Source organism: Periophthalmus magnuspinnatus, chromosome 4, assembly GCF_009829125.3.
Source record: "Periophthalmus magnuspinnatus isolate fPerMag1 chromosome 4, fPerMag1.2.pri, whole genome shotgun sequence".
NCBI lineage: Eukaryota > Metazoa > Chordata > Actinopteri > Gobiiformes > Gobiidae > Periophthalmus > Periophthalmus magnuspinnatus.
Genome location: NC_047129.1, coordinates 12,105,618 through 12,247,280, shown reverse-complemented (window position 1 = coordinate 12,247,280; position 141,663 = coordinate 12,105,618). Strand labels below are relative to the sequence as shown.

General features: G+C 39.2%; 11 protein-coding genes across 27 annotated transcripts in view; 4 read left to right on the top strand and 7 right to left on the bottom strand.

The window, feature by feature from the left end:
- LOC117370261 (unconventional myosin-IXb) overlaps positions 1–34,920 on the bottom strand; it is a 40,244-nt gene extending 5,324 nt beyond the window's left edge. For 2 of the 11 annotated variants that reach the window (XM_033965654.2, XM_055221085.1), the window contains exons 1-36: positions 34,496–34,891; positions 21,225–21,441; positions 20,935–21,154; positions 20,240–20,749; positions 13,914–14,008; positions 12,487–12,549; positions 11,443–11,542; positions 11,140–11,240; positions 10,525–10,654; positions 10,365–10,454; positions 10,121–10,237; positions 9,892–10,026; positions 9,130–9,251; positions 8,916–9,057; positions 8,646–8,841; positions 8,108–8,183; positions 7,691–7,783; positions 6,501–6,614; positions 5,591–5,630; positions 5,395–5,517; positions 5,240–5,320; positions 4,857–4,967; positions 4,658–4,780; positions 4,413–4,562; positions 4,161–4,321; positions 2,714–3,751; positions 2,494–2,569; positions 2,301–2,413; positions 2,073–2,185; positions 1,566–1,747; positions 1,385–1,492; positions 1,145–1,315; positions 895–933; positions 698–809; positions 530–603; positions 268–460 (exon numbers count right to left, since the gene is read on the bottom strand). In XM_033965654.2, the coding sequence (XP_033821545.1) occupies positions 268–460; positions 530–603; positions 698–809; positions 895–933; positions 1,145–1,315; positions 1,385–1,492; positions 1,566–1,747; positions 2,073–2,185; positions 2,301–2,413; positions 2,494–2,569; positions 2,714–3,751; positions 4,161–4,321; positions 4,413–4,562; positions 4,658–4,780; positions 4,857–4,967; positions 5,240–5,320; positions 5,395–5,517; positions 5,591–5,630; positions 6,501–6,614; positions 7,691–7,783; positions 8,108–8,183; positions 8,646–8,841; positions 8,916–9,057; positions 9,130–9,251; positions 9,892–10,026; positions 10,121–10,237; positions 10,365–10,454; positions 10,525–10,654; positions 11,140–11,240; positions 11,443–11,542; positions 12,487–12,549; positions 13,914–14,008; positions 20,240–20,749; positions 20,935–21,154; positions 21,225–21,382 (5,470 nt within the window). In that variant the 5' untranslated portion in view covers positions 21,383–21,441; positions 34,496–34,891. Of the gene's footprint in view, positions 1–267; positions 461–529; positions 604–697; positions 810–894; positions 934–1,144; positions 1,493–1,565; positions 1,748–2,072; positions 2,186–2,300; positions 2,414–2,493; positions 2,570–2,713; positions 3,752–4,160; positions 4,322–4,412; positions 4,563–4,657; positions 4,781–4,856; positions 4,968–5,239; positions 5,321–5,394; positions 5,518–5,590; positions 5,631–6,500; positions 6,615–7,690; positions 7,784–8,107; positions 8,184–8,645; positions 8,842–8,915; positions 9,058–9,129; positions 9,252–9,891; positions 10,027–10,120; positions 10,238–10,364; positions 10,455–10,524; positions 10,655–11,139; positions 11,241–11,442; positions 11,543–12,486; positions 12,550–13,913; positions 14,009–20,239; positions 20,750–20,934; positions 21,155–21,224; positions 21,442–34,495 lie in introns of all 11 variants that reach the window. The other 9 variants (XM_055221078.1, XM_055221084.1, XM_055221077.1 and 6 more) reach the window with 8 other exon arrangements.
- Positions 34,921–38,109: 3,189 nt separating this feature from the next.
- On the top strand, positions 38,110–40,459 carry s1pr4 (sphingosine-1-phosphate receptor 4). The gene is made up of 2 exons (XM_033965080.2): positions 38,110–38,138; positions 38,903–40,459. The coding sequence occupies exon 2, from the start codon at positions 39,036–39,038 to the stop codon at positions 40,263–40,265; it is 1,230 nt and encodes a 409-aa protein (XP_033820971.1). The 5' UTR covers positions 38,110–38,138; positions 38,903–39,035; the 3' UTR covers positions 40,266–40,459.
- A 23,652-nt stretch (positions 40,460–64,111) lies between these two features.
- Positions 64,112–69,927, top strand: ncln (nicalin). Of its 4 annotated transcripts, none has more exons than XM_033965129.2 (15): positions 64,112–64,386; positions 64,913–65,103; positions 65,230–65,374; positions 65,490–65,584; positions 66,035–66,115; positions 66,187–66,290; positions 66,549–66,637; positions 66,828–66,967; positions 67,065–67,243; positions 67,579–67,666; positions 67,747–67,785; positions 67,998–68,161; positions 68,255–68,308; positions 68,654–68,732; positions 68,812–69,927. In XM_033965129.2, the coding sequence occupies exons 1-15, from the start codon at positions 64,212–64,214 to the stop codon at positions 68,872–68,874; spliced, it is 1,686 nt and encodes a 561-aa protein (XP_033821020.1). In that variant the 5' UTR covers positions 64,112–64,211; the 3' UTR covers positions 68,875–69,927. The 4 variants fall into 4 exon arrangements, with proteins under 4 accessions (XP_033821020.1, XP_033821018.1, XP_033821021.1 ...); XM_033965127.2 differs by having other exon boundaries at positions 67,065–67,291; XM_033965130.2 differs by having other exon boundaries at positions 68,001–68,161; positions 68,812–69,265.
- cers1 (ceramide synthase 1) lies at positions 69,927–90,356 on the bottom strand. Its single transcript, XM_055221583.1, has 8 exons — positions 89,995–90,356; positions 89,159–89,417; positions 78,791–78,950; positions 76,197–76,377; positions 75,312–75,473; positions 75,089–75,236; positions 74,299–74,456; positions 69,927–72,570 (listed from the first exon to the last, which is right to left on the bottom strand). The coding sequence occupies exons 1-8, from the start codon at positions 90,000–90,002 to the stop codon at positions 72,528–72,530; spliced, it is 1,119 nt and encodes a 372-aa protein (XP_055077558.1). The 5' UTR covers positions 90,003–90,356; the 3' UTR covers positions 69,927–72,527.
- A 1,457-nt stretch (positions 90,357–91,813) lies between these two features.
- Positions 91,814–95,545, bottom strand: cope (COPI coat complex subunit epsilon). Its single transcript, XM_033965132.2, has 10 exons — positions 95,401–95,545; positions 95,172–95,234; positions 94,993–95,093; positions 94,744–94,896; positions 94,467–94,520; positions 94,283–94,364; positions 93,970–94,125; positions 93,058–93,126; positions 92,511–92,585; positions 91,814–91,902 (listed from the first exon to the last, which is right to left on the bottom strand). The coding sequence occupies exons 1-10, from the start codon at positions 95,500–95,502 to the stop codon at positions 91,849–91,851; spliced, it is 909 nt and encodes a 302-aa protein (XP_033821023.1). The 5' UTR covers positions 95,503–95,545; the 3' UTR covers positions 91,814–91,848.
- Positions 95,546–96,327: 782 nt separating this feature from the next.
- On the top strand, positions 96,328–112,020 carry tnfaip8l1 (tumor necrosis factor, alpha-induced protein 8-like 1). The gene is made up of 3 exons (XM_033965133.2): positions 96,328–96,716; positions 107,931–108,215; positions 109,244–112,020. The coding sequence occupies exons 2-3, from the start codon at positions 107,944–107,946 to the stop codon at positions 109,530–109,532; spliced, it is 561 nt and encodes a 186-aa protein (XP_033821024.1). The 5' UTR covers positions 96,328–96,716; positions 107,931–107,943; the 3' UTR covers positions 109,533–112,020.
- A 5,740-nt stretch (positions 112,021–117,760) lies between these two features.
- On the top strand, positions 117,761–123,937 carry LOC117369565 (uncharacterized). The gene is made up of 3 exons (XM_033964816.2): positions 117,761–119,022; positions 121,187–122,111; positions 123,854–123,937. The coding sequence occupies exons 1-2, from the start codon at positions 118,039–118,041 to the stop codon at positions 122,006–122,008; spliced, it is 1,806 nt and encodes a 601-aa protein (XP_033820707.1). The 5' UTR covers positions 117,761–118,038; the 3' UTR covers positions 122,009–122,111; positions 123,854–123,937.
- A 38-nt stretch (positions 123,938–123,975) lies between these two features.
- Positions 123,976–129,203, bottom strand: mydgf (myeloid-derived growth factor). The gene is made up of 6 exons (XM_033964822.2): positions 128,981–129,203; positions 128,520–128,570; positions 128,395–128,456; positions 128,194–128,275; positions 126,066–126,129; positions 123,976–125,132 (listed from the first exon to the last, which is right to left on the bottom strand). Exons 1-6 carry the CDS (start codon positions 129,122–129,124, stop codon positions 125,053–125,055), a joined length of 483 nt encoding a protein of 160 aa, XP_033820713.1. The 5' UTR covers positions 129,125–129,203; the 3' UTR covers positions 123,976–125,052.
- A 2,399-nt stretch (positions 129,204–131,602) lies between these two features.
- On the bottom strand, positions 131,603–133,843 carry loxl5a (lysyl oxidase-like 5a). Of its 2 annotated transcripts, none has more exons than XM_033964817.2 (7): positions 132,991–133,843; positions 132,791–132,899; positions 132,323–132,460; positions 132,099–132,255; positions 131,944–132,039; positions 131,749–131,864; positions 131,603–131,670 (listed from the first exon to the last, which is right to left on the bottom strand). In XM_033964817.2, the coding sequence occupies exons 1-7, from the start codon at positions 133,799–133,801 to the stop codon at positions 131,664–131,666; spliced, it is 1,434 nt and encodes a 477-aa protein (XP_033820708.2). In that variant the 5' UTR covers positions 133,802–133,843; the 3' UTR covers positions 131,603–131,663. The 2 variants fall into 2 exon arrangements, with proteins under 2 accessions (XP_033820708.2, XP_055077232.1); XM_055221257.1 differs by having other exon boundaries at positions 132,099–132,228.
- A 2,280-nt stretch (positions 133,844–136,123) lies between these two features.
- mibp (muscle-specific beta 1 integrin binding protein) lies at positions 136,124–139,363 on the bottom strand. 2 transcript variants are annotated; one of them, XM_033964820.2, is made up of 8 exons: positions 139,256–139,363; positions 138,493–138,583; positions 137,986–138,034; positions 137,650–137,824; positions 137,025–137,096; positions 136,805–136,911; positions 136,363–136,448; positions 136,136–136,278 (listed from the first exon to the last, which is right to left on the bottom strand). In XM_033964820.2, the coding sequence occupies exons 1-7, from the start codon at positions 139,279–139,281 to the stop codon at positions 136,363–136,365; spliced, it is 606 nt and encodes a 201-aa protein (XP_033820711.1). In that variant the 5' UTR covers positions 139,282–139,363; the 3' UTR covers positions 136,136–136,278. The 2 variants fall into 2 exon arrangements, with proteins under 2 accessions (XP_055077149.1, XP_033820711.1); XM_055221174.1 differs by lacking the exon at positions 137,986–138,034 and having other exon boundaries at positions 136,124–136,278; positions 139,256–139,306.
- A 738-nt stretch (positions 139,364–140,101) lies between these two features.
- The window catches only part of atcaya (ATCAY kinesin light chain interacting caytaxin a), a 6,281-nt gene continuing 4,719 nt past the window's right edge, over positions 140,102–141,663 (bottom strand). Inside the window, exons 12-13 of one of the 2 annotated variants that reach the window (XM_033965106.2) lie at positions 141,617–141,663; positions 140,102–141,544 (exon numbers count right to left, since the gene is read on the bottom strand). The exon at positions 141,617–141,663 is cut by the window's right edge and continues 9 nt beyond it. In XM_033965106.2, the coding sequence (XP_033820997.1) occupies positions 141,648–141,663 (16 nt within the window). In that variant the 3' untranslated portion in view covers positions 140,102–141,544; positions 141,617–141,647. The other variant, XM_055221183.1, reaches the window with a different exon arrangement.

The following is a 141,663-nucleotide window of genomic DNA, read 5'->3' as shown; positions in this document are numbered from 1 at the left end:
AAACACACCCCTTTCAACTAGTTGCCCAGTGGCACAGCCTTAAGATCGTGCATATCATGAATGCTGGGTCTTGTTTGTTTTCTGAGAATCTACTGCACCTACTGGTAACTTGTTTGCCATGTAGAAATAAAAATATACTAAAAACCTGGATTATTCTGGTTAGTCACATTGTACTGCTATTATTTTGAACAATACAGTATATTGGCCTCTGGCCTGCATCTGAAAAAAAAAGTAAACTCAATGCTCACATAAGGTCAAAAAGGTCACCTGTTTCAAGTCGCTGGTGCAGCTCTTTCATTCGATTGGCAGACCCTGATTTGCGGTAGATGCCTTCTGTGTAAAGACCATGCATTTCCACATGCTCCAGCATCATCTCCAACACCATCGGCACAGGGCTTTTATCGTTCACCAGATGCCCCACATGGACGCCAAAGTGTAGACCACCAGACTCCTCATCCCCCTAAGAATAAACCACAAGTCGCTAGTAACAACAATTACAAATCAACAGATTAAAGTTGCACCTACACACCCTTTTGGCACAGAACGTGTAGCAGTCAGTGACTATTTTGTTGAGACACTTTTTGTGGCATACCATTTTACAACCTGTCAGAAATGAACCAAATGAAAACAGTTAATAATGCTGTATAATGCACGCATCATAAAAGTCTCTTATAAACAGAGATGTATGTAAACTCACTGCTGCACATATAGGCTTTCTCCATGCCCCAGATGTATGAAGTGCACTGGTCACATGACTGCATAATGCTGACCTGATAGTTTACGAAAACATGATCCAAGGGGCTCTCCATCTGATAAACAGACAAAATTACTTTACAACCAAATACAAAAGAAATAAAATAAAACAGGACAAATTATTTTTTTCTTTGCACTTACACTTTTGTCCTTTTTCCGCCGTTTTTTTCTTGCTTTTGGCTAAAATAGAAAACAGAAATTACCAATTGTAAAATAGCAATTAGTCACATTTATATAGCACATTTTTACATTCCAGGAACTCAAAGCTCTATATCCACCCATTCACACACATTTATTTATACACTAGTATACTGAGGGTGAGGTGAATTAAGTATCTTGCCCATGGACACAATGGCAGCGTTCATCTGTGTGCATGGAGGTGGGGAATCACCTTGACTGGCTCTGCCTCCTCCTTCTTCATCTCTCCTCTAATAAACCCATCTAGCACCGACTGGAACAGGTTCACCACCAGCTGCACCTCCGCCTTTTGCTTGTCATCCGCCAGGTGAAACACTTTGTTTTTGTAGCTTGTCATCAGGTCCTTGTAACCAATCGTGGGTTTCTGGAGGGGAATGAAAGATAAGAACATACAGAAATCTCTGAATCTAATCTTGTTCCAAAAGATACTCACCGAGAGGGAATACATGGCTTTGATGGTCTCTCTGAACTGCATTGTAGCCGTTACAAAGATGGCTTCAGTGGCCGAAAGAGATTTCCCTCTAGAGCGGAAGTCGTTTACCTATAGTGGAAACGGGTCATGTTTAATGTTTGTTGTTGAAAGAAAATTACATTAGAGCAACTGAGGAAAATACCTGATTGCCTAAAAATTCATCCAGGTGGCGCAGTTCATTAGCATTTGTGATTTCTCGGTCCAAAGAGGCGTTCCATTGCTCAGACACTCTTGTGGCACGGCTAATTTTTATGGTGGGATTGCGACCTAAAGCTTTACCTGAGCGTTCCCCATAGGGCTGAGCAAGAGGGCGAGCTGAATATCCTGATGTTAAAAAGAGATTCGTTATTGAACAGTGGTGGAATGGAACCATGTGAGGATCAGCACAAGTCAGTGTTTGCACAGAAAACAAACTGTTAGATTATCCCAGTCCTGGGAATAATAATAGGGAATACACATGTGTTTTCTTTTCACATCTCAGTTCAAGGTCTGTGCTGGAAGTGCACTTCAGCAACTGAGCTGTAGGCTAGTGTAAGTGCAGAGTTAATGTTTTATCACCAAAAACTGACAGACCAGGAGCATTTTTATGTTTGAATCAATTACAATTTCTGGGCAGTAAAATTCTGTTTCATATTAATAATTTGTTTACCTTCTCCTCCACATGACTTCTCACTGAAACTAGGTGTGATCTCTCCATCATCTGGAGTCTGGACTTCTTTCTGAGGTCGTTTCTTCAGAATCTTGCTGAGGAAGCCTCCAGACCTGAAGACCACATAATCAAAGCAATCAAGACCTCCACTCAAAATCTAAGAACAATTCTGATTTTAATTTGTCATCACCGGCCACTACTTCACCCTGGGGCAATCTAGAGCATTACCTGTCAGGTGTGGATGGGATGGACTGGAATGGATCCTGGTGACCCGAATCCTGAGGTCGCCATCTAAACGAACCTCCCAATGAACGTTCTGTGTGGCTGTCTGTGTGAGTAAACTATAAAAACAAAAGTTTAAAAAAGCTTTAATTGTATTGAGTCAAAGGTGAAATGTTTCACTAATTTTAAAGATTATTACCTCACGCGGAGACAACGCTCCAGCCCCCTCTGAACTTGGAGATAAGCTGTCAACAGACGAAGATGCGGATTCCATTCTGTAAACACAGTTAGACTGGATATTATGACTTTATGGGCTACTGTTCCCTCTAAGAAAATGAATTAAATGCATGATTTTACTGATTAAATAATTCACATTTGTAATCTATTTAAATGACAAATAAAAAGACAAGAAAACTTACAACTGCCTTTTCAAAGCCCCATTTCTTCCTGCTGGAGGGGTAACAGTGTCATAGTCATCACTTCTTCTACCTTTCCATTTCTCAGGTTTCTCTTTTATTGCCCCAGGCCGACGCTGCAGGTTAACTGCTCCAGCACTTTCACCTAGCTCATTTTTGTCATGATCAAGGCATTGTAGGAGTAACGTAGAGGGACGAACAGGAGGAGCCTGTGGAGGTGAAGTTTTTTCCTCTCTCTTACCACCTTTGTCGTCTTTAATTTTCTGCACCACAAACGTATACTGGTCTATCTCTTTGCTGTCAGCTCTCTCTCTGAGCTTAGAAGTCTCTGGAGTTTTGACCTTTGGAGCTGTAGACTGATCCTTATTGGTGGGTGGTGAAGAGGAGGCAGCTGCTCGTTCTGTCTCCCTACGATTATGCTCAAGTCCCCTTCTTCTCCTCTTCTCTCTCTTTTCCTGAATTGCTGAATGGTTTCTGTCAGGAAATTTCCCTTGTGCATTTTCAGTATTAGTAGGTAAGTGAGCAGTGTCTGTTGGAGCCATTTGAGGGAGGGGATGGAGTAGAGTGGAGAATGTTGTATCTTCTAGTGTTAACTTGTTCAAATTCTCTTCATTGTCTCCTTTGCCCGGCTGCTGGGGTCCGGCCTCAGCTTCTGTACCTTTGATTTCCATTTGCTCTTCGTCCTGTAAGCCTGTTGTAATCTCTCCATCCTCCACCTCCTCTGGCAAGTCCTGTGTCTCATCTAGTGTCTCCTCAGTGACTAGCTCTATATCTGGATCCTCTCTGGTTTGAGGCTCTGATCTTTCCTTCTCTTCCTCAAGCTTTTTCCGAGCCTCTTCCTCTGCGGCCTGGATTCTTCTGGCAAGCTCTTCTTCTGCTCTTTTGTGTGCCTCCTCCTCAGTAGCTTTCCTCCTCTCCTCTTCTTCTAACCTCCTCCTCTCCTCCTCCTCTCTCCTCCTTTGCTCTTCTTCCTCCAGTCTTCTCTGTGCTTCTCTCTCCTCTTCCTCCTTTTTGCGTTTTTCCTCACGCATGGATTGGCACCTAAAGTACAAATGCAATTATTGAAAACTGTCTACTAAAGCAAACTAAATGACCTTCTATGACTTGAGAAAGTTTCATAAAGCTTTGAGAACTATTATAAGTGTCACTTGAGATTTCATTATTGGTATGTTGTTGATGCTGACATCAATGAACCTCTAAAAAGGTGCATTCATATATATCCCTCTAATTTGGGATCAAACTGGGACTAAACCTGGAACTAAACCTGGAACTAAAACTGGACCAGACTAGAACTAAAGCAGCACAAGAACAGGACCAAATTAAGACTACATCAGGAATAAACTGGGCTCAAAACAGGACCAAACTATGACAAGTGTGTACCTACTGGTAAATCTGTAAAATGAAATAATAAACTAACTACATAAAAATGCACTAAAGCTATAAGATTTACCTCCTGCGTGCAGAGTGACCCCTGACGAGCGCTTGTATTTTAGTTGCACCTTTCTTCTGGAGATTGTACGCTTTCCTCTGTAGGTGCCCCCTCCACAAAGCCTGAATAACAATGGCAGCACGTCGCCTCTGCTCCTCCTCACAGTACCTGCGCCAAGAGCGCTGATAAAAAAAATAAAGAAAAAAGGCTGTAAAAAAAAAAAAAAAATCCCTCTGAGCAGAATATATAAAGTGGTATTTAACCCTGGATCACCTGTATTACAACAGCTGCATGTCTCATGTCTAGAAACGCTTTCCTCTGCAGTCGGGCTTTGACCCAGCGTTGGAGGAAGATGATCTTTCGCATAACTTCTTTGTGGAGTGTATCCTGAAGTTGTTGTCGTTCCAGCTCTTTCAAAAACACCTATTCAGAGATTTACATGTATGTACAGTTAATAAGGGATTAAATTAAATTAAGATTAAATTGACTATAAAATGTCATCAGATGTAATACTAAACCTTAGTTTTTCCAATCTGGTAGGTGGTGGGATCCAGACCCATTTTCTCAAGCAGAGCAGAAATTACTTCTTTTGATTCTGTGGCATTCTTGGGCAACAAAACTCTGAACTGGGTAAAGAACTCCTTCATAAAAAAAGAGAAGAAATGCCAATATTAACATGTTCAGAAACAGACTTGTTTTTAACAAACACTCTCATACCTGGAATGTATACTTGGCTCCATAACCTGACCTTCGGATTCGAACGGTCTCCAGCATTCCTGTGTATCGGAGCTGCTGTACCACTAAGGTTTCATCTAGATACATCTCTTTCTGTATGTATAAATCATATGTATAAGTCATATATATATATATATATATATATATATATATATATATATATATATATATATATATATATATATATATATATATATATATATATATATATATATATATATATATATATATATATATATATATATATATATATATATATATATATATATATATATACACACACACATTTATTACTTATCTTAACTCCACAAATATATTCCATTTCAGGTACATATTCAATACACCACTTCAGTAGACCACTTTACCTTTTCTGCATTGGAGCGAATACAACGGATAAAGTATGGCTCTGCTCTGTTCAAAGTCTCTAAAAGTTTTGTCAAAGATGCCTGGAAAATAAACAAAGCATTAACTAAAAATAAAAGTATTAAATTCTCTAGTATTCATAATGCAATAGCAATACCTGAAACTGGGCACTGATACTGGGAGGCTTCTTCTTTTTGTTCAAATGAAGGAGAGATTTGGTAGTGCGATCATGTAGTGTCAGACCAACAATGAACTTCAGAGACCGAGAATCCAACAATCTCTGAAAAAAGTGATAAAAGGTGATGATGATAAAGTGTTAAACTTTAATTGAAGAAAACTTGAATTAAACTTACCTTGGGAATTACTTGCTTCTGTTTGGTGTTTTTGTTCTTCCTGCAAAAATGCAAAATAAAAGTAAGTATCCAAGATGCTAATCATTATTACTTATTTTGTGAACGGCGGAAGTGAATCCTGGTTAGTATAGACAGGAGTGGTCTTCATGCGTTGTCAGTCAGTGAATACACCTGTGAGGGGCTCAGAGCTGATGTAGAGTAAGTACAGACATTAGAGTAAAGATGGAGAGTGATGCTGCAGTCTAACAAGTTGATATGACCACACAGATCTGCAAGACATGCTTCAAAGCTAACTAATCAAGGTTTCTATATCTATAACAGATTATTCTCCAACAGACTGGAAAAAATAAGAGACATGCTGAAAAACTACTGTCTGTAATTTTTATGTGTAAGATGATGTACATGCCCAATACACTAAAACATACTCTGCATAACTGCTCTTGTGGACGGTTAACTACCGGTACCCGCTTGTCTCCATGGAGTTGTTAATGCTTTGCTTATGGCATATGGCAGTAAACTTTATGTGAAGTTACAGTTCAGAGCTGTGGAGTGGCAAACAGTAGAATGCATATTTTTGGGGGATTGAATTACTGAATAATGGTAAAAATAGGCGAGTTTAATGCCATATTGTGGAATGTATTCAGAAAAACAAAAACATGTCAATATAGACAAACAGGTGGAGGACCATCCACTAGAAAAGTAACACAGTGCACCTCTAATAGTAATGCTCAAGCAGCAGACTGTAAAAGTATTCAGAGCATTACAACAATAGAACTAGCTAGCTTATAATGCAATATCTAGTGAATATGTGATAATATAAAGCAATGGACTGGTTGAAATGAGAAGCATTGGGAGTGGTTTTGGTCGAAACCAGTCAGAAACGCTGATATAAGTCTGACTGCAGACTCACTGAAGAACGTGCCGGGGGAAACGGAGGCGACCCCAGGACTGCAGCAGCTTTCGAGGGTCCTCAGCATCCAGCTGCAAGTTCTTAATGGAGCTGATGATCTGTGCATGCATGTCTCTGAGTGAACCACATACAAAGTGGGCAGGAGTGGGGGAGTGGACCAGGAGCAGAAGGGAGGGGGGGCACATAGTTGATTCATTTTAATACAAAAAAAACTAAGGAGTGAGGAAGTCGTAAATTGTTATGTGTTGTAGTCTAGAACCTCAGAAAAAACCACCACCAACATTGTTATAATACAAACAAACACATACTGCAAGATAGTTGGGGGTCTACTATCAAAAGGCTTTCTTACTTCACTCAACCGTGAAGAATTACCCAGAAACCCTCTCTCAGACTTTTCATGTTTATATTAGATAAGCCACAAGACACATGTGACCACCCAACCATGCTGCTTTATCCCACCAAGAACCGAAAACATACAAGTACAGAGGAAGCAACTGGGGCTTGACAGAGACGTATTCACACACTTGTCCCCACCGTGGAGGTAGTTAACATGCAGAGTGTCATTGGCTGTCACTTTCCATGCTGGGCCAGTTATCGGCTGTGAGACTGTAAGCTGTTATTTGTGTCATTTTTATTATTTTGCCTGATTTTGGACTGGTATTATGTCTGACATAGATTCAGTGAGGTTAATTGGGAGACTTTTTGGTCTCATTGCTAGCTCATGCAATTTTGTCTGTACTTACCCTGGTTAAAAATGAAACTCAGAGGCCAAACAGAAGAAAATATTTCTTTTCTTTGTAATTTGTAAGAAAAAAAAAACATGTACGGTGCTGCATATGGAAGAAGCACAAGAAAAAGTTTGTATATGTTTTGGGATGAGCTTCACTGGTGCATTTAAAATGTGTATTTTGCATCCAGATGAGCATCTTGCATCCAGTTGATAATGTGTTGATACACATAAAAAGTATATTGGTGCTTATGTAATATATTCCTCTACATTTAAAAAGTAAAACTAATCATTCTGACACTGATGACTAAAATAAAATTTCAAGGTAGCACATTGTAATTTTTCTTTCAAAAATATGTTGCATTATTATTTTCACAGAGTCTTAACTTTGTCTATACATTTTTCTTCTGCCTGGTCCCTTTTGTTCATGTTCTTCATTTGACCACCAATTTGGAGTACTTACTTCTTATTCTCATAGCTAGCAAAGATGTCCTCAAAGGCCTCTAGAGGGCGCTCCTCAGAGTGATCAAAGCAAAAATCGAGCATAGAAGCTCGTCTGTGAAGGGGAGAGGAAGAGGAGAAACCACACACACTGGGGTCACCAAAAAGTGGAGAGGGAAAGTGCAGGACCAAAATGAGGAAAGGTGGAACTAATTTTATCTGGCTTTGTATCTGAAAAGAATTGTCCCGCCTCACTGCACTAAAAACACAAGTAAAGATTGAAGTCTCCCATCTAACTCCCATTAGAATATAAAAGCAATAATATACTCTTAACAAGCAGTAGTTAGTAAACCAACACACTTCACTCTACAAGGCAAACCTTGGAAATCCAGGGAAAACAGAAATGACCCATGTATCAAATCACACACACATCGCTTACTTGTACATTCGTTCAATTGGAGTATTAGATCGCTGGAGCTCCCCTAGAGGAGTTCTGGATGCAGGTCGGACAATGCCTAAAATAAAAACGAAGACATTTTTTAGAACCAAGACTGAAGTTAAATACAATTAGGTTATGTTCAGGTACTAGAATTGTATGGTGATAGTTGTATTTACTATTGAATCTTGTCATTATTTGGAATTGGCTCCATCTTGCCAAGTTCTTTCAACTGACAACAATCATGTTATAGGGGTTGCATAATGACACAGATTTCTGTAGCTACTGTGAAAAAAAAAAATTCACTTATGTTTATTTATAGCGACAGACGGGAAGCAAAATTCTGCTGTAGTTTTTGGTTTACTTAGATAAGTCCGGTAACTGCAGAGATATTCACATAAACCAGGACGTCTGCAATTAAACAGTAAGTTCCACTATAAATTTCAGACCTGTCCAGCTCAATTTTAAACTAGAGATTTGAAAGTTGTGATGTCACATGAACCCAACCTATTAGTTGTTAGTTGTCAAGTGCACTGTGTACCTGAAGTCTTTGCAGCCCAGGCACGGCCAGCTTCATTGAAAGCAGCGAGGGCTCTGATAGTGGCACGCAGAATCCCCCAACGAAACATCGCCACGGGGTCCATCCCAATGAGCTGACGGACATAAGAACGATCACTGCTCCTCAACAAGGCCACAATGTCTGGCCGCATATGATCTGTGTTCTTTTCTCGGAAGTCCTGCCATGAGACAAAAATCATTTAGTACCCAACATGAACTTTGCCAACACAATAAATAGTAATAATTGTGCCACCTTTATTTTATATTTTACTCTTCCAGCAAAGTGTTGAATGACAAAAGCTGGTTCCATAACTGGTGTGGGCACAAAGTACTTGTTCCCCTGATGCTGCTGCTTAAATTTGGCTAGTAATGTTTCTTCTGTGGCATGTGGAAAGCTGAAACACAAAAACGTATGAATACAAGATATGTTTGCAGAGGGAAAATTTGTCTAAATGTAGTATTCGTACTTGCTCTCCTCGTCCAGCAAGTAAAGCAGGCCAGTGGGCTTCTTACTGATGAGGTGAATACAGCCCACGTTGTCTGTGTAGTCGATGTTGTGCCAGGTGATGCCCTCTGCTTGGTACTCCTCCTGAATCATACAAGATATATTATTTAGCAAAGTGCTCCTAAAATCTGCCTGAGTACTGTAGAAATTTGGCTGGGTGATATGACAATTTATGGATAACATATAGATTGATCACATAGTTGCTTTCTCCACATGGAAATCATTGGTCAAGCGGTCAAATCCACTGACCCACAGGTTGGTGGAGTGGTTCCAGCTCCCACAGGTGAATGCTGTCGTTGTGTCCTTAGCCAAGACAGTTTATCCACCTCTCGCCTAGTGTCTGTGTACACTGGTGTATGAATGTGTGAGTGGGTGACTGGTGCCTTGAAGGTGGAAAAGACTTATATAAAAATGTCACCATTTACCGGTAACTCAAGAAAAAAAAAAAAAACTCCTCTAAACTCTGCCCTCAACCACATGAGCAGTGCAGCCCTATATATAAATATGAATCTACTGGGAATTGCTTAGATAATGACTGAACTGAAAAAATACTTGTATTCATTTCCAGGAATTACACGGTTGTTCCCATGCCAAAAATATGAATTGTTCAGATGGGGTCACAATTTTGAAAGTCACTTTTATAAACAACAGAGAATGCCATGAGACAATTTGGTACAACTTTGTATGAGAAATAAATGAACAAATAAACAAAACCCATTGTAACCTGCTCCAGATTGAAGATGTGATGATTGAAGTAATACTGCAGCTGTTCATTTGCATAGTTGATACAAAACTGTTCAAAACTGTTGTTCTCAAAGTCCTCAAAGCCAAAAATGTCCAAGACGCCAATGGATAAGCACTAAGGAAGAGTAAAAAAATAAATAAAATGACATAACAGTTTGAGAGGTCTTAATTCTGTTGTATTGTTTGCAACTCGCTATGAGGTAACTTACCGGGACAGATTCCTCCATGTCTTTCTTGTTGAGCAGAGCATGATTGATGCGAAGAACAATCCAGTCAAACAGGGCACTGTACAAAGACTTGGCCATAGAGTCTTTGGCAGTGATAGCCTGAAACAAAATCCAAACACATGTTATATTTGAATTATATAAGAGCTGAAAATGGATGCTCTTCACATATATTTAAGGAAGTTGAATGGTAAAAATAGATGTATGTATTGTTAATTAAATTAATTACCTCTGAATGGCTGTAGGAGAGGATCAACTTATCATTGACTGTGACTGTTTTCCTCTTGGTGAGTGCCTCAACCAGCAATTCCTCCTTGACCTAAGAAAATCAAAAAGGATTAATGCTTTCAACTCAATACAGACACAGGCACCAAGGACTTGTGCATCACCTTGAGGAGATCAGAGAGGGTAGCCAGCACCTCCGGAGGCCCCACTTCCAGACCCTCTTCCCGGCCGTTCGACTTCCTTATGTAGGTCACATTTCCCAGATATAAAATGGCCGACAGAACGGAGAAGATTCTGTGACAACAATATAGTCATAAGATACATGAGACAGAAAAGAGCGGGATCCTCGTCAGGCGTGTCATCTGCTCACACTATGTTCAAAGACACCCTGGCTGAACAGATGCATAAGAAAGTGTCGCCACAGATACAATAGCACATAGCATGAAGGTTTTGTTGTTTGGCGTGTACTATTTCCCTCTTTAACCAGGATTATTTTTAACCTTCAAGGTGCAAGTAAGTTTTCTAGTGGTGTGTCTGCTCGTCTCCATGGAGATGCTATACCTTGCCTTGAATATTCCACAGGATGGTATTAATCTTATCCAACATTGCATTTATTCAAATGAATTCATGTTTTTATTTCTACTACAGCCGGACTTGCCTATCCAAAGATCTGATCTGTTCACGTGGTGGCAACACCTGCTTGCCTCCATGGAGATAGATACGTTTAAGGCCCTACTGTGGAAATTTCTAAGCAAAGCAATAACATAGCGACCACTCACTGCTTCTTGGTGGGCGGAAGAAACCCCACCATCTCCATTGCCTGTTGAAGTCGTTCAAAGTCATGTCGCAAGTCCTCCTCATCTTCAATCTTAAAGTTTTGCTGGAAAAAAGTTAATAATGAAGTTAATAATAAATATACCATTTTACAAAAGAAAAAAAAAAAAAAATCATCAGCAAGCTATATATGAATGAACCTAGGAAAGAAACCTCCAACTAGTAGCTTGAATTATCTTTTAGGTGAAATTACAAAAACAAAGAATATTTAAAAGGGTAGTGACTTGTTTTTAAAGAGAAAACGTTACCTGTTTGAGGTAGAAGTATTCTTCAGGAGGCAACAATTTAAACTCTTTTCTCTCCGCCTCTGAAGCGCCCAACAGCAGGTAGTAAAATACATGGTAATTCCTGAGAAAAAACAAAACAAAACACTAAAACACACAAATTTTTAGTTATTTAAAAATATCTTCAAAATGAATACACATATGGTGCTTGGATGTGGACATTGGCTCAATGTGTAAAATGATATTATTCCCTGTAGTCCATAATGTATCTACTCTTTTTACTGTGTTTTGCTGTAGTGAGGAGCCTTAGCATGAATAAAGTTAGGCTTAGCAGCTCTTTAAAAGAGCTATATTTACTAGTTAAATTATTATAGTTTGTTAAATATATTCAACAGGACAAATATTTGTCTGTCTTGCTTTTATTAAAATCAATCATTCAATCATTGGTTTTCCACTCATGCCTTATGTGGCAGGTAGAAAAACCTGCAAAAGAGCGGTATTGTAAAAATCGACTGGCGTAATGAGTTTCCAGGTTTATCATGTGCAAACAATGACATCATATGCGCTTACTCAGTGGCTAGACACAGAAGATGTATTGGCAATGCTGTGCTCAGACTACAGGAGCAGGCCCAAGAATACGCCCACATTTTTGGAAGGTAAGTACATTTTCCACCAGAACCTAAACAGGAAACCTTGATGACTAAGGAACCAAGTGCTTGATGTAATTTCCAGAGTTTTATTTCTGAGTGACGAAGAAGGTACTATTAAAAGAGTAGACGTGAAACTAAATAACTAATATATTTATACAAAGCTGTGTGAATGCTAAACAAAATACAAAATATGTCAGCATTCCTGTAAAGCTCTTTTCATTTAGTTTTACATTTAGGAAGTGTGTGTGATTCTATTGTTCTTTGTTGATTCCTTCAGAAAAACACAGAAAATATCCACTTGGTAACTTAAATGTTTGTAGTCAGAATATTATTTCATAATTGAATGCTCAGAGAAAACAAAATTTTGGTTAAAGAGATCAGCAGGTCAAAGGTCATGACATCAGCTGTTGCTGCTCACCTCTCATTCTTCTCTCTGGAGACTAGACGTGACTTCTCCAGAAGATACTTTTCTACCACAGCCCTAGAGACACAAAGGAGAGAGGGGGAGGAGGCTACGATCAATACTCAGGAATCACTTAAAAGAGATGTAGCGAGGTGTGTGTTAAAGAAAAGGGACTTCACATACAGACATTCAAATGCAGCACAGGATATTAAGTTCAATAAAATGTTTATAAAATGTTTTAGCTTATTCCTGCAAATTATATGGCAGAGAGTGCTTTACTAAGTCCACACAGCCACAGCATCAATAAGGTTTCCAAATCAGACTCTACAAGTTAGCCAGTATCGTTTTGTATCAGTTGTCATAAACAACAATGACGCTGGTCCTTGTGACATACCAAGAATAGAGAACTGCTGAAAAAACACTGCTACAGGGGTTTCTCTAAAGACAAGCCCAAATCTTGAGACAAATATCTAGACTGCTGTAAGTTGGACTGGCCTGTTCATTTTACATTGAATGTACTGTTGCTGTGTAGTGTTCATGAATGAGCTGCTTCATAGCCCAGTGGAGCTAGAATACCAGTACTGATGACAAAACTCTCAGTCTGCCACACCCTCTCAATGGTTTGACGCGAGATTGGTATTACGGAAGTGACAATATTATCACAATTCAATATTAGTGTACAATATTGTGGTCAGAGTCTATGCAGAAACACACAAAAGCCTGACAAGGCTTTAGTGCCATTATTATTGTCCTATTACAATCTTTAAGTGTTTAATAACAGTAGTTTATTCATTATTGGTCTCCTACTCTACTCTAAACTCTTAACCAAATATGTAACTAGAGACGTTTCATACTGTAACTCCCTTATTTTAAATTTTCATACAGTTGTTCTTGGTGTGTCAGGCAAAATTTCCTGCAAAGAGTATATGTGTATTACCCAATTTATTAAAGATAAACACACTGATAAAATCATAATCATAAAACCAGTGGCACCCTGCAGCTCAAAAATGGTAAACTTGAAATAAATCAGGAGGCATGTAACAATATGCCAACTTTCCTAATTGGATCTCAAACCCACTTAGAGTAAGTAACCTAATAGAACACAATGGGCCCAGATGCCATTATGGGATAATCAGGTTTGAACATCATTAAAAAAACACCAGCTGATGCCAAGTATTGTATGACGTGAGTAAGGTTACCCCTCAATATTCCCCTTTAAGAGATTGACCAGTAACCCACCAGCATCTTTATGAGAGAACAGTGTAGTGACAGTGCTAACCAAAGTCTGATGCTCTCAGGGGGCTAAGAAACAGGAAGGTCATGAGTGCTGTTAAAGTTTCAGTACGTCTACAGAAGGAGGAATCACATGACTATGAAAAAGGCCACTGTTATCTAAAGGATAATCCCTGTTATTAAATAAAAACATTACAGTGTTTACTCACCCTCTGACAACACCACTCTCCAGGTAATTCACTTGGATGAATTTACCAAAACGGCTGGAGTTGTTGTTGTGGGCAGTCTTGGCGTTTCCAAAAGCCTGACATAAAGAAGAAAACATATAGTTTAAGAGAATCCCACACAGTTTTTTGTGTTACATTACCTTATTACAACAAAAACAGGAAACGATGCATTGCTTAACACAAATATAACCACAAAAGTGTGCATGCATGTTAGAACAAGAACAAAAATGTGTCCTTTTAATTTTGACCTCAGAAAATGAAAAAATGTATTAGTAGCGTGAACATGACGTTTACATTTTAAATAGAGCAAATGGTTCTGATAAAGGCACAGAGAATTTCATGTCCCTTGTGGCTTGCAAAGTAAAGTGCTCATCAATCTCCCTGTCCCCCCCCTTCTCTTTACTCGAGTCTCTTTGCTTCATTCTCTTGTGAGAATGTGTGCTTGAGTGTGATGCAGAGGAAGAGAAACCATGTACAAGTTAGAAAGTCTGGAACAGGAGCTTTATAAATACACAAAACTTTGACAAATATAACTTTCTGTTTGTGCGCATGTCTAGGCTTTATTGTTCAATAAATGATAGCTTAACATATTTGGGGCTCAGTATTTATAGTATGTACATTTTATTTGCACAAGTGGGGAGATTTTTGAAATGTTTGTTGTAATATGAAAAGATTTGGGATGTAAAGGATTCTATGGGAATTTTTTTTGTTTGTTGGTGCTCATGCCTTTTAATGATTCTGTACATTTAAACACCTTTTTACTGGGATTATCTTGTATTCTTGATCTTGTGTTAGTGGTATAAATGTGTTTCAATATTATTGCTTATCACAGAATAACTCTGTAGCAATCTATAGTGCTTCAAAAATGGTTGTAATGACAGGCCTACACATTTAATCATCAGATGAATAAAAAGGATGGAGCATATTGGCCTTGGGCAAAGCAAACCTCCAGTAATCGTTGATACAGCAGTGCTCTGTTTGCTCCTTGATGCACACGCTCACATGGTTACAGCACCACCGATACATCGACAAACAAAAGGACACCACAGGGGAAGTTGACTCAGTGAATGTTAAATAGGCACTGTATTGTGTGAGTGCAGGCAGTCGCAGGCTGAATTTGATACAGTGCTGTTAGTCCTGATTAGAGACAGTTAGGGGGCACAACTTCACACACCCGCCTCAAGGCTGCCATTGGGATTCCTCTACAACTGTTGACCTAGTTTCAGTTTTGTCGCTGTGCCAATGAAAATTCTTCAAAGCCTTTCATTACCCTTCATCCAATTTGTACAATGCATTAAAATTACTCCACAGCAACAAACAGATACCAAATAAGGAAATACATTAGATTTTGGACCACGTGTATTTTATTGTGTTTTAATGACCAAAAAGTTTTCAACCAACACAGGGCTTGCTCAGACAAAGGCCCTCCTTACTAAAACATGTCTCATACACTTCATCATTGTTCTCCCCATGTGCTTAGTGCAAAATCTTTTCCCAAAAGGAATTAAAAATGAAAAGCTCCAAATGCAATAACAACGATGCCAAATTCACCATTTCTGTCCCAGTTCTCCCCCTCAGCAAGCTCTGCAGCCTAAAACCCTGGGAAAACTCTGCAAAGCGCAGTCTGCAACACCATACGGAGAATTCTAAACAAGTCACAGCATCATTCGTATTCAAACATGCCCATCGGCCCAGCGCCTGATTGGCTGGAGCAGCCAATAGGTATGAGGAAGCGATCCAACGGTTTTCAAAGCAACGACCACCAGAAAATGTGGTCTACTTGGTATGCTTTGGAAACAAGACTTCATCCCACTTCAAAACAAAGTGAGAGTGAGCAGAAAGTGAGAAGATTATGTTTTATTCAGTTGGGATTATAACAAAATGTGCATTAATGTCAAAGCAAACAAATTACTCCATATCAAAGCTATCATAATATCCTCTCTGCACCCAAAACATACAGCACCCAGACATGACTTACACTGAAGGAGTATCTTATTTACTTTACACTAAGTAATTAAATGAAGATGGGCAATAAATTGTCTACAAGATAATATTAAAATTGCAGTTTGAGTATATTATTATTATATTCTATAATAAATGCTGTAAAACAAAAAAAACTACTATCAGTGAAAAGACCCATTTGAAAGCATTTCTGTTGAACTGCAAAAGTATAATCTGATTATTTTTATCTGGAGTGTTATCATCAAGTTTGCCCACCCAAATTTAATCATAAATAATTTGCCATCATTCATAAAATACCACTTCCCTTAAAACCACTGCAAAAAGCATTTCACACCTCACTTATGCAGTTTTGGAATCAAATTTCAACTATATTTATGCTAACACAAACTGTACCGGTACATGTAAATTAAACTCAACACCATAATATACAAACACCCCTCTCATTTACCAAGGAGTTTCTCAAAACCAGTGCCGTTTATGACCTGTAACGTCTCAACAGGCAGAAGCAGCCAGTCACCAGGTAGGATAAATTATATACACTCTGCACACTGTAATCTTGTGGGAAAATAAAAACATGACAGACACTCTTAACAGCATACGGCGTGGTGATATATCGATAAAAATCAAATTGTGATCTTATCCCTGCAATAATCTGCTATTTTGGTGATATAGTAATTGAAAAGCATTTTGTTTAATGCGGCTCTACACTCAAACACATTACGTCACCTCCTCCTGCTATTGGTCAGTACTTCTCATGCTCTGAAAGACAACAGTGGGGACAAGTAGATTTAATCAATGACCGCGCGATATGAACATTCAGAATAAAAATTACTTTACTTATTAAAGGCAATATATAGATACTACACTTTAAATAAAAATTCTAAATTGTGTTCTGGCTCCAACAAAAATGGGATATACATTTTTTTGGCACATCGTTCACCCCTATATAACAGTATTAGTATTATTAGTAATATATTGCCTTTCTCTGAACAATGTTGCAAACTGCGAAGTGTGAACTGTGAACTGATGTGTTCCTCAAAAAATATTTATATCAAGAAGTGTAAAATGAGCACTTTTTTTTAGCATAGAAACAGCTCTTATTAACCGTTTCCACGCACGCTGCCAAGGCCCTGAGACTTCACACCTCAGTGCAGTTTTAGTCCTTTCAAAAGGCTCAAAGCACCAACTGCCACTGAGATTTCCCACATTCAAACCACCACAACCACTCCAAAAATTCACTCCAAAAAGTAGAAGAATAGTCTTTCCATAATAAGATAATTGACAGTATAATTTGTAGTAGTTGCAGTATTGGTTCAAACTGTAGCATTCAGTGATCTAATAATAACTGTTGTTGTTATCCTCAATTAGAGAAGGAGCTTTAGTGAGATCACATGGCACTGGCAGTGACTGAAACAGTTATGTCCTCCTCCATGCATGGCTCCGATCCAAATTGGCACCACACAGCACATCCTAAAACTGCACTTATACCCCTCAAGCTATAATTAACGGTTTTGGTTCACAAAGAAGGAATTCTTTAAGTTAAAACAACAGCTTTAAGAGCTCTTCTGGGAGAGGGTTGAAATTGTGGCTGGAGTTTGTTTAGAAATACCCCATAGCAAACACAAAGGCTTACTCCGACATACTTTCGCATCACATTCAAAATTGTGTGTAAAATATTTTTATTTTCCAACTCGATGTACAAGCCAAGTGAACTTACTTGACCCATCAATTTAAGTTTTAAATCATTGAACCACAAATAGTATTCTCCATGTATACAGTCAAAAATAATTACTTTTTACTTATTTCATTTTGTCTGTGTAATCACTCAGTCGTTCATGTATGATCCTTAGTAAAAGAAAAATTCACATCTGTCAACTTTACAAAAAGTTGTGGGAATGAAGATGTTTCACTGCACCTCCAAGCCGCTTCTTCAGTTCTGGTCAGATTACTCATGGACACGGCCTTATATCTATCTGAAGGGATTATTTTTGTTTTATTATTCTTGTGGCATTTAAGATTATAGGTTATACTATGGAAATTTTGAATATCAAATTGAGTCTAAAATAAAATTACAAAGAGCTCAAATAAAAACGTATATTAACCTTTAATTTTAGCACATTTCAGATGAACTGTCATAGTAAGTCAAAGAAAATTTCAGATAATGTAAAAAATGTAATATTCATTTTTTTCAATATTGCGATCTCCACATTAGTATACATGTATATTCCACAATGGAATTCCAAACGTTCTCAACCAAAAAAATAGTACATCCAGATAAAATTAGGAATAAAATAAACACAATGTATCTACTTTCCTAACCCGAAATGTATAAAAATCGGACTCGAATCGGATTATTGTCACTATACAACACTAAGGGACCACCAGGGTTTACAGCTTAATGTGCAAGCTCCAGTAATAGATGATGGTGGTGTGCAGTTTTACCAGTTTGTAGCCATTTCACTCTGCCCCACCCATGTCTACAGGAGCACCACATCAAAACCAAGGCTTATGTGGTAACCCTGCCTTGAATATATGAGAACAGTCTGAAGCTCATATCATCTTAGTGTTTTCATGCAAGTGCCCAATTCATTTAATTAGGCATACAAAAACATCAATGTCCAAATATAGCCGAAATGGAAAGATTTATAATAATGAGGCTGACAATTAGAGCAGAATGAAGAATGGTCAGCTACTCCTCTACACTTCCTGGGCAACAATATGGCTCTTGCCTCTCCCCGCCCCTCCAAGCTTAAGTCACAGCAACTATAAGAAGTGTGGTTACTTCCTGTGTTGTAGTTACTTCCTGTTAAAGAGTTCCGGAGGATAGGAACTTCCTTTCAGTAATGATATGAGATGGACTGGCATTAAGGAGATCCATAGTATATAAACAGTACAAGTAAGTATGCTTAAGAAATAGCAGCTATATAGAAGCATTAGCATATTTCAATGTGCTGTTGTCCTATTACTAAGTACAACTGGGTGTTTCCACAAAGTAAAGTCATAATTAACATAATTATAAATATCCATTCTAAAGAAAACAAGAGCTCCCACAGAAGTACGCAACAAGCAGATTAACCAGTTAAACCAGTTTATGAGTAAACCGCTCATGGCTCTGTGCAGGCCTTTTCAAACATGGCCAATGCAAACATGTATTTTATGATGAGGACTATAGGACATACAGTTCATATTAATTATTGCTTGTTCCAACTGTTAGGATAAATATTGGACTATTTCATATGTCAAGTTTTAGTCTTCAAAAAGAGGAAACACATTGCATAGTAAAAGACCCAAGATTCAGGTCACAGTGGTTGAATCTGCCAGCAGCCAGGACTACAAACAATGACCTCATCTCCTCAAAATGTAACTGAGCCCTGTGGTTCAACCCCCCATATTTGTACAAACCGCAAAATGCACAAGCCCGAATCACAATGTAATACTCAATTATTTGTAAGTAACATAAACTGCATACACTGCAGAATATAGTGAGATGTCTTTAAAACATGAATACTTTGACTTAATGACAGACTTCCTCTATTGACCAAAGGCTAAATGCATCTCATGTCTGCCTCTGCAACCACAGCTCTGGAATGGGTCAGCAGGAAAAATGCATTGAGGGACTGGACAACAAAGTGGCGGCGCCTGAACGGGAGGGACTGGTGCTCTGCTGATGAAGGGGAAAAACAGTCCATCTCTCCATAGACCCTTTCAACTGTCAGAAAGAGCTCGCAACTGACAGAGCGATGCACATCCAGGGAGGCAAGCCATAGTCTGACAGTGACATGCAATGCAAACTAGCAAACAAATGAAATTTGTCAACCTCCATCTGGCACTGAGCTTTAATATCACCCATCACCCAGTCACTGGGGTTAAAGTGTGTTGGCCATGGAGGCAAGGGTCAAACTGCCAATGAATGTGTCAGCAATTTTATATAGTGTAGTTTATACTTTAGGTAAGCAAGAAAATGCAACACAAAGGGTACAAGTAAACAAAGTGAAATTGGGAACTTTGCAGAACTAACCATATCAGTTCGGCTGTAGTACTGCTTGGCATCCTGCATCTTTGCTGACGCACAAAGATCAAGCATTCTGTATCTCCCAGTGCAAAAAGGTGCAGCATACTATCTAAATTATTCTTAAAGCATGTGCAAACATGTGCAAAGTAAGAAAATTAAGTTGGTGTGCACCACACATGCTTTTTTGCTGACTAACAAGTCAATAAAAAAGCCGTTTCCAGAGAGATGCAGTCTTTAAACAGCATTTAACTTCAGAGGGGAGACATATATTGTCTCCCTTAAAACAGTTTTCATCTGACTTACTCTTAATATCACTGTATAGTTCATGTCTTACCTCCAGCACAGGGCCTGCTCCCAGGATGGTTCTTTCGACACCGCTGGCGTAGCCCTTTTGGCTAAGAGCTGTCAGGCAGTGGATGAGGAAGTTGGTGCTCTGGGTCTTGCCTGAGCCACTCTCTCCAGAGATCACAATGCACTGGTTGACCCTTTTCCTGAGCATGGCATAGTATGCTACATCTGCAATAGCAAAGATATGGGGCTCCAGTTTGCCCAGCTGGTGGTTCTCGTACATCTTAACATACTTGGGGTTGTAGATGGGCAGAAACTTAAAAGGGTTGATGGCGATGAGAATGCTGCCTGCATAGGTGTAAATCTTTTTTTTGTAGAAGCGTGTGCGGAGATTGTTTAATATAGTATCCTCATTGAGGACAGGGAGGTTGCAGAGGTCTGCAAAATCGTCCTGTGGTGGAGGGAGGAAGCCCCTCGCAGCCAGCTGCTGTACCTGCTGCTCCTTCGACAGTGGCGGGAGGTGCACGTATCGAATAGTGCCATCATGGTTCCTTTCCTGTGGGACAAATCAAGACCTGTTTTATCAAAGTTAGGGTGCCTGACTTTCAAAGTAGAAGGCTAAACACAAAATTTGAGTTTTTTTCCAAGAAAAAAAAAGTTTGGCTTATGAAACCCTTTTGACAATGTATCTCAATAACACCTGTTTTGACCCAGTACTATATGTTTAATGGAGAGCAGTACCTGTAACAAGAAGTAGAAGCCCAGACTTTGAGCATGTTTCTCCTGGGCTTTGCGAGGCCACAGCAGAACCCTTTGTACCGGCAGATCCCCGGCCTCCAGGATCCACTCCTCACCTCCACTTTCTTTCACCTCTGCCAACACATAAGAGCGCCCGGGGTCCAGCCCCAGTGCTGTGGCAGCGTCTGAGATCACGGAGGCTGCTGTGGAGTCCTTCTGCACTCTGAGAAACATTGAGACAAGTGTTAATCTCACTCAACATCACCTGTGACCTTTATATTATGTCTACTCACGTGAGGCAACAGCAGGCGGAGGACTGGGCAGTTAGCCGGGGGTAAATCTGCAGCAGGTACGAGCGGTTGTCGAGGTCATTGAGGCTGGCTGGCCCACCTCCCCCTCCTCCTCCACCCGCAACCGTTGCCATGGTGGCAGCGCCATCTCTGACACTCATCCTGGGCCAGGGGGAGTGGCCTCAGCATGCCGCACACTGCCTTCCTCACCAGGCAACTCCTGTAACCCAGAAACATGCACACTTGTTTGACAGGGCCATAATATCTCTATTTAAAACAAACAAGTATTATTAGTCACTGCAACAGAAAGGTGTACTGCTGTCAGTGGAATTTCTCACATCTTTGAGCCTGCCAAAAATAACACGTTTCACAGATGAGCTCAGTGATGGTGTAAAGATCTGGCAGTCTTAACAGAGCCACAGACCCAATACGGCAACATTTTTACACATTTACTCTTAGGAAACAAAACCATTTTTAGTGCCATTGTTGGTGAACACTGAACAAAATTCATAAACTACAATGTGAGGATCCTTTGACAGCTAATCATCAATTACAGTATGTAACTGCATCATTACAATGGTGTTATGGAAAAGACAACAACAGTCCATCTAGAACTCCTTGAGAAAGTCTGATGTCCTTCTTTGATGAACACACTGATATTGTATAATGTTAGATAAAAGATCAACAGTGCAATGGCCCTACTCTAAAATCAAAACAGCAACAATTCAATTGTACCTATAAAACAAGCCTTTCTTAACCTTACATTTGCAAACATGTCTATAGCAAATGTGGCTAAAGTTTGGCACACCCCCCCGAAGAAACAAGAGTCTGGTTTAAATTACTGTGACACTGCTTCAGTAACTTGAGCCACACAGAACCTACAGTTTATCGTACGTTTCGTTCTGCAGAAAGCCTTATTTGGCCAAATTCAAAGTAACAAACTGTGTTTGTCACAAATAAACTGCCCAGGAGGCTATTAGCCTTCATATAATTTGCATCTCAAAGTGTTCAACTCCTCCAAAGTTTTCTTAACATGCTACTCCCAAGTTGTACAATAATAAATACTTTCTGAACAATCTGTAAAATAAATGTAATGGTGATATTTTGGCTGAAGCTCCAATAAAATAAGAGAACATCATACTGATGCCCAATGTAAAAAAAATCTGGATCATTGTGTCACATTGACGAATTAAAGGAAAAATAGAGCAGCTTGAGTCATGAGCTTGTTATTGTGCCAGCAGAGCTGACCACAGCCCCAAATGCATGAAGTCTGTAAAACCAAAGCAAGGCATTCAAAACTACAGTGACCACAGACAGCCTCTACATTATGCTCCATCATGGAAGGGTCTGCTGTAAAGATGTTCACGTCCAGAGGTACAATAGTAAAAGAAAACTACAGAAATTAGCAAATATTATCAAATGATATGTGTTAGAATGGTGAAAGAAGAGAAGCTGACTGCAGAGAAAAGTCAACAGTGAGACAGAAAGAGAGAGGTCTCAGGAGACAATCAAAGCTGATTGAGTCTCAGATTATAGGATCCCCCTGCTGAGAGGGATCCTCTGTAAAGATGGCTAGCATTCCTCAGATAAGACACCAGTCTGCTCCGTGTGGGCTTAGCCTGGCACTTCAGTTGCTTACGACCAGACACAACCCAGAGCATCAGACTACAGCAGAGTAATGAGGAATTCAGCTTAGCTCCCCTTACCGACATACAGCCCATGAGCACAGTACAATCCTGGCCCGTAACTATACTCAACATGTGCAACATTAACTCAAACTCAACTGTTTACTTTGAACTATTTTTAAACACTGAAACAACACGATGAGTGTGAAATTAACAAATTATTATTATCAAATTTGTTTTTTCAGTGGCACATATGAAACGAAGGAGCTCATACCATTTACAAATGAGATCAACCTCAGATTTACAGTTTAGTGCTTCACTCATTCATTCTGCAAAAATCTGAAGTTTTTCACAGATATATTTTTCCTTCATTTTTTCCAATACCATTTGAAAATGGTTCAATACGTCTTCATAGTATTGAACAAGTGTGTATTCTGGATCCCAGGCAAGATTAAATTTTGTTTTGATGTTTGCAATAACATAAGTGAATTTAGATTTTTTTTAAATCACAAAGATTTAATAAAAGACTATGGTTCAATTTGATTTATGTTTAAGTACGTTTGCCTTGAGACAACAGGTTGACTGATACACAAAGCAGAAGTAAAACCAGCCAACTATGTTTGGCTCATTGTAGAGACCACTTCCTAAAGCCTTTAGACAAAACAATGGCATGTTCACAGACCTGAACAAGAGAACGCAGAGGCAGAATAAGTCTGCTTTTATATGGCCTGCTCATCATCAGAGACGTGTGAAAGAAGTGACTCTTGAAGCCAGTCCTTCATAAACAAAACAGTCAGTGCTGATGCACCCTCTGGTCTCTGATCAGACAGGAAGTGAATGACCAACAGCAGCTCTGTTCTCTTATTTACAGTGTGTTCCTATAGACTCTGACATTCTAAAAGGTTAGTGATGTTAGAAAGACTCACACTCCCACACAAGATAATCAGTAAAACTGTAATATAAAAAAAAAAATGAGATTTGATCTTACTTTTAATTTTGCCATTGACTACATACATGTTTTATAAAGACATATCTTGGTCATAAGCCAAAATCAACACAGCTCCACTCGTCTGAGGTTGAGCTGTGCAGTGAGAGAACCTGTGACTAAAGAGGCTGCCTCCCAGTCATGAAATGTTGTCAATGAGACAGTTATGACTCACAAATGAGAAGTAAGGAATAGGCGTCAAGCTTGAGTAAAGAATACGCATTAAGTTTAAGTATTATCTCAATTTCACCAATAGGCTCATTTACAATTATAAAACCCCAAAATAGGGAAACCCTTCTAGTAGTAGCCTGTGATGACCTTTATGAAATCAAAACTTCTAAATGTAACAGGTAGCTGGGTTTTTTGATTGAAATAACTCATTAATTCTTAAATAATCATGACCTTTTACTCTTTTACTCTCTCATTGCCTGATTGATCTCAACATCCCTCCTCATGAGCAATATGCTATATCTGTGGAGTAATGAGAAGTAATGTAACCTGCCAATGTTTCATAACTTATTTATGCATTCTGTCTACATGGTTCCTATTTACATTATGCATACAGAATACTAGCAACGAGCAAAACAGCATATTAATAATTTATCTCTCCCGCACGTTACACAGTGAAAGAAAGCACACCTGAGCTTAAGCTTCTCTTTTTTTTTAATCACTTTTCTTTTGAGATCAGCACAGCAATTCACCTGCCTCATAATGTGCAGTGCTTTGCATATGGATTTGGCATAGGTTCTACACCAGATGTTCTCACCAAAAGTTGCTTAGCTTAAACATTTTTTTTTTTTTTTTTTTAAAGGGAACAGTGGTATTGCTTTTATTAGCCATCTTAGAGCCTCTTGTTCACTATACAAGCAATTTGATTAGAAAAAAACATGGGACCCCAACCATGGTATTTATTAAATAAAATGTCCATGCTCATTCAGAAAGCATCTGGTATGATAAATGACCAAACTTTGTTAGGACTGCGCACCACCTGAACATCTGTGTTTAAGTTAAATATCAATTTGTTTTACTGATTTTAAACATTTGTGCCTCAGCCCCTCCCAGGGGAAAGTGGAACAGGGGCCATTGAAGTATCCATCAGCAGTCCTCCTCTCCACACATGACCTCATGGAGACGAGAGGGGTGGCTGCGTGCCAAAGGAGGCGTTTTGTACGGTGGGTTCAATTAGAGACACTGGAAAAGCCCTGTAGATTTGGTGTGTGAATAATTCTGACGTGTATTCTACCTCCAGGGTGTTTGTGTGTCATGACAGATTCATAAATGCATAAAGACTGCTCCTATACTGCTGAATAAAACCAGCACCAGCCCTGGGGTATCCACTCTATAGGAAGTGCAGATGCCCCTGTGATGGCTGTGAATGGACGCAGGGCCCTCCCACCAGAGCCATGTGGTCTATTCACAAAGCAAACCTTTTGTTTACAACAGTCCCAAACCTCAGGAATTAACTCATGCTGCAGACACAAGCTCAATAAGGAGGTACACAGATCGAGAAAAGAGAGAGTGAGAGGAGAAGGGGAGAAAAAAGGGGGCACTAAAAGCTTGGCTCCTCCCCTTGCCTTTAGGTCAGGTCCCGGGACAGCCATCCACAAACAATACTAGCTGAGGAGCATCTGCTACTGTGGTATTAAGGAGTATTAAGATTTAGACTTAATGAAGTTATCAAAAGTTAATAATGCTTAATAAAACGCAACCTTTGGCCAACCATTTTACAATGCACAATGCCAATCAATTTGCAGCCGTCATAGAGGGCTCTATTGATTGCCCACTTTCAATATGAGCATTCTGAATGTAGTGTATTGGCTGCCTTATAAAGGCAGACTGCTGCTCATTTCACATCCCTCCAGGGTAGTTATGACCCCGATCACGCGTGTGTGGTAAACATGGCTCCTTGATTTAAAAAACATGGATGACCTATTTTCGAACAGCTTGAAATTATCAGCGAGTTATGTTTTCTCAAGGCAATCCAACATTAGTCTTGGGCGCTGGTTAATAAACTCCTACTTTATGTACACATCACAGCGGGTCAGTAATCCGCTCGGCCTGCACGAGACTCCCATTGGTTTAACTGCCTCCTGAAGTACATCCACAGCAACTTCCATGCCTCCTGTCTCGTGTGGAGGGTCTCACAATGGACACCGCCCCCACCCTCCCCGCTGTGCACCCCCCTCCTCCATCTGACATTTGGTACGGCTGCTCTAACCCAGTCCAGATGCTGGGTCACACTGTGGAAAAAAAAGATCAGTCTTGAACTCTGTAAATACCATCCTGGTGCTTTTGGTTCACTGATGCTCCTTTAAAGTCAGTGAGAGGATAGGTGGCTAGCACCACTATGGACTAGCAAGACCAATATGATAATACATTGTACAATGTTAAACGTGTATTCACCTGTATTCATCGTCATTCAGGTTATATTATTTTGCATGGGCCTGTGACCTTAAGTTTTATACTGACTACAAAACCATTTAAAGCCTCCCTTGTTAACTTGTTGGTCACATGAACATTTTACACAAATCAACCTACTTTATATAAGATTTTAGAAGGTTTTAGAAGAATTTTAGAAATCTCCAGTGAGGTGAATGGAATTCTCTTAACCCGGGAGTGCCACGAGAATGTCAGTGCAGTTTAGTGGCAACGGTAAAAGTAAGCAGGAATAAGGTCTATACAAGTAACAACTTACAGCTAGGGCTGGGTAATATGGAAATTAAAAAATATATATAATTATGATCTGATCCCATGGCTATTTTTGATGAGATTAACTTTTATGTGATTCAGTGCTTTTCTGTTAAATGCAGCTCTAAGCTAAAATATATATATATACACTTTTTCCCACCCGCTCATCCTCCTACTGGTTTCCATCATGCTCTGAGTGATTGACAGATGAATTCAACTAATAACACCTGGTGTGCTTACGTCTTCCAACAGAAATTATCACACGGCTCAGTCCACTCCCTTTTAATACAAATATGCTAATTAATTGTACATTGTGAAGAAATAGTCACTACAGTTGACAGCGGTGCAAGTCAGTCCAGTCTTACAAACAATATTTAAAAGGAATTTAAAGGTATTGAAAGGCAAATATTTACTGAGGTGGAGAAGAAAAACTTTTGAGAACCACTGGTCTACTCCATTTCTTATCCAGTTAAGTTTATGTAAAGTAAAAACAGGCCTGTGGCACAAAGATGGTGAGGACACATTTATGTTTTCAATCAGGCCAATGAGCTAAAAGTGCAGATGTAAAGCCAAATGAAATACAGTCGGCCAATGAGGCCATAGCATGTGAGATCTAATGTGAGCCAGGAGCCAGAACTTAACCTGATTGGCTGTTTGGGCTTCACATTGGTCAGTGTTGACAGGAGGTTCCGGAGGGTTTTCCGCACCACTCATCTTGTCCACGTTGAACTTATCGTGAAGTTTAAACCAGTTCATGTCCTTGGAAAAGACTGAGGAGGTAAGTTAGAGCAAGAAGAGACAAATGGACACTAATAAAACGCAATCTTCAGACACAAACCATGTCTTGTGTTGGAAAAAAAATTGTGGTCAAAACATTCAACTACAAATGTGTCAAAACAGGCTATTCCATTAAAAAGTATATCAACAAATTAAATAATGCTTTAGTCACTGACAGATGCAGCTATTGTTTAGTTTTACATATAGTTTAAATTATACAATGGTTCAATTCAGAAGCACTTCCCAAGCTGGGAGATGGTCTCCCACACATAGAAATCCAAAAACCAGGGCGAGTCATTTGAAGATGCAGGACAGCTGCAGGAAGAGATGGAGGGGGAGAGGGAGAAAGGGGGAAAGAGGAATGAAGGAGAGAGGGAGAGAGGAAGAGAGAGAGAAGGGGGCAGGAAAGATGGAATGAGAGAGAGATGGAGAGAGGGAGAGAGGAAGTAAAGAAGGAAGAAGGCAGAGAGAATGGAGTATTGTGCACAGTCGCTCATGTGGACCGCACTGCTTTAAACACTTCCCAAACACACAGATCTATTGTAGCCCCAGAATAGCCACTGTGCCGCTCAAAGTTCACAGTCAAGTAATCCTTCTACCCACTCACTGCCATGCTGCACACACAGTTTGCTTAGAGCAGACATCTTGGCTTTTTGCCCACTTCACGTAGTAAAAATGTCCATATTTTCTTTTAGTGAGTGCATCACGCAGGGAAGTCTGGACAGGAGTTTATGTGTGGGTGGTTTGACATTTCACTCTGTTTACAAGTCGAGATCTCAACATTAATAACACTGAACTAACATTTTACATGCTTTGACCCGAGTTTGAACTGAAACAGGGCAGATAACAACAGGGAGTACTTGATATAAATCCTGCAAAGAAGACTGTCGTCATCAGATATTATTGTATTAGAAAGACAATGTAATACATTTTATGCACTTTCAGCTTGTTTAATCTATGAAAACAAAAGCTTGCAGTGGAATGTTTGGCATGAAGTGGCAGATAAAAAAGTAGCTTTTATATTTGTTCATTTTCAATTTGGCAAATAACAATATATAAAATAAAAATGATATATCAAATATAAAATAATAATAAATACCCTAGATTCTACGGTATTTATTATTAGATTATAGCCCAATAGACTGAGTATCCAGAGTTACTCCTTATTCTAGGGCCTAGAATATGGAGTAACTCTGGATACTGAGTACTTTTAGACTACGGCTTCTGAACTACCTCAGGTGTAACAAGAGCACATTTAGTGTATAAAAGGGCCTGAGTGTGCTCTGGTTCTCTCATGGCTCTTCCACCTTGTACAGTGTCCGGCTTCATTTCTCTGAGGATCCATGTATCTTACACATGTTTCCATCCATCAGTGACCAAAGGCAGACGTCTGTGTAAAAACAGAGTAAAAACAAACAGAGCGGTGCAGACCTCAGACACACATGTACACGCCCACATGGACACGCACACATGGACATGCACACATGGACACGCACACATGGACACGCACACACGTGGATGCACACATGTACACACACACGTGTACAGGCACACATGGACATGCACACACATACACGGACAACATCTATACTGCATCTCTTCTCTTCCTTTCCACCTCTGCTGTGTCTGAGCTACTTTTCTGTCTCGTCTTTTGTCACTCTCCGCAGAGCTCCAGGCATCTGGGCTGGGCTCGCTGAATGCTCCATGTTTAGCTGAAGCATATGTCTCATGTTATATTTGGCAATATTCAATGCACAGTACATTACCGCCCACATACTAATGCTGTTAGTCTGGCATCTAATGCCCGACATTCTTCACCGAGAGAGTTTTTCTAACACAGTGTCCAGTGTAACAAGCTCACTCCCTCTGGCATCCACAGTGGCACCAGTTACTCACTACAGCTGGTGCTTTACCTCACACTGCCCTTTAAAGCAGTGGTGGTTTAAATTGCTACCATGTTTTATGTTGTTTTAGAACACTGAGGAATGGAGCATTTTAATTTGGCAAACAGTTGATTAGCTGCATGGTCAAGGCTACTGGCATGGCCAGATGTTTGAGCTCCTCTTTAGCAGGAGTAATAAATGTTATAATAATTAAATGACATCATGACATGACTAAAAAAAGTCATTGTGTAAATTACATTACAACATAGTTCAAAGCAATAATATTGAATACACTACATACTTGACTACATTACAGTTAAAATATTTTTAAAATGCAGATTTCTGATGTAATACAGAAAGTTGTAGGGTCTAGTCATTAATAGAAATGACCTGGTTAAACATTTATGAATTTACCTTTGGATATTTCATAGTAAAGTACAATGTAATCGGTAGAGAAAAGTGTCTCTTGCCCCAATCTGGGAGTATGACATCATCACATCCTACAATATGAAACCACCAATAGGTCCCGACTCTCATTAGGTGTTTGACAGCATCTGAAGAGATTATGGAAAAGAGCAGTACAAAGAACTGTAGTCGCCCCGGGCTGTGCCTTCTCATTGGTCATAATCCAGAGCCCAGGGACAGGCTCAGTGGCAACAGAGAGATGGAGAAGAGGCAGGTCAAGCACTCCACCAGCCCATTAACGAGTCAATCAGCATCCACTCGCAGAAGAGAAGAGTGGGCAGGGACTGACAACAGAGTGACTGCAATATGTCTGTGAAATTAGAGCTGTACACACAGCTTTGGTTTTATGCATTATGCAAAGGGTTGCATATGTCGCAGGTCTGAAGTACAAGTGATGGGCAGACACTTGTATGTTTAAATGTTTAAATAATCTTTTGTCTTCAAAATGGTCCTGCTGCAAAAAGATTTCATTATTTCCACTTGTAAAACCCCGGGACATTTTCTTTTGTGTACAGTAGCTCCATAATATAAATCAAGTGTGGAAAGCAAACTCAAATCTGAATCAATAATTCAGACTTTTCCATCTAAACGTCAGCAAAAACTGGCCCACTCTGATGCAGTCTCCTGCCTTTGGAGTGTGGAAAATTCCAGTGCTCCAATGGATTCTGGGTTTCTTGGGTTAAAACATGCCTGTAATCAGAATGTAAACACTCCATTTGATGTAATCAAAATCATCTTCAAGCTCTGATTCCAATCCTCCTGAGTTTGTGTTTGAATTGAGATGGATAAGTAAAGGTTATAGCACAACAAACAAAGTAAGGAGGCACTGTGCCTTTTCCTCCCCTGTACCCTGTCATTACAGCTCCAGCTATTTATAAAACTCATGAATTCAGCTTCACCGCGTGGAAACATCCCAGTTACCAAGGAGTTTGTGGTATTGATGACTTCAAACCTTCACTGCCCTCCCCCTTACCATTTTCACTTTACTCTGTCTGTAGCTACTAGGCCATTATCTAGCTCAACCACTCACTGTAAAATGTGGGTCATTCGAAATTCAAATGCAAAGTTGGCAATTTTATAAAATAGTTTTAATTAAATACACACACATACACATAATAATAATAATAATAATAATAATAATAATAATATATATATATATATATATATGTTTTTTTCACAAAGAACAACAGTTTTCATTAGAAAGAGAGCCCCAAAAGCAAATGACTTAGGATTTGTTGCTATATTCAACATTCAGTCAGACAAAGTGGGGTTTAAGTCAGAATCCTGGGTTGAATGAAACAAACCGTGCAAATGGTCAGTAAGTTTCCAGGATTAAACATTTATCATACACTGCCTGGCCAAAAACAATTCACCACTTGGATTTAACTAAGCAAATAGGTACAAGCCTCCTCCAGTTGGTCAGGTCTAGGTTCAGCCACAGTCTGTGCTCAGAGAATGAGTTCAGCTGACACCTGAATATACTGAATGACCAGGTTATTCCATCAATGCATTTTTTCTTCCCTGATGACACAGATATATTCCTGACAATGCCAGGATTCATCGGGCTCAAATTGTGAAAGAGTGGTTCAGGGAGCATGAGACATCATTTTCACACATGGATTGTCCACCACAGAGTCCAGATCTTAACCCCATTGAGAATCTTTGGGATGTGCTGGAGAAGGCTTTGTGCAGCGTCAGACTCTACAATCATCAATGTAAGATCTTGGTGAAAAATTAATGCAGCACTGGATGGAAATAAATCTTGTGACATTGCAGAAGCTTATCAAAACAATGCCACAGCAAATGCTTGCCGTAATCAGAGTTAAAGACAGTCCAACAAAATATTACAGTGTGTGACTTTTTTTGGTGGCGACTTTTTTTTGGCCAGGCAGTGTATCATATCATCATAGGTTAAGCAACAAAATAGCAAGAATAAACCTTACTCTCTATGGACTCTCCGTTTCAACACTCAAAATGTTTAGGCCATTTATTCCCATCTAACCAAATAGTGTCAGAGATCGTAACTTAAATGAAAAAACATGGCTCACTATTCCCTCAGTATGCTGTACACAGGTGTAGCACTTGGTCAATGTGAAACATGTCTAAAAAGGAGTGCACACAAAAGCTTGTGTCCTCCTTCTGACTCTTTATAACACAATAATCTCCTCCTCCAGTTTCAAGGACCTACCCAACTCGATTTTCATTTATGGGTAAGGCCAAAACACACAGCATCACAGAGTCTCACCTGGTTTGAGCACTGAAACTACAATAGTCACTTCCTTGATGCATTCTCACTGCTAAATAAAAACACAAGCCACTACATGTCAACCCACTGTTGCCAAACCCATGGCAACAAGCCAGTGTATATTTGCATCACAGAAAAGACAACCTCCTGAGAAGAATAGTGCCAAAACACTACAATATGAAGTTAGTGTACATTAAAAAGTATTTTCTTAATACCAAGTTGTTGTTATTTTCTGGGCATTTAGAATTAAACTATAACGTACGTCATTATTTTACATTTTGTTCATTGTAAACCTCAATATTCATCCGAAATGGCATCATAAAAGAAACAGGTCGCTTGACTCCCTATTCAAAATGACAAATAAAAGCCCCCGCAGCTTTGTATTGGCAACAAGCTGCAGATTTTCAAAAAAATGGCTATGTGACATTGAACACTACATCTACGACCCATGAATTATTTTTAATAATTCCAAGTACATACAGAGCAGTGGGTGGAGATAGGGGGTTGGTGAAATCTCCTGGGCACTTGTGCCTCAAATTCAGGATTACAAATGCATGAATCAATCACAATACATCTTTGAGTAATCTGTTGATGAGGAAACACTGTTTTACACGTCATATTTCCTTTAATGCCTTATAACTGCATCTATCAGGTCAGATCCTGTGCAGTTATCTGTGTGGTTATGTTGTACACATTAGGCAGTTGTCTCTGCACAGGTGACACATCCTCACAGCGGTCTTTCAGCTGCACATAGAAACAACATCATGTTGTTCAGTGATCCAATATAAATGACTTAGCATCAGCAGCACAGCAAAAGCTATACTCTGCATATGTCCTTGACCTACATACAGTATGGCTAAAACAAAATCTCATATAAAGCAACAGAAACAACAAGAACGGTTAACATTAGTCTAACTAATCATTTCAGCATTTAACTAAAATAAAAATAACACAAATACAATATGGCTTACATCTTGTCAAAAAATACAAACCTTGGATTATCATTTGCCGAGAGCCCTCCAAGAAAAAACTGCCACAACTGTGATTGGATCAATTATCTTTTCATCCCATTTCACACAATTACAGCAAGCAGGATGTGCAGACCAATTACAAGCCATGGTCGAGCTGAATATGTGGTTGTAGCGTCCCCTCCCCCTCCATTCTGCAGTCCACTGTCAGTTCCACTGGTTTGCACAATACAAAACGATCACAGAAGACCATATGGCTTTTGGATTTTACAAGTCAAAATGTGTAATCTACAACTAGGTTTTGGCATAAATGTGACAGCAACTTCCTGTTTCTTTCCCTTTTTTCCAATTGCTTTGAAATATCACATTATAAAAGAGATTCTGTGTGATTATCTTCTTGATTGTTGCTGTCGATAATATCTGCAACATAGCGCATTTAATAATTTCAGATTTGCCTTTATCCTCTTGTATGGGATTAGGTTCATAATTAGATTCTGAATATGACAGATGGGGGGCTTCATATGTGACGAAGATTCTGATATCTGATTTATAACAGGGACACTGACAGACCAGATGCCACAACTAACACCTCTAGAGAAGTCTTGTGGGTTAGAGAAATAAATTTACGTCAGAAGACAGTAAGTATGTGGCTAACGATTACCATAGTGCTGCCCAAGTGACAGAATTTGAATATAGAGGCCTACGATTTTAAGCTGTAAGCAGCGTATTTTAAATGATGAATGTGTGTATCTGGGCTATGAAAATACTAATTCATAAACAAATGTGTGCCAGTTGTATGTTGTTTATTACTATATACAAAATGGGTAGAAGAAAAGACAAAAACTAGTGCAACTCAAATTGAGAATAGGGTATTTTTTGGGTCATTATTATTTAACATACTGTAATGACTAATAACAGGAAGAGCTGACAGAGGAACTTGTCAAATAAAACTAAAATAAAAGTGAAGTCTTTTGTCTTTTTAAAGGTTTGTCTTTTTTAAAAGGTTATTCTTTTTGCACATAATTCAGCAGTGTTACCTTTCTATAAACACTGCAATCCTTTGTCACTAAAACCCTCCAATCATGGTGTTTCTAGGCAGAAATTGCAGCCATGAAATGCCCATAATAACAGTGATAACATAGAGGTGATTTTCAGAGATGCTAGGCTATTCTGGTTAATTTTCAGTTCCACAAAGCAAGTGTGTTCTGCAGGGGCATGACTGAGTGCTTTGCTTCTAAATTCAATGGTCTCACCAAAACAACAACCTATTGACATGTAGGTTGGTCACATTGTGCTGCAGGCCCGAGGACATGGCACTGCAACAAGTCAGCCTACATTCTCCGGTCACGCTGGGTGTAAAACTATCATTTCTCCATGGCCACAGACAGACAATTATCAGTTTTTGGGCATTCCCTCTGAATTATACAGACAATTTTCTACCACACACCAGGAATATTTGAACTAGCGCAATCATGCGTCTGTGCGTTTTGATAACTTTCCTTTAAAATGCGTTCATATGGCAAAAGACAGAATTATGATCAAAATATGTCAAATTAATTCAATAGATTCAGGTGTTGTCATTCCCATTTGAGAGCCACCCCCTGCAAATAAGAAGAACAGAGGTACTAATGGACCTACCTTTCCCGGTAGTTTTTCTCATTGTCTTGGTGTAGTTCTGTAATGCATTCCCTCCTCCTCGACTGAAGAAAAAATAAAACGTACTTAAAATGTATTCTGTCTTCTCTTTCTCCGGTAAAACAAATAGAGAGTAGAGTTGGAAATAAATCAGGCTAGCACCAGTGGTAGACAAAGCTTGGAGTCACACGCCTGGATCACAAACCAATAAAAACGCACGGCATAAAAGAGTTTCCGAGTAAAAAGACAACCGTTCAGTAAATAAAACGCGATATCCCACCATGAAAAACCCTCATAAATCCATTGTTTTCCAACACAGATGAAGTTTTGACCGGCTAACACGGCTAGCCAGCGCTACTTCCTTTCTCTGAGCCCAAATAACAGCAGCAGCTCTGCACGGAGAAAAAAAGTTGAGGAAAAAAAGGCACAACCAGATTCAATGAAGGCACCCATAAGGCATCCTGTTGCTCCACACCATTTGTGACAGTGCAGCGCCACCTGGAGTGTCACTGTGGAGCTGCGGCTGGTTGGGCTCACGTACGAACGTTTGACTTCCGTTTGTATGTGTGTCATAGACAATATTTTAAAATGTCAGTAAAGGTCAAAGCAGACTCTAAATCTATGCCTTTATAAAAAACATTAAGTCACGTTTTATAAAATGTGTTCGAGTGTATTTTGATATTTTTTTACTTTCTTATCTGAAAATGTACTTTTCCTTCTCATTAGCGCTCTATCTAGTGGCCACGTGCGGTAACAAGGCGCAGACAGCACAAGGAAGCACTGACTTATCTTCGCCTCTAGGCGGCAGTGTCCCTCAGCTTAAAAAACACAGAAGGTTCGTAGTGACCTGACGACATAAATGAAAAGGTAAATAGATTTTTATGATAATTTGGTTTATTTTAGTAGGCTACGCGTTTACAGTGCTCAAACGTGGTGATGAATACTGACGCACACTATGCATTATTAACTTGCAAGCCACGTGTCTTTTTAGTTGCTTAATTGGGTAATTATGCAAATATGATTCTAGGAGTAATACTATTTATTTCAGCATTCATTGTTGTTGGCTTCTGTGTGTGGTTTTAGAAAGACATGGTTCAGATCTGGTTGGCTAGGCTCAGGTTTCATCATGGTTTTGGTTCCGCTTTTAACCAAACCTGTAGGCTTTGTAGCAGATAAAAATAAATGTTTTCCTCCCCCAGCTAACAGATGAAAAGCGTGAGCGTACAATATGGCCAGGGCCGGCCCTAGCTTTCAGGGGGCCCTAAGTTGAATTTGTCTCTGGGGCCTCCCACAGCAGATGCCTCCTGACTCAGCTATTGGTGATTCACATTTGACAACATTCTGACACTGCTCTCATCACTTTGACCAATTGTATTTGTATTTATGTGACTAACATCAGACTGAAAACATCCAAAATGTCACAACTACAATAGTCACAAGAGCAGTACACAAACACATAAGGGGGGTCAAGATTTTAAAAATTTTAGACATTTTTTCTTAATTTCTGGTGTGTTTTAATGTGTTCCAGTTGACCACAGTGGGCTTACATTTACATTATCCTTGCCCTCACCTATGCTCGGCTGAAAAACAAATGTAGGCAGCAGTAGATATTTTGTTACTACAGATATAAAACAAATGTAATTGTTTGAGAGGGATATTTAGACTGCTGCAAACACACAAGCCCTGTGTCCAATAAAACTTGATATATTATTTTCAATATAAATATATGGGCTTTTGGGAGCCCTCTGGTGGCCTCGGGCCCTAAGCAGCTGCTTAGTCTGTTTATAGGCTGGGCCGGCCCTGAATATGGCATTAAACATAGCAACTCATGCAGAGCAAAAATGTATGCCTATCAAAACAGTCATTGAATTGATGCAGCAATGACATCTCTTTGGAGACCAGGAGGGCTGTCATGATCATTACCAGGCCTATATCGACTTATCGTTAAGAAATGATAGCTGGAACAATATATTTTGGGGCTTGTGTGTACTTTTTTGTCATATTTGAGCTGTAGAGCTTTAAAAGTAACTTTTATGGATAATTATCAGTTCATTCTGCGATTTATTTGTTGCCGCTGATGCCTTTTAATGATTCTTTAGGTCTATATTTAAAAAAAAAAGCTTTACTGGGACTATATTTCTTTATTTTGATTGTGTAGGTTGCATAAAGTATTATCCATATTATTGTTTATCACAATATTCCTCTGTAGCAGTATATCGTACTTCAAAGACTTGTTATCGTCAGGTCTATAGACACGCGTGTGACGTACATTCCTTCAGACAAAAAAGATAACACAGCATCAACAGTCAGACTGTGCCTTGTTTATCATTTCTGTGGTCAGGTTATCCTCCAAAGGGCGTTTTTAACAGTTGTAGGTGGTTTTGACACTTGTGGTTGCATTTCATACCTTTATGTGTTCCTTTGTAACACTACACTACTTCATATAGAGCTATGCTGTGCCTTTTTTGAGGCCCCCCATTCCAGGAAACAAAAGCAGAAGTTATTTTTCAAACTATCTGTAAGCTATATTTGCGTACATGGGATGCCACTCTAATACCACCGAAAGTCGGTCAATTATCGCACCATTGCACTTTGCACCTTGGACCTTAAACTGTTTTCACCTAGATATTATTATTATCTGTGAATGTTTTCAGAACAGTAGCTAAATTAAGATAAACCAACAACATCCAAAGAAAATCCTGACCTATTTAGTCCAATGCGTTCAAATTACAGAAGAAATAAAATATGAACTTTTTTTTCGGATAGAAATGTGCCAAAATATATGACACATTTTGTAGTTATCACAACAGCACATGACCAGTAATAAATCCAGTAATTGGCCATTTTCTGTGACGCAAGGTCATTTATTTTGAGCATGCTGTTTTGCCCTTAATTTATTTGATACATGAAAATTGTTTTAACTTTTGTTTTGCTTTTACTTACACGTATTTCACAATATAACTTTGATGCTGTTGTGAGTGCATAAGGTGGTCTTGCCCTGCTGTGGTTAAGTCATATGTTGTTTGAGGATACATGTATTTGGTGAACTGTAACTGGTGCTGCCAAGTGCTGCTCTGACAGTCACAGCGTGGAGGCTTGATGAAGGCTCAGGCACAACAGCTGTGATGAAACCTGCAAAACCCTTTACTCTCCTGGAGGAAAATCTGTTTATCTGTTTAACTGTTAACAAAAATCCAATTATAGAACTATTGTTAAATCACATTACAGCTCCATGCCACACTCCCATGCCACTCTCCCAGACATGAGCAAGAGTTATTGGGTCAACGTTTACAACTAGTATGTGTTCTAGAGTTCAGTACGTTTTGAAAGACTTCCCGTATTCTTGAGCAATAAAATTTTATGTGCTGTAATGTAGAAATATTCTTTGTGTATACCCAGAGGTCTTCATGATCCTGACCTATGTATTTAATTAAAAACACTGAATGAAAGGCACATTTTTGTAGCCCATATCTAAGCTTGCTTTGAAATAATCTCAGGTACTTTATAGTATGTCAGAAGCCCTGTTGCATGCTGAGTGTGAGAACTTTGGGTGTGACTACCTAATCTCCGGTCTACTTCCCCAGCAGCAAAAACTCAAGTCAGCGACAATCTCCTACACTCACTAAGCATCCCACCAGAGACAAGGGTGAGTACCTATACCTTAAAAAGACATAATACTTTTATCCTTGTATAACTATACTAATGCTACTACTAATAATGAGATACTTGTATACATGTTTGTTACTACAATAATATTTGCAGCTTTTTTGTTTTATTTATTGTGAATTTTAAATACATTGGCTATATATATATATATATATATATATATATATATATATATATATATATATATATATATATATATATATATATATATATATATATATATATATATATACATATATATATGTTTTCATTTTGAGTGATGCATTTAATCAGATATTTTCTTCTAGTTGTTGCAGTATTTGCTATTTTTGCATGTTATTCAACTCTAGTGACTCTTTTGTAGAGATTTAAATGCCCCTCCAGCTGTTCCTCATGCTTAGCTTTGTGCTTAGCTCAGCACTATGGGCACTTTAAATTTTAAACATACAGCTCCAGTACAGTATGATATTATAACATGAGATACACTTCTTATAAACTTTTTTGCACAAATGTCTATATTGCAATTGCTTTCTTAAATCACAATTGTTTTTAGTTTTTTTTTTTATATATATATTTTGTTTAGTAACAGTTGAGACTGAAGATTGAAAAAATTGAAATTGTGCATAAACTTTTTAATTCATTTATTTATTCAGTTTTTTACACTTTGTCCAGCTAATTACAGTTGAATTTTAGCAGCATATTTTAAGCTTTTAATCTTCTTTTTCTTTATTATTATTCTAAGTCCCAAATACTATTATTTTGCAGGTGTGTTGTCCAAAGAGCTGCAGAGCTTAGTGCCATGAAAGCCTGTATCATCACAGGAGTTTCACATTAAGTCCAGCTCTTCGCCTCCACAACCCTCCATCACAGCCTCAGACTTCAACCAGCACCTGTCACAATGTCTGACCTCTCCAACATCACCTCTCCCTCCTCCTCCACTCGCAAGTATCACTCTCCTCTGGACTACACCGCATCCAGTGGCACTACTTTTGGACTGAACCACATAATTCTCCTCCACTACAATCACACGGGCCGCCTTCAGAACAGAACCATCTCCACCTCCTCCAACAGCATCAGTGTATCTGTGCTACTCTTCCTCTCCTTCAGCATCTTCATCATTTTGGAGAACTTGCTAGTGCTTATTGCCGTCCTTACCCGGATTCGCACAAGTCGGCGATGGGTGTATGTGTGCATTGCTAATATTACTCTGTCTGACTTACTCACTGGTGTTGCCTACTTGGTTAATATCTGCATGTCGGGTAACCAGACTTTTCGGCTCACCCCTGCCCTCTGGCTCTTCCGGGAGGGCATGCTTTTCGTTGCCCTGGCAGCATCAATCTTCAGTCTTCTGCTTATTGCGGTGGAGCGGTACACAACCATGATGAAGCCCCTGCCACAAAAGTCCACCATGACGTCCTACTATCGCATCTATGGTCTGGTAGTGCTCTGCTGGGTGCTGGCTTTAGTGATTGGCTTCCTTCCTTTGCTTGGATGGAACTGTGTTTCCAGCCTGGATAAATGCTCTACCCTCCTCCCTCTTTACTCCAAATCATACATTTTATTCTCGCTCATTATTTTTTTCCTCATCCTCCTGGCAATCGGAGTGCTGTACGGTGCTATCTACTGCCATGTGCACAAAACTACCCAGCTCAACCCCCTAAAAAGTCGGAAGCGCTCCATAGCTTTGTTGAAAACCGTGGTCACAATAGTTGGGGTGTTTTTGCTGTGCTGGGGACCGCTTTTCCTGCTTCTTCTGGTGGACTTCTTTTGTGAATCTCGCCAGTGTGCTCTGCTCTTCAGCGCTGACTTCTGCATCTCTCTGGCCGTGTTGAACTCAGGCCTCAATCCCATTATATACGCGCTGGGCAGCAGCGACATGAGGAGAGCCATGGCTGAGCTGCTGTGCTGTTGCTGCCTGAAGATGGGTTTCTGTAATCCAGAGAAGTTCACGTCCAAAGACACCAGTAGTACATCGGAGAGCAGAAGGGACAGTCTTAGGAACAGCTTCAGTAAGATAAGGAATCTCAGCGTGGTGTCGCCTCCGTCCACTCCCAAAAAGACTAAAAAGAAAGACAGAAAGGGCAGACGGAGCTCCACAACCACCTGCTTGTCAGTTTCAAGTGGTTAGACCACAAGGCTCTCCTCCCAAACTGCCATCATCTCTAACGGTTTCCTGTGCTATGAAACTAGTGCACTGAAAAATATGTATAAATGGACATATTTGTACATTCATATTATTTTTGTATATTATATGTTTTATATTTTGTGTGTACAGATGTATAAAATTGCTGAGAATATGTATCTGAAGCTATGTATTTGACTCCACTAATAAAACAAATACAATTGTACCCACAACGTTTTTCAAGTGGTCTATGTGATGATCTCATTTTCCCAGATGGAGGGCAAGAAACAAACTTATTGATTACATGGTGTTTTCATTTCAAGAAATATTTAAAAATGTTGAACCTGAATATTTATATTAGTGACTAGACTCCAGGACTTGCTATATGAACAGAAATTTGCATTTTAACCACACCCTATGTATTTCTTCAGGTGGATGATCTGCCACCTGCTTGTTTAATGTCATTCTGTTGAACAGCCTAGGCAAAGAAACACATCTCACCCACTATAAAAGTCAAATGCACCTTTAACAATATTCATTTTAGCTGCCCCCTATCGTATTAAATATTATTGGACTATAGAATATTGTTATCACTTCTATATTTACACTTTACCCTTGAAGATTGTTGAAAACTTTGTGTGCTACAATACTGCCACAGCACAAGATACACTTTTAAAGCTTTTCTTATCCAGCAGAGGGTGATATAATTCTGAATATGTCCTCTTTTAGGGGAAAATGTACCAAAGCACTGACTGACTCTCTCTCTTGCTCAGTGCTCCTATCTGACAGAGTGAGTGATGGGAGCTCAGTGCTATGGGACTGCAGCCCTAAGGCGCACCCAACCACAGCTAATTGATAAATTCATTATGACTGTCTGGCAAATTACAGGAGCAGATCAGGTTCAACAGATACAGTGCTAGTACTAACAGACTGGAAATGTGCACAGATTACTCCATCCAAGGATTACATCATAAACCAATGAGCAATAAATAAGAACTGCAAGTATAGTTTAGTTTAGCTCAGGACTTGTAGAAGTAACATTTAGGGTGTGTTCACATTTGCACAATAACCACATTTAAACAAGTTCTAAACTGGGACTAGGAAGCATGTCAAAGTCAGAGCTAAAATGAGTTTAAACTTGGAACTAAACCTGGACTAGAGGAGGACGAAACCAAGACTAGAAGAGGTCAAGTCTGCATTAGGACTCAAATTGGACTCAAACCAGGACCAAACAAAGACAAGTGTAAACGCACCCCTATTCTGCACTAAACAAGACAACTATCACTATTATTACTCCTGCTACACTACTGCCAATACCATATTACCATTACTGCTGCTATCTGCTATAAATCTCAAAATCTCTGAAATATGACCTTTTTATTAAGATTGATTTGAGCTCTTTGGAAAGGGGTGTATAATGTAAAGCAGGTTATGAGAAGTTTCATTATGACTTATGAAGTTCACCATTTTACTAACTTTTTCTGCTAACCTTACAATGTGTAGGTTTAATAAAAGGTCACTTTAAATGTATGCTTTCTAAACTTCTGAAAGCACACAAATTTTTTTCAAAATATGTGATTAAGTGCGTAGAGTAACAATAAAACTGTCTGTAATTTACAATCCCATTACCCCCGCACCTCCTATGAAAATTTTCTTGTTACTGCAGGTTCTGATGAGTCCTGAGCTTTGGCTGAGGTGTAGAGAGGAACTTCCCATTTATCCTGTTGCCAACAGCGACCACCCACAGACCCAGCAGCCCCAGTCAATGTGAGTGTGACAGATGCAGCTGCTAATGACCATCTAAACATATATTTAAACACAGCTTAACTTCAGGTACAGACTTGTCTTCAAAATCACATCCATCGTCTGTTTTTCATGAGTTTTAATTTTTGTTACGGCATATGGCATACATGGCAGACAATGGGTAGTAATTACTTTTTGGCACTGGTTACAATACTGGTTGCAGATTTGTGGGCTGATTTCACATCCTTAAGTTTATATCTGTGCTCTAATTTTACCTGTACTACATTTGTGTATCAGACAAAACGTGTTTAGGATGGACTATGTGGAAAACAGGCTTATAAACAAACATTCTACTGTGTTTATGGGTTTTCTGAGGTTGACTCTTTCCTGTTTTTTGTGGCCCTAGAAACCAAACAAGTAGTTTCTGGTCCTGTTTTATCACAGTTGCTCTCATGAATTCCTACATCCTACAACTAAGAGCAGGGTAAAGTCTGTGTCTTGGCCTCACTCCAGCATTGGTGCCAGATGAAAAAGCAACAGCAAATTCCTGGCTTTATTAGCTTAACGCTCACAGACATTTGTTGCATTATATTTGACATGTCAGAAGCTGATGAGCAGGCTGTGTTGCTCCCTTACAACAACAGGCTCAAAATGATCTGCAATGGGTTAATGATGGTTGCGTGCAGACGTGGCTATGCCCTCAGTAATTACTGTGCTGGCTTTGCCTGCAGGTGTGCAGCAGACACCTAATCATGTGTCTGAGCAGAGCGAGGATACCATTAGCCCCGTGCAAATCCATATAGCTCATATCACTTATTTTAACTTTCATAATGCTTTTCTGTGTTTTTTATGTATGTGTTTTATTATGTACATTTCTATAGAAATTTGAGTTTTGTAGTTGTGTGGAAAGAATCAATTACTTACTCTTCCATAAAGATAAATCCCTCAGAAACCACTTCAAAGTTCAGAGCATGTGTATGAGAGAGCACCTGCCACAATACAGGCTCCTAAACCATTCTTTTATAAAGGGCTTACAAGCTATAGGCCACATCACTCATACAGCCTGGATTCACCCTTTTCACTGAAGTGGCACAGAGTGTGACAAGCGTAAAATCCAGATACATTACTTATTTGTTTCATAAGGCGTGCTCCTTTGTCTCAATATAACTGCAAATAGAAAATACAGGTCAGATACAAACGGACAAGATGATTTTACAGTCATTTATTGTTAGTCAATAGAAAATTAACAATATCATACATATTAAAGAGTACTGACTTTGAACTCTTTTCATAATGCATTTAAACATGTCCAAACTACTATAAACCTTTAACAATAAGACTCATTAAAATGGAAATAAAACTGTCGTTAAAACAGTTGCGTACATAACATGTGAACTGCACAAAGAGGTTACAAATGTGCACATGTCTGAGAGCATGTATTGACTCAAACAAGTGGCTTTGTATGTGGAGAGACAGATTATCATTCTTGCCATGCTGACGTGGTCATGCACAGACAGGTCACATGACAGTGGGAACAAACCATAGATGAAGAAAAGATGCTAGGACGTCCTGTTCTGTTTGTGCACCTGCATCATGACAATACAGTACAGACGTACTACTACAAATGTAAAAGACAATAGAAGGCAATACGTCATCTTCATATTACACTTTTTTAAAACCAGAACTAGTATTGTTACAAAAACTCAAAATTAAGCATCTGCTGCTACAATTACCACTACCACTACTAGCACTAGCACTAGCACTACCACTACCACTACTACTACTACTACTACTACCACTATCACTAATACAACTGCTAATTAATTGATTGGCTTGTTTGATGATTTATTGGGACCTAGGTTATTCTAATCCACACCAGTAAGGAATTTTTGTCCTATTACAAACTCCTCATAAAAAATCCCAAGCATTAACTACAAAATTCTTGCCATGCTTTTAGTAATTATCTTGGAATTTCACAGACTTTGCCATGACTGAAAAACATTGACATGTCCTATGTCTCTGTATGTGCAGCTGTCACTGTCAACATAAAATGTGTTAATCCCTGCATTGATGTTATACAGACAATTGGAACCATGTGTTCACTGTGGCTGGCTATTGTAGGTTTTATGTCTTTCTTTATTGAAGCTGACATTGTTGTTCTGTGGGAGAAATCATATCCCTTGTTCCATTGAGGATATGCAAGTATTGTTGTCCACTCCATCTACATGGCTTTCATTTTGTATAGCTGATTAGAACAATGTAATGGACAACTGTTTTTAGTATTTTTACAAATATATTGTAATATTAATATATAAGACACTTCCCTCTATTTTTTGTTGTCCACTGCACATGAAAGCCCTTTCTGCTAAAAAAGGCTGAACTGTGCAGGTTTATCCAGTTGTTTTTTTGTTAGTTTTTTTTGTTTGTTTGTTTTTTTCCCCTTTGGCATCATCACAAATCCTAGTATTTATTGCGTCCCACTTTGACCAAAGGCTTAGCTCTGTACTGGGGTCATCATTGTGAAGACAATTGCTGAATGTCTCTCCCTGCTCTTCACCTTCATGTCACTCTGCTTTTTCCCTCACAAAAAAGACTACAACAACACATGGGCATAATTTTGAGGCCTGTGATTTTATACTAATGATAATGAGTAACATTTTTCTTCCTAACACAACAAACTACTGTCTAACTGACCCTTGAACCAGATGATTGGAGGCTCCTCACTGCAATAGGCTGGCCTCATATTATTTTTCCCAGAAGCCCGAGGAGGCGAAACTTTGTATAACAGATGTTCTCGCTCAGCTTTCCACCAAATTACGCCGCCTCAGAGCTCAGAGCTACGGACCAGAACCGCACTGATACTGAGAACGGCAACAACAGCACATCAGGCTGAATAAAGCAGCCACATCATGAAATCTGGCCCGCCTTTGAGGGCATGAGATGAAAGACAGACTGACAACACATTGGAGACTATAAAGAGATCCTCAGGCTTTGGTCTGCACAGCTGCCTCTGGCCCGGCCCCTGCACTCATGAGAAGATACTCAGCTCACATTGTCCTGCGTTTAATTTCAGGGCAGGAATAGGCCGTATATGGGCACGAGTGGAATAGAAATGTACAGTTAAATCAAAGTGTATACTAGAGCTGTACAATTAATCAAATGTTAATCAAATCACGATCCAACAGTTAATAAGCAGCAAGTAAATAATAAGCAGTAAAAGTGTATGGTTTTGAGGAGACTTCAGTTTGGAGTAAGAAAGACACAAAATATTAAAACATAAACAGTAATTATAATATTGTCCAAATATATTCAGAAATAAACTGCATAAATAGATGGTAAATATTCAATTGTGTGTTTGCAGGAGGATTCAAGGCAAATAATACTCACTTTAATTCTGTAAAGCAAAATCTATTTAAATGCCTTTTTATAACTGGGCTTCACTTGACATTTAGAAAAGACATTTCATGCATCATTGTCCTTCATATTCTGATAAACTGCTCCTGCAAACCAGCCTAATGCAGCACCACTCTGAATACTGGCCTTGAGTCTCCATCACACAACCTCTGCAGCTCTATATTCACCCTTAAACAAATACTTGAGAACAGTATTGAAGGTGTAGTCTGGGATGTGAAGCAGATCTAACTACATTTCACACATTCCCCATAGTGGTGCTAGTAACTGGGTGACATGCATTAGACAGACCTGACAGGCGTTTTACTGGAGTTCCCCCACAGTGAACTGGTGTTTGGCCTTTGAACACTTGGTCGATGCATATGGAGAGTTTGCAGCCTTGTCAAGGGGGAGACACTGGAATAAACATGAAGGCCGAGCATAACAACAAGATGCATCACTATGTAACAGTGCACACACCACTGCTCAAGACCTAGCTATCAAACACCCAATGCTAAAAAGTACGTACTCATGAAAAATGCATTTTGTAAGTAGCTGCTCTAAAGTTCACAATGCACTGCCACACCTATATAACATCTACATGAAAAGTATTCAATTATTATGGTTTTATTCAGCATCAAATAAAATAAAACAACCAATTTTTAAATATATTTTCATTGCCTGGTAGCATTTTAAAATAACTACACTTAAATAAATAATTACTAAACCTAAATAATTCTTAATATACTATTTGTCCATTATGAGTTAAGTCTTTGTTCATGCTTTATTAAGTCGAATTAAGATGTAGTCATTATAAAGTAGTACCCATCATCCTAAATGCCCTGGTATGCAGTAGTTCTGGTCAAATGAGCTTCGAAACAATGGTGTGATTAATGTGGCTGTGCAGTAAGTGGGCTCCACTCCTGTTCCTGCTGAACTGAGCCAGTCTTCAGGTACAACACTGATACCAGTTCAGTAGGCACAGGAGGCCAAGCCCGCATGTCTCTCCATACACTCTGGTCATTATGAAAGAGCAAGGTGGGCCTGAAGATAAGATTTGCAGTAGTTATGAAGAAAGCATCCAAGTGGCGTCTGTCCACTGCTGTCAAAATATGAGTGGACAATGAGAAATTGGCTGTCCTTGGTAATTAGTTTGGAAAGAAAGACAAAAAAGTACATCACCTTATCCTATGCACTCTGCTAGAAGGAAAGTACTGCTACCTCAAAATGCTCCATGCAAGCCAACAGAACATTTATCATTATTCAAATATTAAAAGATGTCAGGTATTATAGCTGACAACACTACACAGTCGCTCAAGTTGGTGTTGGGTAAGTGTTCTCCATCCGAAAAAAAAAAGATGCATGGTACTTTAACAAAATGCCTTCCTTGGTGGAGCTGTATGAATCATACTTCCATGGTTTTAACACATAAGGGACAAATGCAAGTGAAAAAATCCTGCAAATGGTTGGTTGGCGCGAGCTTGCAGATCCAGTTGGTTCGACTTGGTTCACATACTGCAGACTCCTCATGTGTATACTTTTAAAATTAGAGGAGTTGTATTAAAGTTGAGTGAGATAGTGTTTACTCATTAAAGTTGCTGCTTAATGCCATTCTGCTGCATGAGCTTGAGTCAGTGAAGTGTGAGAAGAAAGTAATCAGTTGTTGTTGTAATCAGTTCTACAGTTTAGCAGCAGTGCATGTTGTTTAGATGCCTTGACGACGCAGCTGCAGTGGCATTGGGTTAACTCTGTCGGACATGAACTTGGCATGTCTGAACTCCTCTGACATTTAGCACCACATTCTTCAAATTTCTCAAGAAAACCTGTGGCATTTTTAAGTCGTTATTAAACTCGGGTCAACCGGAGTAAGGAAAAGCGCTTTCAGATTTGGTATGCATGATGATTCTTGCCAGATGCACGTGGTGTGACAGACAAGACAGTTATTGCTCAGGGCGAATAATAACAGGTACAGCTTGGACCTTGCACAGATATATATATATGTAAAAAAAAAAAAAGTTTAGTCCAAGAAAAATGTAATTCAAAGATATTATACTACAGGTTTCTTTTCGTCATTTCCAACATCGGGTTCCTTCCGATGTACAGAAGAAAATCTGCTTCATCAATTCAAATGAGTTAGGCACCTCAGGCACTGAACTTAGCCACTGTGAACAACACATAGCAGGGATCAATGCTCACCAATTAGCTAAGCTCTGTGCCTTTAGCAAGAGGGTGGCTGGATTTTGAGGTAACTGTGCACCTCGCAGACCTTTACGTGAGTTTTCATCTGTAACACTGGCCCAGACTGCTGAGAATCTAGTTTTAAGATTTCAATTTTATCCTCAAGCAACTTTGGGTACACTTGTCCTGTTTGGTCCTAATTTGAGTCCAGTCAGATCCTGATGTAGACTTGGTTTAGTTTGGTCTGGTCCAGGTCTAGTTTCAGATTGAATCCCATTTTAGTCACAACAAACACAGTGTGAATGCTACCAAGATGAAAGACATTTGGTTTGAATCTATTTGCAATTACAATTTAGCACCCTAAAGTAATTACGCTTTTTTACCGTCAATGGGTCAATGGTCTGTTTGGCAACTTCAAGAAAGACAAGTTAATATTTCACACTGATTGTTGTAGCGATCCCCTGCAGAGCTGTGAGGGAGTGGAAATCCCTGGCAATGTGATTTTTGTTTGTCTTTTTGCATCAAATCACGGTGCCAGGAACCCTCCCCACCACAGCCGTGTTCACTCTGTCTTCGATGCCCTCTGCAGGCTCTTGACTCTTCCTCCCTCTTCTCCTCTTCCTCATCGTCTAGAGCTCCAGATGTTCCAAATCCAAGTGTGGACCAGGGACTTGTGAGCTGAAGGAAAAACACAAAAAACACAAGCAATTATTAAAATCATAGTAACCTCAAAAGCACACTTTATCAGATAAAATAGATATGTTGGTAACACAGGCTTAGTAATTACTTTATTAATACCCTAAGCCCTTAATTAAGTAGTTACTAAACATAAATCATTCTTAACGATTTGTTCAACTAACCCTCTATTAAGGCAAATTAAGGTGTACTTATTATAGTTTTACTTCCAATAAACTTCTCTCATATAACAACAATTTCAAACTCTCCATTGTAAGTATACAGCATGTCTGGAGACGCACTTCTGGAGCCTCTTTTATGGCTGCCTCAGACTTCAGAGCCCACGACCATCTCTGTGTGTGATTATCTTTTGTTGTTTTGTTGATGTTCTTGTTCAGGGAAAATTCCAGACTCAGCCCGGTGTGTGGGAATAATGACAGGATTGTTTAGAGAGGGGTGTAGTGTGGTCTCTATTTGATCCCTTATGCTTCCTTCAAATCAATTCAAGAAGATTCCAGTCTTTTGTTACCGTGCAAGTCAGCAGACAATTGTAGTTTTTATACTGAAGAATAGAGCAGCATGATCTACGTTAACTATAGTCTCAGTAGACTAATCACACGCTAAATCAAATAGAAAGGCAAATTTAATTAGTATTGGTATATTTTGCACTCTTGTAATATACGCTGCTTTGAATGATTGAGTACCTATTTATATGGAACAACTCAAAACTGCTGACCTGACTGACCTAAGAATGAAATTTTAGTAATTTTGAATATGTGTCAGCATTTTACCACCACTGCAAAATACTTTGTTGTCAGACAAGCTTTCATTCCTTCATTTTATTGCCGAGGTTTATGATTTGGTATGAACAGTCTTTGCAAGCTTATAATAAGTTCAACATTTACCAAGAGACAACCATAGATACATTCTTTTGATCACAATTTCTTCTTTCAAATTGACAGTGCTGCCCTACAACACTCCTGCACATGCATCTATATGAAACATAACAATGTGCTGAGAGCATACTATCGACATGTGTTCATCTCCTTGTACAATCCTCTGAGTATGTATGCACAGAGTCAAAGTACACACAACCAGACCAAAAAATATGTCAACTTTAACAACGCAGCCCCACCCGCTGCTAGATCATGAATAAATATGTGTGTGTGTGTGTGTGTGTGTGTGGAGATGTGGAGCTGTGTCGTGGTTCACCGGGCAGCTGTAGGTTTGCATTTGTGTGTGCGTGTGTGTGTTCATTTGCATCTATGGGAGAAAGAAAAGGGGGTAGAGTGCAGTTGAAGAGCAGGGAGTGGCCATGGCATTGCAATGAGTCAATGTTTGCCTAGTGTGAGATGGCTGTATTTCTGGGTTAAAGTGAATACGGTGACATGGTTTTGGCAGGAATGTTAAATTATTGGTGCACATTTAAAGTGAGGTGTGTCAGTGATCTAAACAAATCAGGTTATTGTTAATACATGTAGTGGTTTTATAATGGCACCTATCAATTACATCCTGCTTCCTTGGGGTTGTCACAGCAAAGCATGTGTGTATAACCTGTACAACCCCAGAAGGAAGTATATACTTTTATAGAACATTACACTATATTTAATTGATAGCTGGGGGCAAATACACTGTTGTAAGAAAACTATTTCGACATGAGTTTTTGGTAGTGTAATATTAATGGTAAAAATAGGGAGTGGTAGTGGTGATATCTACTTTTCACACAGAAACTTAATATTTAAATTTCTGGAATCAGTATTATTGTTTAAGGTGTACTGTGTAACTTTTCTGTTCTGGTCTGTCACCTGGCTTGTTTCCACAGATGTTCCATAGTGTGACATTAAATATATTTATACATATTCAATTCAATGTATCTTTATTTCAGACTCGTGGTCCATTTTACACATGTTTTTATTGCTCAAAAGTACCTAGAAAAACATGCATTCCCAATAGGCGTGAAGTCACCACTCTATCTATAGATCTGACCTGTATCTTGGCCTCCATGGAGATAAATACATGTAATTCCAAACTGTGGAACATCTAAGTAATACAATAACATATCCATACAAGCAGGTGGACCCTCTTCCAAAAAAGTTACACAGGATAGAAGAGAATAAGAGCTGAAGGTGTGAACCCGTATTTAGAAAGAGCCAGGTCTGCACTGACCTCGTTCACAGCCTGAAGACACTTTGACAAAAACTCCACAAACCCAAATGGGACCAAACGACATGAGCTCCCTAACACCTGCACACACAAATATATCATGTCCTCTGCTTTGAGATGCCAGATTTTGTCTGGGTTTTCTCTCTCGGGCGACAACTGCCACACCGTTCGTAGAAAAGTCATTTGTCAGTGGAGCTGTCGGAGATGTTCTGATACAGAGCAGAGAGATGACCTCAAGGGCCTGCGTGGCTGTGACGTCACTCACATGTGGGTGTCACTGGGGTTTGTCACAGTGGTCTAAAGTCAAGGGGCAGAGCGGACTGCAGAGAAGTATAAAGAACATGCATATACAGTACAGTGTGTGAGAATGTGAGAGCCTCTAATTCTAGGCTTTTGAGAGTGGTACAGTAGTAATGGAGACACTAAGTCCGCTCTGGTTCCATTATATCCTTTGGCCTAAAAATATATATGAAAAATGAAAGCTAAAACTTAAAAACATGGCAAAATGCAGTCATAACTTTACACAATTTGTAAAGCTTCATAAATATATACATTTTTAATTACATGCTAGTTATCATTAGTTACGCCATCTCTCTCTCTTTTATGGGAAGGTATTTATCACATTGTGGGGACTGAAATCTGTGTACACACTCACATTATGGGGACCTGCCTTCCAAAAAATCAGGCCCCCATGACCTAAATTCTTTATTATTAGACCAACAACAATTGTTTAAAGTTAAGATATGGGTTAAATTAGGTTACGGTTAGGGTTTAGGTTTAGGTACGTCAAGTAAGTTTAGGATCATTCCTCAGGAAATGAATGTAAGTAAATGTAATATTCTCAAAAAAACATGGAAACCCAATATATTTTCAAAATGTGAGTTTCTACGACGTGTATACATGGCATGAGTCACAAGACAATAACTATAAACCACAATTTTGTAATCATGAAACAAATTATGAAACTTTTTCTCCCCGTATAAGACGGTCCCATAATAATCTAGGCACGTAGATGTCTGCATGTATATTCTCACAATTATTATTCTGTTACTAAACATGAACCACGACCCCTACTTCACACCGCAGTCTTTTGAAGTCTCCACAAATGAAGATTGCTGCTAAGCCCAATATAACCCTCCCTGATACTGTCCAGATCCTGTGTATTATTACATTGTGTTCTGTGATTGAGTTAAACATAAAACATGAGCTTCTTGTCTCAGCCAATGACACAGCTGTAGGTAACAAGGAGCCGAGAGCATTATAAAGTCATTAGCGGTGCTTGTCGAGTCTTGCTTCCATTATTAGGCTTGTTAGATCCCTCAGTCCCGATAAACCAGCCCTCACATGTGACGGATGAGAGGAAGAAGACACTAAGAGCTAACGAAGAGCTTTTCTCCCATTAACAATAATCCACTTTGCATTCATGCCATTTAGCCCGATGTAATTTCAAGCAAAATCAATCACTACATTTTCTTTCAGTGTATGGAAAGCTATACAGCTCAGGGATGTAGTGTTTGGGAATTTCCCTTTTTTGATAAAGGGGCTTAACCGTTGCATGAGCATGGAATTTAAATTTTGCATTATGATAAAAATAAAAATAAATGTTATATATATGTTACACAATAAATATTTTAACTGTGCCACTCAAAGCCCAAATAAATTTTGGGATCTAATGTCCATTGTTAAAACTGGTATTTCCGAGATTTGCTGGGAGACTGAAAGACAGAGATTGATAACTTACACCTACTCTATAGAAACAACACCTAAATGAATACAAATGATGAATCCAGTTGCTCATGATGGATTCTAATGCATGAGAGGAAATAGCACAGCTGCATTAAAGCCCGGCACCACTATCTCCGAATCTGATGGTAGTGGCTATCTCAGCTGTATTATCTAATAGCTGTGGTCAGACTGATAACTTCCATACGAGAAGGGAAAGGCTCAGTCCGGAAAACAAAGGCAGGTTTAGGCCTGGGCTCACAAATGAGATAAAAATAGAGGAGATAAGATCAAGTATATTCATGAGAACTGTGTTTAATGGTGCGGCCCAGATGGGTTCACATAAGGACGTCAGGAGGTCATGTGGAAAACATAAATAGAAGTTAAAATCAGACCACCAGAACAGTTAAAATTGTTTGAAATATTTTTTTATGATCAATTTGGACTAGTGACTGCTTAAGTTTCAAAAGCTTATACTTAAATCTGGGGTACCTGATTTTGAAACTGTGAAAGAAGGAAGTATTTATTTTCATTTATATATATATATATATATATATATATATATATATATATATATATATATATATATATATATATATATAGATAGATAGATAGATAGATAGATAGATAGATAGATAGATAGATAGATAGATAGATAGATAGATAGATAGATATATAGATAGATAGATAGAGAGAGAGAGACAGAGTGAGACAGGGAGACAGAGAGAGAGAGAGTGACTCACATGACTCTTTTGTACAAATTTTCAATAGATAAAATGTTTGTGTAATGGTCTGATATTTTCACAGCATTCTCCTGGGGGTGTTGAAATTGTATGTGGTGGTGGACTAGGCCCAGGCAATTAATTGAATTTTAATTGAGATGATTCTGTCTTTTCTAATTGTCAGTTATACGCTTTGGGGTTTTAAATCTAAGAGTGTACAGCCAATCCTCTGTCAGTAAAAGCATGTGGCTTAGAGCAGAGTTCAGACTAAATTTAATCTAGATTAAATTTGGTCATTATGAGGAAATAAATCGTGTTTATTTTTTGCCAAATTGCCCAGCCCTGGGTGGAGCCTATTCAAGATATTTAGAAAAAAACAGGTTAACAATAGGCTATTAGGAGAGTGCTTTTTTCCAAACTTTGTTCCACATTAGAACAATGTTTGTTTTTTTTGGGTTTTTTTTTATCTGCATTCTTAAAAAAGTATCGCAAAAGCAAAAATTGGTTTAAAAATAGCTAGGAGATTGTACTGAGGGTTAAGGAGGGACAGAGGGGAGTGTGCGTGTGGGATGAGAGCTATCCATCAGCCTGGCATGTGTTTTGGGGCGGGAGGAGTTGGTTGTTCGGATCGTGACCTCTGCACATCGGCAGGCTCCCTCCCACTGCAAGCATGCACTCTCAAACCCACAAACCCGGGCCTGTTTTTCCACCACACATGGGTTCAGTTGGAGCCTAGTGCTGCTGCTGTGTCTGCAGCTTCAAGAGCCATAGGATGAAAAACACACCGCGAGCCTGGCACATGGCAAACCTGATTATGAAATGAATGACCAGTGAAAGTGGCATTGTCACAGAGGGCAGCTTTGTGACATCTTGCATTGTTTATTGGAAAGACTTACATTATACATATATACACTGCATATTGTAATAACATTATAACTTATTTCACTTCATATTAATTACAGTAATACAGTAGCTCTGTGCATTGTATCTACAGTGAGATACTTGCAGTGTGTTGGAGGTTTGCCTTCTACAAATGCTAATAAAAACATTTATCAAACTTTCCACATTTGTAAATTTTTGGTACATGGCAACCATCTTTCTGAGTCTATAATCTTTTGCCATAACCATAGGGTCCTGTATATTTCAAATCTGCTATGGCAATATACCACATTGCACATGACTTGTTTGTCTAATATCATGCCGCTCTGGTGTGTGTTATATTATGTGCGAACAACCCTGCATTTAGAGGGCTCAGAGCCGCGCCAACAAGCCGGGCTGTTTACTACTTGGTTGGTCGTAAAAAGTAAATATGCATCAGTGGCAGCCTATCAAAGACTCCTTCATTTGGTTCAAGGCTACGATGGCTTGGATCTGCTCAGACAGAAATTCTCTGTGGTACAAGTAGGGAAGCCATACTGTCCCTTGCACTTAGGCCCTGTGGAGTTGACGTGAGGGTGATTGGTGAATACAGTGGCGCTGAGAGGGCAGTACAGGTGCAGCTCTGAGAATGGGAGCAGACTCAGCGCACAGGCATGCACTCATCCAGACATGTGCTCACAGTTGATCAGTGACAGAGTAGCAGCCGAACCCAAATCACAAACATCTGCGCATTGTTCCCTGGACAACGCCCCTGTCAGCATCTACCACTGTCTCTCAACGGCAGCATGTCTTCTTTATTAAACATAATAACCTACCACATTTGAGCATAAAGTTGAGAAAATAGATTGTATTGAGCATATATAAATACTGTTGCACATAAACAAACTGGAATAATAGACTTTCTTTTATATTAATTAGCTGTGAATTCATGTTTATGCGTTACACAGAGATGAACAGTGTGTGGAGAAAGTGTCAGAAAAATATTTTACAATGTATTTTGATAGCACAGTCTGTGTTTGATGTTGGCAGGAGATTCTTGTGATTCCAGAATAAAATCTTTGGGCAAAACAACTCACAACTCACTGACCTGAAAAACCTTGGAGAAAGCTCAAATATTTCAACAATTTGGGCTAAAACGTGGCGTGCACTTGACTTTGAGGTTAGTTTATCAACTGTGTTTCCAAGCTGTGGTGAGATTATGTCTCAAAAGCCCTGCAGTCATGAGTTTGTGTAAAAGTGCTGCTCCAGCAGCCACAGGCCGCGCAGGTGTGTGAGAAACTGCTGCTGAGCTCACGCTTATTGGAGTCAAATACAACCTATTCAACTTTTATGAAGATTATGTCCATTGTTATAAATATACAATGCACTCTACTGGAGCCATAGGTGAGGTTCAAACTTCTCAGTGGATAAGCATAAAGATATTCAGATAACATGAAAATGTTACAAAATGGAAACTCAGCCACTGTAATGTAAAAAAACAAACAAACAAATAAATAAATTGTCTAAACTATACAAATGTTAGATGAAAATGTGCATTTCACTCACCACACAGTGTTTTTGTGAGTCTCCTTGTGTGAGTCAGAGTTGAGCTGAGGATAAAGTGGAGAAAGAGTTGACCCAACAGAAGGACGGACTTCACTCCTCTGAACCCACTGCCAGGGTCACACTCACATCCAGTGGACAGGACTCCCCTCGCCCATGGCTCCTCCTGTATCCTCATGTCCTCATGTCCCCTTGTCCTCATGTCCCAGTCCAGGACAGGTCCAGAGTCCTCAGGAAGAAAGCCCACAGAGGTCAGAGTGTGAGCCTGCTCTCTCCTGCCTGCTCTCTGCTGCTGCTCCGGAGCGCTCCCTCTTCTCGTCTCTCCTGAAAACCCGATAAACCACAGACGCACACAGCCACACTCTCTACTCTGAGCCGGAACAGTAGACACACACAGACTTTGAACAGTTGTCCCATGAGCTCCACTGTCCATATGAAAGTCTGGAGGCAGGTCTGCCCCTCCCTCTTCTCTCTCCCTCTTCTCTCTGCCTCTCCTCTTTCATTCCCTCCCGACTTTTACAGCCTCCGCTGAGACACTCTTATTGTGGCAATTGCATTAGCCTTTAGCCAGCCGCGGAATAGCTCTTAGAGCCTAATGCAATGTTGTGTCTCTCTGCCTTAGACTCTCTCTCCTTATCTTTTCCCTGCTGTCTGCATCTCCCCAGTGTCTGTCACTTTGACATGGGCACATACACTCCTCCGTCCAGTCCTTCCACAGCTTTTCTTTCTGCCCTCTGAGTTTTCCCTTAAAGGGACGCTGTCTCCTTTAGCTCTTTATGGATCTGCTGGGCCACTCTCAAGGAGCCCAGCTCTGAATCCAGGTGCAGGATCAGGTTTCAAGCTAAGAGCCATCGATTGTGTTTCTCTTGTGTTTGCCTTCTGATTGTCTAAAATGTTTACCTGCCTTTTACTGAACTAATGCTGTACTCAGCCTCTGCAGAATATGCAAGTATATAAAATCAATACCATAACAATGGGCTGAAAGCATTCAGCCACTTTAGGTCAATAACAGGTAGCAGGTTAGCTTGTTTGCACCAGCGCTGGCTGTTTGCCTGGTTGTCTGTGTGTTTTAAAAATACTGAAACTGAGAAGTTGTCTGAGCTTTTACCGGGCACAAAACTAGATCTAAGGCCAGTGTGTAAAGGTGAGCCCACATTACAGAAAAAGGGGTGACATTTGGGTGACATTTATGTGTAGATACAAAGTGCACCTGGGATTTAGAACCCTGAAATGCCCATTGTGTCTCTCCAAATGCTGAATGACACAAGTTTAGGTGCTCATATTTAAGTTCATATTTTAACACTGAAATAGCCTAATTATTTTAAGGCAGTGCTATCTCTGCTGACACCTTAAGTAGCAATGGCACTAAAAGAAATGCACTGATGATTGCAGATGCTATAGGATAAATACTATATACTAAGCTAGCCCTGACAGTGTTTGGTCAGCTCTCGTTGGCCTTTCCGTCTGACACAGTGACGAGGGACCCACAGGAGACCTCAAAGCAGCTTTTTGTCTCCTGCACAACAGTCCTCCAATCATCACACTAAAGGTCACTGTGCAGAGGCCAACGTCTCTCAGCTAAATAAGCAGTATTATAATAACACTGAAATGGCCTGGTACTAAATGAGCATAGCAGGGTTACAGCAAGTACAAGAAATGCCCTTTTACAAAAACCCTGGGCCAAGAAGCCATGGCTGTCCCCAGGTGAAAATTTAAAATGATTAGAAGGCAGCAGCTAAGATTGGGCAATATTTTTTTAAAGTATTACACATCAAGACCTAACACTTATTAATTACACTGTGCTGGTGTTGTTGGAGAATGAGAATTGCAGCCCATGCAATGTTCTCTGAGCCGTTTGTCTGTCTCATAACTCACAGTTATTATATCAGCTCGATTTATCATTTGAGTGCACAGGAGCAGACCTCTGTGTTCTGTGAGGCTAGTTTCACCAGGGGACACTCTAGCTTTTAAGGACAACTAGGGAAACTGGATACGTTTATTCAACACTGAAAAAAAAAAAAAAAAATCACATAAATTGGACAAAATTTGACCTTTTTCTGAGTTGTAGAATGATCTGAATCTTTATAAGAATTGTACGATCACATAGTACTCTTAAAGAACTACTTATATTTTGTATTTCATTAAAGTATTATATTATATATATATTATAATTTTGATATTGAAATTAAGGTATCATGGCTTTTCTTGGTATTGAAATCAAACTTGAAATACATTGTGACAACACTAATCTGAATGCAATCACAGCATGCCTGCTCATCATACCCTGCACTGAAAAATTAATCAAAATTTTATTAGGGAGAATATTTGCCAAATAAAAACTAATGTGGTGACAGCATGACTCATAAATTATATTGTGATTGGCACTTAATACTGAAATCCAGCTCTCGAGTGTTTGCCTATGTATCAGATATTTTTCCTCTGGGCATATTTGTTTGTTTGAACTGGTCTATAGTCAAGCTTTCCTCCCAAAGGAAGCCAAGTTAGCGCTCAGATGCATGGAAACTGAAGGTTGTTTTTGACTTGCACGTGGAAAGATTCCATAGATGTACCATCACTGTCACACAACATTTCGACAGTTTAAAACTACTCTGTGTAGTTTCATGTAGTATTGTCATTGCTAATAGTGTCCTATGTAACTTCTGGTGAAGTGTTTGCCACCTGTATGTCTCTGTGGAGACGTTTGCCTAAAATGTTACACAGTATGGCATTAAAATTATTTATCTCTGAGACAAATATATGGTGTCACTAGGCAAGGTTACAGATCAGGTATGTGGCAAGATGACGCTGATCCCAGTAAGAATGCATGTTTTTCAGGGTATTATTGAGCTGTACTGAGCTGAATATATGCAAGATAGGTGAGCTTGTGCTGAATGCTCCAGCCCACATCCTGTTTCCAGACCAAACCAGAATCTCGCCTCTTTGGGCCTGAAAAACGAGCCAGATGAAATGTGTGCCGTTTCTATCTGGCAACAAATTCAAACTCTATGGCATCAGCAAAAGCTAAGAATAAGTTAGAGATAAGTGAGTTTATTGATAGCTTCAAAGATGCTTGAATAAGATAGATTCTTAATAAATGAGTCTCCTGTTTTGAACTATATGGATTTAAATTTATCCTTAAATTGCTCCAGGTAAAATCGAATAACTCTGTGACATCTCTAGAGAGATTATTCCTGCTTTTTTATTCAATAGGTTAGCTTCCAACATGTTTTTATGATTTTGGTGTCTTCCATCGATAATTCTAACCATGTGATGTATGTTTGGTCATATCCCAAAAAACAGATGGTGTTTCCGGTTTATTTTTATTTTTTTTACTGCTTTGGAACTTTTTTTGGTTTCAACCATTTCTGCGTTTGCCAGTTTTGATTCACAAAAACATTAGAAAATGTATGCCAATAATTCCAGCTTCAATCTTCACCACTGTGTAGCTTCACAGTAGTTGTGTAAAGGTGCTGGATACAGGGAAAATTGAGTTCTCAAATTGGAATAGGATTGAGTAAGATAAACAGACAGACTGGTGATAAAATCCCTGAAGCCTTAGTGAACTCCTGAAGAACATCTGGATCTTAAACATATGACTGCATCAAAGGAAAGAGATGGCACAGGAGCCTTACGACTCAAACATGTCCAACCCTGTACATAACATGTTGATGTATTCACACAGCAGAGTGTTGTCTGGATGAGTATAGTAAGATCACTTAAGCTTTTTCCACAAAAGAAAGTTCAACTTGAAGCATTTTCAACATGAAACAGATTACTACTGGGATAATAATAAGTTTGGGTCTTGAGTATTCATGGGGTCACATAATCCAAACACAGCCAGATTGGACAAGAGCTTTCAGCTGCCACAGTGACATCAGGCAAACTGCCTGTTTTTCCTTTTCTCTCCATTTATCATTGTAAAACATGAACACTCCAGGCTGCAGTAATCAGCTCTCCGCTCTCAGGGAGGAAGATCTCTTTGAGGCCACTGGTACCAAGTGGTCCCCCAAAGGGTCCGAGTCCAGCCCAGACCAGCCCAGACCTGGCCCGGCCCCAGCCCTCACTCAGCTGATGATGATGGATGATTGGAGAGCGATGATGAATTGACTCCTGTCAGGCCCTTTCCACATCCACATCTGGGACCACATGCACCACAGTGTACTTTCCCGCGAGCTGTTTCTCAAAAACACAATTACATCATTCTGAAAATCTCAAAAGTGAAAAAGAGTTGTGTGGTTAAGTCATCAATATGTACTTGAGCTATATAATAACAATGCATTTGATTTGTGTTTTTGAACACTCAAAGACGCTTTATAATACATATTCCTTCACTCCACACATGGTGATGGTAAGCCACTTCTGCTGCCACAACTGCCCTGGGGGAGACTGCCAGTGTGTGCCTGAAGCCCCTCTGACCACCATCAATCACTCATTCAAACACCACATAAAGTAGGTGAAGTGCCCATGGGCACAAAAATAAAACATCTGTACTGGTCAGATTGAAGAGCCTGGTCGGTGGTCATATGTTCAAACTACTATCTAATCTTTGCTCAGAAGTTCACACACTACTTGAACTGTTTATAGCTCAACACTTTCCTCATTCGTTTCATCACTCTTTCTTAATTTCCTGTTTGCTGTGGATGGGTCGGCACTGGGCCATGTGTTATCTATGCTCAGTGATTTGAGAGCTTCAAAGCTGCTTTGAGCCCTTAGAACCAAAGAGGTCTCTGCTCTGCCCACCACAGTGAGCGAAGTGATCACCCCAGATTTATGAAAGACAGGAGCGCAGATGTTTTGTGTTTCAATCAGGTTAACATGTGGTGCTGATGGCATTTAAGCAGCTGGATCAATAAGCTGTGTGTGTCTGGAAAGTTGTGGTAGCCATGTGCAAGGACTGTAGAGTTTTTTAAGGATCTTCCACATGAATGCAAACAGGAGCAGAAGGAAACCATTTCTAACAGAATTTCAATCAAGCTGGCTTTAAGTTCTTTCTCATGTATCTGGTAAATAGCATCTACTGACAACAAATAACAAAGCCACATCATACAGAAACAACAGTGTACAATCCACATAGATATGGACAATTGCATACCAGATGTGTCCAAAGCTCCAACCTCAGCTCCTCTTGATTGGAGCTATCCCACAGATCATGTTGAGTTGTTAGTCTTAAATACAAGCTTTGGAAACTAACCCGATGGAAAAAAAATGAACATGGAATTAGTGGGTTTGATAATCATACAGGCTCACTATTTCTCACTCACCATAAAATTAGTCTATAATTTCCAAATGTGAAACCCTTATCATGTTTGCTTTTACAATTTAAGCTTATATGCAGTTCATTTAGGGTGCGTTCATACATTATCACCACATCCAATTAGTTCTAAACTGGGACTAAATCTGTAACGAAGTTTGGACTAGACCAGGACTAAACCAGGACTAGAACAGGACAAAACCAAGTCTCCATAAGGACTCAATCCAAACAAGGACAAGTGTAAATGCATCCTTACGTCAAGTTAACAGTACAATGAGCCAATTTACATTCATTTATGTTTTCATAGTTGGTGATCAAAACAGTAATTTTCAGATTATACGGGAGTTCCGGATCATATCAAAATAGTGTTGTCACAAACTTGATTTCGATACTAAGGATTGCAATACTAGCATCAATACCAATATCAATTATTACCTGGGTATAAATCTTTTTGGACAATCCCATCAAAATCACATTCACAAATACAATAGGATAAAATCTGAGCTGACTGTTTAACCATGGTTTATATACTAGTGCAGGCCTACTTGATTACTTAAAGCCTAGACATAATTAGCTGTTAGCTTACTATACATTCCTCCAATCTTATATTGATTTTCCTCATGTGAACAACTTCAATGTCGTGGGCACTCAAACTGAAATCAGCCTAATCATTTTGGCAAACAGGCAAAACAAACATGGAGGGTGTGAGTGATGTCTGGACAGTGCTGCGCAGGGCCCTGGGTGACCCCAAGAAGGGCCGGCCTCATGACTAATTGCTGTTTAAGCTCAGTCACAGCCAGCACACTTCCTACTCCTCTGGGCTGCCTAAATACCTCTATTCTCCACATCAAGCCCCCCGTCTTAATTCCTCATTTTCGCTCTCTTCCTGGCTCCCCCCTCACCACCCCCGTCCTAGTCAGTCAGTCTGGTCTGGGGGGAGGCACCGTGGGAGTTTAATTGCCTTGTATTTCCATGAAACCAACTTCATTACATTAACAGCCCAGGCCCACGCAGAATACTTCGGACCTGCCGCAATTTGTTTTTGTGTTTATTAGGTGGGGAGCCCCCCCTGTGCGGAGGAAGAAAGGGAGAAGGTCAGAGGCAGCTCAACAGGCACAGACATACATTGTGATGCAAACAGGAGAAAATATGACACGAGTGTCAGTGAACAGGCATGATATACGGGCAGAAATCAGGGTCATACACATAAAGATAAAAAGACAAGATACTGAGAAGTATGTGCTGAAGGTCAACCTGGGCCATGACAAATACAGGATCTTGCTGACTTTAATTTAAATCTTGTAGGCCTGTCCCTTTTCTAAATCCCCAAAGGAGTTAATGTTGAAAAAAAACCAACATAATTTTACAATAGTATTTTTGTAATTTTGTAAAACAAGCACACTGTGTATTACAAAAAGGAAGGAAACATTTTACAAGGCCCTCAAAATGGTTAGATTCCCAGCAAGTGGGAAATGATTGCTCCATACAAACACACGCCCTTTGTCTTCATTCATGAATTTCTGAAGGTCCCACCCACTAAATGTACAATTCATACAAAGAGGGCTGTGGGGCCATGCATGTGAGCTGCTTTCACAACACCGGAGTTTACACTGGCTACATGTGTCACAGAGATATGAAAAGATGTGAACCCAAGAAAATATCTAGCACAAATTTCTCTGTCACTTTGTGCCATGCTCTGGTGCAATGATTATGTGACGACACAGTCAGAAACCCACAGGCAGATCTAAAACAGCACTCTATAAAATAATCTTAATTTTATATGGAAGACAGTGTGGAAAAGAGATAGAATAAGTGAATAAGGGGAGAGAGGAAGACACTGGTGCGCAGCAGTGATAGGAGATGGGCCATACTCAGTGGGTAGAGTGAGCAGCTCTGAAAGTGGATATGAAGGCGGATGACCGCATTAACAAAACCTAATGGAACGGCTGGCTCCAACAGGCCTTGTCATCCATTATCTGACTGTTGCTCTGTGCAACCAAATAGGCGCACAGCCTCAGCCACCACAGCTCAGCTGTCATACGCTGTGTTCTCCCTTTTTCATTGTCTTATTTCCAAAGGCCTTAATCAAAAACATTAGTAAATCAATTTTAAGGTACGTTAATAAGCCTTGGCAGTATTGCCTTCTCCGGACCTGTGACCACAAATCATAGACAGTCAAAGACAGAAGTGAAAAAACCCAAAAAACATTTGCTCAGATTATATTCAGAAGATGAGATGACTGCATTTACAAAGATTTAGACAGCAGCAAGGGTCCAAGGCCTTTCTATCCCACACAGTGTGGCCGGTGTTGGGTGACCTGCAGCAGCATGGTGAGACCATGGCAGCATTCTCTGACAATGGGAAGGCCCAGTAAACCAAAGTTCTTCATAAATTGCTTTCCGTTAGGTGGCTAATCTCCTCTTAATCCACCCCCCATCCCCACCAAACACACACTCTGTGCTCTCTTTGTGTGGCAACAGTGAAAGTGTTTGTTACCAAATGATTCAGAACATTCCCAGGAGCACTGAAAGAAAAGAGGACAGTGAAGAGCTCATTGTAGGTGTGAGAGTGTTGCACTGGATGTTAATTTACCTTAAGGCTAACATATTGCGGTGGACTATAATTTAAGTATTTGTAATCAAAATGAATGAACAATGTTATTATATTGAATATTGTTATTCAATGAAATTAATAACAATACTAAGTCATTCGGCTCTGTTTGACTAACTATCAAAACATACCATACGATTCACAGAGGAATAGGACTCTAAAATGCTCTAAAACTTTATGGCTTTATGGTTCCAGACATACTTTGAGAAGACGGTAAAAGAGCAAATTGTCAGATCAGTCTAATATATTTTTGCCTCTGTAACATAGTAACATGCTGTTTTGTTCCTTTGTTTTTCCACTTAACCCTGTCACTATCCTGGGCATAGATTACTCATAGAGCAGGAAATAATGACGCTAAGGTCCATTAAGTGGGATGGCAGGACATCATATCAGCATTAATCTCCCATTTAGCAGAGCAGCCCCTGGAGACAGACAGGAGAGTGTGTGGAGGGCCACCAGAAAACGAGAATACACTCCTCTCCCCAGGTGCAGCCAAGCTTTTAATTAAGATAACATAGCATTATCCTTTAGTTATGACCAAATAATTAATCAAGAAAATTACGTCAATGTAGCCTGTTGAGATTAACCTAAGATTTAGGCAAGACTGGAGGTAGCAAAAATATAAAGTAGGTCAACAGGCATCATTAAATAGGGACATGTTGTACAAATTACCATGCAGAGATGAACTAATAAATAATTTGAGCCATTACCCCATGCTTTATCTTTTAACTATTAAACCCGTTTAATTTGGAGCATGCTGCCATCTGGTGGCAATGATCATAGTTACAATTAGTTGCCCGTGACAGTGCCAGAAGGACCTCCTTGTATGAAACTGTTTTTAAAATCATTGAAAAAGTGCAAAGAAAAAATTAAACAAAATTAAATACAAACACTCGCTCAATAATATACCGATATTTGTGTCCGTGTAAAGTTATAAACTTGGTGAACATATTTAAATAGGTAGCCCGCGTACTTGCCTGATAAGTTGGGGTCTGGTGGTTGAGCTCTCCTAAACCGAGAGCGACAGGATACACTTGTGTTTTAACTTTTACCTCTGCTCTACATCCGATTGTCAAAATGTTTGAAGAAGCAAGTGAAGTATTTGACAACATGTTCAAATCCTCTTTCCCCCTGACCTTTATCGTGTTTATACCCGCGGTGCTTATCCTGGTGTCCCCGCTACCGGCCGAAGCGGCACACGAGTTCACGGTTTACCGCATGCAGCAGTACGACCTGCAAGGACAACCCTACGGTGAGAATACTATGGTTTGTTATGCCACCGTTTGTCCGCGTGAACAAGTTGGTTTTATATAATTAAACTTGTCATGATCATGAATGGTTAGAGCCTGTGAGCCAAATCCATTCAAAAACAGCTCGGAAGCTAACACCGCACACAGACTGTATCACACTCCCCTTAGCCTGTGGGGTTAGCCAGATAGCCTTGGACTAGAGCTCACAAGATCACTCATCACTATTTCAATGAAATGACATGCAACCCATAATGAGTAACACTTTGAAACACAATTAATCTACAATCTACACTGATGTATTGTGTGAACGTAAACCAGGCAGTGACCACAGGGCCCACTAGACACCACCCTCATGAAGATGTGTGAATCTTTTTGGACTGGACAGGCCGTGGATCTATGGGTTGGACTCTCACCTGTGACCACCTGGAAGTCATTTTTCACGAATTTGTCCGAACTACCCCTGTAGCTTGTGTAAAATAGCTATTCTGTGATGTTTGACACCTGTCCAAATTATTTCCCATCCTTCAGGTACCAGAAATGCTATCCTGAACACTGAAGCTCGCACTGTTGAGGCAGAGGTACTAAGTCGTCGTTGTGTAATCATGAGACTGGCAGACTTTTCGTATGAGAAATACCAGAAGGCTTTGCGGCAGTCTGCGGGGGCCGTGGTCATCATTCTGCCCAAAAACATGTCAGCTCTCCCCCAGGACATCGTACAGGTACCAGTACCATAACTTTGGATACTACTGGAAATCTCCCTATGCCCATTTCTTCTAAGCTAGATACTGCACCTAATTATAATATTTGATTTTTGTTTTATACAATGAGGTTCTTCTTTTTTGCAGCAATTTATGGAGCTGGAGCCGGAGATGCTGGCCACAGAAACCATAATCCCAGTGTACTTTGCCATGGAGGACGATGAGCTGTTGTCCATCTACACTCAGACACTGACCTCCTCCACATCCCAGGGGTCTTTATCAGCAGCTGAAGGTAAAAAAAGCATTTCAGACAAGACTATCAGGTTTAATTACAAATGAATAACACATTGCGTTATTTGTGTGTGTAAGTAAGCTCCTAACTACATATTTTTGTTGTGTTTTCATAGTGTTACTTCATACGGCCACAGCAAATGGTTTCCAGATGGTCACAAGTGGCGCTCAGAGTAAAGCTGTCAGTGACTGGGCCATCACCAGCTTAGAGGTAAGGAACTGATTCATACTGTTTGGGAGATTTTAATTCTCAATAAATTATATAAGACACTTGCTGATTTTGCATATAAGGATGGGCGATATTGACAAATGGAAAATGAAGTGCAAATTATGTTGTATCAATATAACAGAAATGTGTTAAATATCAACTGCAGATGCATGTAAAGACATGTTTTAAGTATCAGACAAATGTGAAATTATTGTAAAATTGCCCTCAGTTGTGCAAAAATATCACTTAATATCCTTGTTGAATTTTTTTTTTTTTGTTTTTTTTTGTTTTTGTCATTTTCAATTAGCTATTTTTGTTGCATATCTTATTTTAATATTGCAATTCTGAAAACAGCAGTCACAAATAATGATATTATCCATATTTTGATAATCTGTTCAGGAGGATTAATGTAACTAAAAAGGACTGCAAGGTGAACCGTATCTTATTTTACAGGGTCGTCTGGCAGGAGTTGGTGGAGAGGATCTGCCTACAATTGTTGTAGTTGCACACTACGATTCATTTGGTGTTGCTCCCGTATGTATCAAGTACCTAGTTTATCATTTTGTTCCGTTATTTGATTCAGTAACATATTTAAACTTCTCCAGTGGCTGTCGTATGGAGCTGATTCAAATGGTAGTGGGGTGTCTGTACTGCTGGAATTGGCTCGTCTCTTTTCCAAACTTTACACGTACAAGAGGACACATGCTGGGTGAGACATAACATTATTTTATATATATTGTTTTAGTTATGTATCTGCAATAACTGAAAAAAACATAATACCTTCAATAATAATAATAATAATAATAGTTATTTTATGTGAAGCACTTTGGTCAGCTGAGGTTGTTTTTAAATGTGCTATATAAATAAACTTGAATTGAATTGAATAATCCTGTTTTTTTTCTATTGTGTTGTCCAACCTTTGAAACAATCATTATTGACATAACCTATAACCTTGTGATTTGTGCAGATATAACTTGCTGTTCTTTTTATCTGGTGGTGGAAAATTTAACTACCAGGGCACCAAACGCTGGCTGGAGGACAACCTTGACCACACAGGTGCAGTTCAATGAATGAAACGATGAATTATCCCTCTCCTTTTTAAAAATATGTAAAATAAATTCATTAATGAAGATTCTCATCTCTACTCAGACAAGCTTTTCCGTTCCTTTGTACCACATATGCCATTGTTTTGCTATGGCTGTTGTTCAGTTTTATGTCATTGGCTCTTGTGATTGTGATTCAATAGACTCCAGTCTGCTGCAGGACAATGTCGCTTTTGTGTTGTGTCTGGACACTCTGGGCAATGGAGACTCTCTACATCTGCATGTCTCCAAGCCTCCAAAAGAGGGCACTTCTCAGTACCAGCTGTTGAAAGAGCTTGAGATGGTAAGCACTGCAGAACCTACTATCTGGTTTACTACTTAAGTTTCCATGTAAGTTATAATCAGAGACACACTGTTCAAATATGCTTTTCTGGTCTTAGGTGGTCTCCAGTCAGTACCCCGAGGTCAAGTTCTCCATGGTCCATAAGAAGATTAACCTCGCGGACGACATGTTGGCCTGGGAGCACGAGCGCTTTGGTATTCGGCGACTGCCGGCATTCACCCTGTCGCACCTGCCCTCACACCGCCTGGCACAGCGTTCCAGCATCATGGACGTGCGGTCAGTGTCCCCCTCCTCTCATTACGGAGTGGGAGAGCCCCCTGCTGGGTGGGTTCATTACTGCAAGTCTATGCATCTCCAAACTATTTATTTTTTTAGCCCCATATATTTATGTTGTACACGTACACATACATACATACACCTTTTTGACCATACCGACCCACTTATCTTGTGCTAGTCCTGATGTTGTAGTCCCTGTTGAAACCATTAGCTTCACACACTGACTAGTTTCCCTTGTAAAACAGGTTCAAAGTTTCATATTTGCGACATTTTCTTTCTATGTTTGACTCAAACATTTATTGAGATTTCACTTTCTGCACTTTTGTGTCTTTCAGGCCTCATGTTGATGTGAAGAAACTTGGCAGGAACACAAAAATTGTTGCAGAGGCTCTTGCCAGGGTTATTTATAACCTCACAGAAAAGGTGTAAAACATAACAATCATTATTAAAAAACTGTGCCACTGCCTACATCTGTTTATAATACTACTTTGATCACTGCACAGGGTGCCCCAGGAGACCTGCAGATTTTCACTGAACAAATGGTAACCGGCTAGTGTGACTACAGAATAAAGATTTTTATTTATTTATATATATATATATGACATTTATATCTAATTTATAAATTGTATAAGTTATATCTATTTTATAAATTGTATAAGTTATATATACTTTATAAATTGTTTAAGTTATATATACATTTATATTTTGTGTGTAACACATACAAATATGTGTTAATGGTTTGCCGTCACATCAGCAGGTGCAGGAGGAGCAGCTCTCTGCAGTCGTAGAGTGGCTCACAGCTCAGCCACGAGCTGCACAGTTGGTGGATAAAGACAGCAGTGTTGTTTCCACACTGGAGTATCATCTCACACGCTACCTCAAGGATGTGAAGAAACATTATGTCAAAGCAGATAAGAGGTGAAGAGCAGTGTACCACCCAACTCTACACATTTCTTTTTTATAAATGTGAATTTTAAGTTTCTCAACCAAAGCAATATTTTCTATTTTCAGAGATCCTGAATTTGTGTTTTATGACCAGCTCAAGCAGACAATGAATGCTTACAGGTAAAGTTCAATTTTATGACCCCATATTTTTTATTCTCCTTAAGAAATATTTCATTTGAAGTAACTGTACAAGGATACAAGTTGGATTTCCACTGTCTACAAGTGACAAAACCTATATGTTGAAAATATTAAAGGCTTTAACATTTGCTTTCCTTGCACTTCACCCATTAATAATTGGGTTGTTTCATAAAAATGGCTCTTACTCAAGTACATTTTGGCACCTCTATAAAATAGAGTTGATTCTGGTTCAAATCTCACAATAAATCCCTGGTACTGATCTTCCAGTGACTGTAATTATTTCTCTCCAAAAGTCACAAGTCTCAGTTTTGTTATTTTTTTCCCTAGAGTCAAGCCGGCCATTTTTGATCTGCTGCTTGCTGTCTGTATTGCTGCATATTTGGGTGTTATGTATCTTGCAATTCAGGTAAGTGATTTTGGAAATGACTTAAATGTTGAATATTGATGTCCAGTTTTCTCATCCTTTGTTCTTGTTGTGTCTGCAGAACTTTGGTGTTTTGTACAGTGTGGTCCGTAAGATTACCCAGCCTAAAACAAAGACCCACTAAAGGTGTATTTTACCAGTACAGTGCACTTTCCTCCAACCTGAGCTGCAACCTATGATGTCACATCTTGTCTTGCTGCCAACTTAAGTCATACTCTCTCAAGGACTAAGGGTATCAGGAATGACCAAAATCATGTTTTTGTCCTGGTGCATGCTTTTTTTCACAATATCAGATATTTCTTGCAAAGATTACTTTTTCATTTCCCCTTTGAACTGTACCAGTGACCTCTCTGTGAATTTTGTCTTGTTGGCAGCTAGAGTGGGTGAACTGGCCACACCATTTTGAATTTACACAAGACGAATGGTCAGAATAAAATGTGAACCATAGTGATTTCTTTATCTCCTGTCATGTCTAACACAAATTTAACCTAATTGAAGCACTTTGCAGTATATAAATGTACGAATAACTGCTTTTTTATTTCCCTCTTTTCCCCTTCTCGGGGTAAAAACTGATTATTGTTTCTGGGATATTTCTTAAAATTTGTGCTTCATTAAAAAAAAATCTTAACTAGTTTAAGTTTAATGAACATATGAACTTAATACTGTTGAAAAACGTTAAGCTTAAGATCTCAGCACTTTCATCTATCGTTATTTACATAATTGTTTCCTGTCACATCCTTTTGCCTGTCAGCTTTTTTTTTTTTTTTTTTGCTGCTGATTTTGACTTTTTCTGACCGAATGGAAACTTGGCTAAGATTTTTAATACATTTTAAAGGCCATAGCAAGATTCAGGTCAAGTCAACATAGCAGTTTTATTTAGGTTTGAAAATATGGGCGACAAGACCTAAGCTAATGTTGAACCAAACTATATATAATAGCTGTGTGGACATGGCCTTTGTTTTGCCGGTAGTGGATGAATGCTGTTAGATGTATTTTTCATGCATGTTTCGTCATCACCCCCCTGGATGTGTGTCAACACTGTGTGTGGTAATTATTTATTGATGGCTTCCATTTTGTGCATTGCACTGAGGTCTTATTTGGTCTTAACTGTAAAATTGCCACACAACTTTGAAAAAATGTTATCTAATTTGAAATAAATTAACACAAAACTTGTTAACTGGCATGTTTTTATTGTGTGGGTAAATAAAACATTAACATTTGACGTTAAAATTGTATTACAAAAATGTTTTAATCATTGTCATACTTACAAATGTATTAATGTTATACAATTTTAACAAAATGGGGCAATTTGTGTTGAGTTGATTAAAGGACGCAATTATTCAAAATACCTCAACAAATACGTTCAATGAATGTGTTTCATTTTCCAATAAGTCTTATAAACTCTTAAATTCCCTTCCCGTTTTGATGCAGGATTAGAAATACTAATAATAAATTACAGTGCAATTTAATAAACAAATACAGGGCTTAGTGTCCCTCCATTCAGACCCAGCACTCACAAGCCTCTGCCTTTTGGGGTGATATTTTGGCACAGTCAAAGCATTGATGTAAATACTTTCTGTTAAGGTCAAAGTATGAGACCCAATTCAGCCAGACAACACAAGGGTAAATGAGAGGCACTAAGTTTTATGATTTTGATCACTCTACAAAGGGGCAAATTTATATTTCACGTAAGTTTGTTTTAAAATCAATTAATTTATAGCAATACTAGATAATAGTCACTAATTGCATTAAACAGCTGACTGGCCAAACCAAGTGTTAAAACAGCAACTTAAAACAACGTAGGTCAACCAGTGTTGCAGTATGGATGAAAAGATAGCTATGTTCTTTTATCTTTTGGATATTAGTGGTTTTAGTTTTGAGTTACTGATCTCCTCGGCTTGAGAAGGACAGTCTGAAGCTGTTGCCTTCACACATAGTACCATACAACAAATGTATCCAGGTCTAGCTCATCTAGTCTCCATCTAAACATATAATATTAGCTCAAATTAAATCTAGTCTCACAGTAGAGCAGGGCTCGCTACAACAGTGCGAGTCCTTTGTGAACATCAGGCTATAAAAGCATTGTATTTTACACATAAAGTCAGAAAGGATTGTACAGTACTGGTGTGGTGTAGTTGGACTACAGTGATATGAGCCAGCATTTACATTGGAAACTATATCCAGATGTGAGTGATGGTCCCTGGATATCTCGTGTGAACAGATTACTTCATAAAAAACAAGAAACATGATACAGCTTGGAATAGTGCTCTTTGAGACAAAAACAGCAGCAAAAACAAATTTAACTACGTGAACTACACAAAGTCAAAATGGTGCAAAAGCAGAAGGAGGCTGTGGAAGACAGACTGACACCAACGGTCACTCCTCCTCCAACAGAGAGCATCTGTGGCCTGCTCCAGCAGCACAAGCATGCTGTTCATTCAAGCAAGAGCTCGAATTTGATCATGAAGAGTAAATAGATCCCTTATTTCAACAGGTTAGACATGTGTTCCCACCCACACAGACACACACAGAATAAGCAGTCAGTGACTGTATCTGTATATTCAATAGCCACACAAGATGACAGCATGAGCTGCACATAACATTAAGGTTTAGCTTGAACTGGTCTGTTTTACAGTCTGTGTGATAAGTGGTTACAACAGCTTTTAAAAGTTAAGTTTGGACATTAAAAGGTAACTGTTACATAGCGAATGGCTTCATCATTTGTTTATCTTCATAGCATCTTCAAAATCATTCCATCATGCATTCCTGAATACCATAAATTGTGCATACATAGGTTTTTATCATGACTATATTTTACATTATTTGAGGCTATTGTTCTTGTATTTGTTGAACTAAATAGCCATCACCAATGAAATTAAAAATGTTTAAGTATAAAAAATTGTCAACACTGTATTAATATGAAGATGATTACCATCAATCAAATCAGGCTATTTGCTGTCATTAAATCAGCAATAAGCTTGCATGCCTTCATATCAGTGCAGCATCAGATGCTTAAGCGATTTACACTGAGGAAAGATTACCAACAAAAGGCTCCTACACTACAGAAAAGTCCCAAGACAGTTGTTCATAAATGCTAAAATCAAACATTTTACTATAATTATTTACTCAGCAGCCTTTACATAAACATGTTCACACACACCACTGTGGTGTTTTAAGTTCATATCCGTCAAGGACACAGTACTGAGGCACCACCATTACCACTAACTGTGCGCAGTGATATGAAAATCAATACAATGTGGTGAGAGCAGCGGACGGAGCCAGGCCGCTCAGTATGATCAGTACAGAAGACAGCAGTGATTCTCTTAGTCCTCTGATTTCACCCAGTTTGCAGAAGATGGAATGAGAGGTCAAAGAATGACTTTATACAAAAGCCAACTTGTGCCAAATACTGTTGTTTCCCACTTTCTAAATATAAAGCAGCTCTATATTTCTACACAAACACATTTGGGTCACTTGCTCAGTGGAGATCCACATCCTGTGCAGCCCAACACTGGCCAACTACTGTCTGTCAAATGTAAAGTTAGCAACAATAAGACAAAAAATGTTACCTGAAAAAAAACAACATTCACAGTGCCCTAAAATGCTGAGAACAAAATGTTCTTAATTACATGTTTAAAATGAAAACAAATAAAGGGTAAAAAAAAAAAAAAAACAACTGCGGTCAAACTTAATTCGTTTTTCGACATGAGTGGTCCTAAAAGAGCATCTTGTCTTGTATTTGCCGCTTGATGCCAGGTGGGGGCGACAAAAAGCTTGTTATAGATGCTTCTCCTTGGTGATCCCGTTCTGCACGTGCTTCCTGTAGAGAAAGACAATGGAGGAGGATGAGTTTAGGGCTGTGGGCGATTGTCTGCAAAGGTGATCAGCAGATGTGAAGCATTAGCACAGAGAGGCTATCAGTGGTGTTCGAGGCCTCTGCGATAAGGATAACATATAATCACATCTCCGTATACTATGAGGCTCTTTGATCCCATCTACTCTGACCCCCCTTTACCTGCCACTCGCTACAAAAACCCACAGTGGCACGAGCTGTATTTTGAGTTACTATATTAAACATTACTATACAAACTGCATTTTTACATAATCCTATAACATAAAGGCAAATGCAATTGGATGGTTATTGCTTTTTTGACTACTTACAAACTGATAATTAAATAGTCTCAATTGATCTTTTCAACTATAAATGTGATAAGTGTAATATATCTTGAATTATGTAATCTAGCTAGGTGTGAATTATTATTTGGAGTGTTTTCTGCTGTTTAAATAAATAATTAATCTTCTCCCCTTTTGAGAAACTGACTTCCATGACATCCTGATAAATAAATTGCATATTATTACATCTATTAAACTCATAAGGAATCAGTTCTGTATCATTTATGTATCAGTTAAACAAAACAAGCACCATCTATCACAAAAATACCAAATGTGCTTATGGCCACAGAATCAATACTATTTGCTTTTTGCTTTCAACAGCTTGTATTTATCGTATTACTGCTTTTCACTCAGAATCAGTGAAAAATATCTAAAGGTGATCAAAGGTTAACACTGTAATAATCAGGTTCACAGTTGAAACAGCTTTAAGAGGCCCTCTGATAAAAACATACCAATCTATAGATGCTGATAAACACAGTTGTTTAAGTTGAGTTCTTTGCTGACATTTGCATTGCCCTGTATCTACTATCTATATCTGAACAGTTATTTCACAATTGTGAGAGATCATAAAATACTTACTTTTGGTATTAATAATGATTTGACATTTGTTTAGTCTATTATATTTTATTAGCACATTATATAGTTTATCTAGCTTCAACTTTGTTAAATAACCGGGATTACGAACGAGACTGAAGTACCTTACATAAACACCATTAGACGATAATAGGCTGTGTCTGTGCAGTAGCTCATACCATAATGATTTGTTTATTCTCGACTTCTTCCCCAAATAGCACCCTTAAACTACAGCTTGAATTTCAGCCTGAGAGGCTGCTAGTAAAAAGTAATCTAAACATTCAGTAAGAACCTGCCAATCCACACACTACCTCTCCTGCTCCCTCTTTCTCCTTCTCTCCTTCTCCTATATTATGCAAAATCAACTTGTCATCTTTTAGCCATGTTTGAATGTTGTTAACTCATCGAAAACATATCTGGTATCATGTTTTGTTTCATTTACACATGTTTGAGTAACCCTGCATATTAAGCTGTCTACATATCCAAAGTTCAAAATGCTCTATTCCAGCTTGTGATCTCATGAAGTGGTAGTTTTCATGTTAACAGCTACCTTTTACTTTTTGTTCAGTAGAGATAGGCAATTCCACGACTGAAATTATTCAAATTATTCTAGTGAAGCTGTATGAACTTCCTGTATGGACATCACTGACATACATGACATCACAAGGTGGGAAAGTATTTTCTGTCAGCCTAAATATGCAGACTTTGTGTGTTAAACATGTGTGAATGAAACAAAACAGCACAAAAAATGTACTGTAATGTAGGCCCTTTAACATAACCAAAGGTGTGTGTAGTGTCTCACCCGTGGGCAGAGTTGTGATGTCCAGCATCATCCGCGTCCCTGTTGTCATCCTGAGCGTGTCTGAGTGCCTCTGCCGCCGCCTTGTCCTCCTCCTCGTACTCCCTGACGTCATTCACTTCCTTCATCTTTAGGACTTTGACAACAAAGATCACGATAAACTGAGAAGAGAAACAAAAGAAATGTTGATTGCCCATATTCAGGATAATAATATAGCATTAATACACAAGGGAAGTGCTTTATACATTGCTAGTTAGCCACAAAATCTGTTACATTGCTAATTATTGATATAATTTACAACAAATCAAATAATAGTAACTATATAAATGCATTGATTATGTAGGGAGTTTATGTTAAAGTAGGAACAATATTAAACAGTTTTGACTATCTAGAAATGAGATTCCCAAAGTGGAGGGTTGGAAGATGACTTGGAAGATATAATTATACAATTATCAGTCACATTCTAAGTGATATTCTAAATAACACAATAAGCTGCTCTAATAAATACAATATAAATGGAATTAACCCTGATCAATTTCATTTTGCAGGGGGGGCTCATGGCTCGGTTGTAGGGTTATTTAAGTTTGGGAGCCTCTGATATAGAAGAGGTAAAATTTCTTCTTCAAATAAATGGCTGTTTTGATGGTTAACCATAGCTATCTACAAGCTTTGACTTCACAACACCTCTGTGCCAATTTATGAATCAATAAATCTAAAAAGCAGATTTTGTGCAGTCTAAAATCAATATCTAACAAAGACTTTCTGTATGATGGATAGGTTTGGGTCTCCTTACCAAGAACCAGTATATGTTCATGAGCAGGAGAGCCAGCAGCAAAGCATTGAAGAAGAAGTAGAAAGGAATGTTTGGTACGGACTGCAGACTGGACACACACGTAGCGTACAGAACCTTCAAGGGGAACCAGTAGAGGCGGAACCAAAACCTACAAGACAACAGGAATGAGATACACACCAAGAACATTAAAATAACAATTACTCAATCAGTCTGAAGTCCTTACCATGTGATGCTGAAGCTGACAGAGCCCATGTTGGACAATATGTCATTAAACAGGTAATAGCCACCGCCTCTGGTCTTCAGGTAGACGTTGAGTTTGGTGAATTCAAGTTGAATGTCATTGATATCATGCAGGAATAACACAAGTATACCTATATTGTGGTATCTAGGATAAGGAGATATAAGCATGTGTTATTAGTTAATATTAAATCATCTTTATTCACATGTACATTTTATGCCTATATGTATTCCTGGCCTTCCATACATATTGCTCAGGGACAAGAGATAAAAAAAATGTTTATAGGTAATACTGGCACATTTACACAGTTAAAAAAGATTGATCTGCTCAGCTGGGTTTGCCGGGTACCAGCACCTACCCCAGAGACCTGCAGTGGGGTACATGCAGGAGGCCAGTTCATATCAGCATTAGCTGTAGTGTTTGGGTTGCTGAATAAGGCAACCAGAATATTAGATTATAATGTAATTCAATGTGGTATTAAAATAATGTTTAACTATAGTGTGCTATGCATAAGGATTATCTTGTAATCTTCTAGAAACAAAGTTCAGTATGATTGTAATGTCACAGGGTTGTTTTGACCTCCGGTTGTACAGCCTTCAATTTGCATGCGCTTTGTGCTTATTTAATTAGAGGAAGGAAACTTGCAGGATATTTTCAGATCTATCTGGTTATCAGTTCCTGTTCTATTTCTTCCTGTGAATCTGATTTGTAAGGGTAGTTCACAGAAGACACCCATGAAACTGTATTGTAGGGCTATTTGGTTAGCTTTGTGCTGGTGTCAATTCAATACAAAAGCTTTAAAGCTTTAATGCCCACTATGGTTTACTTGTATTTGCATATAAATTCCACTGTATTGTGAGTATGAAGCACCTGAAGGCATAGGAGAAGCATATAAGTGCCAGAGTGATGATGTGATGCACCACCATGACAGCAGAGTCCTTCCTCCAAGCGTCCATGTAGACTGTGGCGTAGATTGAGTGGCCATAGAAGCTGCCCTGTATCAGGTAGGCAATGGCAATGTCTAGAGGCACTGACATCCCACTCTTCCAGTCTGGGTAAAACAGAAAATAGTGGGTTAAAGAATGACATTTTTACAATAACACAAGTGGCCTCATGGTATAGTTTAACCTGCTGTTTGATACTGATAAAAGGTAAATAGTTGTCTATAGGGAGCCCTGCAGCAAAACACATGGTAAACAGCTCATGAATCTAGTTGACTTGACATTTTAGCTCTTAGCTGTACAGCAGGAAGTAGCATGGTCAGCCTTTTTGGCAAGCTAACATGGTTTCATTTACATTAAAAATTTATTTCGAAAACACTTTGAAATAATATAGTGGTAAGCCTGGCATAAGAAAAGAAAGGTGCTTGTATTTTATTCTAAATATACTAACCCTGAAATGGTACTAAGGTGGTATGTGACAAAGAAAGTAACTGAGTAAGACTTTAGACTTGGCACTAGGTAACACATTTTAAAGTGCTGAGGAAAATATACACATAAATACTACTGAATACTTACACTAATTTATGCCACTAAAACAGTAACCCTAAAGCAGGATTATCTATTTATTCTAAATAACAGAATGAAACAGTAGTAATTAGTATCTATATTTTGTCATAGAAGTTATTTATTCAACCTTTTTCAGTTCAAATCCTACTGTAGTACAGAAAAATAACTAAAAGTTCCTCACTAGCACACTACATAAAGTTATTATTGTGAAAGGCCTACTTGGCACCAGGACAAACATCTGTGTGTGTATATTTGTTTTAGTTAAGATATCTACACAAAGTAAATACATTGTTTGTTTGAAGTATGTTTGAGATATATGGGGGCTGAAGCATATACAAATAGCCTCTGCGTGCGACCGATTGGACACGGACGCTCTTTGGCTCAGAGCACCACATAGTGAACTATATACAGTGACTTCCAGGGGACACCAGATGTGAGGGGTCAGACGGGGTAGTCACCGTAGCGTGACTGAAGTTGGGGGGGGGGGGGCAACAGGAATCAGATTTACTCTGAAGCATGAGACTGAAAACAAGCCCCACGCGGCCTGTTACGTTTACCGCAAAAACATCTCGGATCTACGATAGTTGGATGGAAACTTTCACTGCGCAGTTTGAGTGAGGTTTGTCTGTGTTGAGATGAGGTTTCTGTTGGGGCTCGTGTAATGTTTATTGATTGGTCCTTCCATCATTAAACATTGAGAGGCAGGCTGCTCAATGAACACGGCCAAGACCTTGCAGGGGAACTGGAGATCCCATTTCACTCTCTCTTTTCTCTTAAGGCCATCATCAAAGATCAATTTCAATTTCACTATTTCCTCCCGTGTCTCTAAGGGATGTCATGGTTATGGTAAAAAAAACAAAAAAAACATAGGATTTTATGATTCTTCATGGTTGAAATTTTCATTAAGTTTAAGTCTAATATGTAGGGTTGTCAAAAGTATCAAAATCCAGCTACTAATTGACACTAAAACTAGTATCAAAACTAGACTTATTTCAAGTAACGGAACTGGAAAAAAAAAATCAACTAATCAACTATATCAGAACTAATATATTATATTGTGGAATGAATAATCTTGATCAATTAGACAAATAATCTTGACATTTCTAGTGTCTCTGCAGGAGTCCATCCCATTTAGGACCTTTCACGGCGCAACATTCTCTATTACAGGTGACGGAGCTATTAAAAACAAGCCCGCTCCTGTCGGCTAGTATACTAGCTGCACTCAGAGTGATGGCAGTGGACAGGAGCCCTGACACCTCTCTGTCTGATGGAGCAGGCTTTCAATGACTGGGCCCCACACCACTCCTCTGTATCCTTCTTCCATTAGTTCTGACTCCTGAGACATAGGAAAGGTACACTTCATCATCCTGACAGCTCTCATCAAATACTAATTGAACTTGTGTCTTTATTAGAGCTGTAAGAGGAATGATTTATCTACATTGACGTTTCTGTTTATAATAGGACTTTAATTCAGTATGTTTTTGATATTATATAAACATTGGAATTCCTTCTAAAAATGGCATAGAGCAGTGGTTTTAATTTAAGAATAATGGAATATGGAATATTTTAATGTAATTAAGAAACACAATAAACTACTATAAATACAATCAAACCTGATTTTAAATGTTTCACTCCTTCAAATTGTTACAAAAATCTATTTCACTTTGCAGTGAGGGGTCCCAGTTTGGTTGCATGACTACTTTGGGAATCCCAGCCTGAAAGGTTTTGTGAATCCCTTCCATACAGTTTCAGTACAATATTGATTAGTATATTATTATCTCAGCAAAGAAATTTAAATTGACTTACTTTAATTTCAAGAGACCTGCTGTTATTTAGATTACTGCAGCCTCGTGCCTATGCTTAATGTAAAACTGTAAGCTTCCACTGATGACACTTAGACTTTAAATGACACAGTGAAAATAACATACAACGAAGCGTGAATGTTGCATATCTTACTGTAGAAAACAGAGGGTGGGTCGTGAAAAAAGGAGTAGGTACTGAAGAAGAGCAGATAAGAGCTGTAAGACCATGACATGGTGTAGAAGACCAGCTTCCACGCGCTCTCTGGCATCTTGGCAGCATCTTTGGGCAGCAGCCTCCACCTCTGTGCTAAAGGCTGTGAGCACACAAACAGTTTCAGACATGTTAGTGTTAAGTTAATATCACACCACATATAATACAGAACTATTTCAACACACAAAAATGCAAATTGCTTGTCAGAGCTAGCACCTTTTGTTTTTCTGTAAAATGGCACACTGTTGTGCATAAATGCAGTGTATTATATTTTGTATTACATAACAAATGGGCACACAACAATAAGAATGTAACAATACAAGACCATATTCATGTCTAGCAGTCACATCCAGCTCCCATGTTCTCCTTTCACAACTGATGTCTGAATAATATATAACTCAAACAAGCCCCCATAATCTACAGTGTTATAATAACACTGTACCGGATGTACATGTGTTTATGTTGTATTGAAATGTCAATAGCAGATGGGTCCAGTGATTTTGTTATAGGACTTCACTTTTTGCATCTCATTTACGACACATACTGCATATGAAAAAAATGTGAATGAATCAGTCATATGACTGCATTGAAAATGAGTTTTACCGTTTTTATGCACTGTAGTTTGCACTGCAAGCAGAAACAGAGGAAGTTGAAGATAAGACCTGACAAACTGAAGCATTATATCAAGGTTCCTCCCTGCACTTTCAGTCACATGTCAGTAATAGCTTCAGTCATGATAAATGGTACTTCTTAGCACCCACACAAACACCAAACAAAAACACAATAGAATCAGTAGCAACAGAGAGTATATTGTTCACGGGACACCTGCCATCTTGGGCATGTTATTGTTTTTAATTGTCTAAATTTAAAAACAATCTTGCCTTTCAGTTAAAACAAAACCTTTCCTTTTATTGCTGTAAGGCCAGCTTGTCAAAAAATAAATACTAACTAGGAAGCAGAGTATTGAAAGTATATATTCATCTGAACATGTATTAAGTATTGACACTGAAAAAGATGACATAATTTAGACAAAATTGGGCCTGTCCTGAATTGTTTTAGAATGGTCATGATCCATATCAGAACTATTGAACTACTGCCACATGGTCAAATAACACTGAAAAGCAATTTTGAGTTGAAAATTACTTTTTATTGTTTAAAAACTATCTTTTATTATTATTGTGCTATTGATATTGGTACCAAGTCTCTTCCTTAATATCAAAATCAAGTCAAATTTTTAGTATTGGTATTATATCAATTTGAATACAGTTCTATTATTATATAACAGGGACAAGTGTTTCTGCAGGTTGAGTAACAAACCCTTACCCTATGGGCCCCTAAAAAAATGCACACCTCCAGAGGCGCGGTGAGGACCTGGAGTGAAATGACACTGTGTAACCAGAGGAAGGAAAGTGAAAGAGGCCCGGGTCAGTGATACAGTACTTTTCAATCTGATGTTACCCAGCCCACTCGTCACCAGGACAGGATCCAACAAGCCTCTATGCCTGATTACATGACAAATTTATAGGGAAAGCGAAGCTATGGTGAATCCAGTGTCTTCTGTCTTTATCCTTATCACATGTGTGTAAGTCACAGCAACAAGGAAAGGAAATGGCAGATGGAACACTGCCAAAAGAAAAAAGAAAAGACATCTGCAGAGTAATCTTTCAAAAAAGGGTATGGTGACATTTGGCACTTTTGGCATTTGTTGTTAATTTTACAGCGCTTTTACTTTATTGTAGAACTTGAACCTCAACCAAGAAATTTACGGGCAAGACAACATAGGCTCTGATTATGCTTATGATATTACCGTAATATAAATTTTTGTCAATATCACACCATTCAAGTCTAGGATAACTTAGGAGATGGACATTTCAGAAAATGTTTGTAGAAGTCTCAACCAAGTCTGGACCTATGGGTCTTTTATAAAGGCAGTAAGTGGCTTTAGAACAATATTGTGTTTAAAATGTAACTAATGATCCATGTGTGTCATAGATTCTATCTATACAGCAGACAAGAGCATAATGTCTTCTTTAAATATATAATAAGATGAGATAGTGTGTGCTTGCAGAGAACATTAAGTTATAATTGCTGTCTTGTGATATGCTCATGATGCCAGTTCAATTTTGATTAATCTTTCAGCCTCAGCCACAGTAAGACAAAAATGTAAGATAGTGGTCCTGTCCTGTCATGCAGCGGAAGAGAGGAAGAAGCACATGATCTGTCTGTGGCCTCTGATTGGTTGGAAAGCAGACATGTGACACATGCTCTGTAAATCCTCAGTGAGGGCAGTGGATCACAGGAGGACACGTCTCTCACTTTGTCCAGCTGCACCAGCGCCTCTCCATCGCCCAGTCCTCTGTGTCTCCCTCCTGCCCGCACCATTTATTTATAGAAGCCAGCTGTCTGCACACAGCACAGGCTACCCCCCGTCTCTCACCGCATCAACCCCAACACACAAACACACACTAAATAGGATGTGGCTCATTACTGTTACTGGAAGCCCAAGTGCAAATAATAGAATAACCTAATCTTGCGGACAGTCGTTATTATTGCCCATACCAGCAATTCAACTCTTAGATCTTGTAATGTATAACCACCTTCTTGTGCCCTCTCAAGCATTTGCCTGTAATAATCACACTTATTTTGGTGATGATGAGATGAGATGGTTCATAACAACAACTGATGTCAGACTGGTAACACTGCAAAGCCATCACCGACTGCCGTAGCCACATTTTCATTCTTTTCCAACTGTATTTCATAAATAGGCAGTAGGCATGGGGTGATCTTGAAATTTGGTGTCATAATTATCATGGCCAAAATAATTGAGATAAACGATTAAATCATGATAATTATTCAAGTTGCTGGCAGTTTTAAAATGGTATGGATATGGAATGGTATGGATAATCATAATGAGCAGCAGATTTTTTTTCATCTGTACCAAAATGACTATGGGATGCTACCAAATCCTACGCATATCATCGCTTAAGAGAATAAAACTGAAAAATGAAGTAATTAGAGAGCAGTGGGTGTATGCCGGTGGTCAAAACGGTGTCTTGAAAGTAAGTAAGTAAAGATTGCTGAAACATTCACTCCAAAGCGATTCACTCCAAATAAAACTTTGAGAGGGTAAATGAACATGGTTAAAAGATATGCAAAGTCTATTTTACATAATAGGTCTGCTTTAAGTAAAAGTAAAAACTATACATGAAAAATACTGCTCCTATTAAATTTAAAAAATGTGTAAAAATACTGGTGCAAATGTCTTCAAACAGGGCTCTGATATCACTTCATAACTTACACATGTATCTGAGTGGTTATCGTTTGCCAAATTCCCCTTGGTTTTTCAGAATTTGCAATATTTTCAGATTAATCCCAATTTCTCCATTGAAATTATATTATGTTCCACTTCACTTTTGCCTCTTGTTGCCTCCCTTCTGTGATTTAGAATGTATTTGTTTACAAACTTTCAAAGGTTCAATACTTCATAATGAAAGCAGGGGTCTATCCGTATTCTGGTCACAGCGATCAGCAGGGACACCATCTTTCTTTGAAATGCAGATTGTGACATTATGTAACCCTCTGCCATTCTGTGCATTTGTGCCACCAGTCCACCACTTCACTGGATCCAGTTCAATCATTTTGCACTTTACCCTCTATAGGAGTTGAGACCATATAGCACAGCATAAGGGAATTCAGCCTTTGTGGACTAAAAGAAACAGTTCAACTCCATTCACTGAAAAGTCTTCATTGCATCTCAGTGCTTTTGGTTATAACATCCCATGATATCACCAGACTGAGGAGAAATTAGATGGAGAGTGTTTGACAGGAGCTATGGATGAGCACAAATGAGCCGTTCCCCTGGCAACCACGTAGTGATGCTGATGAAGACTACCATGGGGCTCAAAACTCCACTCTGCTCCTGCCCTCCCCACACTCATACCCAGCTGCACGCTCAAAGCTATGTCGTCCGTGCCCTTCCTGGAAGCAAGTGCTGAGAGCTGAGCAAGTGAATGAGCCACCAGCACTGGCCTGTTGCATAGAAAGAACTGAGCTGGGCTGAGTCAGGATGTAGGCACGTGAATGAATGTGTTCAATACAAGTCATGGCTTTAGTTTGGGGTTGACATCACTGTGAGTAACCAATGAACAGCAAATATATCATGCCAGGTACAAATACCGAAAACCACATATCGTTAAAGTTGTGCCACTCAAATAAAACTGAAAGATACCCAACCCCTAATCATGCCTATTTCAGACACTAGATTTTCAAAAGATATTCTCAAAATAAGATTTTTAGAGCCCATGATATAAAGACACTGAAATGTAATGCTGTTCATAACAAAATAAAGAAAAAGTTCTTCAGTTTCATCCAGTCAAGACTGTACACAGAGTGTAAGTATAGCTTTAATGGGGAATTAGGCAATGGAAGGAGCTTAGTCTTTGTCCCAGGAGGGTAGAAGAGGACAGATGTCATGGATGAGGTCATTCACGGGCACTTCCTAAATCCCCAGTTTGAAACAATACAAGGGAAATGAAGCTATTCATTCAGGGGTGATCACAACTTTGATCACAAAAGCAAACAAGACCATACCTCCTGCTGCTCTCCAGTACATTATCATACCTCCTACTGCTCATATGGCCAGGCCTGCTGTTCATATATGTTTCTCCAATAAAGGACGATAGTTTTCCTCCAAACAAAACCCTCTTTAAACACCTCTTCTACCACTGTTATTAATGGTTTTCCTCTGCCTACCATAGTGCACTCAAACATAAAGCATGAATGACTACCCTGACTATGCTCCTTTGTTGATGTGAGACAATAAAGAGGTTATTAACCATTGCCCTGTTATTATAAAGACAAGAGTGTAACAGCAGACCAAACACATGTGCACATGACTGATGACTTCACAATGACCCAGCTGGTCAGTCTTGTGATAGCACCTATTCATGACTTTCAGCTTCCAGCTATAGGTGACATTCTGAGGACTTTTCATCATTCAAAAAAATATAGTTTTTTGTTTTAAATTGTTAATTACAATGGTGATTTTTTATGATCCTGAAAGCCATGGATAAAGTGAATAATGGCAGTGGGGATGTAATGAAACAGCAACAAATATCTTAGAAATACTGTCATGATTTGTATTTATCTCCTACTGTGAAATAATATAAATCAAATGCTCAATGTAAAATTATGCAGGCCACACACAGTAGGCATCTACGCAGAATAATATCACAAATCACTCTGTGTCTTATGTAACACACTGTAAATCAACATTAAAACTGATGAATTAGCTAAATGAACGTGAGAATAAATTACAGAAATGCATTACTTTAACCATAGCCCTTTATCAGGTAATGAAACAGTTCTGCGGATGGATTAAGGCAGATGGCAGTTGACACAATTTGCTTATGACATCATTAAACACGTTTTATGAGTCTTCATTTGGAAACTAATTTGCAAGTGTCCACACACACTTCATGCAGAGTTCAGCTGCATTGGAATTTCAGAGAAAAACTTTTTCTTACCAGAAAATATTATAGTATTGAGTCTCAAGAAGCTACTGTGACTTACTTCTTCTGGCCACAAATACAACACTGCCCAGAATAATGGCTTGAGTTTTAGCCTATTTATACTACTACTTGTTTCAGTTCTGTATTTGTTCAGCCTAAATTGAATGTGTCCTTGTGTGAAGAGCAAAAGATACTGGCCTAGATGTACCTATTTGAAGAAGGCAACAAAAATAAAAACATTACAGTAACATACCAATGAACATTATACAGGCTGGGATGACACAGGCTGTGGTTCAGTGGTGCTCTGTTTTAAGTTCTATCATCTCAACAAGCAACTGAATTCACAAATGTAATATCATATGTATTGTATGTAATTAACTTAAATGTAGAGTAACTGCTGATGTTGTGTCTTGCCTAAGATCTAGAGTAAATGTGTACATTTGTTATAGTGTTGTTAATTACTATGTATTCTATTCTCCCTGTTCAAATAAAATAAAAATACTTTACGCATTACAAGTATGTATTATCACTCATTGTCACATAACAATGGTATAATATTCAACAAGGAAGTCTACTTACTAGTCTGAAATAACCCAAATAAACAGCTATGAGACATATGTCTGTCATTCATAATGTAGTATCAAAGCCAGTGGCAACACAGACAGAAACGGTATGGGAGTGTGTCTGGACCAACAGCAGCAGCTATGAAGTTTATAATTATCCACCCACAGATAATCTAAAGCTGGCTCACAACACTTGCCCACATGCACTCCAAGCAACATCACTTCAAAATAATTGTAAAAACTATACAGAGAGATTTTCCCACGGCTGCAATGAATCATGTTTTGTTTAATCAAAAAAATTAAAATGAGGGAGAACAGTTTATGTCAATAAACGCATGAATTCCCCAAAGTCCCAATGCTTCTATTTTCCAGGTATTGACCAGTTCAGAAATCTTAGCCACAGAAGAAGTTCTAATTCCATTACTACATAAAGATGCATTATCTTTCACCACTGTATTAAATAACAACTGCATAAGTGAAATGAGGTGGGCATTATTGATTCAGACATGCATTAAAGAGAAAAATTACTACAAAACAGTTACACCAAAGAAGCAAGAAGCTGTGGGATATGGTCTTGAGTAATTGAATTTCCTTGTAGGATGTTGTCACACTCTTGTAAGCTGTCTGGTGGGCAGAGGAAAGTGTAAAACATCCCTTTATAGACAGTCATTTTAGCAGAACCACCTCATAAGCGTTGCCAGATGTCAGGTCTTCAGGTCCCTCTCTCAAAAAGTTACACAAATGAGCTGTGTGTGGTGTTTACAGGAAAGAACAACACACGATGGTGGTGTGGGACAGTTGAGGGAGGAAATGTGACGTGGTAATGCTGCTATGGTAATGAGTTAAAAGCTTTATTACAACAGCAGCATGATCAAGGGACATTCTATGCTTTAGATATGGGGTTATTTAAATAAAACTGACACTGCCAATAACAAGCAGATGATTGAAGAGAAAGTGAGCATGTACATTTGCTTCTATTTTGCTATTGTGCTGTGGTGCTCCTCAGTTTAAATGCAGCCTTGTTACAACTTGACAGCTGTCCAGTGAGAAGTGTATGGTGGCAATCTGCTCATGCTGTGCTATGTAAGGAAGAAAACTAAGCCAAAGAAACAGCACTTGGAAAAACAAGTGGAAAAAAGAGGCTATAACCACTCCACACCAGAGGACGGTCCTGTGATAGGCTGTCACTTAAAATCTTGATTTGGACCCAAAATATGAATAAGATACTATAATAAGGAGGAAAGAAAGCTGGCAGCTGGTGTTCTGCTTTTGCATCAAAAACTCAAATAACAGCAGCAAATGTGTAAGACACACACACACATAAGTGTCCACAGAGTAGAGGAGGTATCAAAGGGCTGCAATAACTGTAGGCCTTAGATACCACAACACTTACTGATTTCAGGTTAAACAATGCCAAAATAAAACAAACTATAAAGTATGAGACATGCCACCTACTATTGGACATGTAACATGCAACAGAGCTACATACTTCAAACAGACTTAAGTGAAAAGACAAATCAGGAGGACTGCACGTAAGCTTAGCCTGACAGACACTACTCAGGGCAAAAACAACATTGTACTTATTACAGATATGCACATTCTGAAGTCTTGTGCATTATATATAATGCATGATGTAGTCGCACAGATCAGGGGCATAGGTAAAGTCCATGTGATGACAAACAAAAGGCTGAGTCATGAGGATGTTACTAAAAACATTCAAACAACAGCTCAATAATTTGCAATGCAATCAGTGTAAAAATTACAAGCCGCTTTCACCTTAGTGGGCACTTTTGGCTGAACGGATGGCACTTCCTCTGACCACAAATCCTATATTGAGTTTCTATCTGGGGCCCTAATGCACAACGATGAGCAATGGAACCAGATCTAGGATCTGTGGTTGTGGACCTTGTCAAACCTCAGGTTGCTTTCACATTTGGAACAACAGTGGGGTATGAGGTGCTACAGCTCTGCAGAAAGATAAGCTCTGCAACAAGGCAGGCACTGGCAGCCACCCTGCTCTGCTCTGTCACTGTGTATGCGTCTGTGTGAGCGGAAGACTACTGCACACACCACTTTATACATACCATTATATGAATTAAGAAACATCCGGACATTTTGTTGGTGAATTTTACATTTACTAAATGTTGCTGAATCAGGAGGAGTCTTGATTGCACTGACCACTTCTGCAAACTACATACAACAGTTTATACCCATTTGCTTCCTCATTGCTCCCGTTATAGTTTCTAAAACTGTGTCGATTTATAATTTCACATCCTCGTATCAAAATATGCAAACATATAAACAAGAAGTCTGAGGTCAAAAAAGGACTTATTCTGCTCTTACATCCAGTTTTGAGTTGTATTTGTTTGGAACCAAATTTTCAAATGCCAATGTCAATGGACAAAAACAAGTGAAGTGGCCCATCGACAACCATTTTCATTGAACCCAGAGATAATTGAACATTACAAAACACACATATAGTGCTCTTTACAAAAGCCTCCACCGCCCCCAACACTGCTCTCCCTGACAGGCAGCAGGACGTGAATGATGGCCCTGGGTGGATGCATCGTCCCCTACATTTTGGTTTAGCATGAACGTCACAGCAGTGACACAGAGAACAGTCTGCTCTGGCTCCAGGTGCTGACCTCATTTCACAGCTCTCAGTCGACCAGGGTAAAGTCCACTCACTGTCACTGTCTCTGCCAACAAAGTGACAACAAGAGGGTAAAAAACTGACTCTCACTTAAACATGAATTCCATAGGCTGGAAATGTGGAGTTGGGTTTAAACTAGGTCAAGTTTCATTCTTCAAACGTGACTGTAAGTAACAAACAGGAAGCTAATTATTTTTATCTGCTCTTGAGGCAAATGGATCAAACTACAGAAATGTGACAGAAATGTCAAAACAACTTTTAAGATTGAAACGATAAGAACATCTAAACAGTATTATAAACTCTCACTGTAATAAAATGTTTCATCTGGCTCATTATCTGTGGTCACATGACAGCATTGTACTGGGAATCATAACTCTATGTATTGCATTGCTTCCTATGAGTAGACATTTAATCACCTCATGTTTAGAGAGTGGTGTATGTGTCTAACTCAAAGAATTGACTTAATTAGGCCTTGGTGCTCCATACACATTGACTAATGTGGTCATTCTCTTCATAGCTTTTATTATCTACCACATTATTTGCATGCGCTATTCACTATAGCATTGTTCTGACCTAACTGTGAACCTTGCCCCTCCACAAAGATATATAGCTTTGAATGAACTCAAATCTGTCTGAGGTTAAAGTCTTCCTTCCACAGATTGAATGAGTCCCATACACTAAAAAAGGGAAACAGCTCTCATTCCATGCATTCTCAGTCCACATCTGGATTTAGACATGGGGCCAACTATAAAACATCATCATTGTAGCGTGTAAGGAAGTGCAAGTGCCCCCTCCTTTACCCCCACCCAAAATCAAGATGGAAGAATATCAAATCTGAGGCCTGGCTATGAGTGCAGATGGGCCCCTCCCTGGGGCATTAACAGGGTGGGGATCACAGTAGAGTTGACTTACATAGTAACAGAAGTGCAAATGATTCAGTCAGTGGGCCGTATAAGCGTCAAACTGACATAGACTGGACATCTGGCCTGATGGGAACTAAATGTGACCATTCTCCAATTAGTGGCAGACATTTTGATTACATCAGTGACTTTAAGTATTTGGAGAGTAAGCCCTAATTGACTTACCCAATAGGTGAAGAGGGGAAGGATTATTCACTGCACTATAACTATGTAATAACACTTATTACAGTTTTAAACATCATGTTTAAACCACTGGACTCAATCACACTACTGTATGTACATTCTCCATAAAAGTGGGCAGGTTAAGGACATACACAATGGCCTGGGTCAAGTAGCATAGACAAAATGTATGTTCAGGGTAAAGCATAGGTATGACATGAATGAATATGGGCCTTGGAGAGAGTAGAGCCTAACTTGGTAGCTTAAGTCAGGTTAATATTTTCTGAGACTGACTAAGTCTGACAGGAATCTGTTCTCTGGCTTGTCAAATATTTGTTAGCAAGTGCTATCCATGTTGTGTAGCCCGTTAATGATAGAAGCAGGCCATGTTTCAGCACTGACATTCTAATTAGAGGAATGAGCCAATAATCCCATTCATTAAGGGTGTTTAATTCGCCTTATGGAGCACAGGGAGGCTTGGATGTGTTGGTGCTGTGGTTAGCTACCTGGAACAGACTTTCTGTCAGTCCCCGCCGGACCTGGGTCCACAAAAAGGCGCAGAAGAAGAAGAGGAAGATTTCAATCCACGTGATATACGCGTTATCCAGGAGAGTCCTTTTGGAGAACTCCAGCCCACAGGCACTACAGTCCCTCCATGCGCTGAACATGGATGAAGATGCCTTGATGATGAGCTCCAGGTATCCAGGCATGGGCTCCACTTGCACCGGCTCAGCACCCTCATGGTGACTCCCCATGATGGAGATGCTTGGAGATGAGACAAAAAACCAGGAAAGGAAAAATTAAAAGATACCGAGTCCAAGGAGCGGCAGAGTCCACGCCGTGTCACTAATCCGCCAACCAGCTTGCAACCTCACCTTAAACGCAAAACAAGCTTATCTAACCAGCTTACCCTCTTCAGTAGCTAATTCTTTGTTTTCCATATTAAGACATGGGCCACATTGAAAACATTTTTGAATATAAGATGTATTAAAATGGTAGGCTAACAGATCTGAACACGGGAGGCTTTAGCAAAAATAATAAGGCTTTAAAGCAATTTTTCAGTAGACTTTGTGTAGTTAATCGGAGCCATTAACGCCAGTCAGTTGGAGGTTTTGTCTGCTCATCATTCCGCTACGCAGGACACACCAGCGGCAGCGCGCTTTGGCTAGCCTTAGCTAAGTTAATAAAAGAAACGTAATATAAAAACACCATTAGCATAGGCAGCAGTTCCAGTGTAGCGTGTTTCTCTAATAAATTAATTATAGGTAAGATGCTATATACATATACAAAGACAAGGCCCGTGTTCATTGAGGTTTGGTAGCATTTCAGCGCCAAGCCCTACCAGCACATGCGATTATTGTGCCGCTATGCCCTCGATCTCATCTCCTCTGTACGTTTTCGCCTTATATAACGCCGCCGAGCCGTTTCTTCAGTTTACACAGCTGCAAAAATCCCATCAAAGTCGGACCAGAAGCTCTACTTAACGACAACTTGGCCACGCGAAGCGAAAATGTGAAATTAAAAGGTTATTATCCTTCTGAGAGGAGGCTGCGGTGGTCTGTCTCTCTCTCACTCCTCTCTGTCGCCGGTGCGTGGTGTGGGGGGCTACCGAGCTGCGATTTGGAGAAGAGTCGCTCTCAGCTTCGCTCTCAGCTTCAGCGGCATTGAAATAGAAAGAGGGACAACCGCGCGGCGTTTATGCTCAATTGAAAAAGCCGTGGGGGCGTGACGTAACACAGACCGCTATCTGTCTTTTTGAACACGCTGCTCTCAGGATTAAAAAATAAGTTTCACTTAAAGAGACAGTGGTGCACATGCCGCCCCTGAATACTGCACATTTAGCTTTAAAGAGCAAATCCACTACAGGTCAAAAGTTCGGATACACCTTCTCATTCAGTGTTTCTTTTTGTTTTGTACTTTATGTTGATATACATACACAAGACATCAAATATATGAAGCAAGATATATGGAATTATGTAGCAAACACCCTTGACCTTCTTTTAGTGATCTTGATGAATTCACATCAAATAGTTTTTTCACTTCACAGCTTCAGGGTCAAAAAATGTCAAAAGGGCACACCGGGGACTAAGTAACACAAAACAAGTTTGGAGGTATTCAGAGTGTATTTTTTGTTTACTACATTTCATATTCGTTAGTCATAGTTTTGATACTATCAGTGAAAATCTACAATGTAAATAATCATGGAAATAAAGAAGAAAAATAATAACATAGTGTGTCCAAAGTTTTGACTGGTAGTTTTAAGGTGGTGCAAATCCTCTTCTCCATGGACATGTTGTATTTCCTGGAATGACCACAAAAATGGCATAAAATGTAAGAATCTCCATGGTGACAAACTGACTCCACCAAACAAAGTATATTTAGCTATATTTTAGCTGTAATTGAAAAGAAGGAAAGATAAATATGTTTATTCAGGTTTGGACATATTCTTGTAACATGCAGCATGTTGAGGACTTTTCCTCTCCTTGTTACATGTTTGTGGCCAAGCCTCCTTGTCAAAAGTTGGACCTCATCAGATCTCAGAAGCTACAAGTTGGACGCCATTGGCAAAAACGGTTGTGTCCTTTGACAAGACACTTCACCCGCTTTGTCTAGTATGAATGTGGTGTATGCGTGAGAGTTGGTAGCAAACGATAGGGCCGATGGCGCAGATTGGCAGCCTCAGTTCTGTCAGTCTCCAGGGCAGCTGTGGCTAGTATCTTACCACCACCGAGTGTGGACTGAATGAATAATGCATAAAATTGTAAAGCAACTCTGAGCATCTCAAAAAGCACTATAATAAGATTAATTTACAATTATTATTCTGAATAATAGATTCTTGTAGTGGAACAAAATGAAAGAAAGATTACATTAAAAGTTTTTTTTTTTTTATGTGGTATGAGTTTATTTTGGTCATAAATTCATTTGTCAAGCTAATATACTAACTGGAATTCTAAATCATTAGAAACTTTATACGTAGGCTTTAAAGGGTGTGTTACAGTTTATAGAAGATGTTTTATTATACAATACATTTTATATTCTATGGATTCTGTCAATTGTTTTGTAGGGATAAAATACAGCCCAGTTCACATTACACACAGCTAATTTTGCAAACTACAAAAGACAAAGGTGAATACAAATGGATAAGAAAGATGAATAAAATAAAATTGAACACATTGTATTATCAGGAGCAAACGTTTCACGCTGTAGCAGTCGGAACGTACTGCAACGTTAGTCTGTCAAATTCATTCTCCTGGTGGAAACAAAGAAAAACAGTTAAGTAGCAGGAAAAGTATTAGATCATAGTTGTAATAGTAGAGTTGAGCAAAAACGCAAACTTTTTCCCCACCCACTTCTAATAGTCAGTGTGTAAACAGTGACAGCTGGATTGAACCAACTATAAAGAAGTTTGCACCTCCAGAATAAGCTGATTACTTTATTTCCCTCTTAAAAAACAAAAAAAATTAAATATAATTGTAATAAAAAATAGTAATATAAATCTTTTGCTATATTACAGGTCAGTATGTAATAGCATAACACTTATTTTGGCATCAGTTTTGGGATTCTAGTTTTATATATTCTTTTCCTCGAAAATACAAAGGCCAAAGATTCAGAGTTGAATGATCTCTGTTGGATTTGCTTCAAGGACACCTGCTACAGAGAATCAAAACAAGCAAGCGAGGTAATTGAGTTATTCAAGGCTAAAGGTTACAGCTGCTTTCAAAATAATAAAACGTTATCATTGCCAGATCTATTGCAAATGAAAGTATATATGATCTCTGCCTCTCTGTACAAGAAAACTCCCATAAATCAGCTTCAAACGCTGTATTCATAATGGCCAGGGTAGTGATTTGGGATTACCTTAGCCAGATAGTCTTTCAGGAATGGATGGCTTCTGTGTGCATCTTTGAGTTGTGATAGATACCGGTTCGTTACCTGCATGCAAAGAACAAACCAAAAAGTATAAGGTGACATAAAAAAAATATTATACACTAGAAGTATGAAATTTCTATTGACATCCAAACTTTAAGTGACATTTCTAAAAGGTAGAGTTAACCATGAAAGGCATACTCCAAGATATTCAACAATAATCACAACTATGTAATGATGGCTTCAAGTCAACGGTCACATTCTGGTGCAACACTATCAAGTCCATCTAAAGTAAGCTCAAATCACAGAGCCTTTATCTTATGAACTCCTGACTTTCAAGGTGAAAACCCCAACCACAGCAATAAATCAAGAGATATGCTTAGGTGACCCGTGGGATGACTCAAGCAATCAGAAACTTGATTAGATAGAGCATCTTGTTGTTGGCCAATGTAACTCTTCTATACTTGATGTTAGATTGGTTTAAAATGACAACTTATACGAGTTGTGTTTGTTAACAGTTTTAGGTTCAAAATCTCACCTCAGGTGCTTTGCCCAGGTGTTGAGTCAGCACTATAAGGTTGATCAATGTTTCAGGATGGCTGCTATCCTGAAATAACCAAAACAAATAAGCATGTTAACCTCTACTACGATTGCACAGAATAAAGGAGGATTAAAATTATATATAACAAATGCATTACAATAAGTATTTGTACTTATAATAATCATATTACATGTACATGATATGCTTGTTGGTGAAAAAAAACAAAACAAAATCATGCATGGATAACGAAAACTTTGTAACAATATTCCAGCCAGCATTGGTGGTTCAGACAAATGAATGGTCACTGCTCCCTACACAAGCTCCCAACACATATTTTCTTGGTGTTGGTTTAGCTGTAGAATAATAAACAGCCAAGTAGTATTAAAACAAAAGCATTTTTACTTTAAGTTTTGTTTCCAGAAGCCTACAATAAAAAAAACAACATCATCTGTTAACAAAGCAATAAATGCTGCCATCTACTGTTGCAATGTGAGCAAAACAATGAACAAATCCTCTGAACTTATACAGTGATGATACATTCATACAAATGCTTCGGCTGCTCAGATTTTTTAATTGTAATGCTAATGTTACAACTTGTATGAGCTTATGAAGCACTTTGAATTACTCTGTGTATGAATTGTGCTATACAAATACATTTCCTTTGCCAGCTCTCTCAGAAAGGTGAGATTTTGATGTCATCAAATATAATTAGCAAGCCTGGTGTTTGGTAACATGCAATACAGCTAACCAGCAAGACCTGTTGTTGCTAGCCTTCACAAAATATAAGTTATTTGTTTAGGCAAATATCAAATCTAAAAGTGTTAACATTTAAAAAACATATAATTCGAAGTCTACTTTATTGAGCTTTTAATGTTCCCTCATCATTAGCTTGTTGTCAGCCCTACTTGCCTTGTCAAGAGCCTCTTGTAGGACTCCCTCAGCCTCCTCCCATTTGTTTTGGGCCATGTAACAAGCGGCCTGCCCATTCAGAAGGAGAAGTGTAGAGGAATATTTATCAGACATTTCCTGAAAAATGTAGTAAGCATCCTGCAGCTTCTCTCCCCCCTGAAACAAAACAAAAATATACATCAAAACACACCGACTAACTGTTCCAATAGAGTAAGGTTAAGCTGATATGTCGTCACTTGGCTTTACTGTTATAAACATAGTAACCAGAAATAAAAAGAGGCTACAAATTTTTGCAGTGCATTTGTATACGTACCACAGCAATGTTGACCCATGCTGTGGCTAACTGAGTTAAAGTAGCATCTTCATCCTGTTCTTGCATCTTCTTCAACTCTTTCCTGTGAAAACAAAACAAAGGCAAAACACCCAAACCACCCACCACTCTTAGAAGAGGAAAACACACTTGACAAAATATTACTAATACAGTACTTGATTCATACCTTGCTAGGTCAACACGATCAAGACTGAGCAGAACCTGAATGCTCATGGCCATGCTGCAAAGGAAAATGTATTCTGTCAGTTTTAAATACTAGATGACAGTCTGCAATTTTTAGGTGCATACACACTTGCACAAACAAAATTAAAATTGGGACCAAACTGGGACTAAACCTGAAACTAAACCAGGACTCAAACAGAAGCAAAGCAGACTAAAGTTGGCTCAAACCAGGGTCAAACAAGTACAAATGTGAATGCACCCTTATAGTGATAACATTTTACCATTCCAGACTCTCTCCCTGATGTAAAGTCCTTAGAGCAGCATCTGTATTCATCTCATGGTAGTAAATGGAGGCAGCCATAAGGAGGAAGGTTGTGTTGGCTGCATCCACGCTCTTTGCCATCATTTTATCCAAATCAGCAACAATTACATCCCTGGGCAACAGCATCAATAAAACAATTATATGAAAATAAGGAGCTACAGATTTTTGTAATATATGACAGGTTTTAGATGGGCAGGTGAACGTTTACCTTTTATTTCCACAGGACAAATACTCAGCAAACATCCGAACAGCTTGGAGTTCTGGGGGAGAGTTGGCTTTAATGTCATCCAGGACTACTGCATACTTTCTCTACAATCACACATTTAATTATAAGTAAATCATATTCCTCATTTGTTGTGCTTGACAGACTTATGTCTTTCCTGTTACCTGAGCAATGTAGGCTCTGTACAAAAACATATCTCTTTCCACCTCTTTCTCAGGTGTTGAAGGCTATAAAGCAAACATAAAAACAGCATTTTATAATCAAATATTATTAAATGAGTTTTGGCTAACTGTGATGCGACACCATTGACAGGCTAGCTCAGTTGCTACACGGCTTTCTGCGATCATTGCCTGATAAAACAGTCACGCTACTGCTCACTCCTGTCTTACTTACCTTAACTTTTTGGGCCTCATTGATGCACTGCTGATAACTGCCGATATAATAGGCATTTTTCACATCAAAAAGCTCATCAACATCAGCCTGCTGCGCCGCCATGTTGAATTAAAGATTTCCTGACACGTCGGCCCTATACGTCATCTTCCGGCCTCATTTACCTAAGGATTTTGGGAGTTGGAGTTTACAGGGGTGTTGAAAACGTATATATCTCTGTGTCGTAAATAAATAATTATGATGATAAAAAAACAAAACATTAAAACAAATTTATGCTAATCATATTAAAGGATAACGACTCTGTTTGTGATGAGAGCATGGTGAGGGCAAGTCTACTAGAGACTATGCATCTCTATCACATCAAACAAATAAATTGGGGAATCTAAATTTAAAAAAAAGTAAAAACACTTTTGAATAAAAATGTATTTTATTTCATGTTCTTTGTCCACAATCGTAAGTAGGTCTCCTAAAGAGCCGCAAGAGGACGCTCCAGGTTAATTAAAATCGGGCCCAGGACTACTTCAGATTATCGAGGAATTTATGTCAATGAAGAAAAATAATTGTAACATTATGACATTTTTCCTTACAATTGGCATTCTGACAATTAAAACAACCCCGTCCGAGCCTGTGGAGCTCCTGTGCTCTCATTATTGCCAGAGCTTCCCGTATCCTGAAAACATCCGCTGAACACCCCCCTCCTTCATCTCTATCCCTCTGTATACCCATGGGTAGGTATGCAGGGGTGCTCCAGAGGTTAGATTGGACATGGACACAACTGCAATAAAAAATGTGGAGTAGGTAAATAATCAAAAATTAGTTTACATCCAAAAGTAAAATCGTGTTCTCCGCCACACAGTGCTATTGTTCCTTAAACATTTCCCCTGAGAAACACCCATGGGTACTTGGGTACTTCGGCCTAGTGGAAGCCCTGTAGGGGGCAGGGTATACTGCTGTAAGGTCCTTCATTGGCTCCAGCCAACATCAATCTGTTGATTTCAGATCCCCACAAGTTTGAAACTTTTTTTTCGCGGAGGCGGAGAAGGAGTCGGGTTACACCAAACTCTTGTAACCGATCTAGCTGCAGCAGAAAGAAGAAAACACGTTTTGAATAATTCACGCATCTGCGCTTGATACACGGTTACACAAAACAAGCTTCGAGACGAGGGCGTTTTTGGCGGAAACGGAGCTGGACACAGTGGACTATGGAGTGAGGCGAGTCCTCTGTGGGGCCAGGATGAAGAGTTGAGATTATACTCTGATTAAATTGTCCTCTCGTTGGTTGACCACTCCAGTGTCTTGTCTCCTGAAGCCAGAAAAGGGTAAGTAGCCACACCACCCGCTGTTTACACGCCTGAACAACTTTTAATGCAAATAGGGACCACCAGCAAACCACAGCCCACGGACGTCCACTACACGCTTCTTAATGAGGCTACTTCTATCACTAACAAAGGCCTTAAACCACACACTGTATAAGCCCACAGACACTGTGATGGTGTTTTTTGCTTTCTTTATCTACTGAGCGGAAGTAACGGTATCTGTTTGGACGTGATGTTCAAACTGCTTTCCCTTTGACAGAAATCAGCAGAATATTCATTAACCCAACCATCACATTAACTGCGTCATTTCAAGTCGAGATAGAGCCTGTACTACCACTTGAACTCAGTGAAGGGATAGTCTAAGCCTAATCAGTGATAAGGTTACAGAGTATTAACTTCTTTATTTCTTCTGAAAAGACTCCCAATGGCCAGCTGTCACAAACACACTGACTTATTATTATAGCAGTTGCAGTCTTTATACAGATTATATTAACTCATAACTCATAAAAATGTGTGCATCTTATATCTTCTTTTGTGGATCCAATTCTGATTGATTTGATGTCTCTAGGGTGAAGACCTAACCATGTAACCCGCAGTGGTTTTCTTTTCAAAGACTGCTGATGTAGTTCCAGGCTAAACCAAGAGACAGACATATGTTTGGCAAACACTGATAGTCTATGTTTTGTAACACATGCTGTGTTTACATTGTAAAGCCTCTTTAAGAACAGGCCAGAGTATGGATGAATAGAGCAGTGTGCTTAGAGTCGGGGTCTGGCTGGTATAGCAGCACACATTATAATGCTCAAGCCCACAGACATGTCAAATGAATCCTTTCTTTTTACATTGGCCTACACTAGTTAGAGGATTTTTGACTTGATTTGTTTTTGGGAAGTTGGAATTGAAAGTGATTGTTTGAATATAACATTATAATGCTTCAGGACTCTAGTGTTCTTATGTGACGGTATCCATTTGCAATACTTCTTCCACAGAGACACAAAGCCATCTCAATACCAGACATTTTTTGTGCACAGTTATCCAAACAATACTTGATGTTTCAGTACCAGTGACAGTTTCATCTTGGTCACACCGAATCCATGGTAACTCATTGACAAGACATGCAGGTGTTTGAACTGCTTTTAGTGGACCACAAAGTTCACCTGAGTGCACAGGTACCCTCAGGTTTCCCTGGAAACTTGAAACAATCTGAGCATGTGTAAAAAATCAGGAGTACAGGACCTCTAAATATCATGTCTTTGAAGGAAATAAAAATTAGGTATTCTCCAAACAAAAAAGACCTACAGCCTGGGTTTTATTAAACATCAAAGTCACAAGTCTTTTTTAACGATGCTTTTGATAGTCCTTCCACTCATTTACTCATGGAGAACACAGTTAACATGTCATACAGACTTAAGGAGATGAAAATGAGCCCTGATTGCGGTCTCAATTAAAGTGTTATAGGCTAACACATCAGTCATAACTCAATCACCGGTCAGCCTTGTGATTATGCATATGTACCCTGCACTAATTACACTGTAAATAACATGTCATTAAAACTCTTATAGCATTGAAAGTGAAGGCAGTGGTCTGCTCTTTTGTTTTTCTGTACATTTTCTGTACAGAGTAAAATCAGTGCAACCAGCAAACAACTACCCACTTATGAATTTTAATGCTCTTGAACAAATGTTGTCTGTAAGTGCTGTGTTGGCCTAGAGGCATAGCAGCAGCTACTGTATTCCCAGCCTGATTACATATGCACAACACTGACTGATGCTCCCAAATTAACACCATCAGCTCTTGTTACTGTACAATGTGAGCTGGGAGCCTGTAGACCACTGCACCAAAGTGTAATGGTCTCTATGTTGTACGATAAAAATCTGACTTCTCTTAAGCCTCGGGTCTATTTTTATCCAATTCGGAAGTCTAAATAATTAATCTCTTATCTATTATATGTAAAATTTTAATTATTAATTGTTCAGGATGTTTTAGATGAAGAAAGAGTGTGGGTATAGTAATTTGAAGACTGTAGTGATTGCCTCTTTTCCCATCAGATGGCAAGCGATGACTGTGTGGGAAGATGGAATGACACATCGGCTATGTAGCATGGGTGGCTTTGAACTCATTGTTTTTACAGTTACAGTGGCTGCAAAATGAGATGCATGAAAAAGGACATTAGCTGACTAAAAGTTTGTTAGTATGCCTGTCACGATAATTACTATATCGACTTATCAAAGCTGGAACAATATTTTTTGGGATCAAGTATTTATCATGTGCACATTTTCTTTGCACTACTGGGAAATTTTTGGTTATTTTTTGGCTATATAAGGTTTAAGACGTAAAAGGTTGAATTAATAACTTTTATGACCCATTACTGTCGACCAAAGTGTTTCATTCTGCTATATATTTATTGCAGCTCATAATTTTTTAACAATATTGTAGATTTAGAATGTTTTTTGTGGTTTAAATCTGCTCTTAGGTGAGGTGATTGTGTCATAAATTAGTTTCAATATGATCATTTATCGTGTATATTTACTTCAGCAATATATTGAACTTCAGAATTTGCAAAGGCTGCAATTATTTAGATGGTAGAATTCCAGTTGGAAAGAACAAAATGCTCAGTCTTTTTATAGAAAAATTGTGTTGTACCTGTAGTTTAGACCTCTGCAAACATGTTCTGAAATTCATGGGATTCTTGTATCAGTTTATTGATTCATATTTTAGTCTTTTCGCAAATGTTAATGCTCCTGAAGACCCTGGTCCTTGTTTACAATGTGCACTCTGAGCATATTTCTATGTTTCTATATGTCTATATTTAGACATATATTGCAAATCTATAGAATCACAATTGCAATACTTATACTTTTCATATTTTCTAAAATTGTGCAGTCCAAGTTTACCTCAGTAATATAGAGAGCAGAGGGAGACAAAAGTTGATGAAAGACAAAAATGCAGTGCCTACTTGTTGAGAAATTCAGCTGTTTTTCCTATAACTCTAATTGGTGCAGTTATTTCATGGTTGGTAACTTACCCTCTCCAACACAAAGCACGGATGTACTTTATATAACTTGTAAATTGTCCATTGTTTCTGAAAGAGGAGGCAGATTATAATCACGGCTACAGCTGTGGAGTATCATAAGGAAGTTTGCATGTGTTTGTGTTGCAGTATGTGTTGGCAGGCCCCATTTGAATGGTTTGAGTTATGATCACAGGCACTTCTGGACTTCCTGTCTTGTTTGTTGTTTGTTGTTCCAACATTTGCAAAGTTTGTAGAGGCTTCCAAATAAAAAAAAGTTTTTTACTTTTGTACTCGTACAATCTTTGCCTGAAGAAGTTTTGTGTAAGACAAACTTATATACCAGGCTCTTGACTGTTTAATGTTCAAATGAACTCATTAGTATATCCTGTGCTGTACAAAGGGGTAAGAATGGAGTAGGATATGTAAACCTCGATAAAATATTTACATGATCTTTATTATACAATATATATGTGTATATTCTTTTCATCATTCTACTTGCTAAGCCAAAACTACTGGTTAGAGAGTAGAAATTTAGCAGCTAGATTTGGACGAGAGCAATCTGAGGGGCAGGTGCTTTGCCCCTGAGTGAGTGAGGAGAAGAAGGTAAAGCCAAAAGAGGAAGGTAGAAGAAGTGTGTGGGTCTAATATAACATTTAATTTATTTAGTTAATTTATATATTTACTAAATAAATGTATGCCTTGCACATTTAAGTATATATTCTGAAATATCAAGTCTAACCTATAAGGCTACAGAAATAGTGGAAATGAAACAAATTGAAACACAGTATAAATGGTCACAAATAGTAAAGTATTGTCTTTATGTGATTGTCTTACTTTTGTATTTAACAGGAACAATATAATTAACAGAAACAATATAATTTCATGAACCTGCTGCGATGCATGTATACAGTTTTGACAATACAATACAATAACACTCAAATATACAGACATCCTGGAGTTGTTTAAGCAACTACAGAACAATCTGCACACACAAAATCCAGGTCAATTGTCTTATAAAACTTTTATATTTTCTTATCTTTACAATAACAATGATTCAAATGCTCTATTGTATTCTGTTTAATCAAAGTTTAATAATATGGACTATAAACGTTGGTCTGCTGTGAATTATAAAGAGGTGTTTTAAATTCCAGTATCAAAAGAATAATCAGCTCTAACTTTGATATTTGATGATCTTCTTCGAGGCATTTGGTGGGATCAGCAAATACAAACAGAATATTTTATTTCCATTCTCTTGGTTTTAAAAGATCATAATTAAAGCTAAATCCGTGTGAGCAGCTGTTCACTGATTCTGTTTGTGCTGTGGTTTGTGTGTTGGACTGTTGACAGCACAGATCAGCAGCAGTGTGTGTGGGGCAGGAGGGACGCATGGCAGGACATATGGCAAAGGTCAACGCTGGGACTCCAACGGCTCAAATATTCACCTCTGGGTCACCAAGATGCTCTGTGGGTCAATTATACAGGATTAGGATTAGAGGTGGGAGATGCAAAATATAAACAAATTAATAACATTGTTGTTTTGGAGTCAATAATATATTTTACAAAACACTGCCATTACACAGAATGTGAAAAGCAGTTCTGTTGTACTCAGTAGTTTATTTGTTTTTTTTGTTTTTTTTACCTCATTTAATATACCTCTATATGGGCATCATTAGTCCTCCCTCAGATGTTCTTGGTCATCCACTTCTTTTTCTATGTAACACTGTCCCTGTCTCCATATATTTCTTGTGCCATACACGATTTGACAGACGTGATGGTCGATCTCTTCCATAATTATTGAGACTAAATCAGATGCACAGACGGAATGAAACTACATAACTAAACTATGATACACATTGTGCCTTCTCTTGAGGAGTAGCCATTTCTTTGGGCTTCATTCAAAAGGATGCCTCGTTAGGCCAGTTAATACGCAGCAATAATGTGTCTTACCACAACTATGCAGATGACACTCAGATCTATGTCTCACTGGCAGCAGGTGAATATGGACCAGTGGATTCACTCTGCCACTGCATCGAGCAGATCAGTGTGTGGATGCAAAACAACTTTCTTCTGCTAAACTCAGACAAGACTGAAGTCATCATCTTTGGCCCACAGAAACATAGATAAAGTGTCAACAGTCACCTCCAGTCTCTCTCTCTCTCTCTCTCTCTCTCTCTCTCTCTCTCTAAAACCTTCAAATCAGGCGAGAAATCTAGGGGTAATAATGGACTCAGACTTGAACTTTAACAGCCACATCAAATCAATAACATCTGCAGCTTTTTACCACCTAAAAAACATAGCAAAAATCAAAGGTTTACTGTCAAAACCAGACTTAGAGAGACTTATCCATGCATTTGTCTCCAGTAGGTTAGACTACTGTAATGGCCTGCTCACTGGCCTCTCCAAACGAGCCTTAACACAGCTGCAGTACATCCAGAACACTGCTGCTCGGGTCCTGACTAGAACCAGGAAGTATGAGCACATAAGTCCTGTGCTCAGGTCTCTACACTGGCTTCCTGTAGCTCAAAGAATAGACTTTAAAGCAGCTCTGCTTGTGTATAAGTCTTTCCGTGGCCTAGGTCCAAAGTATATCTCTGACATGTTAGTGCCATATGAACCATCTCGCAATTTGAGGACTTCAGGGACCGGCCTCCTGCTGGTGCCCAGAGTCAGGACTAAACATGGGGAATCAGCGTTTCAGTTTTATGCAGCTAAAACTTGGAACGGTCTTCCTGAAGATGTGAGACAGGCCTCGACTCTGACAATATTTAAATCCAGGCTCAAAACGGTTCTGTTTAGCTGTGCATACGACTGAAAGGTTTTTATTCTGCACTCTTCTCTTTTAATGGTAATTTTATGATGACAAAAGAAACATGGACTTTTATTAGACATAGTAAAGTGACAGGAAAGTATTTGAGAAGTGACAGGAAGGTTTTTGTAAAGTAATGGGAAAGTTCTTAAACTGAGCAAGACAGTGTTTAAAGAGTGCGAGAGAGAGTTTTTAAAGGGTGCAAACGAGTGGGTGAGAGAGTTGCAGGTTGGGTGATTATTTATGTTTTGATTTGTGTGATTTTAATGTCTTTCTTATTCTGTAAAGCACTTTGAATTACCTTGTGTACGAATTGTGCTATACAAATAAACTTGCCCTGCCTTGCCTTCCCTTAATCAACAGGATGCCTAAAAGACAAAAATTCAGTGTGATTAAAAACGTTTATAACCACTGAGAACAATAGAACAAATCTAATTAATATATCTTATCAGTTGCGCCTGTAATAACATTTTAAAACTGTAAAGAGACTTTATGGACACCCTATATGTCTGCTCTTGTCGTTAATTGTCGATCTTAGTTGTGATCCTTGAGCCTCAATTACAAATTTCACAGGCATGTTTTAGGACAATATGGATGAGCTGCAAAATTATTGTCTTGTTATTATGTAAAAACATGAGATATATTTTATTTATCCCCCTACCTATAAAATCAGAAATGGCAGTGGAGTCAAAACTGATCATTAAGAATGTTACAAAAATAGACAAATTGGATAGAGTAGTGATTTATGTATAGGACAAAAGAACCTCACCGCCTATAGCATTCTTACAGTAATTGGTTGCATCCTTTCACCGCTGAAAAGTTTTCATGGCTCCCTATCACTTCTGGGATCACTGTGCTCTGATCCCAACAGTGATGAGATGAGACTATTGATCCCTAAAGAGCAAAAAAGTCACGGCATTTTCAGCTGCCATAAACCAATCACTTCTTAGATAAAGTGTGTTAGAGAAAAAAGTTTTTAAAGTCTTGATGCAGGAAGCACATTGTGGTTATTCTTGCAGGTATCAGTTTCCATTATGTCATACCAGCAAACAAGAGATGCCTAACACAACTGAAACGCCAAAACACAATTTTGAAAGAAAGCAACCATTTCAAACTAGACCAAGGAATAGCCAAAGAAGCAGAACAAGTTTGAAAAGTGCTCTGACATATTCTTCTTGACACTTTGGTCCTTGTGAAACCCTTTCAGTTTTTCTCATTGGATAACTTTGGCTAATATATAGGCATAATCACCGCCATTTAACATGAAAATTTTAAACATTTTCCTTTCAAAGTATGAACCCCATATTATGCTTTTACAGATGGAGGATTGGCTGTTGACAACTCAATGAAAAATACCAATGCATAATTAGTAATGACTGAATCTAGATCTCGCTAAAAATGTCATTAATTGCACAGCCCTATTAAACTTCAAATTGACAGAACCAAATGTTAAGTTGTTGCTTTTATCCCACTAACAACATTTAGAGATGTCAGAAAATTGTTTTAAGCAAAGAAATTTTATATTGTTAGTCAAAGCAAAGATGCTCAAACACAATTGTGAACATCAACAAGGAGTGTGACTGTGAGTGCAGTGGTCTTCCTGAGGTATTGGAGGCGGATGTTAGCAGTATATCCAATTTCTGTCCCTTTCTCACCTGTCACGCTAAAGCAGTGTTTGATTGACAGGTGAGTATACAGTCCCAGTGCAGAGAGGCTGCTCTGCACGCACTTTTGAAAAACCAATGCTACACTCACATCAGGCTGCATCTTCTCTTTACAATGGCATTGACTGTAAACATGTTTATGGCACAAAACATTTCCACGTACAAGTTATTATTTGTCAGGCAATAGAAATAAACAAGGCAGAGATGGAGGAAAAAATTTAGTACTTGAAATTTTAGTATTAGTTGTTATGCTGTTCCTGTTATGTATTTAGTGATGCTGTAAAATGAAAAAAATAGTTGTGTCTGAACACTATGAGCCTTCAATCTGCAGCTTTTGTGAAAACAAAAACTAAGGTCTAGGTCTGGGCTAGACTTTGTTAACATGCAAACAGTACTTCCTGTCTCTATATTTTGTTGTGATTCAGACTGAATCCACACCCTCCTCCAGGCACTGACCCAAACTTTGGGAACAGTGGGCTAATCCATGTTTGCGTTTGAATCCATTTCAGCTTCTTGTAAAAACTCAAGTGAACTCCCACTGTGATCCCTAATCCTGCCCAGGCCCATATAAGCACAGATAATGTGGTTGATGAGTCATTGATTGTGGATGTTCTGTCCAGTTTCAAGAGATCCTCTGGTATTAATCATACTCTCCAAGGAGCATGTTACAGGAAGAGGCTTTAACATGTTGCCAGTAGGGATGCACAGACCCAGCTTTTTTCTGTTCATATAGATGGCAATACTCTAGCTTTAACTCCTGCCAGTAACCAATATCAACCGATACTAGGGCAGAGAGAAGATATAATGCATTTCCACAAACATGTGGTGAAAATGATCCAAATGTGTTTTGTAGCTGTTATTTATCATTTAAAGCAACTGTAGAACAACTTTGAGAAAAATACAAGTTTAATATTATGAGACATTTTGGGCCAACATTGGCCAGTAAATCATCGTATCACAACAATTTATAGACCAAAATGGCATATTGGCTGAATTGATGTCTTGGAAGCCAATCCACCAAAATTTTCAACATCACTAGTTGCCAGTGGTCGCATTCTTTCTCCCAAATATATTCACGTGTCATTGTTTATATAGCTTTACTTGCCCAAAAGAGAAGATAAACCATGTAACAAAGTAGGTCCTTCCCTCCAAGGACAAAGGAAAGTCACCAAGTTTACCTCTCAATCATGGCCGCCTCGTTGCTCTGCGCTCCACCTGTCACAGAGTTGACAGGACTGTCTCCACCTGCAGACTGACAGTCCCTGAGTATATTTTTCTGTCACGGGAGGTCCACCCAGCAGCACAGAGGAAGCTTGGGTTTCATTTCCATGACTCATGTTAACTAGGCTTATTACGTTCATGTCAGCATGTTAACCTACCCATGCTGGTTGTTAACAGGCCGTCAGCTGATGCACTTGTTTGTAGTGATAATGTTGAGTTATGCCAAAGAAGTCTCTGTTACTGCAGTCTCTTTGGTTTTCATTTGCCTGGATTCTCCATGCATGTTTTTGTGCACTTACACTTTGCACGTGATGACGACTGTGATGGCTTCTCCAAACACATTGTGGTCGTGGTGTTGTTGTGTTGTGTTCTGTCTAGTGTCTGGGTCTGAACTACAATTGAGATGCTGACTCAGAATTTTCCCTCTGTCCCAGGCCACAGCGTTACTTTCACATTTATATTTGTTACTACCACGCTTTCTATGCAGTGATAACATACACAACTTGATTTAAAAGCTTTAATCATATCTGTTCTTGTCCCAGGAGCCCCATATATTCAAGCACACTTTGGTCTTTCACCCTTGGGATACAAGCCTCAATGTGAGGAGGATTTCCCTCTATCCATAAGATAAGAGCACCACGGCTAACGTTTCATCTCCAAATGAAAGTCCATGGCACAACACTGAAGGGGCTTGTATTCATGGCACTCTGTTTCATCAGTAGGCAAACAGCATTGACGGCTATGATAACTGTGATTCTAGACATGAGCTGAATGTAATGAGCGCTGGAACGCCCTTCACTTTATAAAAATAAGGAGATTGCCTCTTTCTTGTATAACATCTATTATCCACTCACTCTGTACCTAAATCATCCATGTGGCAAACAAATTAAGTAAAGTCTCCTTTTCTCCTGGTGTTTACGAAATGGCAGACCTTTTGGTTATTTTTAGTTTTGGTGAAATCACAATTTTTATTTTCTGATCATCATCTTTTCTCAATCCTGTGTATTTCATGCACATTGCATCATGGTACTTTTTCTAACGAGCAGCTCGGTGAGTTTGGAGTTCTTATGGTGTTGTCAGAGTCGATGGGGATCCTTTATCAGCAGCACAGTCAGAGGCCAGATTAAACACCTCCTGCCCAAATGTGGGATTCATATGAATGACTGAACACCCAGACTTCCTCTGTGTTTCCGGGCGATATCTAACACACCTTTTGTGTCGGGTTTTGCTCTGTCTCGCCTCTTGAGTGTTCTTCCCTGGGATGCTTCCTGCTGACGCTCTCTAAGGAGTCTTATTGATATTCTTAGAGAGGCATTGCAGAGATAGGCAGTGAGAGAGAAATGAAAGTCACCCAGTGTAGCAGCAGACTACTGCCGTCAACCAACAACGATAAAATCACAAGTCACCGGAGGGATGTCATCGCTCACTCTGTCTGCCACACTAATGGCACCTCTCACACTTCGAGACTCTTATGACCGTGCGGTAATTTCTTCAGGTAATTTTCCAATCAAGCTCACTTTAAATCTACTTCAAACGAGAAGTATACTGTCTCATAAATAATTCTGTTGTGATATGAGTGTGACATTTAACCCAAATATAAATATTTTTGTTATGACAGTGATATACGAGTATGAAATAAGGGGATTAAAGATTACCCTTATGAGGTTTTACATTATAAAATAGGCTTCAGATGTTTTACATGTCCATCACATCACTCCATGCCACAATGGTAATCCCACTCCATCTTTTTCATTCCCCTCTTGCCTCGAGACCAGCACTTGGAGCAGCAGTTCATGTCTGTTTACTGAGCTGTCCTTCCAGCTTATCCTTGGAGAAGTGTGAAGGTTAGACCCAAAGTGCTCTAAAAAAGATTAATTCTATTTTTCAAAAATAATATTATACAAACCTGAGGTAGTCACCCGTGAAACTCATTGAGATGCGGCTGCCGGGATGTAGTGGCCCATTCGATATTTGAGATGGAGGAGAGAGAACGAAGAGCTGACTCCTGTGACCCCTAACACTTTATGAGCACAGCTCCGGTGTGTCGCCTCAGTCACACACACGCGCGCACACATACACGCACAAATGATGCATACACACACATTGTGATACAGTGGTAAGACAAATCGAATATTTGCTGCCATGGAGTCTGTGATTTCTGGTTTCACTCTCTGCTTGTTCTTGAATTGGATTCTGCCCAGGTCCAGGTAGCATTGTCTCCTCCTGTGAGTGGTCTGTAACTGACTGAACTCCTACGCTTCTAATGACACATTCCTCTAACTACTTCATAGGCTCAGAGCCAGGGGGTGTTGGGACTAATTTGACAGCTGCCACGGATCATTATGTGATAAAGGGGACAGTTTGAGGCCCTGTCGTTTAGACCATGTTGAAGAAGATGTTATTCCTGAAGTATCACCCCCATGGATAATATCAAGGCCACATCACTGCAGTGCATGTACTTTTTTCCCTAAAAATATACCTGCTCTTTTTCTCACTCTGTATCTCTCCCACAGTGCGCCCTTGACCATGGACTCCTTCAGCACCAAGAGTCTGGCACTGCAGGCTCAGAAGAAGCTCATGAGCAAGATGGCCACCAAGAGCGTGGCCAGTTTGTTCATTGATGACACCAGCAGTGAGGTCCTGGACGAGCTGTACCGGGTCACCAAAGAGTACACACGCAACCGCAAAGAGTCCCAGAAAATCATTAAAAACCTGATCAAGATGGTGGTGAAGCTGGGGGTGCTCTACAGAAACAACCAGTTCAACAACGAAGAGCTGATTGTGGTGGAGAACTTCAGGTATTCATAAACATTTACAGAGAATATAATGAAAAAAAATCACAATTTTTCTTAAAGGTACACTATATAACTTTTCTGGTGGAGGGTCTGCCACCTGCTTGTCTCCATGGAGAATGTCCAGAATGTTCCACAATCGTTAAATGTATCCACATGCACATCAGATGACACCACCAGAGGTCAAATCTGTGGAGAGGCGAGCCCACTCACGTTTTTTTTTGTTATTTTTGAGCAAAAAAAACACTAGTAATGTAAAAACTGATAGAGATATGTTTAATGCCATACTGTGGAATATTCCAGACAAAGCAATAACATCTCCATGGAGACAAGCATGTGGCAGAAGCCATACCAGAAAAGTTACGTACACTTTTACATTAACTACACATACAACTGAGAGAGCTTCAGTTTCTCAGATTAAATTCAGTATAACCGGTTTTGTCTATGCTGATGGAAGCAAATTAAGAGAATTGATTTTTGCAGTTTATGTGTTTTCCATTAAATTGTAAAGCTCTTTTAGGAGGTAAGTAGAAGTGATTCGAGTGCACAACAGGGAAAAGGGTGATTATATTAGTAAGGGGATGTTTTGCAGTGATAGGACAATACTATAAAACTATATGAGGATGTTAGATTAAAGCCAAAAGAAAAAGCCATTCTGTGCATTTTCTATTTTTAACCATTTAGTGTGTGTTCTGTTCATGTATGCTCTCCTTTGTATTCATGGCTTTTATTGTTGCCCATATACAGCACTTATCCATAGTATTTTTACCTACTGTACATATGAGCTTTTGTAGCATTATAGTTTTTATTATTAAAATAAATCACTGTAAATTGTATATTGTTTTATTAGTTCCTATTTATTAGAACTAATACTAGTAAGGGGCACTAACAGTGATTATTTATTTGATCCGATACCAAGTAATGATATAGAAAGTATTGTGATATCGATCCAATATATATCTATAATCTGTTATATATATATATATATATATATATATATGACTATCAATAATGCCTTCCTTTTTATATTTTAGGAAAAAGGTGCATACTCTGGCCATGACTGCAGTCAGCTTCCACCAGATTGAGTTCACATTTGACCGTCGTGTGATGAGCGCCATTTTAAACGACTGCCGCGACCTGCTACACCAGGCCATCAAGAGGCACCTGACGGCCAAGAGCCATACTCGCATCAACCACGTCTTCAATCACTTCTCTGACTGTGACTTCCTTGCAGCGCTCTACGGGCCCTCCGAGGTTTACCGCGCGCATCTACAAAGAATCTGCAATGGCGTCAACAAGATGCTCGACGAGGGTAACCTTTGACCTCCGCTGACCCTGTCCCCAGGCACTTTTTACCTCCTTGTTCACTCTCACGGACTACTTTTTGTTTTCTTTATGCGTGTCTTTATACATTATTTTAACATTGATATTTTCTTTGCTAGTAAACCCAAAGTTTTTATCTCTAATCTAATTTGGAAACCAAATGCAGTTGATGTTTTTTAATGAATGTATAACTCCATGCTCTTATCGGTATATCCAGAGGTAGGAGCCTTGACAACTGTGCCTTGAAAAACACTTTTTATCTTTTATTTGAAGGGCACTAGGCTTGCTCTCTTACTTAATCAAAACGGCATGAAGCCAGGCACAGACCCTCAGTAGCTTCTCTGCAAGGTGCCTGTAATGGACCAAAATGAGTTAGGAGGCACTGGGAGTGGGGGAAATTGCTATCTTTCTCAAACAACCAAGAAAGAAGGAAGTTTTTAAAGTTTTTTTCTTTTTTTTTAAGTATTGCACTCTTCACCAGCGCTGTATTGTATTATTCTGCAACCATGTGACCACAGCAGAGACATAACCCTGCTTAGTCTGTTCTTACACATTTCACTATATGCACTGAGCTTTACCAAGGAGGCCTTGTTTGTACAGTATAAAGAAAACATTGTACTTGACTTTTATAGCCTCCACAACAAATATGAAGTATTTGGCTCACACAAGGAATGTAAACATGAAAAAACCTGACTGTGGTGTTTTCATTACTCTTATTTCTAGCTGTGCAGTCTTGCGCTTTTTACACAGAAAATCTTAAACTTGCCTTCCTAAATGTCATAAACTCAGCAGGAGACGAGCTAACATCACAACATAAGAAGCACTACTTATAATAGATTTCTGTGTCGGTCTATACAGATAATGTCAGCAGTGTTTGAGTCTAGTGGCACTTTCACTGGTTTTCACTAACACACAGCTTGGATTCCAACAGAGGTGGACTCAAAAGACTCCCCACTAGCAGCCATAAATGAAAGGTTGAACACTGCTCTGTACAGGTCAGACTGACCAATGCTACAGATTAGATGCTGTATACCTTATCTGTTAGTTATATATCTGTGCTCTAATTAAAGCTATAGCTCAATGGGAGCTGTCATTTCAAGTGATTGCCACCTCTGAAATCTGATTTACTGGGTAGCTAATGATGCAACTTCTTGAATTCACTTTTGATACAGGAACATGCATTACGACTACGCCAGTCAAACGTTAAACAATACTGTGACACAGATAAAACGTGATTAAAACTAGGGCTGCAAGACTAATGGCAATCAAAATCACATTTTCAATAGACGCAATTAGCAAATCGCACTGTCTGCTTTTTTAAGTACTGTAATTTCCTCCATAAACAACAAAATATCCTGTCTTATCCTGCATAAAAAAACTACTAAGACAAACATGTTCTGAAATACACGTGATTCTTTTATACTGTTTTTGATGTTACTTCATGGGCCTATTTCAGTCTTTTTGTCAATACTCCTGGATGTGTTTTAAATGTGAACCTTAAGCAATCCGATTTTTAAAACTAAAATTGCAAATCTAATCGCATTCCTCATTAGAAAAATCACAATTACACAATTTTTTTTTAGCAGCTCTAATTAAAACAAACTCCAAATTGAGCTAAATTAGGAAACCCACAGAGCAGTTGAGCTAATATGCCTCTTTGTTTTTACCACACAACAGCCTGATCTAATGTGATGAATATAACTGTCCCCTCCATGTGTGAAGATGTTGTCAAAATACAGGCATATCTGAATAGTTACTACGAGCCCTCGCCCCACATAATAGCTGTCTTTCCTTTTTGTTGGCTTGTTTTTGCATCACTGAGCCTGTCTGGGAGATTGTTAGGCTCCATGGTCTCATTTTGTATTCTGCATGTGTGTGTGTTTGTGTGTGTACCTGTGAGAGAATTGGAAATTGAGCCGTGTAATAAGCGCCGTGCTTTTCCCAGATAGGACTGTTGAAACTTTAACTTCATCTACGCTGCAGTGGCACTTAGCAAGTGATGTTAGTCAAAATGTAGCCCCCCTTTTAAAGCCGGCGCGACACTTCAGAAAAACAGCACGCACTTGAAAATTATGGCCCTGATAATGGAGGTAATGACGAAGCAGGTGGGGCGGTAGCAGTCGCAATCCTTTTTCACTGATTTATCCTTTTATTTGTAACATTTTATAAAAGCTATTCCAGCATCTCAAATTAATGTTTGGTGCATTTCTAAGACTTAAACATTTCTCGATCTGTGTCTTTGAAAGTAATTTTATCAATCCCCTATCCCTATTATACCCGTACAGTTTAAATCCCCTTTAATTTCACATCCTTGATACGCTTAGCAGAAAGATTATAGGAACGTCTGCCACAGCCCAACTTACTTTCACTGAAACTAGAAGCATCTGTGATTTACCTTTGTGAATTATTTTTATTTTATGTTCATATGTCTATTTCTGTAATGTTTGTATACACAAATATAATACAATTGCCTTTTTAAATGAATAAATTTCTGTGTTTTGTTTTTAATCATTGTCCTCCCAAAGTGCGTTTGATGCAGGAATTTACAGTCCAGATCAAGGGTTAATCTGACTGCGTCTGACCTGGATTTCAGACCATCAAATCCCTTTTCCCTAGCTTCAAGCATTGTTTCCAGTGCACAGCCTCAAAAATCATATAAACCACTGCCAATCCAAATGTGAGTTTTGTACAGTACATTTGTGAATATATTAGATGGATAAATCCTCTACTTGCTGTGGTTTGTTTCTGATTGAATAGAGTGGATGACATGGGAGCAGTGATGACTCTGTGGCTGGTAACCATATGAAACAGCTGAATAATCTAGGCTCTACTCAAATAGTAAATATAATTATGATTTAATTTGTAACGTTAAGCTCCATATCTATAATGGTAAATGGTCATATTTTATATAACACTTTCCCCCTTCAAGGCTCAAGGTGCTTTATATCAAGGAGCCACTCACTCGTTCACACACACATTGACTGGGGCCAGGTGGATCCCGTGTCTTGCCCATTGACAGCATTCATCTGTGGAAGCTGGAATCGCACCGCCAACCTGTGGATCAGTGGATCTGACTGCTTTACCAATGGTGCTTCTGTCGAGAGCGAGTTTCAAACCGCCAACCTTTTCATCAGGGGACAAATAGTCTACTCTATCACCCGAGCTACTGTCGTCCTACAATATAGCATTTTTAATTCGTTGCTCGTTTTCACACATGTTCGTGCGCTTTTGTGTGGGCCTTGTTGACATAGTCTACAGCGCATCATTCATCTCAAACACGGCACCGTGAGCTGCGTGAGGCCATCAGCTGATCGCCCAACTTATTTCAGTGGCAGTGTTTTTTTTCATTCAGCTGTGGCCAAATACACCGTGAGACTGTACGCGCTGGTGGAGGAGGAGAAAAAGCTTTTTGAACGACACAGGCCCAGGCTCAGCTGCGCAGAGGCAGGAGGAGACTGTCGCTGATATTAAGTTGATCCAAACAGCAGCTCTGCAGCGCCAATTCATAAAAATACGTAATCCAAATGTTTTTACGCCTCCCTAACTAGTAGCAGTGTGAAAATGACCTTAGAAACATTTTGTTGACTTTGATAATGGCTTTGGTATTCCCTGGCCACGCCCCTTCATTCACTCATGAGTCAGTGAGGTAAACCAAATTAAAGAACATCCAAGGGGTCTAGGAGTTAGCGTTTCTTTCATTTGTTGATATTTTTCCAAACTTGTCAATTTTTCTAGGCTAAATTTGTTGTTTTCAATGTTGAGTTAGTGTTTTCTGTCTAAAACAAAACGGCACAGGCTAATCACAGTCAGCTCCACATTATCCTTCTATACTTTCTCTTCTTTCTCCCCATGTGTAACATGCTGCAAAAGAGGGTTCAAAAACATATAGGAGCATTATAGACTCTTTTTGTTTGTTTTGTTCTTCACTGTCTCCTATAGGCTATTTAGCTGCTACAATAGCCTAGAACCTGAGGCACTTGTAAAGAGAAAAGGGGGTTGTGTTACTTGAGCATTTAAATAAAGACAGTTTGAAGTTTGCCTTTCTCGAACACTTAGTGAAAATTAAAATTTGGACATGACAGTCACGGCTTGATTATCTAAAAAATGTGAATTGGAGCTCTAATGCATTTTGGTAAAGCTAGCTTCCACTGGGGCATAATTACCATTTCTGCAAGATGAAGTGACTACAAAGGAGCCGTCCTGCATCTTCAGGATTGAAATGAACAGAGGAACTATGCAAAAAGAAATATTATGATTTTATTGCCAATGTGCTGTTACATTGCTGTATAACAAAATAGTACAGATGAGAATCTATAGAAAACATGTCTATTATGTTGGAATGAAGCTGTCGGAGGGAACAAGCAGGATTTTCAGACTTCAGGACACAGAGTTGGTTTTGGCATAATGTCAATAAAGGCACAAAAACATCTGAATGTTTGACTTGTGGGTGGTGAGACAAAACAAACTGCAGGGCATTGTATTGACACAGTGGGCAGCACTCGCATCCGCACTCCTGGGCAAAAGATCAGCCCGCAAAGACTGCAAATTTGATATGATAGATTTATTTTTTTCCTGTAACCAAGGATACTGCATCATTCACTGGGTGGGCTATTCTTGTTATGTGACTTTTAGTTCAGGCTCAATGAAGCATAAGAGCTGTGTTCCTCCTTTTTAGTTCTGCACAATCAGTCTTGCAATAATGTTAAACACAGTTATATATGTAATTTTGTCAGATGGGAAATCATAACTGTAATACAAATACAGTTCGTGCTTGATGGCCATATGTTAGACCTGGTTTGTCTAGTCAGTTCATTTAAGTTTAGGTTTCAAAAATGTTTTTACCAGTGTCATCCAAACCCTACATAAAAGGGCTGTTTGCACTTGTATCTTGCCAATTTTATCTGTCTTTATTGCAGGGTTTATGCATTGTGCATTTGTGCATTTACTTTTTGAATATTTGATGATAAAGTACAGTGTTATCAATAGGAAAAACTGTCATTGCCCCCTATCTGGGGGAGTGGCAACATCACAATGTAGAATCTGAAAAACACTAACAGGTTTATATATCATGTTCTTAATCTGTAATAATACAATGCCAATTAGCTATAAGTCTAATTTAGTTGTCCTGGTTTTGTTTTTTGTATTTGTTTTTTCAGATGTGGCTGTTATTATGAAAAAAGGATTTCCCTTTTCAGTGCCAGACCGCTGCTGACCCATCTTGCAGCTCTGAATCCCCCATCACCCTCCAGTAGGTTGGCAGGCAGAGTGTAAAGTGCTGCTTATAATGTATTACTGTGCGTTTGTAGTCCCTCCACATCGTCACTCATCCAGTATGCTTAAAGGTGCTCTCCCCTCTGGCAAGCATAACTATGACAGTCAGCTTGGAAGTTAGGAGTCTTTCAAAACTCACTCTTCCTTTACTTTCAATATCTCTCGCCTCTTTTCTAAATGTCCCAACATCGCGTCCCTTTTACCTGCTGCTGTCTATCTGTCTCTACTCTACCACTTTAGGTCCTTGGAGAGTATCTGACTGACGTGTTGTCAAAAGATGAAAAGCACTTCGAAGTAGATTCCAAAGCAAATAACGCAAAAATATACATGCAGAAATAAAAAGGTATATAGCATACACATACACACAGCCAAACCTCTTAGGATTATTGTCAGCGCCGCCCTGGTCACTGAGGGGAGGATGGCATCTGCTCACCTCCATGTTTTAATAGGCTGCGTTCACATTCTAGCATTTAATAATGTCATAATTTCCTGTGGAGAGCACAGGCTTGTGTAACTCTACAGGAGATTCACTATTTTTGCAAGAAATGACTAAACTTACTGCTAAATGTTGAACTTAGCCATTATTTCTTAGCTCCATAAATGTCCTATTTTAATCTTATGGCTCAAAGTCCTTTTAACTGGCAACAATCATCTTTAGAGCTGAATAATGGCACCGAGCTATTGCTTTAAAAAAACAACAACTTTTGTTTATGTATACTGACAGATAAGACGCTGAACTTTGTGCCAGTTTTTGTTTTGTTTTTGTGGATAGGTCAAGTAATTACAAAGATATTAAACATAAACCAAGTCAAGAAATTTGCAATCTGACAATTAAAAGGCAATCCCACCATACAATTTTGATCTGTCCCTATAGTTTAAAATTGAGCTGGATCAATTTTAAACTAGAGGTATTCTAAAATGTTGCAATGTCACGAGAACCAACGTATACCACAAAAAGGAATAACTGTAATTTTTATTCAGGGTCAAGTGCAGCAGGTTTATCTTGTTCATGCTACATTCCTTTGCTGTCCAGGTGTCTATAGAAAGTCCTGCCAGCACCCCGGCGCCACTCACTGTGACTAAAAGCCTTTTTGCACTGGAAATTTTTGACAGACATGGGTACTGCCTTTCAAAGCACTCCTTTTACCTCCATCTTTTCCACCAAGTTATGTAAGGTGTTCAGTGGCTGTCTCTGTTTGAGCCCAGAGAAATCCAAGCTGGAAACATTATCTGCAGTGGAGTAGAAGCCCAGCAAAGACACTTCAGTGACCTGGCCTGTCTGCTACCATATAGTACACCTACAGGGGGTCGGACCAGGGTACAATGGGGCCATATGCACTATTCTCCATGTCCTAACACCGCATGCTTTATCAATGCTTAAACGACATGACGGGCTGAATTTTCCCTGCATTAGGATGTTATTTAAGATGGATATGTTTGGCGAGAAAGCCTTGATTGTCACTCAAACTCACACTGATGTTATGGAGGAGGCGTAAGAGCAGGCACTGAAATATTGCAGGCAGCTCTAACTGGACAGCAGTACACTTAATATCCCACTATGACTATAAATCGACTAGTAATGGCGTGCTTCACTGCCATGTTATTTATGGAGATCCAAAACTGACAGCTGATTGGAGAGAAACAGGTGATGACAGACTCCGGCTCTGCTTGCTTCTATTGCAGCCTCACACAAACGGAGGCATGTGCAGGGAACTATGACTTCATAGAGGATCACATTAAGAATTTAGTTCTTAAAAAATGTATCAGTCGGATATTAGGGTGTTGTCCGCCTGCTGTCTTTAATTTGGCTCAAGGCTATAGTTCAGGCTTTAAAGGGGAGTGTTATTAAGAGTGAACTCATGTGTGTTTTATGTGTGCTCTGTGTGTATGTTTTAATCTGTGTCAAGCTTTTAAACTTAAAGACGTTAAGCACAAAGATGCACTAAAGCCCAGTGCATGCACAGAGCACGTGAGGGCATCAGCTGAAGGATTAACAGGAGGAGCTCTGACTCTGACTCCTTATTGTTTCTTTATCCAGACGATCATTAAGAATGACAGCAGTCGTGGAGCTGACATTACACAGACTTGCTGTGTGCCTTGTACCTGTGTAGTCAGACATGTCAGTGAATGAAGTCCATTTACGCTCAATACCAGAGGAATAAATTGGCATGCTGACTAACAGAATGACAGATGCTTTGAGGATCTGTGCTCTGAGTGACAGCACACTGTCAGGGCTTTTGTAGAGCTGTGGCATCTTCCTTTCATTTCACTAGTGTGAGCGAGGGAGGGGCCCGTACAGCCGCAGTTAAGTGAAAAAGGAACCTAGGAGGCATCTTTTGGCTTGTCAGCCTGAAGAAATCTAATCCACACAGGCAAGAATTTAAATTTGAATGTGTAACCTGAAAATAGCAGCTGTCCCTACATAATTGGAACAAATGGATGTTGGATATGGTGCAGAAAATAAAACAAGAAATGCCACTGGGACAAAACGTGACACATTTGCTGACAGTCACAATAAGAGAGCTCTACCACAGGCAGCCTGTTGTTTGGAGCTGGGCAGCTTGTAGTTGCTGTCAAACTACCGCTGATCTCTGAAGCTGTAGGTCACAATTAAGTGCGCTGCCATCCGCCCCACTCCTTTAGAGCCCTCTGCTCTCTAAGCAGCATTTAATTGTGAGGGGCTGAGCCGGGGAAAGGAGTAATCAGTTGGAGGCAGGGCCGATCACGTGGCTATACATTGGGATTATTAACACACATGATTTGATTGAAGTTGAGCTGGCATATAGAGGCGGTTTAGAGGGAGGATAGAGCAGGAAACAGAGCTGCAAACAAATGGGACAATAAAGGGACAGAAAGGACGAGTGCAGGACACGGCAGAAATGGGGAGGAATATGAGGGAATGAGAGCAGTGAGAGAGTAGGAGGAGAGGCAGCGCAGTGCAGAGGAGAGAAAGAGAGAGAAAGAAGCCTCCTCTGTACGCACAGTCAGAAAGACCCAGGCTAGCACAGGCAAGACATCTTCACATCGGGCGCTGTTTAAAAGGATTTACTGTGGAGTGTACATGGTCTGCAACATAAGGACTCATCTAGGGAGGGACCACCGTACTCACTTCACCAGTAACAGGATGCTAATGGGGAAAGAAAAACTTTTGGAGTAGTCAAAGGAGCGAGGCTGGAGTATACGTTAAAAGGTGAAGCTACATGGAGGAGGAGGAACCAGGCTGCCATCTATCAGTATGTTTTCTGACAGCAGGGGGTCCGCGGAGCACAAGGGCTTCAAGACACACGGCTCCCACTTCTTACCATGGCTGCGCAATAGTTTGAAAAGCCACCAGAACCATGACAGCAACCTCAACGGAACAGTCAAATCTGGATCTGAAAACCGCAACAACCTCAAAGGTTTCTTCTCTATTCAGGGCAAAGATAAGGAGAAGAAGGGGTGCAATGGGGTGGCCCGTGTGCTGCCAGTGGTCCTCAGGGGGCATCACATTCTGTCTGGGAAGCAGAGAGAGGACAGTCCTGCCCGATGGACCCAGTCTCCAGAGCTAGATCCAGAAGTGAGCATTGCTTCTGAACTGGAAAAGAGTTTGGTCCAGGATAACCATGTTGAAACAAAACGCAGCCCCCAAAATGTGGTACCATCTCAGAGTGACCAGAGTTGCACTACGCTGAGAAGGTATGGCCCATTAGTAGTTGCCCCACCAGTGCTACCAGAGGAGTCCAAAAGTACACCCCCTGTTGTTGGTTTGCTTGTGGACAACAAGGAGAAGGTCTGGGACTATTCCAGCCGTAGCTTCCGCCAAAGAGATCTCCATTCTGCCAGTTGGGTCGGCCCAGATACCCAAAGCATCCTAAAGAGGCACCAATTCACCTCCAGCTTCAGTTTCATCCACCAGCACACCAGAAACTCCCAAAGCCACAGAGATTTAACATCTTTGAGGGACACACAGCTTGACCGGGCCCTTAACGGTGTCCTCTTCTCCACCCAGGTTGCCCAAAGGGGTCCAGGCTGCACCAAAACACTCCGAGGACCAAGGAAACCGCGACCTAGCTCAGAGCGCATCACAAACTTTGAGCAGTCGTGGTTTCAACCTGAACGAATTAACATCAATGTGGGTGACAGTAAAAGGAAGGCAGTCCGAAACCAGATCAAACGTGTTATGGACAATTTGGAGCATGTTCTGGGAGCTCTGCGGGACGTCCAACAAGAAATGAAAGAGGTGATGATTCAGTGCTCTTATTCAACCAAAAAAAAGGCATTTCCACCCTCACTCTGTATATAATTTAGTCTTGTGGTAGAAGTGTTATGCTCAAAAACCTTTAGGGCTTTTTGCATTTGAAGATAACAAAGTGGGCTAGAAATGTGTGCCCTCAGCAGAATTTTTGAAGAAGTCAGCATTTAAAAATCTGCCACAGTCTTCTTCAAACATTTACAAGTCTCTTTTTAGTTAATTTTTGGTGTCACTAAATGAGAAACTGGTTTTGCTTCAGTGGTATGGTGTTTTGAGCTGATGGAAAGTGACATTACGCAGCCTCCGTGTGGTTTCCCCTCTCATCACTAACTCCTTGTGGACAGATGCTACTCGGGCACAGCTGGATCAGAGCCCGGGCCTTTTCATAATCCATTTATATTTAAGTATCCCAGCCTTATCCGCTAAAAGCAACACATAAAGTCCCACACTGGTCTCAAACGTGGCATAAACAGTGATGAGAGTGTAAATAGGCTCCATGAACCAGACAAAATATCAAAACGTTTTATGGAAGAGTTGGCAGATCAAAGTTAGACAAGGCACCAGAGTAGATTTCGGACAGCTATTTTGTTCAAAGTCCTTTTTTACTATTCTGTTATTAATAGCCAATCGCTGGTGTGAAAGAGGATTGCCTTTAAAAGATTTTGGACAGAACTTGAAAGCCTGGCAAAGTTAGAGAATAAAGTAGGAGCTTCACTTGTGTTTAATAGCCAAGTTTAGCTAAAGCACTCTGACACATCAAACACTGCACATGGACTTTTGGCCCGAGAACAAAACGGATAACTGCGGTATTGAAGTGCAGCCGAGTTGCAACAAAGGGTCAAAAAAATGTTGGCTTTATTGACACCCTTGACATACAACAGGGTCATCTTCTCCTTTTATCTCATCTGGTATTTAAAAGAAGCACGTTTGATTTAACTTTTCAGGTGGAGTATCTGTCGCCTTCTTGTATCTATGGAGATATTATTGATTTTCCTAAAATGTTCCAAAGAATGGTATTAAACTTGTCTATCGTCATGTAGACAAGAAGGTGATGCCAGACGGGCCAAGTTATAGATCATATCTTGATAGGGGCGCCTTTTTTTCAGGATAACAAAAACAAGCAACAAAAACACCTGTAACTGATAGATGCAAAATAGGTAAGTTTAATGCTATACCATGGAACCTTGCTGGCAATGTATTATCATCATCATCAAGCATTTGGATCACTTCTTTACCAGCTTTTAAGAACCACCTGTCCAGACAAACAAACCCATACACATTTAGCATACTAGACTTGATAGATAGTAGCTACAACCCTATCTACAATCTAAAAAAAAAGAAAGAAAGAAAACAGGGTCATCTATTGATAACAGCAAGGATGTTGTTGAATATAGAGAACAAAATAATAATTCTTATGTTCCAGCAGAGGATTTATCAGAGCACGCAGAGCAGGTGGAGAGATAGGTCAAACACTCTCCCCAGCGTCATTTTCCCCCCTCTCCCCCCTTCATCATTGTAAATATGCCTCTCTGACATGCATCTGTGTAATTATTTGCATTGTTGGGCATACACTTGGGCTCCGACTCTGCAGACATTTAAATAGGTCTTTAGATGTACTCTAACAGTGAGATGTATTGTACAGTGTTCTCTTTCTGTCTCCAGAGAGATGCTTTAAGAAAAGAACACCCACGTAAATGTAGCTTACACGTTTCCCATTATAGTTGCCGTGTTTTGGCTTGAAAGTAGGTGTTTTAAGCACTCTGCTGCAGGCTCATTTGGTGCATTTCGCAAAAAAGCAACCCATCTTGTCCATATACTGTTAATAGGCAGTTGGACAAAATGTTCCCAGTTTACATTAAAGAGAAATTATTATTATGATTTTATGCAGAAAGGTTTGGTCTTTCATTAAACCAATTTTACATGCCACCACATTATAAGTGATTACTTAAATAACAATTTACTGGAACAAAAGAAAGTAGAAATACACAAACTGCCAAGTGTTTTAGCCTGTCATATTAGAAGCATAATTATGTAAATGTCACCTTGTAAGGAGCCATCAAAATAGTAAGTAACATGAATGACTAATGATAATCAGCCTTGATTGTAGCTGTGTGTGCACAAGCTAATTGTTTTCATCGCATGTGTTTTCTAGGTGGTGCAGCAGATTGACTATTTAACGTCCTCCATTGATCTGAACGAGGAGGAGCCGCCGGAGGCTCAAACTCAGAGCAGCAGTAACAGCTCCAGTTCAAGTGCAGTGACGGTGGGAAGTGTCATTCACAGACCGTCAGGGGCAGCACAAAACACAGACATTTGGAGAGACAATCAGACTACAAGCAGGAGCCAGTCTCCACCCAGTGTCCTGCTGCTGCCTGTAAACTCAGAGCATACCAACACACTTCGGCCAGGGTGCAGGAAAGAAAGACTTATCCATCCACCGGAGCAGACACACAGCTTACATCAAACAATGACCTCTCCTGTCTCCCCTCAGAGGACCCTCCCTGTGCGCCCTCCCACTCCAGGCCTGTCCCCTCTGACTGTAAACCTGCAGCATCCCAACAGCCCCGTGTCCCAGCCTGAGTCCCCATCTGCTGCTCCTTCGTCCTCCTTGTCCCACCACCAGTCCCCCTCATATCTGAAACCGCCACCCCCCTTCAGCCCGTCTATCAAACCTGGATGTCACCTGAACCCACAGAGCAGTCGCACATCTGGCGCATCTTCTCTAGTGTCAAACGCACGACCACCCACTGTCCCAGAACCCAACAGGGAGCGGCGGGCACTGTCTGCGGGGCATATCCCGGGAGCCTATCATATGACCCTCCCACTTAAACCTAAAGCAGGACAGCAAGGTCGAAGAGGACGCAAACCACCCCCATATCCGCACCATAGACTTCATGAGCAACAAAAAACTAAGGAGCCTCGCAAAGCTCCTCCCTACCCAGAGAAGAGAAGACTACTTTCAACAACGGTTTGAGACAAGTGGAACCAGGAGGCCATATTGCAAGTATAGAATGCGTTGGAGTTTAGGCTTGCCCAGGTGAGCTGATGTTTCCAAGGTGATGGAGATGACTATTAGGGTGAGTGTTACAGAAGCACTTTGGTAATGTCTTTATTTTTACACAAATCTCTATAAAGTGCACCCCAACCAAACCATCTGTCAGGATATTGCACTGGTAACAAGAGTCAGTATACAGATGCTCATTTACCAACACCCTCCCACATTCTGCATAGTTAAAGGGCAAAGGGAGAAACTAATTAGATGAGCTGAGATATAAAGGGAATCCAAATTATTGCCAGATGACAGGACAAAAGATGAAATTTATTTTTATATGTTGTGTAGTGGACACTCAAATGTAGCAGCCACATTGTCTGGGTTGGATAATTGCTGTCAAAGAGTGGTGATGCCCTTTAAAAGAGTCACTGAATTTAAAAAATATATATAGAAAAATGTCCACATTATGGCATGGGCAAGAGCAGCTGGACATAAGTAACAACCTGATTTTTTTCCCCTACTGAAATCCCATCTCCTCTACTGCCTCTGGCCTGACTGACCTGGCCACAGCCTCCATCTGTTCCCTTCTAAATCAGTGGGATGGGGTAAACAATACTTAGTTATAACAGAGTAAAAATATCAAAAGGCTCATTGTAGTAAAATGCATTGTAAATCAGCTGTGATTATGTTCTCAATTTGAACTACAACCAAAGCAATTTCAGAAGCAGTTCACACAGTCCTCAGTTCTCGTTACAATTTCCAGCTGCAAATCTGTAGCAAAATGTTGGGTCTGAAACGGTGAATTTCTCCAATTAAATGCTAATGACAATGTGAACCTTTTGAAGAACAGCTCCTAGATAATTTCTTGTCACACATTTAAAGTACCACATGTTATTACTGGAGGAAACAGGACTTTAAACACTGTAGAGTTGTTGAATGCTTGATGGTTGAATTGAGACCTGTGCTTTGAAATATTAATATTATGTTTGTTGAGGATAAAATTAAAGGTAAACAGCTTCAGTGTGAACAGACGTAAACAGGGCAAACCAGGGACGGATAAAGAACAGGTATTTTTGCATAATACCACAAGAGAGGTCTGATTTGGTAATATTCTCTGTCAGCTTAAGGCCATATTACCCTTGTGGTACATGTGTCACCCTGTTACATCACAGTGTTTTGAACTTGATGCCAATTAAAGGACAATCAAGATTACAGATTTTCCCCTGGCTTAACATTAGATGAATAAATCCCTCTTGGCACTATATCTCGGTAAGCCCAGATAGATCAGTGGTCTATACATTCCCATATGTGAGAGTGGATTTAGTAGATCCACCCTGCAAAGCCCTTTCCTCCCTGAAATTAAGACAAAACAATAGAGGCTCTTTATCTCACAGAAACAATTACATGTGGACAATGTATGTTAATTGGGTATGCAAAAAGAATTGTGTTTCAACGGAGTGCTTTCTTAAAATTAAGTTTGCATCAAGTCCAATTTGTATTCCAACTATTCTCCTACTGTGAAGAAAACCATCTTGTATTCAGCTTACATTAGTGTCAGGGCTAAAATGATTTGTATTTTAGGCAGATGTGGCAAGGAGCATAAAAAGGCTTGTGTCAAGTTCGTTTTGGCCGCAGCAGTCTTAGCACATGAATATTTAATGTGCCTTACAATTTGTCTTGTTGCTAACAGAAAAACATACAGAATTGATCTTGTTTTGTCTTTATTGAAACACCTGTCATATTTAATACAGAATCAATTCAAGAAGTAGGAAAATAAACAGTACAAACTTAGTAACTGATGTGTATTTTTCATCTATTCTGGGTCAGCCTCTGCAAGCTGCGGTTTCCTGTTGGTGCTACAAATGGAGGCCTTCCGATGACAAAGGGACTAGCAGCTGAGCAGAGAACTTTCTGAGCCCAAGAGGATCACATCTGACACACACCTGGACTAACAAGGTACATACTGCATGTCGCTAACCTAACAACTTCAAATCACCTAAATCCTCCAATCTGAAATCAATGGCAGAAGTCATTCTCTGGACACTGGTGGGGATCTAAGGCTGGATCAATGGGTGCGAGATAAAGGTCGTTCTTTACATAAGAAAGTCCCGGTGTCTGGACAGGGACCCGTGATAATGAGCTACTTCAGAAACTTTGACGATATCCCTGCTGATCTGCACATGTGGCTCTGCAGGATGAAAGCTTCAGGGCATCTGCCTGTCAGTGCAAACCCACTCCTTCTGAATGAATTTTTAGCTGAACTTCAAACAGTGCATTTGTAGAGGTATTACAAACAGAAAAAACTTGTAAAAAAAAGGAATTTATGAATCTAAAATGTGCAGCAAGAGTACATAGAGCTCCACAGGTTTCGTGCTATGGTATAAATTAATCATTCTTTTTTATCGTGAATTTAGATTGCTTGGGTTTGGTGTAATTATTGAGTATTTCTTCATCTTATAAAAATAAGTTATTAATGTTCCTGTTGAGATCATATGTGAAGCTTAGGAGCTATGTAGAGCAGATCCAGATAAACAGAAGGAAGAAAGAGCTCTTCTTAATAGCAGCTCAGAACAAAATAGGGCTGACATAAATGTAACCGTGTGTGTGTGTGTATGCTGATGATATTAGGGATTATTATTCACTTTCTGTTTAGGATTACAAACCATGGGATAAATCCTGGCCTACTCTAAATATGTAATCTATACCCTACAAACCCCCCATGCCAGGCTTCTATACAATACATATTTACTAAATCCCAATGAAAATGAGAAAAAACAGGTTTTAAATCAGAGAAGGACAAAGAAAAAACTGTTTTATGTCTAGCTGTGCTCATTTGCAGACACACCCATTGTAGTAGAAAGAGCATGTAATTAATGTAACAAAATACAGCGCTGCCATGATAAAAGCTGAATTTCACAGCGCTGTCTCTTTGAAGTGTCACTCAGGAGAGTCACAGAGTCCTTCATCCACTACAGGGCTCAAACTCTGGTCCCGTGCAGTTGAAGCACAGTCAGGCTCCTGACCAGTTACAGCTCATCATGTCCTATTTGTCCAATCACAGTGAGCTTTGAGAGCTGAGCACTGAACTTTCCATCAGTGTGGGTCACTGGAAACAAGAGGAAAGAAAGTTAATTAGTATGGAACAAAATAAAGGCTGCAGTGTAGAGGAAAGCACCTGAAAACAGTCAGTGTCACCCTGTTGCAAAGCTGCTGCAGCAGCAGTTTTTCAGCCACAGATTTGGTCGAGCCTGCACAGTGCAGTTTGGCTCCAAAAATAATAGTGAGAAGACATATGGAGCCAGATGAGTCTTAAGCAGAGGACCACGCAACATGTGCAATATCCTCCATTGTCCTCCATTGTCCTCCATTGTCCTCCATTGTCCTCCATTGTCATTTATACATTTTTATTATGCTACTATGTTACAAAAAGTGAAAATATCATTTAGTAAATTATAGTTGCTCCATTTCCAGTAACAGATTGCCATGTATTAGATAAAGCATCCTACTCCTCGTATATGGCCAACCATATTTTACCACAAATGCACTCCCCTACTTGTTAGGTTATCAAGACTAGATGAGCAATGACTGGACAGCTCCTCCTTGTGGAGTGTTACAACATAGCTGGTGAAGCTGTCACCACTGTGATGTAAAATTCTCAAATGCCTTTCTGCACGAGTTATCTCAGTCGGGATTACATCTGTATTATTGTCTGGGTTTGTGACACTAAGCTCCTCTACTGTAAAGTTTGCACAAATCAGGAGTCATAATATTAATGTTTTAATGTTAATAACTGCTATGTGATGTGACAAATCCTGTTAATCACTGACTAACCCAGCATACATAAGGGATTTATGAAAAAACAACAAAAACTGAAAACAGAATAACTACAAATATTTCAGGGACAAATGCAACCCACTCACAGCTGGAGCATATGCTTAAGAGGCAAATAAGTGGCACCTCTCATGGAGAGGGAGGCAGCATGAGTCTGTGAGTGATTGACATCAGATGGAGTTGAACGGTTGTAAATATAGTTCCTCACCTGTAGAGTCACCTATGGTAAACTCCTCTGGCTTCAGCAGCATCTCACTGTGTCCTGTCTGTGACTAGACACATAGAGCAGAAGTTATGAAGAGCAGGTGTAGAGCGGGAGAGGACAACTAAGTAGGACTCACATAAATGTAACCATGTGTGGATGATGATGATATTAGTAGATTATTTAAATCTCAGGATATGTAATCTAGACTGCAGAAACTACCAACATCAGACCTCCTCACAGACAAAATTAAGAAAGACCTCTTTAAATCATGTTATGTCAGAAGGACAAAGAAACTTGCCATTGTGCTCATTTGGAGATTAATTACATGCTGTTTCTGCTACATTGAAATTATGTAACAAAATACAGTGCTGCCATGATAAAGGCAAAAAAGAGCAAGTGTAGCGAGAGGAGAGGACAAAGCAGAGCAGGAGGAGACATAGCAACAGACGGCCGCTGAAGTAGGAGGATGAGACAAGGTCAAGGAGATTTGGTGTGGGGGTGGCAGGTGTGTTTGTGCATGAGGGCATATTTTTGTCATCATCATTTACTGAAGTTATTTTCTGTGTGTTCGCATTTCGTTCCAGGGCCCAGAGCCAGTGCAGCCAGAGGAAATATACTCTGTTTAATGACAAAGTGCCTGCTCTGTCCTTGCTGGGGAAGGAGGCGTGTCGAGGTGTGATTTACACCGCAGATGACCACTTCAGACAGCTTAGAAGACGTCTAGACATTAACTTACCATCATACATCCAAGCCGAAGAACTGTGTCTTTTCAACAAATATGTCCTACAATAAGGAACATAGATCTATAGGAGCATCCAGAACTAAGGAGCGCCTGAGAGATGTTATGAAAAAGTGTGTCAATTTGATTCTCAGGATTGTAAGGTCAGCTACTTGAAATGCTCTGTGCCTACATAACTGATGTGATTTATGAAATTTATGAAAAATGAAAAAGAAAAGAAGTCTTTAGTCTCTTTATAATTTTGTTTTTTTAAATAAAATATGAACTATTAAATAAATTTGTTTGCTGAAATTACCTTACTCATATTTTTTCCCAAAAGCATCAATAAAGTACCCATTTTGTTAGTGCCAGCAAGTTCTACGAATAGTTAGGCCTGTCACAATAATTACTATATCAACTTATCATTCAATACATGTTAGATGGGACAGTTAATTTTAGGGGTCAATATTTATCATGGGTACTTTTTCTTTGCACTAGCGAGAACATTTTGGTTATTTATTTATTTTTAACTCTGATAAGATTTGAGCTGTAGAAGGTTGAATTATGAACTTCTATGACTCATTATAGATACAAACTAACTGCTTAAGCATTCTGTTATTCTTTTACTGCAGTACAATTTAAACAATATTGTACATTTAAAATAATTTTTGGGGATAATTCCACTTTACAGTTTGGTTTCAATATTATCATTAATCATCTAGAATTACTTCAGCAATATACCTCATTTTAAATTTTGTTATCGTGACAGGCCTACCAATAGTAGACAGTAGTAGCCTATGTTGCAAACATATACTAGTGGGATAATTTTCACATTCTTGTTTGCCCAGAGCTACACAGCACCATCTTTGGTCAAAAATGAAATAACGGCAGTGGATCACATCTGCGGACATTTGTCTTGATACTTGCAGCTGATTGCTTGTGGCATGCATAAGCTGTTTATGTGCCACAGTGACAGGGCTCCCAGTGGTGGAGTGAACAAACTGTATCATTAGATGTGCTGCTGTTTTTGTTTTCCTGTGTTCCCTCTCTGACCCGTTTCTGTCACACATCAAGAATTGTGTCTTTGAAATGGAAAGTAACTGGGCAATAAAATCTTCCAAACGTCCTATAGCGTATGTTGTGTTTAGCTTGTTTGGCAGAAATGTAGATCAGAATTGAAAGTTCCTGACATTTATGCAGACACCTCACATTTCTTGAAGCAACTCTTTTATCTCTACACAAAAACTGACAAACGTACAAAGTTTCTATGCTTAAGATTGTGTAGTTCATCAGAAGCACATATCAGAATCAGTTAGTTCTGTTTCATTGGACTTGGGTGCTATAACTGGGCCAGCTTGTATTGATAGATTTACAAAAGCAAAGCACAATGATAATGTATTCAGTATTACTTACATATGCATTGGCATATTTGATTTTGGTTCCTTTCAGTTCTGCTTTGAACTGAGTGAAAAACAGGTATGATTTTCCCTGTGGCCTGGATGAAATTAAACAAAGTTATAGATTAAAGAGCACAATCAATTTCATGTTGGCATTCATTTAAGATGCATGAATATATGCTTATGTGACTGTGTGGTAACTTTTAACAACACTCACCTCCACAAAGAGCAAGAAAATAGCATGTCATCATCACTGAGCCCAACACTCATCAACCAGTCCTGTTTGTAGAAAAAAAAAAAATGGAATAGTGTCCCTTACGTAGATGTGCTAATGAGACTCACCTCATTGGTTCCCCCTTGTGCAGCATATGTGAATGAACATTCGTATTTGTCCTGTAATAAGGGAGTGACTGCAATTATTAAGCATTAAACAGCATATTTCGACATATTTAAGACTAAAATCTCCTGTATGTAGACTATATCGTTGCGTTTTTAGTCTGTAGATAATAATATATAATAATATTAAAAAGTAAATTAGCCTATTTTTTCTGCCAATGAATGGGGCAGTTGTGGCATCTTGGCAGCTACGTGTCAGACGTTCACAGGCTGAACTGTCATAATGATGCGACTGAAACTGAGCAGAGGAATGTAGTTTTTACAATTTTGTGGTAGAAATGGCAAGAAAAGGTGTTATATGACACTACAAAAGTTAAATGTATTGATCACCCATACAGAAACGCGTTTGTTTTATTGGGCAAACAAGAACAATTTTGGTAGAATATTAATGTTAAAGAGAAACTCACAATTCCCTCTGTGAAAGTGTGTACCACCCCTCCGGGTTTCACGTTAAATTCCACCGTCTTGGTCTTCGCCGAAGAAGCTTCAGTTGTGGCGAGCACTAAAACAAAAATAAACGCCAAAGATGAGAAATTGACTGTGCAAAACATGTTTGTGGCCGCCTTTGGATCCGCCTCGAAACTGTGCAGAGCTCGGCAGCACCGGTGTGTTTTGTCACGTAGATATGACGTCCCCAATACGGTAGTGCAGGAAAAAACTGTTTTAATGAAGCGGAAGAACTCTGACCAGAAGCACTCACCTTATTCACATTATTTACTAATATTTGTGTGCTAAACCTAAAATGTGGTGGTAGTAATATCACGGCGAAGCTCATATCGTCTTTTGTTGTTCTAAGACAGTACCCATTATAACCACACGGGGTCGCTTAACATGCATACAGTTGAAATCTAATACTTCTTTCTGTGAGAGAAATGTAGGATTTTTTATTAGGCAAAGTTGCTGGGGTTTTTTTTTTTATCATAGCAAAGATGCAGTAAAACATTGCATACTTCAAAAATATCTATGCATGCTCTTGCCTGCGTAAGGTCTGGAGCTAGAATTAGTCTAATTATAAATTGTGACACAAAATATGGTTAATAATAAACATGATTACTTCTGTATCTTAGGCAAGGCAATAGCATATTCATTTTGAGGCCTTTCTAGAACTAACCCTATTGTCAACTGGACATTGATGACGCAAAACAGACATAATACTTACCCTAATGTGAAGACTGAACAGTCTCCATGTCTGCTTATGTCTGTTACTGTTTATATACAGTATGTCTAGGGCTGAGATGTCCTCCTCATGACATGTAGGCAGATGTTTGGTAAAATGGCTGACACTCGGGTGTGAAACCTATAAAACCATATGCACATTCAAGCCAAACAAGCTTTAGCTGAACAACCTGTCTGCTCTCTTCTCCCTCAGCAGTTACTCTCCTCAAGGTCAGTTTGGGTTGACAAATCTCACCTCTTTACCCAAAAATAATACACGATTACAGACAGTCTTCCACTTGGGCAGCCTGCCTCTTGAATACTTGTACAGTGGTCACAAGGGAACTGTCCAAGCACCATAAAGCACATACCACTCTATTTCCAACAGGAAAGCCAGTTAATGGCCTCTCTCATCTTGCCTAGGTAAATAAGCCACAGGTTCGGATGTCGAGCACTCCATAAAATAGTCCCCTCCACTCACGCCACATTAACGAGGTCTTTCCTGTACACAGGCCTGGCTGGATAAACAAGGACTGAATCATAAGACACAAAAGTCTAATGAAGTTTCACCACATGCTTAGGGATCTGTCAGTCCAGAAAGTCTGATCTTGATGCTTAAACTGGTCAAAGAATGAATTTGGAAACTACAGTTTCTGATCTTGGTAATATGTTAATTGATACTTGTGGAGTTGTAGAAGCATATCTTTATCATAGTTTCTAACAATGTGCATGCTTGACACATCTGTTTGACTAATAGTGCAATTTAAATTATGATAATACTGCATTGTGCCCCGCACAAGGCCAACAGCAGCAGGTCCATGTGAAATAATTGTGCAGTTGTGTCTGCAGCAGAACAAACTGTGTGCTCTCAGTCCTTTTGGCTCAAACTCTGGAGTGGGCCAGATGCTCTGCCCATGATAAGACTGATGTAGCTCTGGTGCTGCTGATGTCAGCAGCTCATCGTCAGGTTTTCCAGGCCGTCTGTGAATCTGTGGAATTTCTCTCCTCCACGCCACTGTCCGCAGGACCACTGTGTCCCGTAGCCACTGAGCTCAGTCTGCAACAAACAGCAGCTGGGCCTTCATGAACTAAAATAGTGTTTAACAGAAATATAAACACTTCAACATTACAGTGCAGTCACACTATGGTCTTTGGTGGAAACTATATGATGTATATTACACTATTGGGCATGTTTCATTCACATCTGTTTTCCACAATGTTTGCGGTCCAAGCAAGTGGGGCTGAGAGATGTTAGGTCTACTTATACGTAAGGATGAAAAAAAGGCATCTTCTCCATTACCTCAGCCTATAACAGTGTTTTGGTTTATAAAAGTAGCTATTTTATCTTAGGCAATTCCAAAGGTTTATTTTAGTCATTCTCAAACATCTTGTCTTTTTACTTTGATTCTGTTCATAACTGAAGTGGTTGCTCTTGTATTAGACAAAGAACAAGAAAGATCCCATTTAGAATTTTTCATGAGTCACTGTGTTTAATAAAGCAAGGACACATAAGTCTCTCAGTTCCCAACAGAACATGGGTTTATTTCCAGGTGAATAAATGTTTTTGCACGTCTATAATGTGAGAGACAAGGATACACTGTGAACCTTGTTTTTCTTGCCGTTCCGATGTTGTAATGTGTTATTCAAACAGTATTTTAGAAATGCACCTTCACAAATAGTGATGGGGATCAACAGCATTAAAGCCAGGAGTACATCATGAGCCTACTAATCTCATTGCAAATATCATACTTTGTTTGTACTATTCATGTAATACACAACATAGTTTAAATTATTAAATAATTAACACATTGGATCTGAATACAAAACATAAATCTTGCATTGATTAATGTATGCATAAATTAAAACATTATTGCTCAACATAAATAACCCATATTAAAAACATTAGTGTTGATGCAGCCACTATCTTCATACCAATCAGCTTCTGTAAAACAAATTACTGGCATCTAAATAAACTTACAATACACAATATTTTGTTTTCATTCAAATACTGGAGCCTTACAGGGTAATCCTGCAGTTTCTGGTCTGAACATAGCTCCCTGTGTATCTCACTTCACACTGGACTACGTTGTTGGAGAAGTCTGACTCTTCAACCAGATGGGAGGGGTTTACCATCACCTATATGCAAATATAGCATTAATTTAATGCAGATACTTTAATTCAATACATATACTTTTACAAGCAAAGTATCTCACACCTTAAGAATGTAGTTTCCTGGGGGCACATCAGTTATGTCAATCCACTGGCAGTCGATGTTGGCATGATAAGTGTCATAACAACCTGGACCAAGCCCCTAAAAGTATAAGCTCATTATAGTTATTCCTGATTGAGTCATATTGAGCTGGGTTATACCTGTGTATGAGAGGTGCATGCATAGCGTCGCCGTATTCCTGGGTCACATGTGGTATCCTCCAGACAGAAACTGGCCTTGTGTCCTTGGGCCACTCTGAGCCCAGTGGAGACGTCCAAGAGGTCATATGTACTGAAAGCCTCCATGCTGTGATAGTGCCTTAAAAAGCACCAATAGTTGGAGGTAAATTTATAATCTTTTAATGGTAAAGACCCTTATTACTTACTGGTGACAGCTGTGCCATTCCCACTCATGTCTGGGTCTCAGTGGGAGGAAGTCAGCAGTTCCCTGGTTCTTCACACGTTGTGGGAATCTCAACAAGACCCTGTACTCCAGGTCACTGACACCAGGCCGGTACGCAGAGCTGGTGAGGAAAAAAAAGAAAAATGTATGTAGACCTACTGATAAAGTATCTCAAGAAAACACAAATGAGTCTGCTTCTGGAATTCACTTTTGTCTTCTATGTTTACCTCAATGTTCTGCAGCACACAAAAACATTCCACCTCTGTCATAGCCATAATAGAGATTTATGGTGGAGGTGACCCTTTTGAGTTTGGCTTTCACCTCAGGAATCCTTTGCATTTTGGCCCAGTGACTAAAAACAAGAGGTCACTGCTGCTCTGTCACTCAGCTGCAAACTGGGCTCAGCATCCTAAATTACTTTGTATTAAAAACCATTAAAAGTTCAATGCACCTAGAGAGGCAGTTCTCCTCTGCTGCACAGCGCAAAGCATACATCTGCATTCTATGGATGTAAGAGGATGACTGAATGTAGTACGGGTCTGGAACCAAATCAGGTAAACCTGGAAAGAAAAAAAAAAACTCTTTCTGACAAAATGTTTCCAGAGGTTAAATACTGATATCGCACATAGTACCAACAAAATGTAATCTAACCGCTGTGGAAGAATCTGGTCCCATATCCAGTCCCTGGGGGGTTTCTCGCTGGGGGGCTGGTTCTGCGGTTTGGTGGATTTGCATTATAGAAAACTGAGTTGCTGTCTTGGGAATTTGGTGTATCTTGTGGATGCCCTGCGTCCGTGCGTGATGGTGTGTCCAGTCTCAAACGGGGAAAATGTATCTCCACCGCGTCACCGGACAGTGGCGTGTGGGATACGTTGGTCGCCGCGGTCACCCGGAGCACAGGTTGTGCTCTCTGTATGGTTGGAGTTTCCGCTCTACTCGGCTGTGTTGTCTGCCCATTACTTTCTGGTCTTACCACATTATCTGTGGATTGGGCAGTGAGGACTGTAGTTTGTACAACTGTGTCTTCAACAGGTGTGCTGCGGCCTCCGCGCGGGACTCCACTGCCGGAGAACTCCAGCACTGAACTTGAGGACGCTTGATGTCCTCTCGTAGTCTGCTGTGATTCTGTTTGTCCAGAGGCGAGAATGTACTGGCCAGCATCAGGACCCAGGACAGACGTGTCCATTTGTTCATTCTGCGCCTCCAGTCTGGCTCTGGATCTGAGAGAGTCAGGTACGTTGCGGTTGCTATTGGTGGTCAGCAGCATCTGTGTGCGCTTTCTGCTCTGTGCAGGTGAGCGGTACTGTGTCCCCGTGCTCAATAAACTGTACACGCGCCCGTTACTTTCCCACTGGAAGCGTTGTCTCCATGGTCCCCTGGCGCGTAAATGTTGCTCCTGGCTGCTTCCCATCAGCACCATCCAGTCAAGTAAGCAGATGAGCAAAACAATTAACTTCTCCATCACTTTAGGATGTAGCGAACACACCGAAAACCTGCACTGTGAGGGCTGAGGTTGGCATAAGGATGAGTTTTGTTCACTTCAGACACCGTTACGCACAGCATCACCACAGGGAGAGAGAGAGAGAGGGGGGCGTTGACTGTCACTCCAATGTTCGTTTTCCACTCAAGAGTTCAGACCCTGAGGCAGTACAACAGAAATAACAATGTAAATAGCCTATATCATGGTAAAATATTCTTATAAATAATTATTTATTACAATTATTATAGAGTTCGCATATAGCCCACAAAAAGTCAACTGAACGAGAAAGAGTGCGCGCATCTCTCTACACAGCCCAGAAGTTCAAATAAGATGAATCCACTTCCAACCACACGGTGGCGCAAAACACACACTCATTCAGTGGCATTTTGGCACATGACTATGGACTCTTTAACTATGCCTCTTGGGTTTTTTCCTTACGTCACTTAGGTCATAGTCAAAGACAGATTTTTCCTATTTGAAGCACCAAATCCAGCCCGCTGCGTTTAATGATTGGCAATGTGTAATAGAGGGTGCTCCAATTTCTCATACGATTGCCTTGTGATTTGACTGTAAATAGCCTACTTTGCTGCTACAGAGACGGTATGAGGTAGGACGTGTCTTGAGACAGGTGCTACATTTATCAGCATTATTTAGTCACCTGTTACATAGACATTGAACTTTATCACTATGGCAAGCATTCAGAGCCATTTAGAAATCTGTGTGAGAGGATGCATTCAATAAGTGTGAGAAACATTATCATGTAACTGGACTGCTGCCATTTGTCAAGTGAAAGTATTTGAGACCTCATGACCAACAGCACACCTCCAGGTCTAAATCTGTGCACTGAAGACTATAGCCATGGTAACATCTGACACTATCAATGCTTGTGATTTTTTTTTTTTTTTTTTTTTTTGGTTTTATGCCAGTTACAGTATGTTCAATTAAATGTAAAGTTTTTTCACAAGAGTCATTTTTATATATGTATGTATATTTCAAATTAAGATGCCATAATACTAGAGCGGACAAGCCCTACAAATGATATTTCTATTCTATAAGTACTAGCATATTTGTAGATTTTGATTGTAATTAAATGTTTGGCTGACCATTTGGAAAATAAAAGAGACATTTATTAACAACAACTTTTATGCCATTCTGTAGAACATTAAGTATTCAAAGACATCTTCATGGAAACAAGTAGCTGGTGTGCCCTCCACCTGGCAAATTCCGGTTTGTGGAGAGGCGAGCCCATGTCATAGTAAGGTTGTGCGTGTGTGTGTGTGTGTGTTTTTTTTTTCTTATCACTAAAATGTTATGTGATGAGGCTTCAAGCATTTAATTACACTGCTGTGTGTTTGGTGAAAGTTAAATTTAACTGTCCACACATCCGCCTCTGTCACCCTCTGCTCACGTGTGTTTTGTTTGTTGTTACAATTAGGTTGTCCTGAGTGTATGTCCTTCAGCATATGAGCATATCACACGTACTGCTGCTGTTTTGAGCAGTTCAGTTATAGTCTCTGACCCAGACTAACCACTCCTACTGGGTAAGCACATACTGTATTTACTGTCACCCGTGGATCACAATATAAGGTCATAAAAGTCCGAGCACATCCAATTATTGACAGAAGCACATCCTATACGAGGATATTTGTGAAATTGTGACTCCTTTCACAACACAACAAAACATTACTAACAGAAATCCTCACCTAGGAAATGATACAAATTCACAAGGCTGTCCTCTTTGCTGACAATAGTAAGTGGATTGTGGATCCTAAATAAGATCCCCAAATATATAGAATGACCTTTGACTTATTTAGATAATGAGAAAATTTCCTCGACCTATTTATACTTATGTAAACACAGGTGTTGCCATCATGGTTGTAAATACTACACAGCAAATATACTAATGACTTAAATCACAAGTTTAGTCTGTGCCCTATACTTAAGCATGGATGAGGCAAACAAGGACATAAGGAATAAATGGAAGGGGGGGGGGGGTGTAGATCCATATTAAGTTGTTCATGCCTACAATTTTAAAACATGTATGAGCAGCATATCTTTTTGATCCAATTTTCCAATTGTCTTTAATTATGTGCAAAATTGTATCCCACTTCTGATTTGCTGCCACTGTTTACAGAACTAATTGTCTTCTAAGACTGAAGATGTAATACCACTATTGCTACAGGCATATTGATCTATTTGTGGATTTAATGAATGAAAGAAGAAAGATTTAGTAATGTTATTTATTGATGTTGCATTTTAAAGTAAAGTCTATTGGAAAAACACATTAACAATAACAATGCAAAGATCACAACTCTTTTTCAGCAAACCTATAAATAAGCTTAAAAAGACAATGATAAGTTAACATTGCTTCACTCTATTTACAAAATATAAAAAGAATAAAAACGAATCATTGGAACTATTTACACCCTGTATACAGATGGAGATTGGCCATCGTTCTGCTGCAATAAGGAAAGGGTTTAATTAGATGTGTAAATATAGCAACATTTATACTTTTATTAAATTATTAAAGACAAATTAATTACCTATAAACAGTTGAGAAGACTGTTCTGAATGTCTTCATACACTTGGTTGTAGATCTCCTCTTTCGTTTTCAAACCATCTAAATACTCTGCAGAAATATGATGTTGACAAATCAAGACATTTTTTGGCGGCTGTAATTAGTATAAAATAACTTAAAGGTGCAATGTGGTACTTTTCTTTAGGGAGTACAACTTAAATGTTCCAATATGGGCTTAAACTTTTCTTTTATTAAATTACATTTGAACACTGCTCAAAATACATGCATCTCTTCACAGATCTGACCTTTATCCTGACAGTGGTAATACATTTTTCATGCCATACTATGGAACATTTCAGGCAAAGAAACAACATCTCCATGAAGAAGCAGGTGGTGGACCCTCTACCAGAAAAGTTACACAGAACACCTTTAAACAGAACTAAGGAAACCAGTACACTCAGGCTTACCAATATTTAAGCTGCAGTTCTCCATCTCTGACCTGTGTTTCAAATACATGGGCCACACATGACCGTCAAACAGGCCAGGAGGGTCTGGGACAGTGTATTGCCTGGTACTAAAAATAGACAAAGAAATGCAAAAGATTGAAAAATTAGATCATAAGACTTTGAAAATATGACCAATGATAATGATAATGAATAACCAGGTCAAATTTTAAAATTAATTTACCTTCTTCTCCTCTTGCACTCCTCGTAGGGTATCGTGATGTAATAGCACTTGTTGAATACATCCAGCAGAGGCCTAAACATGTGAAAGTGGAACATAGGTCAGTCATCAGTGTTACGAAAACCATAGGCACAGGTCCTCACATATTACAGAACAATTAGGTAACCTTATTAACGGTTATCTACACCTGCGCAGCCCCTGTGTCATATCCTCCTTGTCACACAACACAAATGTGAGCCCCTCTTTCTACTGAATATCTTATCTATGGCTGCAGAAGCTATGCCTGACTATCTACAGACCTATGGGCCAATCATCGAACAGGAAAATGAACATGTGACCAATTATGGAGAACATAGCACCTACACAATGTTCAACCCAACAATCAAGAATTTCTTAGAATTTAGAAACAACAAAGGTCAGGTGACAGGCATTGTGAGACCATGAAAGAAGTCAACAGACTCTTGCTAAAAATACACTTTGGCTGGGCATAACACACTACCTTTATCTATGCATTAGCTAAAAGAAATCTGCTCTTTATATATGTATATGTATGTATATATGTACACACACACACAAAGCTATTTAGCTCCATATTAGCTATTTTGTATTGACTAATGATTAAACTTACGCATAGTTGTAGAGGAGAAATCCTTCCACAAGTAGGATGTGGATCTGCTCATCTGGGTCGACCACTTCTGATACAGGGGCCAGTGAGACGCCGTGGGACCGCGCAAACTTCACAGGATTCTCCATCCAGGCTTTTACTGTGTTGGTCATGGCCTCCATATCCAGGGCAGTGATCACTATAAGAAAATAACACATGTACACAGGGCATTCATGTAATTAATATATATTCGATACAAGTCTGTACAAGATGTAAGTGTCTATGTGCTGTATGTATGTGTCTTTTGGTTATAGTATGAAGTGTTAACAAAGATCATAACAGTTTCTAGTGAGGTCTTACCATCCCACTGTTTAAAGCCATCGTCACCAACTTCTATCTGATCAGGTTTCTGAAATAACAGTCACCAATAAAACATTGCTGCATCCTCTTAGGATTCAGAACACTCACAGAGCCCACCCACATGCCAGGAAAAATAAGTTCAAACAAAGAAATAGAAAGGATACAATGCAAGCCAAAGACATTGACACAAGTCACACCTTTAAAGTACAGCTAAATCAGAATATAGCACAGGCATTTAAGTGTCAAACAAATTTAAGAAGAGTTAATAGAGCCCTGAATCTAATGTTAGATAAATAAAAATAAGGAAAGAGCAGTGAATGAAAGAGAATGGGGTGAAAAGAGGGAATCTCCATTAGAAAAGAGCATGCTCCATATACAAAGGCTTTGGGGGTAGGGAAGTTAAGCATGGCACAATAACCAGCCAAGCGTAACTTCGGTAGTGTTCTTTGAAATCTTAAACTGTCTAATAAATCTAACTTTAAAAAGAAACCCCTCATAGAAACTCACCTTGAAGAAGTCATCTTGATGCACAACACAGCAGTTGGGCAAAGTCTTCATCAGTTTATTTGTCACAGTGGTTTTACCTCCATTAGTCACCCTGTGATGAGAAATCAGGTCAAATTACTTGATTAAATTAGTTATTGGGCTGATAATTCCTAATAATGAATAAAACAGACTATTCGAGCAAAATTAGAGTTTAGAAATAAACATGTTCCATAAAGTGACAGTGACCTGTTCATTTTCTCCTGGTAAAATATATGAAAAAAAACACACTAAACGAGTTGACAAGGCCTTAATAAAAGTTTAAATGAAATATAGTCTTATAGCATCCATGTGTTAGTTTAAGATAACAGCATGTGCACTATTCCCTCCACTTTTCAAGAAGCACGCGGGTGAATTTCAAATGTCCCGCTCGAGTGATGTCAACACAAACAAACCAGTCACACAACACGTCACTTTAAATCCTCCGGATGAGACATTTCTGGCGGGCACTAGATACTAACTATTTCTATAAACTATAAACAAGATTTATAATTTAACAGTACTAATTGAAAATAAATTAAAGACATAAGGTTTTTTCCATAAAGGGACAACGAAGACTGTTAACCATGCAGTTTATGTCTGAAACACATTATAACGCATGTAAAGAAGCAAAGCAACTCAAAATCTCAACTTTTATGTTTGTAACCTTTAGCTTAGTAAATGAAAGTTATTGTAACACAGCGATAACAAACTTTATCATAATAATTTGAGTTGTTTAGAGCCTTACCCGCCAATTCCTATAATGTATTTCATTTTGTCCTCCGTCTTCTCTCTTTATAAAGAATCTAACACGGAAGGTTGTTGTCCAAATAGAATAAATCCAAAAAGCCACAAAAGTGCGCTGTATCTCGTTGTTATAATATTAAAGCATGAGCGGGAGGCGCTGAAATTTATATGTCCCTGCTCCCTGATACGCCATTGTGACGTAAGGCGTACGTGCGCGTGCTCCACGCCTGTCTGCCAATCAGAGCGCACTGACACGTGTATCCACATGTATATGCCATGAGCGGCTGTCTCTGTCCATCACATTGTCAGCAGCCCTACTCTTCCATTCATAAAAATGTTCAGCTGACGACCGTCACTGTGGAAAACTACTACAGTTGACCCGCACGTCATTGGTTGTACTTGTCTTTGCCGGTTGTCCAACACACCACCTTTACTAAATATGTGCCTATATATATATATATATATATATATATATATATATATATATATATATATATATATATATATATATATATATATATATATATATATATATATATATATATATATATATATATATATATATATATATATATATATATAATAGCATAGGGTACAGCCCCTTGTTCGTTTGTTAAGTTCAACCATCTGTTTCTATTTTCGTCTGTGGCAAAATAATTCAGTCCTGAACACATTAGGTGAAAGGTCGCGATGTGAACATCTCTCTCCTCTCAGTTTGAAATGTTCAGAGGCTTGTGCCGCTCTTGTACTAATAGTGACGTCACAGGACGCCCCATGCCCATTTATGTCCATTTATATCTGATGAACAAAAGTGACCAACATATTCAAAGCTTTGACCAGTAATACTTTTGCAGAAAATGTATTTATTACATTTAGGCCTGCTACTTTACAATATGAACAAAGGCAAAATAGTGATTTAATGTAGGCTACATTATTTTACAATAAGGTAACAAATACCCTATGGTATAATCAATGTAATGTATTACCAACTTTGTGCTTTTATTATGAAAAAGCCCATTTTATTCCAGAATCAAGTGACCTCAAATATAAATATAGTTGTACAATTACAATGTGAATTAGTCAGTTCGTCTAACGTAGTCTAACTGAATATGTTGAAATGAACCAAAAATAGCATTAGCACTTAAACACAAAAAACTAAATAATGCTAGAGCTTCCACATGAACAAACAGGAGAAAACTATAAAGTGTTAACATAACTAATACTAACACTAAAATGTAATTGGGTCATAGGCCTATCAATCCATAATGCAATGAATATACAATTCAAAATAGAATATGTTTTGTGCTACAAAAATAAAACCTTTTTATCCTCCTGCTACAATAAACTAGGAATGGAGGACAATGGGGAAAACCTAACTTAAAAAGTAACTTAAAATAATAATAAAAATGCATATAAGAACATCGGCCCTAATTCAAGAATCAGGTTTAATTTGAACTCAGAGCTTTTCAAAACTCACACGTTTTGGTTCAAGTTTAGTGTCCACAAGTTACCACAGTAACTCTGTAAACCTAACACAGTCCATCCTAACCTGGAGTCTGTTTTACTCCTCTAACCCTGAGTTTAATCCATCTCCCCATGCTACTGTTTGAAGGTCTCTCCCATTGAACAATTTACTTCCTCATTCAGAGAAAGAAAAAGTATATAAAGTATACAAACAATATCATTTGGATGTCTGCTTGAGAAATAGGGCCATAATCATACAGTCATTGTAATTAATATTATATTAACATGTAAAAAACATAACAAAACTGACAAATAATGTAGACTTAAGCCATAGTGAATGCATATAGAGTAAATACCGATATATGCATATGTCATTATGTAGACTGAAATGATTGTATGTGAATGCATGATAGTGTAGAAAATGTGTGTTAAGTTTGAGGCACATGAATAGTACAGTGAAGCAATGAAGCAGAACAATGAACTGATGTTGACACTCAGTCTGAAAGGCGAGATATGGTAACATGTTATTGTTATGTTGAAAATCTGCATTGTATATTCTACATATGCTGGTTATTATGGATACAGTGACATAGCATCCTATCTAATACAGACATTTGAACATTCTTTCACTTCAAGTGGATTTTGGGTTGCAATGTTTAAAGCCCTACAATTAAAAGCATGAAGCAAGAGTGAATAAATGTCCAGTTGCTGTTATAAAGCATTTGCACTCTCCCTTATTGATCTGGAAGGAACTAGAGCTTATGGATTTGTTAAAGAAAGGCATTCCCTTAATAAGGCAAAATACAAGTTTTCATGCTTCTTGTTCCTGTGAAATACACACACATAATTTGAACATTTCTTAGATCCAGTCGTCCAGTCAGCATTCTGTTTGCATTACCTTCATCCAGCCCTGTCCTTTCTGGGTCAAATTAATCAGCAGCCATT

What these genes read in the sequence shown, in the direction of transcription:
- s1pr4 (XM_033965080.2), top strand. Translation starts at nt 39,036, where the DNA reads ATGTCTGACCTCTCCAACATCACCTCTCCCTCCTCCTCCACTCGCAAG.
- ncln (XM_033965127.2), top strand. Translation starts at nt 64,212, where the DNA reads ATGTTTGAAGAAGCAAGTGAAGTATTTGACAACATGTTCAAATCCTCT. An exon ending in TCCCCCAGGACATCGTACAG is followed by an intron (nt 65,104 to 65,229) that starts GTACCAGTACCA and finishes TCTTTTTTGCAG; the next exon opens with CAATTTATGGAGCTGGAGCC. An exon ending in GTCTTTATCAGCAGCTGAAG is followed by an intron (nt 65,375 to 65,489) that starts GTAAAAAAAGCA and finishes GTGTTTTCATAG; the next exon opens with TGTTACTTCATACGGCCACA.
- cers1 (XM_055221583.1), bottom strand. An exon ending in TGACAGAAAGTCTGTTCCAG is followed by an intron (nt 78,951 to 89,158) that starts GTAGCTAACCAC and finishes GTGTGCTCACAG; the next exon opens with CCTTTAGCACAGAGGTGGAG. An exon ending in TGCTTCTCCTATGCCTTCAG is followed by an intron (nt 75,474 to 76,196) that starts GTGCTTCATACT and finishes TCCTTATCCTAG; the next exon opens with ATACCACAATATAGGTATAC.
- cope (XM_033965132.2), bottom strand. Translation starts at nt 95,502, where the DNA reads ATGGCGGCGCAGCAGGCTGATGTTGATGAGCTTTTTGATGTGAAAAAT. An exon ending in ATGAGGCCCAAAAAGTTAAG is followed by an intron (nt 95,235 to 95,400) that starts GTAAGTAAGACA and finishes TTTGCTTTATAG; the next exon opens with CCTTCAACACCTGAGAAAGA. An exon ending in ACAGAGCCTACATTGCTCAG is followed by an intron (nt 95,094 to 95,171) that starts GTAACAGGAAAG and finishes GTGTGATTGTAG; the next exon opens with AGAAAGTATGCAGTAGTCCT.
- tnfaip8l1 (XM_033965133.2), top strand. Translation starts at nt 107,944, where the DNA reads ATGGACTCCTTCAGCACCAAGAGTCTGGCACTGCAGGCTCAGAAGAAG. An exon ending in ATTGTGGTGGAGAACTTCAG is followed by an intron (nt 108,216 to 109,243) that starts GTATTCATAAAC and finishes TTTATATTTTAG; the next exon opens with GAAAAAGGTGCATACTCTGG.
- LOC117369565 (XM_033964816.2), top strand. Translation starts at nt 118,039, where the DNA reads ATGTTTTCTGACAGCAGGGGGTCCGCGGAGCACAAGGGCTTCAAGACA. An exon ending in TCCAACAAGAAATGAAAGAG is followed by an intron (nt 119,023 to 121,186) that starts GTGATGATTCAG and finishes TGTGTTTTCTAG; the next exon opens with GTGGTGCAGCAGATTGACTA.
- mydgf (XM_033964822.2), bottom strand. Translation starts at nt 129,124, where the DNA reads ATGTTTTGCACAGTCAATTTCTCATCTTTGGCGTTTATTTTTGTTTTA. An exon ending in ACACTTTCACAGAGGGAATT is followed by an intron (nt 128,571 to 128,980) that starts GTGAGTTTCTCT and finishes CCCTTATTACAG; the next exon opens with GACAAATACGAATGTTCATT. An exon ending in TACCATAGGTGACTCTACAG is followed by an intron (nt 125,133 to 126,065) that starts GTGAGGAACTAT and finishes TCTTGTTTCCAG; the next exon opens with TGACCCACACTGATGGAAAG.
- loxl5a (XM_033964817.2), bottom strand. Translation starts at nt 133,801, where the DNA reads ATGGAGAAGTTAATTGTTTTGCTCATCTGCTTACTTGACTGGATGGTG. An exon ending in GACCAGATTCTTCCACAGCG is followed by an intron (nt 132,900 to 132,990) that starts GTTAGATTACAT and finishes TTTTCTTTCCAG; the next exon opens with GTTTACCTGATTTGGTTCCA. An exon ending in CATGCACCTCTCATACACAG is followed by an intron (nt 132,040 to 132,098) that starts GTATAACCCAGC and finishes TTATACTTTTAG; the next exon opens with GGGCTTGGTCCAGGTTGTTA.
- mibp (XM_033964820.2), bottom strand. Translation starts at nt 139,281, where the DNA reads ATGAAATACATTATAGGAATTGGCGG. An exon ending in ATCAAGATGACTTCTTCAAG is followed by an intron (nt 138,035 to 138,492) that starts GTGAGTTTCTAT and finishes CTGTTATTTCAG; the next exon opens with AAACCTGATCAGATAGAAGT. An exon ending in GAACTGCAGCTTAAATATTG is followed by an intron (nt 136,449 to 136,804) that starts GTAAGCCTGAGT and finishes ATATTTCTGCAG; the next exon opens with AGTATTTAGATGGTTTGAAA.